Source organism: Squalius cephalus, assembly GCF_949319135.1.
Source record: "Squalius cephalus genome assembly, chromosome: 15".
Taxonomy (NCBI): Eukaryota; Metazoa; Chordata; class Actinopteri; order Cypriniformes; family Leuciscidae; genus Squalius; species Squalius cephalus.
The window spans coordinates 12,321,520-12,423,208 of NC_137136.1; the positions used below are offsets into that span (position 1 = coordinate 12,321,520).

At 38.8% G+C, this 101,689-nt stretch overlaps 8 protein-coding genes and 1 long non-coding RNA gene across 15 annotated transcripts; 4 read left to right on the forward strand and 5 right to left on the reverse strand.

Annotated features, from left to right (window-relative positions):
* Positions 1-4,383: 4,383 nt before the first annotated feature.
* rragca (Ras-related GTP binding Ca) lies at positions 4,384-13,235 on the reverse strand. Its single transcript, XM_079895200.1, has 7 exons — positions 12,873-13,235; positions 11,021-11,224; positions 9,168-9,367; positions 6,641-6,755; positions 6,254-6,396; positions 5,868-6,016; positions 4,384-5,780 (listed from the first exon to the last, which is right to left on the reverse strand). The coding sequence occupies exons 1-7, from the start codon at positions 13,050-13,052 to the stop codon at positions 5,629-5,631; spliced, it is 1,143 nt and encodes a 380-aa protein (XP_079751326.1). The 5' UTR covers positions 13,053-13,235; the 3' UTR covers positions 4,384-5,628.
* LOC307172664 lies at positions 12,206-12,993 on the forward strand. The gene is made up of 3 exons (XR_013823743.1): positions 12,206-12,275; positions 12,410-12,834; positions 12,915-12,993. It is a non-coding gene; the product is annotated as an uncharacterized lncRNA (long non-coding RNA).
* Positions 13,236-14,645: 1,410 nt separating the features above from the next.
* gja9a (gap junction protein alpha 9a) lies at positions 14,646-19,569 on the reverse strand. Of its 3 annotated transcripts, none has more exons than XM_079895671.1 (2): positions 18,985-19,569; positions 14,646-18,001 (listed from the first exon to the last, which is right to left on the reverse strand). In XM_079895671.1, the coding sequence occupies exon 2, from the start codon at positions 17,977-17,979 to the stop codon at positions 16,483-16,485; it is 1,497 nt and encodes a 498-aa protein (XP_079751797.1). In that variant the 5' UTR covers positions 17,980-18,001; positions 18,985-19,569; the 3' UTR covers positions 14,646-16,482. The 3 variants fall into 3 exon arrangements, with proteins under 3 accessions (XP_079751797.1, XP_079751796.1, XP_079751798.1); XM_079895670.1 differs by having other exon boundaries at positions 15,918-18,001; positions 19,198-19,569; XM_079895672.1 differs by having other exon boundaries at positions 15,918-18,001; positions 19,203-19,271.
* A 1,892-nt stretch (positions 19,570-21,461) lies between these two features.
* rhbdl2 (rhomboid, veinlet-like 2) lies at positions 21,462-27,363 on the reverse strand. Of its 3 annotated transcripts, XM_079895689.1 has the most exons (9): positions 27,332-27,353; positions 26,985-27,249; positions 26,329-26,551; positions 25,404-25,552; positions 24,334-24,446; positions 23,309-23,409; positions 23,143-23,203; positions 22,957-23,018; positions 21,899-22,759 (listed from the first exon to the last, which is right to left on the reverse strand). In XM_079895689.1, exons 3-9 carry the CDS (start codon positions 26,545-26,547, stop codon positions 22,577-22,579), a joined length of 888 nt encoding a protein of 295 aa, XP_079751815.1. In that variant the 5' UTR covers positions 26,548-26,551; positions 26,985-27,249; positions 27,332-27,353; the 3' UTR covers positions 21,899-22,576. The 3 variants fall into 3 exon arrangements, with proteins under 3 accessions (XP_079751814.1, XP_079751815.1, XP_079751816.1); XM_079895688.1 differs by having other exon boundaries at positions 21,462-22,759; positions 26,985-27,363; XM_079895690.1 differs by lacking the exon at positions 26,985-27,249 and having other exon boundaries at positions 27,332-27,360.
* A 1,152-nt stretch (positions 27,364-28,515) lies between these two features.
* akirin1 (akirin 1) lies at positions 28,516-43,058 on the reverse strand. Its single transcript, XM_079895207.1, has 5 exons — positions 42,687-43,058; positions 30,611-30,757; positions 29,230-29,364; positions 28,871-28,942; positions 28,516-28,741 (listed from the first exon to the last, which is right to left on the reverse strand). The coding sequence occupies exons 1-5, from the start codon at positions 42,889-42,891 to the stop codon at positions 28,731-28,733; spliced, it is 570 nt and encodes a 189-aa protein (XP_079751333.1). The 5' UTR covers positions 42,892-43,058; the 3' UTR covers positions 28,516-28,730.
* Positions 43,059-44,272: 1,214 nt separating this feature from the next.
* Positions 44,273-56,886, reverse strand: cnr2 (cannabinoid receptor 2). Its single transcript, XM_079895198.1, has 3 exons — positions 56,807-56,886; positions 46,603-46,695; positions 44,273-46,063 (listed from the first exon to the last, which is right to left on the reverse strand). Exons 2-3 carry the CDS (start codon positions 46,673-46,675, stop codon positions 44,985-44,987), a joined length of 1,152 nt encoding a protein of 383 aa, XP_079751324.1. The 5' UTR covers positions 46,676-46,695; positions 56,807-56,886; the 3' UTR covers positions 44,273-44,984.
* LOC307172672 (general transcription factor II-I repeat domain-containing protein 2A-like) lies at positions 50,948-52,189 on the forward strand (the record flags this gene model as incomplete). Its single annotated transcript, XM_079895223.1, has 1 exon — positions 50,948-52,189. The coding sequence occupies one exon, from the start codon at positions 50,948-50,950 to the stop codon at positions 52,187-52,189; it is 1,242 nt and encodes a 413-aa protein (XP_079751349.1).
* A 5,256-nt stretch (positions 56,887-62,142) lies between the features above and the next one.
* On the forward strand, positions 62,143-65,998 carry pnrc2 (proline-rich nuclear receptor coactivator 2). 2 transcript variants are annotated; one of them, XR_013823740.1, is made up of 3 exons: positions 62,143-62,453; positions 62,944-63,164; positions 63,374-65,998. XR_013823740.1 is itself a non-coding variant. In XM_079895183.1 (2 exons), the coding sequence occupies exon 2, from the start codon at positions 63,395-63,397 to the stop codon at positions 63,860-63,862; it is 468 nt and encodes a 155-aa protein (XP_079751309.1). In that variant the 5' UTR covers positions 63,025-63,164; positions 63,374-63,394; the 3' UTR covers positions 63,863-65,998. The 2 variants fall into 2 exon arrangements, 1 of the variants encoding a protein (XP_079751309.1); XM_079895183.1 differs by lacking the exon at positions 62,143-62,453 and having other exon boundaries at positions 63,025-63,164.
* Positions 65,999-67,605: 1,607 nt separating this feature from the next.
* On the forward strand, positions 67,606-95,152 carry dop1a (DOP1 leucine zipper like protein A). 2 transcript variants are annotated; one of them, XM_079895013.1, is made up of 38 exons: positions 67,606-67,964; positions 69,074-69,266; positions 69,359-69,540; positions 69,627-69,797; positions 70,479-70,668; positions 70,799-70,897; positions 71,148-71,247; positions 72,205-72,314; positions 74,802-74,916; positions 75,011-75,131; positions 75,245-75,364; positions 75,441-75,552; positions 75,911-75,940; positions 76,509-76,742; positions 83,138-83,684; positions 84,003-84,274; positions 84,357-84,509; positions 84,614-84,714; positions 84,835-85,100; positions 85,209-87,303; positions 87,657-87,768; positions 88,015-88,197; positions 88,306-88,431; positions 88,510-88,644; positions 88,762-88,817; positions 88,911-89,015; positions 89,945-90,011; positions 90,300-90,444; positions 90,571-90,650; positions 90,910-91,019; positions 91,176-91,325; positions 91,430-91,491; positions 91,600-91,752; positions 92,054-92,190; positions 92,401-92,456; positions 92,587-92,751; positions 93,554-93,683; positions 93,996-95,152. In XM_079895013.1, exons 2-38 carry the CDS (start codon positions 69,129-69,131, stop codon positions 94,296-94,298), a joined length of 7,431 nt encoding a protein of 2,476 aa, XP_079751139.1. In that variant the 5' UTR covers positions 67,606-67,964; positions 69,074-69,128; the 3' UTR covers positions 94,299-95,152. The 2 variants fall into 2 exon arrangements, with proteins under 2 accessions (XP_079751139.1, XP_079751140.1); XM_079895014.1 differs by lacking the exon at positions 75,911-75,940.
* The last annotated feature ends 6,537 nt before the right edge of the window (positions 95,153-101,689 follow it).

Genomic DNA, 101,689 nt, shown 5'->3' on the forward strand with positions numbered 1-101,689 from the left:
GACCACCTGTCATTGTAGCTGTATAAGATGTATAAGAATGTGAGATCTTAGCGATCATCTTGTCGGTTTGTATGTCCATGATCTGTCATCATCCTCAGTAGTGTGTCGGTGTGGAATGCCAACTTACTGGTGCAGAAGTACTGAGTCAGGGAGACACTGAACAGAGGACAGGAGAGAGGAATGGGACTCTTGGATGAGGGACTTGAGGACGAGACATTTCAGGAGTCTTTGATTAGTCCAGGATAAACCTACAAGACCCCAAAAGAGATGAGAGAAACCGCATTCAAATGCATGTGCCATTCTCCCCCTCTCTGGTTAGTCTCGGCAGCTTCACGTCTGACTGGAGACTCCAGCAAAGGGCTTGATGGGTGCCAATCCACTGTCAACAGCCATATAGCTGCCCCACATCACTGCACCAAAGCAAGCACGGATCACATTTGTTATACCCTCAAAAAATGTTGCCTAATGACCCTTTCTCACAGCCTGGGTCGCACCCTCTCTGCCCCACCACCAGAACATCCCTGGCGATGCGAGAAGAACATGTTTTAAACCCAAACCTGATGAGGGCGGAAGGCTGGCAACATGTTTTTCATGATGCCTGTGAATAGACAATGAGGAACGGGCAAGTTGAGCGACGTGTCTCGCGTGCGTCTACACAGCCTAGGACAGGCGAGAAGAACGGGCCATCCAGATCCGGCGATTACCCGATCCATCGTGTTCTATTAAGTTTAAACAAGCACGCACACACAACTTCGGCACTGGGCTGAGCTGTCCAGGACATTGTATCTGCACGAGGCTGAGATAATGGCATCTGTCGCTGTTCCTTTAGTCACAGTCGACCCAGCGCTGCCCATTAGCCGGCTGCTGGCTGACTGCCCCGGCTCGACACGCTCTGATGGCCCAACACAAAAAAAAAATACAGAATCCGACCGGCGCTCCTGTCTCGCTCCTTACTTCCCCTTTTTTCCCTCCCCCCGTTCCTACTGTCATGACTAGAGGCTGTCTGGTGTTGGATTTTGTTGGCAAAGCAGCGCTCTAATAAAAGAGGGCCCTGACAGTGCTGAGGTATGACTACTGCTTTTCTCTGATCCATACCAGAGTAGGACAGGCCAGCGGATCAGGTCCCTAATTCACAATCAGAGCGCTGCTCCTGTAAGACAGATCTCTCCTCACAGGACATCTCGCTCAGATCTCGGAGCTGCAAGACAGCGTTGTCTTGATGTAAAAAATAACCAGCACCTGGAGAAATGGCAACCGGCGCAGTTTCCTCAAGTCCTGTCGCTTTATTTAGAAAGAACCGAGCATTGTTTCATCTGCTTCACTCCTACGGTGACGCAAGATAAAAGTCAATGCGCAGCTGACAAATGTCTATCATTCTCCACTTCAGTGTGGCACTTTCTAAACTTAGCATAACTAGCCATAAGAAAAGTTTGAGATGCTTTGGTGTTCAGACTGTAACACAATCACATCAACATTGCGGTTGGGCTGAGGTGTAGAGCGGTAAGCGTTCCCAATTATTAGTCTGGTCATTAGCGTCTGAGAGCGGAGGGGTGTGTGCGGCCGCGTCAGTTTTGATAAAGCAAAGCAATTTCAGCCGCTGCTATTCAGCCAAATTACAGTTGTACATCATGCTGGTTTCTCCCTCATTGTACAAGTGCGTGATGTTAACATTTCATTAGCATGTTGGTCGCCACTGGAAGGGTGAGAGAGGGACAAGACAAACAATAACTAGCCGTAGAGAAAGAGAGAGAAAGACAGAGTTGTTCGGGTCTAATTCAAAAGCACTGGCGACATCTAGTGGATTCAAAACAGCATTCTCAAGAGATTCTCTTCAAACACTTGTTTCAGAAAATCACTTTGACTAAATAGCATAAATTTGAATCAAAACATTATTGTGCCATGTTAAAAGCTTAAAGATGACAGTAAATTTGAAAATAAATATTTATTACTTATTTTTAACTTTTTTTATCATTTTTGATGATTATTAGTGCATTCTTTATAAAGATATTTAGAAATCCATTCATTTGGCCTTCGTTGAATAAATGAGTATAAAAAAAAATTAGCCTACCATGGTAACTTTTCATCCTAGGCTACTGCAGTTGTTATGCAACAACTGTGATAACTTAGTACAATACAACTTAATTAGCCTAAAACAAACAAAAAGCACTACAAAAAAGTTTTACAGTAGCCTAATAATAATAATGGGATAATAAGTGGGAGAAGCAACATTGTCTGATACATGAACAAATTGTTCTTTTTAGTCAGATCTTTTCAGTGAATTTGATTGGTCCAGTTCACAAAATAGGTCTAAACGATTTATTCAAAAATCAGAATGATCTGATTCTTGAGTTTAACTCACTAGTTTATAGGCTAATCTTGATGTCTGGATTACCTAAGTAGATAGCCTAACACAACGTAGCCTAAACATAATTGCATTATACATAAGCCTATAATGTTTATATTCAGTACTTCAGAATAATTGCAAGTATGATACTGCTTTAATAAAACTGTAAACTGTGAAGTAATTAGGCCTTGTGGTTAACATTGCACATTCAAAATCGTGGTTAGCAAAAATGTATCAAGTCATGCCTAGCTCTAAATGCTTGTTTCTAGGGTAGCCTACGCCTACTTTGCTGTGGTCAATATAAGAATATGGTGGATACTAAAAAAAAAGAAAAAAAATCTAAGTCTGACCCTTAATCGACCAGAATTGTTTAATTATTTATTCACAAGTTGCATGAGAAGCTGCTTGTTTTGGCCAAAATGTCTACAGAAGCCTATGCAAAGCCATGCAAAAAAAAAAAAAAAAAAAAAGTACAAGAAATTAGAAGCTTAATGAAGTGGACAGAAATGCTGTCAGTGTTTTATTGGCAGTAAATTGCGTTGATGTGAGTTCTCATAATGAGTTGTGACAGACAGTAGTTGCAAGGCGTATGCCGATCTGCTTTTATTGGCTTGTGATATTACTGCGTTATTCAAGCTCGTATTTAACAACACTGCTCAAGTAATGGTGTTGCCAGTGTTAGGCTTCTCATAGAACTGAATTAGGTTTCAAAAGAGATATACAAATATCCCCTAAATTATTATTATACTTCTATTTACAGTGTTGGTCTACATTGTTTAATGATGCTTTTTATAAGGACCTAAAATGAAGGAAACAAAATATAAAGGATGTTTGAGGTAGGCTATCAAATGCCTGGGACATATCTCAGCACCGGAATAGCATACTAGTATACTATTACTATTTAATATTACAATATAAAGATATGGTTGAAGTAGTTGGAGTTGTAGCCTACTATGTATGACATTTCCTATCCAGCTCATGTGTTTTTGTTGGGACAGTTTAATACGTTTAATTACAGTGCTCTGGCGCCCCCAACTGTCAAAAAGTGAATGTTCAAAATACAATTATCCGTTTAGAATGAAAGGCAAACCTATTATAAATAATTCATTTAAAACTAAATGACATAACTCGTTAATCAGTCTCTATAACTAATCGAGTGTCTCAATCATGGACATTATTTTGGGTTAGTTTAAAACGAACATTACGTCAGCATTTAGCCTACTCGCCCTCATGTTGCTCCAGACCTGAAAAAAATATCATAAATATTAGAAAAAGTAGTACATTTCACTTGTGTACTATTCCCATTTTATATGGCAGCTTGTGTCAAAAACTTTTAACTGATTTTTACTGAATAATTCGGATTGTAATGGGATAAAGCTGTGTGAACTGGATCAACCGATTCGCTCAAAAGATTCGACTCAAAAGAATCTGTTCACTTCATGAACCCGTCAACGACTCGAGGGTTGGCGGGTGACAAGATTTTCTGTCTATTTTTAGGACACAAATTTCAGTCTGTTCGGCGCACAAAGATTTTATATTACTTTGAATATTTCACAAGTCATATATGGACTTTTATAGTGTTTTTCTTCAGTATGGAGCTCAATAATGTCAGGCTGTATTTGAAACACATTTCATTCAACTCAAGGCATACATTTGAACAGCTTGTGAATTTCCTAGGAGTCAAAACCATATCCTTGGCATTGCTTTGAGCAACATGAAAACTATTTTCATTTTTGGATGAACTGTTCCTTGAAAAATATTTGTGTATTTTTTCCCCCCTTGAGCAACTGTCCTAAGCTTCGTAAGTACAGGTCCAAATTAAGCATAAACAGTTAAAAACCTTTAATAATTACAATTATGTCCATCTTGAGTGTGTGGCCAAGTCAAAGACAAAACATGAATACTGATTCCGGTGTGTACATGTTTTATTTCGTGAATGATAACACCTTTGGCAAAACGCAAGACAGGCATAATTTGTGTCCTATATGTAGTCTTAGAAACAAGAATCACAAGACGGCTTAAAGATCAATTGGTTTGTGTTCTTCATATTTCATTTAGCTTCCATTAAATTATAAATGACAGAGCTGATTGCAAGATAATATGAAGCATCTCTACAGACATGCTTGGAATGGATTTAACTGATTCAAATGTCCTGCCACTTCAGCTTTCCTTAATATTTTAATTTTACAGCAGATTTTCTCCGAATCAAAAACATCATGGTGATTGGTGATCGGAAGAGTGAAAGCAAAGATTAGTGAGTTATAAATGTGAGCACAACTGCATTGGCACCTCAGAACCGGAATGTAAGGTATTAAGGTTCGTCCTACAATGTCCTCGGATTGCATGAGCGACATGCCAAGGATGCCATAACGTAACTGGAGGGCAACAGTACAGCATACCAGTTTTAATTTTGTTAGTTAGGATCCCTGACATCTTCTAACGTAAGTGCAATCACAGTGTCCTAGAGGTCAAATGGAACGATACAACTTTTTCCTCAGTCTTCGGAGTCTCAAACGCTCTCCCATGTGTGACTTTGTAATATCTCTGGGCCCTGAACCAGTGCATATGCAACACCCACCCACCCTCTCCACTAAATACATACATTTACATGTGCGCGCACACACACACACTCAAGACAAAATCCACATTGCAATCCCTTTAGTAACCTTTCATACACAATGCATGGGTTGTTTAGGTGACCGAGTGTGCATGTGTGCACTAGGGGCTTGCATCAGGCAGGCAAACTCTACATAAGGCTTCAGAAGTATACATTTTGTGCACCACAAATTTTCACAGAAGTCTGCAACATTCACGTGTTGAGGAGTAAACCAGGTATGTATTTAAACTTGGCTACTGTGTTAAGTGACCAGCAGCATATCATACAGCATTCATCCAAGTTGTCAGGCAGTTTGGCCTGACGGGGTGAGAGGTTTCTTGCTGTGCTTTTGTTTTTTCCTCAGTGACTTGCACTTTGTTACTTGTTCTCCTGAGGAACAGTTTGTTAATGCCTTTTAGTCACAAAAAAAGTGTTCCACCTTCTTTTGTGCCTCTTCCCTTCCATCCATCTGTAGCTTAGCTTTGCAAGCTTACCCATGTTACATTTCTGCCCCACCCACTGCAGCAAGTTTATTTTAATGACTTTCAAACTCTTTTGCTTCTGCTTATAAAGCTTTTGGGAGCAGTAATGGTCAGCATACTCAGAATGCAGCCCATCTTGTAGTCTCTCTCTTATTACCTTTTCCATCATCTCCACACTTTTTATCATTGTCTTTATTGCCATTTATCTACACAGTGCTCCTGGGGGTTCCGTTTAAGGCAACAGTCTTCATGAGAGGGGTGCCAGTGGGTTGGCTGCTTGTCCTTGAAGTGGAAACACCCACTTCGAACACTTCATGAATGGCTTTCCGGAAACAGTGGAAATTGTAGTCTATCAATCCTGTGGCACAAAAAGGAGAATTAAAAAGAACCCAAGACCTACCGCTAGAATAAAAGACACCAATATAACAGCATTGCTGTGGTGTACCTTTACGCTCAAAGCTCTCTTCTCTCAGGATGCAGACCAGAGCGAGGAACCTGGTGACCTCTTTCAGGTACAGCACTGTGGTGTTGTTGAGTTTGATGATGGCCATAGACTCCTTATCATATGCACTGCCACTGCCATCCTCCTTTAACCTACACAATTAAAACAGGCACTCACTATGCAGAACTGATAAAAAGCATGCTAAAAATAATGGTAAGAAAATGTGAGCTCCTCTTCTTCAGAGAAAAAGTACATAAATAATTTAATGAACTCTACAACCATGGCCATATTTTAACAGTATGTAGAAATGTATATGTTGAAATGTTATGTAAAATGATTTCTAGATAGATAGACCTATATGCAAATAGAAATCATATACAAAGTCTGACCCGTAAATACAGGAGACGTCGATGACCACATCAATCATGTCGCAGCAGAGCTCGTAGGACTGCATGTCCACCGGTGAACTGTCAGTGGCGATGTAAATCTTACTGACGACGTCAAACAGGAAGGCCTTCTCAATCCCTGAATTCTATTAGCAGAGAAACACACATACACACATTGCATAATGCCCTGCAGGGTTTGATATGGGATCTTACAGCATTGAGAGCATAATAAAACATGCATGAGCATGACTGCATTGGAGATGGAGAGCCATTTCCACTGCAACAACAACACTATATATTCTTCATAATGACAATAATGTAGTGACCAAAGAGGGAATGGAAATTCATTAAGGTGCAACCATCTAGAAACACTGAGGTAGAGACACATACAGATATAAAGATGTTGAGAAGGTTCTCCAGTGTGGGAAGCTGAGGGATGAGCTTCTGGACAACTTTACTGAAGGCCTCGAAGATGGAGTGATCATATATACTGGTCAAATAGAAACTGCAGAGGACAGAAAAAAAAATCCTTAGAATGAAATACAAAACATCCGACAGATTTAATACAGCTAATACACCTAGTTCTCATTTGACCAATTATTAACACAGTGATCCAAATGCAGTGTAATGCTTTTCTTAGGTTCGCATTAATGGTACCGCATTTACACAGTGAACCAATTAAGATTTTATTTGTATTCATTATGTGGCACAGATTAGATCTAGTTGCAAATGTTTAAACAGCACAACTATTCAAACTAATTGGAAGGGTAGTTAAAGAAACGTTTCTCATAACATTCACTCCTGACAACTGCAATCTCACATGCATATGTGCGCGCGGTGAACAGTTAAATCCACTACACGGTTAAAATGGCCGTCTTAGTGGGGTATTTATGTCAAAACAGTTACGTGACTATATATTGGGGAGACAAAAATTTGCTATGTTTTTGCAGACAGCATCTGTTGCCAAATGAACAGAAGTGTTACCGAGACAAAAGACAGCAGAATCTGCCAGAACAGAAGTAGCTTAAAGGCTCTGCCGTTTTGGACAGCAGCCTCAGACTTAGTAAAATATCCTCTCATATCAGACCGGTCTGATGTGCAAATTTCTCTTCTAAAAACAATGAGCAACACAATTAATAATAATTTATACATTATGATAGGTGACAAAACTGAGAAATAGTGTAAGTCTAAATAATAACCACATTCATTTGCAAAGTGAATGGTAAGTCTACAGTTTAAGGTGCTTGAGTGGTCAGTGCTTCGTAAACAACAAGGCAAGGGTGAATTGCAAGCATGCTTCTAGAGTGTTCTGCTAGAAGTATGCTTGCAATTCACCCTTGCCTTGTTGTTTACGAAGCACTGACCACTCAAGCCCCTTAAACTGTATGCTTGACTTGCTGTACCGAACCGAGCTGAAGGAAAACAAGCTTATTGCTTTTGCTTTCCTAGTATGGCTTTAGCATGTAAATGCATTTGTGTAGCCTAAGTGCTTAGTCCTTGTCAGATACTAAAATCCAGTAATCCACATGGCCTTATTGGTTCCCAAAACAATAGTACCCTAAACAGCAACCAAAAATTCCCAGAATTCTTTCTTTTTTTTTACTGAGGTGATCAGAGCATCTGAAGATGCGATTTTTAGATACAAACAAATTATACAAATGTGAATGCAAATATTTTCAGATAACACATCATTAAGCAGACACTCTTTATCTAGATCAGAGAGTTGAGAGCTGTGTATTCATCTTCACTTTCAGTAAAGAGTACCAGGAGATTCTATAGCATTAGTGAAGACATCAGAAAGAAAACATGTAATCGGATCCAGCCATTAGTGGCACTCTATTTAAATTTTGATAACAAAATTAATTTAGCAAATGCCTGTAATGACTGAGATTTAACACAGAGCTCATGAAACATCACCATTTCCTTGGAGAACCACTTTTCACCATCAATCCATTACATCCATTATTAAGTCAACACCAGAATGGCTCTGACTTAACAGTTTCTCTGATTTAGCAACGTAAAATAAACGAAACAAAAAAACTAAATCAAACAAACGTCCTTCCCACACATTTACACATTAATTAGGTGTTCTGCAAATGAAAACATTGAGAATATCACATTAAAAATAATAATAAAATCACAATGCATCTACATCAGTGCAGGATTTCGGTTCCATCTTCTCAGATCGCAGAAATAGTGGCATATATTGTGGGTCAAGAAGTATTTTAGGGTGTTCACACTTGTAATTTGGTTCGCTTGGTTCATTTGTCCAGACCCAAAAAACTAAAGAACCATTTAGTCCTGGTCACATTGGCATTTTAACACCAAACCTAAAGGCATACGGATATGTTCACATCCTGATTGGTTGGCTTTTCTTATGTATACTTAGGGACGGAGCTTACCGAACATCCAAAATAATGCTGTGTGTTGAGTTAAATGCACTCTTTGTATGCGTGTACTGTAGCATAGATATGGTGGTATTTTAACTAGCTGAGAACTTGTGATCGTGAAGAGCTTATAAAATGTGTAAAGGAGTCAAAACAGCGGCAGGAATCCCTCCGTCACACACGCAAACGAAGATTTGCTGCAAGGAGATGCAATTCTAATGCCTGTACCAAACCGTGATGGGCAATATCGAGATATGAAGAGAAAAAACAGGTATGCTTGAGCATTCTCTCCTTTTTAGGGTCGCATCTTGTGACATCATGGCCCGTTTTTAGTTAATTTACATGCCTTTGGTCTGTGTTTCGTTCATTTGGAAGCGTTCATCTGCTTGTTTGGTGTGCACCAGGGTTCGGAAATGAACCACACTAACGGAGAAATCGCACAGGGGTTAGTTTTAATCGATTCAAACATGCCAAATGTGAACACACCCTTAGTCAATAAACAGCACCAGAAATCAAATGCAAATGATTACCTGAGATGAAGTTTCTCTAAACTGGCATCTGCCAGGTCATCATTAGCCCTCTGGTGTATATCCCTCTGGGTCTCAATCTTATGGTCATCAGACAGGCCGTCTACTTTATGGATGAACACTTCAAAGTTGATCTCTGGGTTGACTCTGTAGGCCCGTGATACAGTTAGGTGGAGTCGACCAAGGGCCTCCATGTAGTCATCCTTTGAGAGGAAAAATGCTAAATAGTATGAGTTGGCAATGTACAATGTAGACGCTGACTAGGTTTAGAGAAAAAGTTATACTTGAGGCTACCAAACAAATTGAAAATTACATTTTACATATTTACAAAATAAAAGAATGAAGAATTACAAAAGAAATATGCAAAAAATATATCAGTCTCCTCTAAAAGGCAGATGACAAGAATGTTGATAGCTCTTCTTGACACAACAACACGTTATGGGGTTTGCTAATCTGCAATCTAATCAACCATATCCTTTAAAAACAACTTTCAGCTAGAAGAAACACTGAAGTGCTGAGATAACATACTGACTTCTCTGTACCAGCAGAAACACAAAGTCAATCTTGTGCCTTTTTTTTTTAACCTTGAGCCAATGCCATACAATGAACCAAGCCTAAATGACAAACAACATTCAATTAAATGAAACCAGAATGTCTGGACTCAAAGCCAAGATTTAAATGATCTAATCATTTACAACCATTAACCCATTTCAACTGCAGTTTAACACACTATTTACAATAGCTTCTCGATTGGTTACATGGGAAAGGATTCACCAGAAAAAAAATGTAAACTTCCTTTGGCAATGACAACTTTATTGATTAATTTGTATTAAAATTACTTTATTTTTGGATTGTAAACACACTTGGATATTGAGAAGATACATTTTATCAGGGTAGAAATAAAAGAATAAAATAAAAGAATAATATAATAAATAATGAATAATAAAAAATAAAAAAAACCTAGAGCTGCACGATTCTGGATAAATTGAGAATCATAATTTTTTTTTGTTTGTTTCAAAGAGAAATCACGATTCTCCCTCGATTCTGAACAAACAACTATAAAAAATAACTTTTTAAAGAAAAAGAATAAATACTAGAGGTTCTGACCAATGTTACAATAATTGCTGCAGTCTATTTAAAATGTTTAATTAATCAGATTTTTTTTTTTTTTTTAACTGTTTAAATGAATGATTTATGACTCACTCATAAATACTTCACTTGTTTCATTACTGGATGAGTGTTTTTTTTAACAAATCTCTTAAATGAATGATTCAATGACAAATACATTTTTTAACAGTCACTTGTCACAATGTAATCGATACAATCGTCATTTTAAGTGCCAAGTTACTATTAAAAGCTGATCACTCTACCGTAGACAGTGTTCAAATCCAAACTATAAACTTATCACAGTTCTTCAGAAATAATATGAATATCTGTAACACAGAAATAACCATACTGTGTGTTTGACTATTTTGAAAAGACTGTTTGTGAAGCTGTTTAATACCTATACATGACAACCGCTCTCTCTGGGTCAGCGGCAGCGCCGTCGCAGATTTAAATGTTCTGGTGTGATTTTGTCAAAGATTTAATATACACATAGGCAAATCGTTGTCATTTAGGAATGAGACCGTGTGAGTATTTGAATCGAGATTGTGTGATATTTTAACGATTAATAGTGCAACTCTACTAAAACCATAGATATTACACCAACGAAAATGATATAGCTGATCAGTATTTGTAATTACAATGTTTCACAAAAGAATCCAGCCAATCTCGAATTACTGACAGAAATGCATCACTATGTTGTTTGGGTGTGTTTAGTAATTAGAGTCAAGGCTTTGAATTTTCTGTTTCACCTGTGCATCGATGACAAATATCAAGGCCCCAGTTCCTCTGAAAATCATCTCGTAGTCAAAGGTAGGATCAAAAAAATCCACTTGTCCAGGGAAGTCCCAGATCTGGAAGTTGACAAAGGAACTGCTGGAGATGTCATCTTTATAAATCTTGTTGGTGCTCTCCAAAAAGAGGGTCTCGTTGGGGGACATCTTATGAAACACCACCTGATAAGTCAAAGACATTTAATACATTAAAAGCATTCTCAAAGTGCCCTGTCTCACCTCCAAGAGGTAATAAAGTCAACCAGTTGTGAAATCAAACTAAAAGCCTAGTCACATGCTTCATGGGAAGCTTACTGATGGCAAGGCTTATGTCTCAGAGGCCTCAGATTCAAATTCTTAAATCGTAAAGCCAAGGGAATCTTGGGCACTTAAAGGTTGCACTCTTTTAGCACAAAGTTTACACATTTTCTATTTATTTTGGTAGCCACTTTAGCATTAGTACAAATCGTTTTGGATGTTATACTGACACCAATTGTGTGAAATTTTGAGGAAAAGAAGTCGAAACAAAAGATATATTTCAACTACATACAATTTTTGAAAGGGTTATCTATTTTTTAGTAGTGATACAAATTTTAATTCTTATTTCATCTGTCGCTCGCAAAATACACTAAAAAACAAACAAAAGTCATGTTCGCCACAAAGCAAACATAACAATATGCTGCTCCATTTAGAATCAAGTGGTGCATAAATGAAGTTCTGCATTATGAATCATGTTACAGATTTCATATCAAATACCCTTTCATATACCCTGAAAGTCATTGTATATTTTGCTCACTGCTGACACCTACTGGCGTGGATGCATGATGCTGCGGCTTAACATCTTTTTGTTTTGTTTTCTCCATGAGTGCTTACAAGTTTAAGTTGCAACTGTCATGTGTTCACTTTCAGTGCTTGACGATGCAGCATTTATCCTGAATTGGTGGTGAGGAAGTTGTAGGTAGTCGTGACTTGTTTCAACAAGCCAAAAGGAACAGCTTGTTTATAAATAGTTTGTAGTTATTGTCATACTGTTTGGTACATTTAGAATTGTTCTTAAAGCGGAAATGCTATATAAGATGAACATAATTGTATTATTATCAGTAGTATTATCCCAATCAATTGCATGGAACAGCTGGTCATGTGACGTCACCATGGAAGCGCCCACACAAGGGTGCCCGCTCCATGTACAATAAAACAGCTTGTTCTAGTAGACTGTCTAACGTCTTCTTCCTAGGTAATTTGTAATCATTTTAATAGTATTTTTTTAAAAGCTCTGTTCATTACTTTGTGTAAAACGTTTTTAATTAGAAAAAAAAAAATCCTGAGTGAGCCTCACATGAGAATGTGTCTTTGTTACCCAAATAATAGCTTTAATCCGCAAAAATTGTAAAAGGAGGAAAAGAAAATTCATGGACAAGAATGAGCTAAACCATTTCTGTTCGTATGATCTACAATACATCATCGGTGTTGAGAGGTTGTGGGGGATGCTGAATGTATGAATAAGCATTTCAGGTTTTGATATGAAGAAATCACGTGCCACATCAATGCCGGGTGAGTTATCACAACATGAACATAGGACATCTATATGCTACATATTCTTAGCCAGATGTCTGAATGTGGTGTATTTAGGCCTGTGTGGCATCCAAGTCCGTAAATCCACCGCTGCTTAAGAAATAGGTTGGTAACGGCTCTGAGTGGTGATCTTGCCCGTGCCCAGTGACAGTTCGGCTGCCTGGGGCGGCTCTGACCCGGTTCTAACTCACTCGGCTAAGAAGTCAGCAGGGGAAAAGAACGTAAGTTACACTGTCTAAATAAAATCTCTTCCTCCTACCTTTTGGATAGATGACTTCCCGCTCCTCCTTAATCCCATCAGCAAGATTCTCGGTTTGCTATCGGAGGGACTTGGACTGTCCTCTATGTCTCCCTCCTCTTCTCCATATCCAAAATCTTTGGGAAACGAGTCCGCCACCCCGTAGCTGTCCGCCAGCGGTGCCTCGTACTGGATCGACATGTTGACCCCCCTCCCCAACCCCTTTAAAATATAACCTGGCTGATTATTAGTAATATAATCAGCACAAAATAAAGGCTGAGAGAACAAACATAAAACCTCGTTATACTAGAAATGGATGAGAGCAAACTTATTATGGATTCTCCTTTAAATCTTCAGTCTCTTGTGTTTCCCATCTCGATGAAACGCCCACTTAAGATCGACACTCGCTTGTAATTGGGCAACCACCCAGTAGCTCGTATGCTGATTGGACAAGTAAAGTGTCATTCAAGTAAGCTATTGAAATGCGGGCGGATCGTTCCAAGTCATGTGCCTGGTAGTCACCTGACAAACGGAATCGTGTGAATGGTTGTTTTTTTTCGACCTTTCACCTGAAATGGTGTTTCTTGTCTTCAAATGCTGATAAAGAATTGTTGGTAATTGTTAAATGTTGTTTATCCCTTTCAATTTTCCCTGTGGGAAAGAGGCTTCACATTACTCCCCGCCCCGGATATTAAACAAACTATGCCCTTTCTAAAACAAGTATGAATCAGCTTTGTTTTACGGCCTGTTGTTCATGATTATGATCGATGAGTGAGAGCAATTTTATAAATACCTTATAGGCTATAAGTTTATAAATACCGTAGGTTAGCCTAAGGTCTAAAAGTAAATGTCAGTTTTATTTTAATATTAAAAAATGTAAAACTACCATATTTTGCATGAATAATGTTGAAAGCTATAACTTATAGCTTTCAACATTATTCATGTCAAATATGGTAGATTTAAAAATGTTAATATTAAAATAAAACTGACATTTACTTTTAGACCTTCCAAAACTTTATTAAACAGTCTGTTGTTTATTATATAATGAAGCTATGCCACACATAAATCGTGTATCTCGGTTTTGTGTGAACCACAGGCTTTTACAACACTGGCTGACCAATGTGTCACATGGCTGCAAAGCCAATGTTGTTATTGTTCAGTTTTACTAATGTGTATATGCACAACCAGTGCCATTGCACAACTAGGCCTATACTGAGTTTTCCGTCAAGATTGCAAAACTGCTGCAGTTTAGTTTTCACAATTTTAGCAGCACAGATACATTGAATTCATAAAACATTCATTTAAAAGATCAATTTAATGATCCCTGGAATGTTGGGACAACAGATTTTTTGTGGTTAGGACACAACCAAATAAGAAGCATAACGCAAGGATGCGATCTTATCTTATTTAAGATTTTTTGAAATTGTGCTAGTAAAGGTTTGCCATTCAAGAGTTGAATAGGAATGTAGAATTGTCTTAATTTGAGCAACTGTTTTGTTGTTTGAATGACACATGGGTTGTGTTTTGTTATTCACTTATGCTTTCTTTTTCTAAAACAGCATAGAATCCAGATCCTAAAACTCAAATTAAGCAGCCTTTTAGCTGCTAATATCTAAAGTCAAAGTATAAATATTTTTGTGTGAGGACTCAAAATGTATGCATATATGCTTTAGTCCAGTAGATGGTGTTGTGAGCACGTATTAGCTGTATTATTTATATTATTATAATATTATTTATACACTGCAATGTGTTATTAAAATTCAGGGAGAACAAGGATTAATAAAAACAACTTTTAAATGGCTCTGTCCCCTTTTAATGGGAAGTAATATCAAATTTACGATTCTTCTCTTTAGTCAAGTTGTAAAACAAGAATAATTTCTTCAGAAGCAAAGCGTGTCATGAATAGATGACAATAACATTTCAAGCTGACAGTAATTGGCAACAGAAAACACAAAAAAAGTTAATATTTGGATTTGGTGGTTTTGTGGAAAGTTCATTAAAGCCTGTGGGGAAAAGCTGTTGGATATTTTGGTACTTACAACTTGTAGCTTTTACAACTACTAGCATTAGTATTGGTGAACGTTAAGGTTCTTAGCTTCATCCTGTTGATAAATTAAAGCAATTGTTCATGATTAAATAATGCAGTAGGCTATATGTACATTTATATGATTCAATTTAGATATAATCTAAAATCTAATCATAGTAGTAATGTTAATATAACACTTGCAATGAGTAACTTCTTTCTAGCAAAAATGTATTTGTTCACACCACGGGGCTGTTGAATGCTTGAATCTGATTGGTTTACAAACGGTCTAAAGCGTGCAATTACTTTCAGGGAAACGCGCAGCTAAAGTAGTTCCAGGCAGGTCTTGGCTGTATTACATGTCCATGTTGCAAAATGATTTCAGTTATTTCAAAGGTCCTTACAGTCTACAACAGAGAAATAACCAAAAACCACACTTACCAAGCAAATAAATATAGCAAACAATTAAATAAAAACGACAAAATATTTCCATGTTTTTGACACAAAATTGCGTTTTTCTATAGGCTACGGAAATCACATGCTCTCTTTCTCCCGCACTCTCTCCGTCCCTCAAACGCACACATACAATACGGACACATTCACACAGAAACATGTGGTTTGCGCTGCTTTGACGATTTTATCAGTAAAATAGTTTAGCAACTTAAAAGCTGCATGACATTTTTTCACTAGCGAGGTAAAACCGGCACTGTTCTTGAAGCATATCAACTTGCAGTTTTGCTATTAGACACTGCTGCCAAACAGTTGAGAGACACACACTCCACAGACTGAGGTATTTCACATACATTCTCTCTCTCATTAATAATTAATCTGCTATCAATGGCTCAAGCCTCCATTACTAACTCTAAAATTATGCTTTTGGCGTGGGGTGAGACGCATTAGAAATTAGTCCGAGCAATGTCTTGAGTGTGCATTATTTTTTAATAATTCAACGTTATGTCTTCAGTAATCCCTTACTTATTCTGCTTTTTTTAATCTTTTGAGATTTAGTTGAAATCTAATTTAGAAATGCTCTTTGTCCATATGCTTAGAAAAGACTGACTTTACAAATACATTTTCAATCTGGCTTGATTGCATTGTAAATCAGATCAGTTTATTTAGCTGTAATATGACATATGCAGATAGAACAGGTTTATTTTTACAGTATAATTTCTTGCAGATTTTTACAGCTGTTCTAATTCAGCACTATGTTTTAAAATTGGGATTTTCTTTTACCATTACACCATTTTGACTTCTGATGCACTTAAAAAGAGAAATGTCCAGATGAGAACAAGGCATATAATCAAACATACAATCCATATCCTGTATTGTAGTCATACTACTATTGTTAATTAAGTATACTGTCTGTGTGTACTGCTGAATTGATATGTATAAAAGGACATGTACATAATGTAGTACATAATATAATTATGTATAAAACAATCCATAATGAGTGCTACCACTTTATAAAGTTGAATATAAAACTTCAGTCTGAGATTGCTTCCGTGCTAACATCAAAGCTGTAGTCGATGTTAACTTTACAGTCACTCTGGTCAATTTCCATCAATTTATAACTACAAAAATTATATGGCTACCATCTATAAGTTTTTCTCATATCTTTAAGTCTGTGGGAGCAGCTCGCCTGCTACTGGAACTGCTGGCCAATGAGGCAGGATGGCTTGGTGACGCTCGTGGACTATGCCGTGACTCAGAGCTGGATTCTTCTATTGAATCAGGAGAGGTGGGCCTGCTCCGCTTGGAATCAGACCTGGACAAAGTACGTGCCCGCACAGTGGCGTAGGGATAGCGGGCTTTAGCGCCTTCCAGGGAATCCGAGTCTGAGCCGTTGCCTTCTACAACCGTTGAGCAGTTCGATGGTGCGCTGGCCTTCCATGGCTTCTTTCCAACGCCAGACGATGAGTGAGAAGATTCTCTGAGGTGGCTCGATGAGTCTGGAGTCTTGGAGTCCTGCCCTTTCCTGTGCGAAGGTGGAGGGTGGACAGAATCTTCTCCCTCCTCTTGCTTCGGCGGCGTGACGGAGTTGCAAGGTGGGAAGCGCGTGTCACTGCTGGTGTTGTTGGAATTGCTGTTGTGCTCTGTGGGACTGTGCTGCGAGTACTTTGGTGCATCAGAACCATTTTTAGCTGGCAAATCACCCTGAATGGGCAAGAAAGCAGAGGATGGGTTAATCAAAGGAGGGTAGCCGGTTCCATCAGGTGGTCTCTCGAGCAGAAGGTTGTATCCGCTGGGTGCAGATGCAATGGTGGCCTTGCGGCCAGTTGAGGTGCCGATGCACGTCTGATGGACCACAGAATCTTTCTTCAGCTTGTTGGGATAGTAGCTGTCATCAGGATCATCCCTCAGCTGTGGGTAGTAGTTCAAAATGACCTTTTTAAGCTTTTTGTAGCCCAGGTGCAGGATCTCCAGGATGTTGAGAAACAATGAGATGGCAGCTATGCATTGCATGAACACCATGAAGACGCTTTTCTCAGTGGGTCGAGATACAAAGCAATCCACCGAATTTGGGCAGGGCTCACGCTCACATTTGTACAGCGGATCTAGTTGAAACCCATACAGAACATATTGTCCGGTCATGAAGCCCACCTCCACGGCAGAGCGGGTGACTATGTGAGCCACGTAGGTGCGCAGAAGGGACCCCCTCAACGGAGCTTTGTTCAGCTTCCCTTGGTCGATCTGCCGAAGCTCACGTTCTATTTTGCGTCGAACTTCCGCCATCTCCACATCCACGGCCTCAAGTTCACGTCTCAGTGTCATCTTTTTGCGCTGCCGCTCTTTCTCAAGGGCACGGAGGCGGTAGAGGGCATGGCCCATGTACACCAGCGAGGGTGAAGAGACAAAAATGACCTGCAACACCCAATAGCGGATAAGGGAAATGGGGAATGCTTTGTCATAGCACACGTTGCGGCATCCAGGCTGCTCGGTGTTGCAGATAAAGTCAGCCTGTTCATCATTCCACACATCCTCGGCCGCCACCCCAAGCACCAGCATGCGGAATATGAAGAGGATGGTCAGCCAGATCTTTCCCACCATAGTGGAGTGGATATGCACCTCTTCCAAAATCCCACCAAGGAAGTTCCAGTCTCCCATTTTCACTCGGGCATTTTTGAGTCTGTTAGGAGAGGAAATAAGAAGCAAGAATCATGAAAATGGACCGTGAGTCGCATTTGAATAATGTAATACTTTGAATAAAAATGTTGTACCCAATTTTTATTTGATTATCGCGCATATCACTTTCATCCTTACTTTCAAACTTACTTTTATTTGAAATGAACAGAGCTAAGCTTTCCCAAACTAAGAACATCTCAGAGTTACCCTGTATATTAAATACATAAACCATAAATAGGTGGACTTCTTTTTCAAAACTAGGAAGGAATAACAAAAAAAAGACAAAAAATGAATTGCAAACTAAAAAAATTGATGCGTCTCCATTGCAAGCATCGAAGCATCTCAGGAATTAGGTATAATTCAGACATAAACATTGAATCCGCCCAACTAAAGTCAGATTAATGGCAGATCAGTATGGGGTTTTCAATTACAGATTCTTGTTTGGTTGCAAACAAAATATTATAATAATAATAATACATTTTTTTTTTACAATATTTATACCTGAATTTAATGCAAACAAATTAATTTGGTCCCAAACAACAAATAGGCAAATGCTAGACTAGAGCCAATGATTGGATCATTACTGCACTGATTATTATATTTCTAGCATGTTATATGTTTGGCAACAGTTTTTCTAACCCTAATTGGTGGAGTGTGTAAGAGAGGTGCATCAATTTTTGGTCAAGATTATCTTGATCTTTGGTCAATATGTTTAATAAATGAAAAGCTACACACTCCATCAATTAGGGTTAGAAGAACTGTCTCCAAACATGCCAATAACATGCACTGCAATAATGATCCAAACATTGCCTAACTTAGGCACCTATATTAGGTATAATTACAGCAAGCTTAACTAAACTCTCTAAATGACTTACTAAATAATCAACAAAACATGCAGTGCTACTAAATGCAGTCAATCGGTGCATTGCTCTAAGCATCTTTTTGTTGAAAGTAAACATAGATAAATAAACTGAAGCACCAACATACCTTAAACAAACTGGGAGAAAATGAAGTAAATCTTCATTGTAAAAGCGACTCAAATGCTACTCCAACGCCTACATCTTGTTAAGGACAAAAAGCTAGAGTTATGCCATCCTGTTTATCGTTAAAGCTCTCGACTAAACACAAAACAAGCAGGTCTTCTTGGTGCCAACTTATAGGCATGCAGGAGAAATCAATGCGTTAGCCCATGTAATGTACCTTACAGCAGTATGGACAGAATGCCGCTGCTTCAAATCCCCGCGGGTCATACAGGCGCGACGAGGCCACCAAAATATTAAAAAATCGTTGGTGCCCTGCACATCTGATGCAGCACATCACCTGAACTTTTGTGACCCCCTCTTTCCTCTCTGTTGGCACCGAAAGAAGGTTTCCAAATGTGCAGGGGTGTTGGCAAGCGCACTGGTTCTGTATGTCAGTGCTTCAATAACCAGTACTCCACTGTAAACATGAAGGGAGCACTGAATTGATTGTGGATGCCATGCATAAATAAAACATTGTCGAATGATAAAGCCCCCTCTTCTGTATGAATTTAAAGCTCTGTTACACCTGGTGCCCGCTTCATGCTCTTGTGCACCCGCTCTTAATCAGTTCACAGTCTTGCATGTTTGATTGCTAGTTAACACCCATTAGAGAACGATTTTTCAGCTGAATAGCAAAAATAGACCAATTCTGCACGCAAGCCTGAGCTAAAAGCACAAGCACAACACTACGAATTACCACATTTTGTAAAGAGAAATGAAGGCCTGTTCTTTTAATAACCTAAAACCAAAACCAATGATTGACATTATGAGTGTAATGTCGATTAAAACTGCATTGAGAGTTGTTTATTGTTATCCATGACAGGGATCACAGCTTAACACAATGCTTTTAATGGCATTTGGACACATGTTGGCACTACTTTTAGTCGTCAATACTTTGAGAAGCAATCAATCGGTCATGTCCGATTTCATACTCTGCTGGGTCCAGCCCAATGTAATTAAGTTGTCTCTGCTAGTTGTGGAGATATTTTATTCCATTTAAAAGAAATCAATGGTGCAACCCCATTACACTCACTAACTATGCCGTTGGTTGGTCTAACCCATACCCGGCCTGCTATTTAGGGGCAAGCCCTATTTAACATAGTGAGTGAGTCTCTTCATTACACAACTGAATTAAATTGTTTAATATAGCTTTGGTATTTCAAAAAGAGAAGCACATCAGGTTAGCTTGAATGCATTTCATGCTCCCTGATGAGTACAAAACATCTTTCCAATTGAAACATTTTATGACCTTCCCATATGATCATATTAATTAAAAAACATTTTATGCATTTAAACACCATCCTTGTTCAGGCCTAAATATAAATTGGCATCTGTTGTTTAGCCATAAAGGTACAAAATCAAACATTATTAGAATGTCACAATAATAAAATATATTACAAGCACTACTTGAGTAGTCAATTTAGTTTTAGACAGTTTTTCTAATGACTAACTTTTTGAGCTTAATTAAATATTTATATTCTCTACATATACCGTTATACAACAACTATTAATTCGTCATGATACGTCAGTACATCCGTCATAGATGTGGTCAAAATGACCATAATTCATCTATATATACAGTATATATGTAATCTTGTCATAAGATGTTTCTTATGTAAAATAAAGTATATATATTTCAGCATCATTACTTCAGTCTTCAGTGTCACATGATCCTTCAGAAATCATTCCAATATGCTGATTTGGTGCTCTGGAAACATTTATTATTTTCAAAATTGAAAACAATTGTGCTGCTTAATATTTTTGAGGAACCCTTGATACTTTTAAGTATCATTTGATGAATATAAAGAACACCATTTATTTGAAATAAAAAATCTGTAACTTTTGATTCATTTAAGGAGTCTACGTTGAATACAAGTATTCATTTCTTTCAAAGAAAAAATCTTAATGACGTAACAACGCAGATTATGTTCATACATGTATTTGTACTACTAAAAATAGATTAGAACAAACTGTTTGCGGAAGGCAGGGGAATATCCCTGGTGGTGCCCGATCGGCTTTTCTGTTAGTCAGGGTAAATAACTGAACTTCTGATGAACATTTAGTTGAAAACACAGCCCCAGACATAAGTCAATATTGTTCTAAAAATGGACCAGAATTAGATTAATACATATTCCAGGAATGGGTGCGTTGCACATTGATTTGATTCACAACCCAAATTCTGGTTTGTACTGGAAAGTAAATGTGCCTAATTGATGTAATTTGTCAACAGAGTGGAAAATCAGCCTCAAAGCAACCTCTTCACATCCTCAAATGCACTTTGAGGACTTACAGGTCACATCAGGAAAGATATTTTTAGAAACATGCATTGAAAATGGCAGATATTCAATTTATTATAGCACAGGTGTGAGGACTAGAATAAGTAGCCTATATATAATAGAATCACTTAGAGAAAGCATGCTTGAACGATCAGTGAACTATTTTGTGCCATGTGGCTGGAGTTTATTTGTTAAATTAAGAAGAACAAACTTAATAGGGGTCTGTATCAGTCCTTTTAACACGCCTTTTTTGCAGCAAACACGCTGTATGAAGGACTTCAGTGAACTCTGAAGTGCCATGAATATCATAGTAGCTCAGACAAATGAAAATTGATTTTTGTGAACTGAAAATACCTGGAATGATCTGTTTAGACTGGCAAGAACACGTATCCATATTGGCTGGCAATCAATGATCTGTTTTGGAGAACTACCATCAGCTCATTAGAACAGAGGGGACAGAGGGTCAGAGGACATTTGTTTTGGGATGCTTTCAGGTGTGAACTCACTTTACCTTAAGCTATTCGGCATGGTACAACATTTACTCCACACACAAACCCCAGAATTAACCAGTACATAAAACAATTAAATGTAAAGCAAGTGAATACAATCAATGAACATGTTTGTACATGTTATTTTATTTTAAAAACACATTTCCATGTCATTAGCAGTGAACTGACACAATTTCCTATTGATTATAGGTCAATAACTTACGTAATCCCACATTTAAACTACATTGTTGTGACCTCAGGTTGAGGTCTGTCCACATGCTGATCAGTGCTGCCCTCTGCAGTATTATAAGGACACTTCCAACATTCTGAGTCTTAAGAAATTAGAAATACATTTATAAAAAATAAAAATAAAATAAAAAAGTACATGGCAAGTTTATTCTTTTTGACCACAAAGCTCCTTTTTGGCTCCCTTCAAATCAATTAAATTGAACGGTTTGTTTAGTCATGACATCAGTTAGTAGGCCAGCATATAGAGGGCTCAATCATTTTGTGAAAACAAAATAATGGTTTCACAAAAAAATGGAAATTTTAAACGTTTTTGTTCCTGAGTCACTAAATAAATTGAGGAGGTGTGTTTAAGCAAAACCAAAAAAGGGAATATTTGGATGTAAAATCTTTCTTAAAAATGACATTTACTTACTTTAGATTGTATGTAGTGTATTAGCATACGACCTTAAGAGTCTTTCTGACAGTTATATTGACCTGAGACTTGCTTCCTTTAAAAAGCCATGATTGTCCATTGTGAACTGAAGCATGACTTCAACCATCATCCTCACGCGGGTGCTGGGGACAGGAATATGTTGAAAATGACAGCAAACAAGAAGAAGACGATGTATCCCACAATGCACATCCAGAAGCGTGGGTCCTTGAGGAGCGCTTTATCGTAGTTGGTGAAAAAAACATAACCAATGGTCATGCCTGCTACACCACCACCAATATGGGCCACAAAAGAGACCTAACCAAAAAAAAAAGGAAAGTATAAAGGACCTTTCTAGTATATCATATAATGAAGTGTGAAAACTACATTCAGAGTGAATTCTTGTGGTAAGTCCTATTTATTAAGCTTGTAGTCTAAATCATTCTAGTTGAGTATTAGGTATTCTGGTTTAATGTATGGTTTATGATTCTGCTATGGTCTTAAAAATGTCTCACCTTCATGGCAGTGTCATGGACAATGAACCTTCTGTAAATGGCAAATCCAACATCTGTTCCAACTGAAAAAAAATAAAAAAATAAAAGTCATGTCAATAGGTCCCAACAAAATGCTTAGTTTATCCAAACATTAATAGATGTCAAAAAAGATACCAATAGTAGAGTGGAAAGTGAAAATGGACGCACCAATCAGAACAATTACCAGAATGCGAAACACTCCCACAAGTGGAATCATCTCCCTGAAATTCTATAGGGGTAAAAAAACATTTTTGATTTGGGTACTTGAGTATAGTGTAGTATAGTAAATTTTATATATATATATCCCATCAAATATTACTGGAAAGTTACTCACCACCACAGCATTCATGAAGTAACCTCCCATGAGGGCATAAACACCACCTGAAGCACCCACAAGAGCACTGAGAGGGTCAAAGATGGAGCTGGCGAGAGAGCCTGAAAGAGGATTCATACACAGACACACATTCCATGAGAATATGAAGATTTGGATCAACAGCAAAATTATAAAACAGTCTAATCTTATTATTTTTCAACTAAAACCATATTATATCTAATCAGTATAGTGGAGGATCTTTCCGAATTTTAGATAAGAACCGCTCTCTCCACTTTTTGAAAAAATGCACATGCGCAACACTCTACCTGCTCCCGAGAGGGAGCGCCTATTAAACGTGTGGGAGGTTCTCCTCGTGCACGCTCTGTTTACAAGTAGCTGTCGGCATCGCTCATACAAGATTACTTTCCAAAAAGATTTGCACTTTTTCTCCAAATAGCATGCCAAACTTCACGACTGAGGCATCAGTGGGAAGCCCAACCTGTGTTTTCAGCGCACACCATCGTGTGAAACAATCTCCCAAAAACACTGGTCTTGTTTCTCTCTTCTGAGGCCTTTCTTCGTACAAACTTTTTCTCTTTTGCGACCCTCAGACATTTTCAAAGGACCCGGTGAAACGGCGAGATTCAATGAATGGCTTAAAGTTTAAACAGTAGCTCACCACACATATACACCTGAAAGTGCGCATGCGCAGAAAGCGAAAACTAAGGGACGAGCACGTACGACGGCCTTACGTAAACATATCACCAGAATGATTGACAATTAGGAGGACCAGTCTCTAGATGATCCACCCGGAAGAAAAAAATCCTCCACTATACCTTTAAAGTTTCATCTTCATAATAAAAACTCTCTTTTTTTTTTAAATGCAATATTATGTGAAACAATATGCATTTAAAGAATACACATTGTTACTTTGGAGTTGTCACATAACTTGCAGTAACTGCAATGCAATATTTGTTTGGATTACAAACAGTGAGAGATATTGTATACTGTATTCCAGTAAGAACTACTGAAATACACAAACCTACCTGCAAGGACTCCAGCCATATAGACCATGCCCACTTCAAAGCCCTTATGCACCAGCTCCAGGGGAATTCCAAGAAGAAGCTGCATTAACAGGTTTCCCAAGATATGCTCCACCCTAATTGAAGAAAAATTGTCATATATTAAAGGTAGGGTAGGCAATTTCGGAGAGGCTACCAATAGCAAGCTAGCTTTGAAAGCATAAGATCCCACCCTCCCTTTAGAGCGCTGTCCAAAGCCACGCCTCCACCAAAACACATGAGAGCTCAAAGCCAGAGCAGAGTCTGCAAACCGCCACGAGACGAGAGACGGCGTTAAATTACCTCATGTTTCAAAGCACACAACTTTACCATAATAATGAACATAAACAACTTAAAGAACCCTGACTTGTACCACCTGACTGCTGCAGATTCATTTCAACATTGGTAGTGTTGACATAGAAACGCAAAATTATGACGGACGGAAGTAGAACATCACAGGTTGCCATCTTTTAATTACAGTAATGACATGGCGTGAACACAGCATATGCTTGTTGTTTTTGTTCAGGAGGAACTGTAAAAGGTGGCTGCTGTTTGTTTGCAGCGCTCTGTGACTGTCTGTCTACAACTCTGCATAGCCTTACAGAAATTGCTGATGACGTGTGATGTCTGCGTGAGCAGAGTGTGCAGATGTATACACATGTTGATGAGCAGGTAGGACATCCTATATTGCATTCGGACCAAATGCAATGACAGGACAAACATTTTTTGGTTCTGAGACTTCCACAGAAGATAGGCCTATATGTAAATGATCTATTATTGATTGACATCAGTATGTGAAGAGAGTTTCAAGTCAACCAGTATAGCAAAAAGTGTTTATGAATAAGATTGCCTACCCTACCTTTAAATACCAATAATGTAATAACTAAGACGTCTGATCCAGAAATCAGCTTGATTTGTCATTCTACAGTAGAACAGGAGTTTAATAAACGTCACTAAAATTTACTTTTATTATTTCATTCATTCAGGATGACAAGGGTCTAAAAAAAGTTTTCATTGTAATTTTAAAATGAAGAAAAGAACCAAAATCACCTTACCCGGCATGTACAAACATGTAGGAGAGAAACCGCCATGCTTCCTCACGTTGTTCGGGTTTATAGGTAAGAGGACTCTCCCAGATCCCTGTACCCAGGGTTATCCACTGCTTCTGAGGCTTCCATACCGCATAGTAGATAAACACTCCTAACTAGATTGAAAAGAGTTTTGAGAGACAAGACCTGAAGTCTTCATTATGCAAGTTGCCAAAAAGCACTGTCAAAAACAAAGGCCTTCATTTCTAGGAAAGATGTTGGTTTAGCAGTATTTAACTCATATTTAGGGACATAATTTTAGTAAAAAAAAAGACAATTTTAGTCATGATTATTATATAAAAAAAATGACTCTTTCTAATGGAAGGTCTCAAAAGTTTTCTCATTTCCAAGACACTTATTTTCAGTGACTAGGTCTATTTTAAGGAATGTCCATGGAAACAAGGATGAATCTGGCTTTTCAAACACTTTGGCTAAGAAAAGTGGAAAGCGAAGCTCAAAAGAATCTCAGTTCTTTCATAGTGACACATCCCAACTAAAACATTCACAAATGAATGGAAATGTACTGGTTGCTGCAAGTTTTTATAAAGAATGAACATTTATACTAATATAGTATGAATGTTAATTCATTAATTAAACCAATCTAAACTGTTTTCTGGTCTTACAGTATTGCAGTATCTGGTCACAAAGCCTAGTCTGTTGGCTGGTTTTAAAGGAGTTTTATCTGATTGGCCAATAGATCAGATAAACCAGCTAAAGACCAGCTTGGCCAGGCTAGGAGACCATCTTAAACCAGCAAACTTTAACTGGTTCAAACTGTTGTGTGAGCAAGTAGAAACAATTCGATTTATCTGATAGCCAGAAAGATCAAATTCCAGTGGTGCAAAGGTTGATGTTTAAAAAAAAACACACACAAAAAAACATTTGATTGTACCTCCGCTAAACTGATGAGGATGATGAAGATTGGTGGCGGACAGCAGTTCGCTCGTTCCAAATACGTCTCCCGTAACTCCTCTGGAAGCATCCATTTAGAAACTTTCGAATGAATCTGTTCTACCCTGCGACGACTCCTCTTCGGGTTTGCTCGATTATCACCTTCTTCATCCCTCTGCACGGGAAAAGTGTCTTGCTCTTCGATGTCATTTTCGCCCATTTCTCTTAAAAATGCAAATCAGAAGGGTCGTTTTTTGGATTAGCCTAATTGACAATGAACCAATAAATTAAAGTTTTTAATTATTTCATGAGGCTATCAGAAAAGTTTTTAGTAGGCTAATCTTTGCAATTGCAGGAAAGCACATTTAAAAGAAATCTTAAATGTAGCCTATTTCAAAGCTATTTAGATTTCAGCTGCACATGCTTTTTCACAACTCTCTTCCGGAGTTATTGGCTCTTCCTGCATAAACAAACTCATCCTGTATGGAATTATTTGAGAGGTGGGCTATATATAGCCTACTTTTCATTTTAGAAACAACTTTATGAGAGAGAAAAAAATCTCTTGTGAGAGTGATTAATACTGAGTGCTTTTTATAAGTGCTGTTTATGCCCGAATCTCTTTTGAATAGATACTTTGCAAACATTAACTCAACTTACCCTTTCTTCTGATCCGCCACCACCTCTCACGCGTGTACAAGGGATTTATCTAAGAGCGCGCGCCGACCAGAGTTCATTAATGTTGTTGGTTATTTGAAATTATGATAATAAATTAATAAAGTCTATGTTTTAAAAATAGTAAGATAAACAAAAATAGTTGTGTGACCACCACGGACTAAAAGACGCTCTCCCTGGACGATAATTACAGGCTTCATCCAGCTTTTCCGGTTCCAGTCTTCCTTCCTCTTGTTCCTAAGTAAAGGGTCTGCAATGCAGGATCGTTTTGCTTACTTTTGTTGAGCAAAAAAAGCAACCTCTGACCCGTCAAAGTATAGTAGACTCTTTACCTGAGCTTCCGCAAACCGCCACACCTGAAGTCACGTGATGCAATTAATTGTTTTAAACGTTTCGTCCAAATAATACACGCAAAAAAAAAAAAAGAAACAACATTCTAAACACTGACAATTAACCAACCATAAACAGACAACATTTTTGAAAATACATAAAACTCATTCAAAGAGAATGGTAGCATGCTTTATGAGCACTAGATGTCGCCATTTCCAGTACAATCTACATTCAGGTTTCTTAGAGATAATTCAGACAAATGAAAATTCTGCTCATACTCGTTTTAAAACCTGTATCAGATCCCTTCTGCAGAAAACAAAAAAATAATGTTTTTTTTTATGGTTTTCCATTTAAATATATTTTAAAATGTAACATTCCTTTGATGGCAAAGCTGAATTGTCAGTATCATTACTCCAGTCTTCAGTGTCACATGACCATTCAGAAATCATTCTAATGTGCTGATTTGGAACACAAGAAACACTTATCAATATTAAACAGTTGTGCTGTGGAAATCATGTCACGTTTTTTCAAGAATCTTTCATGAATGGTTCAACTGAAAAGCATTCATTTGAAATAGTACATTTATGTTTAGAAAAAAAAAAGATTCTAAGTCAGTCATTTTTTCTATGTAATGACAATAAATGGTGGCCACATCTTGACAAGCCTTTAAAAATAAGTCGTTTACATGTCGCATACACTATATTCCAAGTCTTCTAGAGCAATTCAAAAGCTTTATACGATGAACAGAATTATAAATGTTATTCACTGATAATCTTTAGTCTAGGACTTTATTAAAATGTATTTATTTTGTTCCAAAGCAGAAAGCCATAAGTGGACATTCTGTCATTAGTTACTCACATTCATGTATTTCCAAACACTTGATATGCAACACAAACCTATGCAATTTCATTCCAAATTATTTGCAAGAAAAACCAGAATCAATTCAAATGATGACTTATCACAGATCTTTTATTTGTCAAAAAAGAAAAAAAGTTGGAGTTAAAAAACAGACTGAAGGATAGAGGGAGAGTCTGGTATATCTGCTGCAGGTCAGTCACATTACATTAAACAGAGAGAGAGAGAGAGAGAGAGAGAGAGAGAGAGAGAGAGAGATCGATCGCATCAGCCAAGCTTTTTTACAGCGGTAGTTTGACATTTCCCACAAATTCTTAGAGATTAAACTTCCTTAGAATGCATCTAGATATGCATGTTTGGAGTTGGGCCATCAGTAACAGTTCAGCAATAAAAATGAGTTAAATGTGGATAGACCATGGCACCCAAGCAGTTTAAAGGGGAAAAAAAGATTCAAAAGTGGAAGGAGGAAATTTCAAAGTAAACGAAGGTGGCTGGTTCTATAGTAACCAGCTGCTGAGGGGTGGCTAGAACCATCTATAATGTTCTTCAAGACACATCTGAAAATAAAGACACCATAATCAGCATTTGGACCAACTGAAATCAGCTATATTATTTTAACTGCAACACACAAATCATTTATGACAGAATGTTAATTGCTTGCTTATAGAGGAAGTTAATATACTTACAGCTTGCAGGCCTGGCGCCATATCTTCGCATAATCTGATCCTGTGTGAATTTCACGAAGGACTCATATTGTTCTTAAGGGGAAAAGGAAGAGAAACGGCATGTTAAAAAAACAATTCAGCCATAAACATAAGAGTGGTGAAACCAGAAAACATGACAATGTAGCAATTTTACAAATAAATGAATTAATCTTGATACTAATCAAAGAAATAGACCTTATATAGCCCCCCCACATGGCTGCATGCTTTTTTTCTCTGGCGCATATACACTTAAAGAACTGGTGTGTTTTTTATCCTAATGAGAAAGGCATGAACGCGATAAAGCTAACACCCCACTGTGTGGAATCTGCAATTTGTTGTACCTGCAAGCTTTGTGTTCAGTATCTGTTCGTACTCTTCACGCATCTTCTCCTCGTGATCTTTGATAAGGCGCTCGCACAAATAGCCAACCTGCCTCAGCGTGAACAGAGGCTGATCCTTCTTCAATGATGAGGCACCTAAAAACACACAACTCTGAATATCCATCCTTGATCATGTCACTTTACATTCAATTTGCAAAATATCTATAGGAATCGATAAGGAGGATCGGAATAGTTCAAATTCAAATGATACCCAATCCTACTCACTTAGGCTGCATTTATTTAATCAAAAGTATAGTAAAAACAGCATACTGTGTACAATTCAAAATACCTTCACCAGAATAAAATACATTTTTAAATATATTACAATAAAGATTCGGTCTTCAGTGTCACATGATCCTCTAGAAATGATTCTAATATGCTAATTTGGTTCTTAAACATTTATAATCATTATCAATGCTGAAAACAGTGCTGCTGAATATTTTTTGTGGAAACAATGATTTTTTGATTTTTTTTTTTTTTTAATATTCTTTTAAGAATATAAAGTCCAAAAGAAAAGCATTTATTTGGAAAAGAATCTTGTGTAACAAATGTCTTAGCTGCCACTCCAAGTAGCAGCCGCCAAGTCAAGCACTTTTTACAACTTACAATTTCCATTTGAATTTAGATAGTCTTTTTAGAATTTAGTGTTGATTTTAAAGTGCACACATGAACGTTTTCATTCAATCTGCTTATGCTCCAGTGACAGGTATGTTTAGAGGGTGAGGTTAGGGGTGGTCCTTCATACTTTTTTTTTAATAATCATACGAATTAATCTGAAATTGCCACCTCGTAACAGTTAAATTCTCCAGTGAGATCAAGTTGAAATTTCACCAAACAAATTCACTGTTTTGAGAGGTTTCCTCTCATTGCTTTATACCACACACTCTATGGTCACCGTCTCATGGGCTCTCATCTTCATGACAAATCACAACGTTTGCTTTTCAAGACTGTTTGCATATGGTCAAATTGTGCTTAAAATCTATAAACCAATTTTGCTCTGTCACTTTTGCATTTTCTGCTCATTCAAACTCGCCGGCATCAAGAATCAAAAAGTATTCAACATTACTGACGACAAACTCGACACACTGCATCTTCACAACGCACATTTGAAATTAAAGCCAGGAGCCCAATCCTGTTCCTGGAGAGATTCTGTCCAGCAAAAAGCAGCTCCAACCCTAATCAAATACACCTAAAGATATTCAAGAACACTTAATTACAGACAGGTGTGCTGGAACTCTGTGGGAAGGCAGACATCCAGGAACAGGATTAGACATCCCTGGTCTAAAAAAAGGTTGATAAATGGTTTAAGAATCTCAACGGACATGGTTTTCAGTGAACTAACCTGTGGGAGAGCTGGGGGAGGTAAGGGCGGGACTGGAGCTCTGGATATCAGTGGAGCTGCAGGGTTCAGTCTGGTTGAAGGCCCCTTCTAACTGCCGTCGCCTCTGATAGCGGCTGTACTCCTGACGAATGTTCTGGAAGATCTGTTCTGTTGGGGTCAAAGGAAGACAAATCGAGAGGAAGATGTTAATTCAGCTTACATAATTAAAAAAAAAAAAAGATTTCCCCTAGGGGTCAAATATTCAATCTAATTATTATTTGAAAAATAAAAATGCTATTCAAATTGCGTTACATGTTGCTTTGCTGGCCGTAAATGCAGTGAAATCCTAAGCACGCAAACTAAAACTCAGTTATAACTGAATGCACTAGGTGGAGCTTGTTAACAAGTTGATTGTATTTGATCACAGAGTACCGTCATCTGCCTCTAAGCACAGCGAAGTTTGGAATTACTTTGATCAAAACATTTTTACTAAATGACCTTACAAAACTTTTGGGTCAAATGGATCAACATGTGGAAACATTGTCAGGTGAAACAGTTATCATTAGGGCGGTCACATAAATTAAATTTGGCTGAAAATCAATAGCGATTATGCAGATTGATTGTCTGTTTTAGGGCTTTGTCATGCATTTGTGTGCTTCGTTCCTTAAAGGGCACCTATTATGACTCTTTTCACAAGATGTAAAATAAGTCTCTGATGTCCCCAGAGTATGTATGTGAAGTTTTAGCTCAAAATACCCAACAGATCATTTTTTACAGCATGTTTAAATTGTAATTTTTTGGGGCTCAGAAAAACGTGCTGTTTTAGTGTGTGCTCTTTAAATGCAAATTAACTGCTGCTGCACGGCACAGGGGGCGGAGCCTCAGGAGCTCGCGCTCAGAGTCAGGACAATCTCATCTGATAATATCAGAACAGAAACTCAGTTGCGGTGTTCATTTCGACTCGGAGTCGGACAATAATGCCCACAGAGCCAGAGAATATATGCTGTATGGACATAGAACAGGTATAGTTTAGTTTAATTATGGTTATAACTTATTTGTCATCTGCTTTTATCCACTAATACAAGCCTGCTGTAGCAAAACCCGTCCGAATGACCAAAATATACTGACGAGTTCAGTGAAGTTTATTGTACATCACACAAAAGATGAGCGTTAGTTTTACTCCAGAGAATCTCTGTAAGAGCTGAATAAACATAGTATAAGAAGTGCGCATTAAAGTCTTATCCATAAACTCTCTCTCTCTCTTTTTATTTTTTATTTATTTTATTTATACACAAACATATATTAGGGGGTGTAACGGTTCTCTGTAAAAAATAAATAAATAAATAAATAAATAAAAATTAATTCAAACATACCGTTCTCCACGCACTAGCACAGGGGTTCATCTTAATCTGACGACGTATCTATAATATGTTTTATTGAAAACGCGTAAAACAGTTTTATGCTAATGCATGTTTCTGTCGATGGATACACATTCTGGGTTCACAATACATTACAACAATGATAAAAAGAATTTTTTAAAAAGTGGACAAAACAGTTACTCTTTGTAAACGTTGTTCAATGCGAGTGCCGTATGCTCGAATATGCCCAGTCATTTACGCCCTCATCTCCAGGGTGTTGATAGCACGCAAGCACACCAAAGTTTTGCCAAAGCAAACTTTTCGGGGAAATTTATCTCCATGAACACCTTAAAACTACCAATTGGTCCGTGGCAATTATGTAATTGGTAAGTGTAGTCTGGGAAATCTTATTGGTGGAAGACTTATTCTGTTCAGCACATCAAGGTCAGAAATGAGTAAAAACCATGAACACTGGAGAGCTTAAATGGAGTAGAAATTAAATTGTAATTCTAATTGAAAGTGACCCTGACAATGTTTTTCTCTCTTTAACCCTTTAGAACCTGAAGCTAAAATACTTGTTTTGCACATATTTTGATTTTTTGACTGTTACATTCTAAAACAATATGCTATCTTCATGTGCAAGGTGTCATCATTTTCAGAAAAAAATAGCTTTTCAACAAATTACAGTTATTGACCATCAACAAATTACAGTTATTGATATACTTTGTGTGGTTTGTAAATATAATTTAAATAGACACACAAAAAAAATACATTTACAGATTTTTTTTATTTAGAAAAAAAGAGAACAATCACGAACGAAAGAAACAAATACTTTAAAGTTGAAAAATTAAGTATAATACATATATACACAAGTCTTTTTTGTGACATTGGGTTGCACAGTTTTCATTTAAGACATACACGCACACATAGGCATGCACATATACACATGCGCACACCACATGCTAAGATACGTGAGAGTAACGGCCATCCGCCTCCTAAGTTTCATTAAAAATCATCCCAATCCCCTCTTCTGCTGTCTACCACTTCTTTCGCCATGTATTTGTTTGTTTCTTTTATTATTTTATGCAATCCAAAACACTCTAACCTGCCACGCTTCGTATCTCTCTGTTCAAATCCCTCCTTCCCGCTCTGCCACAAAGCTGCTGTCATTTGCTAATGGAAAGCATGAACTTCCCGTAATAAACTGTATATTGCCGAAAAGCGCATGTTGTCTACTGTCAGGGGCAACTGAATTTGAATGGTTTTGATAGTGCAAACGGTTGAAGAGTTACGGTAAAATGAACACAGCTTGCTGGTATGTGTCGGCGACGACACAGCCGGTTTAAAAGGGTTAATACTGTAAAGGTGCTTGCATTAAAGAAATATATTATATGAAGTGCTATATAAATAAACGTGATTTGATTTAAGTGCAGAATTGCCGAGCTTGTGCAAACATGTCCACATTGCCATTATCAGATGCTTTCTTTACCCCGGTTTTCACACTGCTGTAATTTTTGTAGTGTTAATTTTGTTATTGAGAGGAAAGCATGCAGCACATTTACATATTCATCTAAAAGTCGCTCTCAGCAGCACGGGAGGTGTCGGGATGTTCCGTAATAGAGCACCTCTGCTCAAGTACTTGAACTTCTTTTTGCTCCCCAAGCAAAGGGCAAAAAAAAAATAACTTTGCCGCGAGAATATTGGGGCCTATTTTCAATCATCTTAAATGAGGAAGAAAAACAACAACAATCAACGTCTTAACTTCAGCAGGCGCACACAATACACAGAGGATATCCTGCTTCCAGTATGGGTCCCATGACGAATAGTGTGAAGAAATAAGTTTCACTTCAGTTTTACAATCAGCCACAATGGTACACTGACAACGTCACTAACACACGCTACATTAGGGGGGAAATGGGATGCAGGTTAGTTTCATTTGGCTTTGTGGAGGGTCAGGCTTATTTCTGGTAACCGAATCTGGGTGACGGGACTGCAATGCGGAGGGCAAAGCAAAGCAACCAGGAGCCTCCAGAGTCCCTTTATAGAAAAACTGGGTTGAGTTTAGTCCCCTGTCCAAATCTTTAACACCAGCAGATGACTCAAAACTGATTAGAAACCTGCATGACTTCCATGAGCCAAACTCTTTAAAATAATCTTCTATAATCATCTTAATTCATCACAAAAATTAGTATTTGGAGGTTGATCGTCTCAGCTTCCTGAATGTATGTCATTCAAAGCTTCAAGAGTGGACAAACACAAGGGCACATCTATCTGCTGCACCTGCATCACTTATCTTGGGTGTGGAGCTCAGTTTCCCTCTTCAACAAACTAAAGGACGAAAAAAAAGGGTCAAAACCACAGACTGTAAAAAATATGGACGTAGTGTTTATGACATCACCCGTAGGTTTCTGAAGAGCATTTTTAAGAAGTGGGCGGAGTCAGCCGTCGCCATCTTGGCAGTGCGATACCGCGTGTCACTCCTGGATAACCGAAAATGGCCAAAGAGGCGGGACGTGGGTGGAGCTGAGGTGCCTGGTTGCTGAAAACACGCCCGCCTAGCTCGGCGTGATCAAGTTAGCTCAGTACTGTCGCAAGGGCTGTGCCAAGTGTACAGGACCTCGCGCTAAAGTGACAGCTGACTTGATGTAAAGCCAATAGTTAAAGTTAATGTTTTTGCCCTTCGAAATATTATAATAGTTAAACGACATCGCTAAAAGTGAGACTGTATCGTGATGCTGTATTATTCTGCTAGTTAAAAATGTATTATGCAGTAACTTACAATATTGCTCTGAGCATGTGACAGTGATTCATGCGCATACATGTCAGGCAGCATCGCACGTCAGGTTCGTAGAGAGCTTTATTCAGTACATTTTAAATTCTGGTTTTGGCCGCCTCTCAAATGGGTCAAACCATAGATATTACCTAAGAAGTTCAAGTAAATGCGCTAGAAATCCATGCTCATTTAAGGATGCGCATTTATTGCATGGACTGAGAAATTTCATCTGATGGTACATAAGCATATATAAATCTATCTGTTCCGTAAGAGCAGTGGTACCGCAGAACGAGTGTAGTCTCTATATCTATAGACGTTTATAAATATAAAAACTCCAGAAAAAAATGAAATTGTCAGACATCCATGAGTGCATGTTCACATAGAAATCCAACTGAAATACAGCGCTGTTTTTCTCTCGATACTCGTTAAACGATGGAATCCAAAGGCGTGGGCGAAGAATGGGTGTATTAAATTGAATGAAATAATTCAGAAAAAAAAAAAGTACAAACACGATAGATGCCAAGTTCAGCTGTTGAAATAAGCTGAGGTGACATGACAGCTAACAGCAGACAAACTGCTAGCAGTGGCAGCAGCGGCAATCCACCCGTCACTCAAGTGGCCACGCCCTTAATTATACAGAACTTATACAGAAAAGGCTTAATATAATTTAAACAGATGAGTTATAAAACAAATTCACCCCCCTCACAGTTTTCAAGAAGGGCAAAATTAGCTATATAGACCAAAACCAATTTTTGTATCAGACGGTAAAAAAAAAATTATGAAATTTTGGAATTAAAAAAATTTAAAAATATGGAATTGACTCCCTTTTGGAGCCTGAGCGGCCAGTCGATGAATTGCAGTTTAAGTCACTTCCGTATTGGCTTCAAGAGAGAGACTGGAAGGTTGCTGAAGGGGTAGAAGTGTGAATCTTCACTTACCTCATGATTCAATTACGATTTAGAGGGTAACGATTCAATTTTAAAACAATTCTCGATGCATCTTCAATTCTTTTATTAACAATTAATCAATACAATACTGTTATTTTATCTTTTTTATTACAAATAAGAACAAATATGCAAATAACAAACAGTAGAACAAATACAATTTAGGGCTTTTCACACTGAGCTTAACCCCGGGTTATCGTTGTTCTAAACACTGCTCTTAACCCCAGGTAAAAGAACGTTTCACATGCCATTGTCAAACTTGAACAGTGTGAAACGATGCGGTGTTAGAATGTGATGACTATATGAGGCACGCTATTGGTTGTCATTGCTAAGCATATTTACGTGCTTTGGACAGTATGAATGTAACAATTTATCGTGTCAACATATCGCAATACAAAAATGCAACAATTTATATTGTGGATAGTTCACCCAAAATTGTGTGAGAAGTTTACAGCGTTGTTTCAGTCAGCACGAGTAACATTGAGATCTTTTTTGTTACTTATTACTCTTAAAGTGCGGGACATGCTTGATGTTAAAACGTTATTTTCTCATTCATGCATGTTCTTTTCATAGAAACCGCAAGTGCAAGTGCTTTCCTTTGCTTTGCTTATGAAGGAAATAAGCATCTTTATAAATATAGCTTATAATAAGAGTACATTATTTACAATAAACGGTATGATATGCATATTAAATTAGATTTTCTAAAAATCGATTCTTTTGTTTTTATGCATCAATGCGGAATCGTTCACATCAGCATTGTGATGCATCTTAGAAACAAATACATTTCACAGCTTTATCAAGGGGTGGCATCTATCTTGATGCTAATGCATTCCAGCGAAGCAGGCAGTGTGGCTACAACCTAACAGTGCCTAAGCTGCATTGTAAACACAGGAAGTCTCCTCTGCAGTCTCATCTGATTGGTTTTTATTTGTATAAACACACAGCTTTGCATGGCCAATAAAGAGGTGTTATTGGGAAGCACAACCAAACCCAGTGTTCACTCTAGAAATGAGTATACCGGAACCAAAGACTCACTATTGAGTTGTAAAAGTCCTGTAATAAAGTTTTGTAACAATAGAGCAGGAGTGTCCAATTCCTGATCCTGGAGGCCCACTGTCCTGTAGAATTTAGCTCCAACCCAAATTAAACACACCTGAAACAGTTAATCAAGGTATAACTAGGCATACAAGAAACTTCCAGGCAGGTTTGAGGCAAACTCTGCAGGACAGTGGCCCTCCAGGACAGATTTTGGAAACCCCTACAATAGAGGTACTAACATGTTGACAACAATGTTGCTAATCTAGATTAAAAGGTTTCAGTCCAAAACAGACTAAACAAAATTAGCCGGACTTAATGGGACAGTTTTCACAAAAATGAAAATGCTTTATTTACTCATCCTCATGTTGTTACAAACCTGTATGTATGATTTTCTTCAGTGAAACAAGACAATATTTTGAAAAATGTCTCCAATGGAGTCTAATGCTATTTTGTAGCCATTCATTGCATGAGCAAAAGCAGTTCTTTCCTTGTGTCCTACAGACTAGGGCTGTAACAACTAATCAAAATCGCTAATCGCAACTCCGCACTATGCACTGAAAAACATCTGCCAGTTTTTACAGCAGTGACAAAACATCTGGAAAATAGCGTAGGACTGCTGTGGGAAAAGTGCATGACCCAAGTTGATCTAAAAATGAGAATGTGTCAGATTACGCGCTTCAAACAAAAAGCATATTTTAACACGGCTTGCCCTGTCATGTGCTTTGATGGATGTGCGTGCTGTTTAATGTGTTTGAGATGCGTTTCCCTCAATGCATAACTTATTGTATCTGATATCTTAATGGGTTATTTCACACTTCCTAATGGTTTAGTTCACAATTATCCGTTAATGTTAGAAAATAAATGCTTGTCCTGACAGGACAGCAAGACTTCACAGCCTTTAGCGAACAAGGCAGGCAGAAGGAGTACAATAATTCTGACGTTAGATGTTAAAAGCAACATACAACAACAATTTCATAATTTCATAAAATATTTCATTAATCATGGATTCTTCCATTAAATTAACGAAGTAATGGTCTAATCTGTGATGTTATAACTAATAATTGTTAGCTGAAGCCCTACTGCAGAATAAAGTCAAAAAGGTTTTGAATAAAACAAGAGTGAGAAAAATAAGAAATTTAATTTGTGTGCACTAACTCATTAAGTTCAGATCACACAATAATCCGTTTTAGAAACAGATAGAGAAAGACACACAAACTTAGTCAATGGGCAACGCCAAACCCCTTGAATGACAGGTAAATCCCTCCGCCTGTATCAAATGCTGCCAAATGCTGAGACTAGGTCCAACAGGTTACTTAGCAACTGTAACCTTATATGGTCAAACCAAACAATCAATCACAGTGGCTTCCTGAGAGAGGATGGGGAGCGATTCAAGGCCCAAAAGCACAGACCCAGGATAAATCAAATACAATGGAGGTGTGGGATGAACTGGACTGGGGGAGGGGAGTGTAAGTGGGTGTAGAGTTGAGGCGTCTTATTCACTAGCCTACACTGTCGAGGCTTTGAGGAGGGAATTTAAAAAACCCAAACTGGCAGGAAGTGCCCTCAAGCTAGGAGCTCAAGCCCAGGGTGCGTTCCTGCAGGGAGCTTGATTCGCTTTGTTTAGGATTTGGTGCATTACAGACGTTAATTATTCTGAAGCAAAAAGCTTTTGTGTTTGAATGATAGATGAGTTATCACAGCACAAACAGGGTCAAGCAACTTCAGACATAGCTTGAAATATCAGACGCTGGCTCGTAATAAGAAACTATGAGCTGCTGATAGTGCTGACGGACTTATGAAGATTCTATTCAAAATCAAATGTGCCCATCTAGAGACAAAAACCTAAATCAGGATGATAAAGAGGGTTGTTCTATGAAAGCAAAAGGGGCATTTGGTTTTACAAAGGCAAGACTACTAAACACCAAATTGGACTTTAAGGCCAGTCACACTCCATCCTTGCCATTTTAACAAGGGAACTGATGGGCAGGCTTGGAAACAAAGAACAAGCCCCAAAAACAAAAAACAAAACCCAATGATTTTAGTGATGTTTGTCTAGCTAGTGTCATGCAAAATCCTAACCCTCCTAGGACACCGAAGCAATTCCATTGGCTGAAAGAACATAAAATGTCTACTCTATATGGTGCCTGATTAGAAATCCTACAAAATGTACTTTGTCATTTAACTCTAAAATTATGTCACAATTCACTTAATATAAACATAGTTAAAGACAATCATTTCTTGTTCTGTTTTTTTTTTTTTTCTTCAGTTAGCTCACGTTTGTTTAAACAAATGATTATTTTATTTTGTTTGTAAACCACTACTCGGTTATCAGCATATTTGCCAGCTAACTTGGCAAATGATACTACCCCATTAAACTGCTAGCTTAGCATAGTCACACACAGGTCACTATATTACCACCAGTTAATTGTACCATTTTGATTACCTAGAAAAAGATATGAGGCATTATAAATGGCGACCTCTTGGGGTCCGAGGGGGAACCAGCAAAAACACTTATGCATCATTCAGAGTGATAAGTGAATTAGTCACCATTATGGAATAGTGCAATTTATTATAAATGACTTATCTGTGCACTTTTTTTTTATTCATGTGCCCGCATAAGAGTTTGATTGCTGGAACAATCGGTTATCTGCAAAAATACTTACTGAATTTTCTCAGGTTGCATCCATTACTAGAGCAGTACGATAGCAGCCAAATGTTTAATGTCATGATCGTTACAATCTATTTGCATTAGTTTATATCCAGCTGGTCACTTTTATGCATTCGTTAGCCAGCAAAGTTGCACATTTAAAGCTAATGAAGTGAGAAAGCAAACTGTATGGCCATGCAGGTCATTTCAGTTCTTTATCAACAACACTAATACATATTTTGTTATTTTGATTAGATAATTAAAATAGAAGCATATAACATGTGAGAGGTCATATACATGCGTGTCTAATTTCAATGCAATGGCCTTTATATTTGGATATGGTGTCAATGCCTGACCATCTTTAAGCATGTCTTTTCAGATTTATATGAAATGGTAACACTTTACAATAAGATTCCATTTCTAACAGTAGTTAGAAGTATTGTTCCTTGTTAGACTTAATTTCAACAATCACTAATACATTTAAAAATTGTAAAGTTGTATCTGTTAACTTAAGATAATGTACTATAAACTAACATGAATAATCAAGGTATGATATTTAATATTTATACATTTCATTAAAAACGTAGTAAACTTTTAAAACTCGTTTGATTAATAAGTTATCAGCCAGGGGTGTGTTTCCCAAAGCCAACTATGGTCACAAGTTCCGTCGTTACCAATAGAGTTCAATGGAAATTGCAATCATAGTTGGCCAACAATGCTTTTGGGAAATGCACCCCAGTGCGGTCCAACCTAGTAATTATCGTTATCAGTTATCTGTAAAATTCAATATTGGTCGACCTCCACTCATAATCTTTAATCACAATAACTTCCCCTCCCACTTGCAATGACATCTTATCTCTGATAACGTGTTTACAATAGTAAAAAACAAACCTCTGATCCAATCAATTCCAGATGAACAAAAATCAAGTCCCACCCTACATTATTTTTCTTGTTCGAGAAGCAGTTTTACTTGAATATGTCACAATAGGGAATAACAGTAGGGCTGCACCCTAATAGTCGACTAGACGTTAGTCATCAAGAAGCTTAGTTGACCAAATTTTAATTAGTCGTTTAGTCGCAGAAAAATAAAAAAATAAAAATAAAAACCTCTACAGGAATTGGTAAATTCACGCAGTCCGATGGATAGATCGTAATTATGGTCCTGTCCCAAATGACACACTTCATGCACTTGGATGCCGCATACTTGTGTCCGATAAGTCTACAGGTCTGAAATTTCAGTCTGCGATTTCAGGTTTCAGAAGGGTGCTCACGAGCGCCCCCCTTTGCATTCGAAATGCGCCTTCGATGCACGCTTTTGCAGAGCCCGCACTGAAGCGAGCTCCGCAGTAGACTTCTTCCCGACAGTCAAAGCTGCGTTACGTCACGAAAGTGCGGACTCATAGGAAGACCATGAGTGTTTAGGGTGCCATTTGAGACAGGGCCTATGTCAGGCAGGAAATGTTCACCTTTCATTCATCGACATCAAACATGGCTTATCTGAAACATGCTAGTAGTAGCTTAACATTAGCTACTTTACATGGCCACTCTCTCATTAATTAGAACCTAAATAAATGTGGGCTTTTATGAGGCGCATATCCAAGTGATCGTGCGGAAGCTAAATAAGAACAGCACTTCCTGCATGACATGTTTACTTAACATGCATTTCTCTATATGAGAGTCTGCGTCATCAACTTCACAGTTGCTGCCCAAAGGGACTTAGTGTTTTAGTCTACCTCTAATGTAGAACAATGTAACATAGAATATCATCTCAACCCTGAAACTCAAATCATTATAAACGTGCAACTAGTCGACTAATGCCTTAAATGAACGACTAGGCTATTAGTTGACTAGAAAAATCTTTAATCAGTGGCAGAACTATATAAAGGACCACTGCAACTTCCATTTAATGCCACCTGTAATGCCTGTTCTGTTAATAATATGCTTTTCACTGGAAAAAGTCAAACAATATTTTCATGTTTTCTGCATTCACTATGCATTTCAAACAACACTACAAGAGTACAAGATGAGAACCAGTTCTGGATTCTTCCCCCTGCTATTCACTGTCGCTTGGTGAATTTGTGAGTGCTACCAAGTTGTAGTTCTATGTAAGAATAGTGCGAAGGAAAATAGATTAATAGAGATCTGTAAAAAAAAAAAAAATTTGCACTGACAGCATAAAACCGTTGGTCTGAACAGATATTAATAGCACTGAATTTTCATCTTGGTGTTACCAGGCCTTTAATCTGAATCACCAAATATATCATCCAAAGTACTACAACGATGGTTAATGGAATTGGAATCATTAAAAATCAGAAACTAAATCAGTGTTCTTATTATTATAAATCCTACTAATGAGGATGCAAACTCAGTGTCTATAATTAAGAAATAAACGATGATGGCAAAGTGATAGGTTGCTCTGAACTTTACTTTTGTAATTTGTCACTCCTAGTTTCCCCCTTTATTCAATGTGGCGTCTTTGATTTTTTTTTTTTTTTTTTTTTTTTTTTACACTTGTGATAAAAGCTGTAACGTTAGCCGTTTTACAAGCTCTAAACAGCAGGATTTGGGCTGGTTCGCCAAGGGGTCCACAAATTTCGGATAAAAGCAGTGCAAGTACACAGACAGACTAACGTTACATTAAATACGCACGCCTTTAACGAAATGATCAATGTTAAATATCAAATTACTGGAAGTTTGTTTGACGCGGAAACATTTAGCCTGGGTTATTTTATGTATATATGCACACATAATATGAACACTTGTGTTTTTAAATAATATTGTTAAATCAAAAAGTAATAACGCCAATCCACCCTTGCGCACATACCCACCTTTCCTCTTTGTTTGGACATACTGGTTCGATCCTGCTGGTAAACTATAACTGGCTGAACGCAGAGATAAATGTTCGCCGTCCAGACCAGAGCCAGGCGTTTGTAGAAAAACATTGTCATGTGTATTGTTTTCGGTTGTAATGGTCGATGGCTATGTGTGTGTTCACACTAAGCCATGGGAGTTAAATGAAGCTCTGTGTCAGCTAGTCTGTATTAGCGGCCGCTTTCAGCCTAGCTAGTCGAGCTCAAAACAGCTATTCATCCAAACTGCATAATTACCGGTAACTACAGCCCATACCAACTACCCACCACAACCATACCATCCATTAACAAACGGCATTACACATTCAAATCGTTACTCAAAGCAGACTGGTGGGGGGGATTAAATTAACGGACTGTCGAAATTCAAAAATCCACTAGCTGGTTAGCTGAGATTAAACAACCCCCATTCCCCTCCTCCATGTCAAACAAACCAACGTTAAATGGCGAGAAGCATGCATTTTTCTCACCTGGAGTTAGCCTGTGTTCTCCACCCATTGACTGGGGCGACATCGAGTGTGCCGGGCTCTCTGTTGACGGGCGAAGACCGCATCTCTGCGGGGAAGGAGTAGTCGGAGTCCCCGGTAGAGGATTGCACCTCCTTCGCTTGGGGGACTGCGGGCTGAGAAGGGCCTCAAACTCCATAGATCGCTTCAACGTCGCGCCACAAGCCATGATCGCTGATTTAATGCGACAATAAACAACAGCGGTAAAATAGCACTTTTTTTGATAATAAAATGCTCAGATTTCCTTTTCTAATTCGACTTTTTCAGGGGGTTTTATTGAGCTTCGCACGACATCGGCGGCCCCCCCTCTGTTCGCACACCGGTTTAAACACCAAGTGCCAGATTTGTAGCAAAAATGCTAAAACGACACAGCCAAGGACTGTACCATTCACGGAGAGGGGGGCGAATGTTATAAACAAGTTTATTTTTTCTCACATAAAGTTCTATCATAACTTATCTTGTTTACTAAGCAACAAAAACATTCACGTGGTTTAAAATGTATTGCACAAATATAAGATATATGTTAATTTCTTTTTTACTTTATAAGTAAATCTACTACAGTGGTAATCGTCCCAACCCGTGAGTTGTGGATTATGTTAATGCCCTCTTTCAACATAGTTTCCAGTGATGTGCTGCTCCAAATCAAAACGAATATTAATAATGAAAGTGATAGTTATACTTACTCGGGTTTATGCTTGCTATTGTTTAGCTTTTCCTGTATAAACAGGCCTCTTGCACCGACTTTTATGTGGATGCTGTTTGCATAGAAAAGAACAGCTTTTATGTACTTAATATTTTAATGTCATATTTAGTATTTTAAGAATTACGATTATTATCTATCTCCCTTATGAATATAATAAATAGGTAAATATATCAAATGAATACATTATGTACAATATTTGCATAATATTATTAATGTATAATATTTGCTCTTTTTTCGTCAATATTTGTTTTTCTAATTTAAACAGTGTCTTTATATGCTCACTGAACTCTTTCAGTTTATTTTGGGTTAGTTATTGGATTAGTATTTGGATTTCATTCTAAGAAAAAAAAACCTTTTCAACCTTTCCACTCCTCCAACAGCTTAATCCTTATTGGTGCCTTACAATCATATGACTCTGATCAATATTTATTGAGTTTATTTGGCCAAAGACCATATTTCTGGAGGATTTGCATGTTGGTGTTTGTTTGTGTTTGCCATCAAAGTAGTCTTTCAAATCATGAGGGAATAATTTCCTCACTGTCTCTCTGAACACAGTGTGAGGTATTTGAATATTACATACACCATATGAATATCACACACTTTTATATCCCAACATTTGTCAATTTTGACTTAATCCAATGGAAATACAGTTAAATGTAAAACATTTTGGAAGCTTATAATGTAGGCCTAATTGATTACATGTATACAATTATCTAAAGATCCTCAAACTGTGCTATTTCATCAAAAGGGTTAATAATATTCAGGAAAATGTGTTTTTAATGATGTATCGGTCAATGATTTGGTCAGATTGACGTGTATGGTTTCTTAAACAATGTAACAGTAATTTATAGTTATGCCATACAGTATTTTATTGAACATACAATTCTAATAGTGCAAAAGACCTTAAAAGTCAATAGAAGATTACACTAACATTGGATTTTGCATTATTAGCAGACTCTTTCTTACCAAAGCAACATAAAATAATGTACTTAGTGTATCATAACAATTATCGTTGTAATATAGTAAGACATACAGCCAAGAACTGTGATAAAGACAAAAAATGGGTATTACAGAATGTAGTGCTACAAAGCATGTACAATCGATCCAAAAGGGGAGGTGAAGTTTTTGCCTGTAGTCATCAATAATGCTGAAGGTATTTTGTTTCACAGTGTAATCTATATATATATTGGCATATTTTATGTTTGGGACAAAATGTAGCAAGTGATTCACCTGTTCTGAGTTCTTAAGTAGATAATTGCACTCCTGAAAGGAGAAACAGTATTATACATCAAAAACTGATCACAATAGCCACATTACTACGCACTAACCTTGTATGTTCCTTTAATTTATAAGCATGTTTTGCTCATGTTAAAGTTCTTATAAGTATGCCAACTTATGTTCCAAACTTTACATGATATCCTGCAAATTCTTATCACGAAACAATGTAACTGCAAGGCCTACTATGATGAAGAAGAACTACATTTTGTGGAATATTTCAGCTTCTGACCAGCAAAATGGATGAAAATAATGAACAAAATATTTTATAAATAAATAAAACTTTATGAAATGTGTATGCTGTTTTGCTGGTTGTCTACACTCTCGGAAATAGTATCTGGATTACTATCGCTGACTGCCTGATCCTTGCTCTTTTTGCCCAAACTATTTTCATTTCTTATGCTATATGTGTTTCCCAAAGTATGTTCCCTGCATGCCATGCAACTTTTGAACAGTGCCAACAGTTCTCCCCTTAGGTCTCGACAGCGTAGAGCGTATAGGAGCGGGTTTACACACGAGTTCACCAAGCAAAGCGTGCTACAGAAAGCAAACATTCGCTGTTGTTTATCTGTAAGGATCACCATGACATCCACCATCATAAAGGACAGGACAGGCAGCCAACAAACCGCGAGGATTAGGAGGATCAGACTGAAGGTACGTGCGAGCTGAATGTCCATTCGCATTCGAGCCTGTCCTTTTATGCTCGACCTTCCACACTTTGGTCCACTCATGGCTGCTTCATGCCGGTTTGCTTTCAACAGGATGAGGGCATAAGCCACTGTGATGAGGAAGAGCACCACCAGTTGCAGGCCCGTCCAGAAGGCCAGGTAGTGATGATCCACATAAGGGAAAAGACGGGAACACGGAGGATCCAACCAGGTTGTGCACCTCCAACCCATCAGAGGAAGGAATGAAATTATAATCGTTACACACCATAATAATACTATAGCGAGCTTGGCCCTTGTGCATGTCAATAGCACCTTGTAATTGGAAGCCTGGTAGATGCAGAGATAACGGTCCAGTGCTGTCAGCAATAGACTTCCCACAGAGCCTGTGAAGGCCATTGTGACGCCACCCAGCTTGAACAGATAGTTATTAGCGCCGTCGTCTTTACTGTAAAGATGGAAATTTAGAAAACTGATGGTGAAGAAACAGCTGGCAAAAGTGTCAGCCAGTGCCAAGCTGCTGATGAACAGGTATGATGGCCGTCCGCGCAGAGTGGCGGAGCTTGCAATGACCACCAGGACCAAAATGTTCTCCAGGAAAGTCACAGGACCAGCTAGAAAGCAAATCGAGCCAATTGCCGTCTTCTCTGGTGTGCTCAGGACCATGTAGCACTTCAGGCTGTTGCACAAGCTCGCATCTGCAACAATTCAGGAACAAAATGATTCAAAATAATCACTTTTTTAAGATAAACAATTAATATGATAAAAATGTTAATATTTTAACAAAAAGGATTATTCTAAATACATTCAAATATTTGGGGTCAGTAAGATTTTTTTAATGTTTGGTCTCTTATACTCACCAAGACTGTGTTTATTTGTAAATACAGTAATATTGTGAAATATTATTACAATTTAAAATAACTCATTTTTATTTTTTTTTATTTAAGATGTAATTTATTTCTATGATGATAAAGGCCATTACTCCAGTCTTCCGTGTCACATGATCCTTCAGCTGATTTGGTGCTCGAGAAACATAATCAACGCTGAAAAGAGTTGTGCTGCTTAATAATTTTGTGGAAGCCATGATGCGGTTGTTTATTTATTTATTTTCTGAAATTATTTGTCCTTTACTGACCTCAAATCCTTAAAAATGACTAGTAAAATGATCACAACACAACTTAGAAAGACATGTCATGATCACAGACAGACCATAGAAAATCTGAATGAGAAACTATACCTGTGGTTGAAATGTTTGTACTTTCATTTAAATAAAGCACAGTTGTAGCTTCTTGTTCCAATTCACTCTCCATTTCCCCAGGACAGAATTGATCTATTAAAAGTAAATGATGAATCATGAAACTTTGATTTTGGAGTTTGACATGATTAAGAGGGATAAAACACTCATTTAAAGTCAAACATGTCTCCAAGCAACATTTTTATTAGGCTAATGCATTCTATAAATAAAACGACATTATTCAGGCTGAATGGCTTAGATTTGGAAGAGAAGTGATGTTATATTTCATAATGTGAAATAATCCGCCTGTCCCACATGTCTATAAACCACTCACTGTGATCTAAAGCTGTTCAATAGATTAGAGTTACATATTGCCCTCTGCTGGCCAAAAGACCATGCAGATTTATTACAAGAGAAGGATGGACAAATGAAGCAAAACTATGAGTGTTATTGTTTGATTCCATGTTAATGAACCATAATAACCAACCATATTTTCACTAGTATCACTAGGAGATAGAGTATTTTCACAAGGAGATAGAGTATTTTTCTATGTGGCTCATGGAATAGCCTTACAAGCAAAGTCAAGAAAGCACACACATGCTCTTGGTTTAACTATACAATGAAGACTAATCTGTTTAGGTACATAGTAAATTAAATAGTCTGCTCTCATTTCATTGTTCCCTCCTTCCACGATTACCTTATCCATCCTTTCCTTACAAAAGGCACTAATATATTTTTCTTCTTTATCCTACTTTTTCATCCAAGGCGCATTAGCTCCATACCATCTAATTTTATCTTCTGTGTTCTTAAAATTTCTGGAAATGTCAGATAATGTGTCGGTTAAAGCCACTTCTCATGTTAGCTCTAATAGAAGGGCTTTCCCGCAGCGTCTTTGTTCCTCCCAAAATGTCTTCCTCATTTAGACTACTTAAATATTCTTGTAAGTTTTTTCTATAGCCACTTTCACCTTTGGTGGCTCACTGTGGATTAAAGGGGTCATATAATGGTACATGCACTTTTACAAGTTGATTGTACTGAAATGTGTGTTGGCAGTGCCTGTACACAACCATCATAAAATGATAAAAATCCATCCAGTGTTTTTTTTTTTAAACCTTCTTATATGTTTTACCCTCTCTGAAATCAAGCCGTTCGATTTTGTGACGTCACAAAATCGACGCCCCGCCCACGATTGGTGATTGACAGCAGCGTTTCAACACAGACCCGCCCTCGCTCGTGAGCGAGCTGTCTGTCATCATAGTCCGCACGTCATTGTTGATACCCTCACTGGAGCGCTGTCTATGAGCAGAATGGCGTCTGCGATTGTGGTGTTCTGTTCTTCGGTCTAATAAGGAACACAGCAGTCATTTTGATGTTCCTAAATCCGAACTGTTGAAGACGCAGTGGCTGAGTTTTGTTTTTGAAGGGATATGCCCAAGGGATTGACGCGGGGATTCCCTCACGGGGATTCCCCACGATCAACTGTGCTTTCATGTTTGGCAAATCATTTCACACCAGACAGCTTTACAAACGAGAAAAAACGGATCGGTACCAACGTGTTCCTGCTGAACCTCCACAAGAAGTGAGTGTAATGTTTTATTAACCTTTATATTAATATTTATATTAATCTTTACAAATTTGCAAACCTTGCTGCACGCAGATGAGTGCGTCTAAGGTTTACACTCAGGGTACATTACGGCATGTTTTCTATGTAGTCGACGTTCTCAATATAATTCATAATCCCACGTTTATAATGAACAACGCGTTATGGTTATTGTGTTATTATTACAAACGGTGTACGCACAGAACAGAGGGGCGGGGTGAGCAAAGCTCATTATCATTTAAAGCAAGGGTGCCCAACCAGTCGATCGCGGTCGACCTGTCGATCGCGGACTGCTTTCCAGTCGATCGCGAGAGTATATTGTACTCTGGTTTGCCCTTTCTCTCTCTTCACCGCTCCTGCGTCTCAGACCTCAAAAACATAAAATATTAACCTTTATAGACATAGTATTTCTTGAGTAAAGAAAACGCTGTACTTATATAAAAATATATATTTATTTAATCTTACAAGATCACTGATTACGTTCAGCTATGCGCTGGCCGAAGGAGGAGGGGCGGAGCTAAGAGGAGCTATGAGCTGTGAGGTTTTGCTTGACAGCCAGGCGGACGTACATGGTGCGATTTTTGCCGTTTTTACGAGCTCGCAGAGCATTTTTTTCACTAGGGAGAAATCGAGTGGAATCGGTGATGCTCGCAGCGTGTGAGAGGAATTACGAGCCGACGAGCCGAGCTGAGCATGTTATGAGCACCTCGACCTCCCGATAATTTTTAAACATGTTTTAAAAAAAATTTCGGGGAGTCGGCCCGATTTTCACCAGCTGTCCCCTATTGCCAAATCATACAACCACGTCGATGGGGCTATACCTCAGTGGCAGCAACCATACAGCGTGCGCATACACTGTCACACACACACACACACACACACACAGAGACACACCTATCTCTCTCTCTCTTTTAAGTTTTTATGTTGAAAAGAACGCTACTGTTCTCTGCTTTTCAGCAAATCATTTGCACACACATTTCTGTCATTTTTCTATCTGGAGCTTTGCCTGCATCATGCAACATTGACGGTCTCTGTGTTTAACGCGAAAGCTCACGTGATTGCTGCCGGCTCGGGATAAAATTCGTGCAGGACAGTCGTGCCGTGTACCAGCTGCTTTGACGCGATTATCAGTTAAACTGACTCGCAACGTGTGCAATATCTCACGACCTCCCGAGTGTCCGAACTCGCACCGTGTACGCCCGCCTTAATCACAGTTTAAGGCGGGCGTAACAAGATTTAATAAGTAACAAGTAACAAGATTTAACACAAGCTGTTTTAATGCTTTTCATTGGTTGTTAACTATTTGTAAAATTCACTGAAATTCACTGACAGACATAAAGTTTGACCAATAGCATTGATTTATGAAAAAAATAACAGCGAAGAAATTATGGGCTGAATTCGAAATCGCATACTAACATACTCATACTATTTCAAATACATGTCAGAAATAGCAAGAGTAGTAGGCTATGTTAGGAGCTAATCTGAATTCAGCCAGGATTTTAGCTAGGCACGTTACATTATTAGTAGGGACTCGCTGGCATTCCGACTCGTTGACTCAGCTCACTGAAAAGAACCGGCTCTTTTGGGTGACAAACGGCTCTTTAAAAAAATAAATGTTTTAACTATGACTTTGACTATGATAGGTGTGAAAACAATTCTAATTAAATTGTTAAACGAAATCATACTCACAATGTCTAACCATTTTTTTTAAATGCCTTGATTTGTTACAAAAAAATACTAAACCTTTCCATTTAAATGACGTCTTTTTAATGTATAGAAACAACATTCAAAACAATAATATAATAGAACCCATATTAAATAAAAAAATAATAAATATTCAGAAATATAAATAACTGAAAGGATTAAACTGGTCCCTCTTTTTCTCTCTTCTTTATTGTTATAACCAGCACTCTAGGATTATAACTAGCATGAACACACACTATTATTTTAAATAAGATTATTCAATATTTCATTATTACATAATTGTTTAATTTCTATAGGCTATATTTTTTTTAAAAAGAGTCGGCTCTTCAGATATGCGAGCTCCCGACGTTCACCTCATTCGCGCCACTACTCACTGTTACTATGGAGACGTTGAGAGTCGCGACGTCAGAAAAATAAAACACAACTATGGCAGAAGCCAAAAAACCGAAAACTTATCATTTTCATTCTGACTGGGAAGAGGATTACTTTTTTGTTTATTCAAATTCGAAGTCCATCTGTCTTATTTGTAATTCAAGTGTGGCCTTACCGAAGAAGGGCAATTTGGAGCGGCATTTCAAGACCGTGCACAAAAGCTATGATGCAGATTTCCCGGCTAAATCAGCTCTACGCACCCGAAAAGTCCGGGAATTGAAGGGGCAGTTAGCAGCACAGCAGTCAATTTTTACCAGGCCAAACACCAAGGGTAAGGCTGCAACTATAGCATCTTATCGTGTCAGTCATGTTCTTGCAAAACACAAGAAGTCTTTCAAGGACGGCGAAGTTGTGAAAGAAGCGTTTGTTGAGGCTGCAGACGCACTTTTTGGTGACTTTAAGAATAAAAGTGACATCATAGCTGCCATTAAGGATGTGCAATTATCCCGTGGCACTGTTACACGGCGATGTGAGGGAATGGCAGAGGATATCGAGGAGCAGTTAAGGAAGGATGTTGAACAGTGCAAATGTTTTTCTCTTCAATTCGACGAGTCAACTGATGTTGTTGATGTGGCACAACTATGTGTTTTCATTAGAATGGTTTTTGGAGACATGGGTGCAAAAGAAGAGCTGCTCACCATTTTACCATTGAAAGGACACACAAGAGGCGAAGATATTTTCCAAGCTTTCATGGAATTTGTCAACAAGACCCAATTGCCCCTCTTCAAACTCATCTCTATCACAACGGACGGTGCTCCAGCAATGGTGGGCCGTACCAGCGGATTCATTGCATTGTGCAAACAGAGTGAATATTTCCCGGACTTCCTTAATTACCACTGTATAATCCACCAGCAGGCATTATGTAGTAAGATTTTAAACATGAAAGAAGTGATGGATGTTGCAATGAAGATTGTGTGCTCCGTTCGGGCCAGGAGTCTACAGAGAAGGTTATTCCGTGCTCATTTGGAGGAGACCGGTGCAGAACACACAGACCTGTTGCTGCACACAGATGTTAGATGGCTGAGTAGAGGTAAATTTTTAGCGAGATTCTCAGAGTTGTTGCCTGAAATCAAAGATTTTCTGAAGCTTTCGAAACATGCAGAATATGCCCAGCTAGAGGACTACCAGTGGCTATTGGATTTAGCGTTCCTGACAGATCTCACTGACCTGCTGAATGGTTTTAATTTAGAGCTGCAGGGTAAAGACAAACATGTAATCAACATGATCAGTGCAGTAAACACATTTAAAAGCAAGCTACAACTGCTTTCAAATAGGCTGCAACGCTATGACCTACGGAACTTTCCTCACATGCAGGCAGAACTTCAGCGTCAGGGCAAAGACTTTGTGCAGCTTGACAGTGCACGTTTTGAGGAGCAAGTTCAGAGCATCTTGTTAGAATTTGAGAGGCGCTTTACAGATTTTGGATCCATCGAGCCTGTTGCCAGCTATCTGTGTTTTCCATTTGGTCCAAGTATTGATGTGGATTGTGTTGCCTCCAAAATTGTATCACTGTTCCACTTAGATAACACTGCTGTTGAGAATGAGATCCTCACACTGCAAAATGACATTGAGATCAAATCCAGGGCAACATCTGACATGAATGGAGAGTTCTGGTACTTACTGACTGAACAAAATTATCACAACCTCAGAAAATGTGCTTTCAACTTGACAGCACTTTTCGGGTCAACCTACTTGTGTGAGTGTGCTTTCTCTCACATGAAAATCATCAAGTCAAAGTACAGATCTACAATGACTGATGACCACCTTCTGGCCTGCTTAAGGCTTGCAACCAGCTCTTACTGCCCTGACTACGAGAAACTAGCTGCCTCCTCCCAGTGCCAGAGGTCCCACTAAGGACCTGCCTACTGACCCAAAGCCTGTTTCTGATTGTTCTGCTGCCTGCCTACTGACCCAAAGCCTGATTCTGATTGTTCTGCTGCCTGCCTACTGACCCAAAGCCTGTTTCTGATTGTTCTGCTGCCTGCCTACTGACCCAAAGCCTGCCTACTGACCCAAAGCCTGTTTCTGATTGTTCTGCTGCCTGCCTACTGACCCAAAGCCTGTTTCTGATTGTTCTGCTGCCTGCCTACTGACCCAAAGCCTGTTTCTGATTGTTCTGCTGCCTGCCTACTGACCCAAAGCCTGATTCTGATTGTTCTGCTGCCTGCCTACTGACCCAAAGCCTGTTTCTGATTGTTCTGCTGCCTGCCTACTGACCCAAAGCCTGTTTCTGATTGTTCTGCTGCCTGCCTACTGACCTCCAACCTGATTCTGATTGTTCTGCTGCCTGCCTACTGACCTCCAACCTGATTCTGATTGTTCTGCTGCCTGCCTACTGACCCAAAGCCTGTTTCTGATTGTTCTGCTGCCTGCCTACTGACCTCCAACCTGATTCTGATTGTTCTGCTGCCTGCCTACTGACCTCCAACCTGATTCTGATTGTTCTGCTGCCTGCCTACTGACCCAAAGCCTGTTTCTGATTGTTCTACTGCCTGCCTACTGACCCAAAGCCTGTTTCTGATTGTTCTGCTGCCTGCCTACTGACCCAAAGCCTGTTTCTGATTGTTCTGCTGCCTGCCTACTGACCCAAAGCCTGTTTCTGATTGTTCTGCTGCCTGCCTACTGACCCAAAGCCTGTTTCTGATTGTTCTGCTGCCTGCCTACTGACCCAAAGCCTGTTTCTGATTGTTCTGCTGCCTGCCTACTGACCCAAAGCCTGATTCTGATTGTTCTGCTGCCTGCCTACTGACCCAAAGCCTGTTTCTGATTGTTCTGCTGCCTGCCTACTGACCCAAAGCCTGTTTCTGATTGTTCTGCTGCCTGCCTACTGACCCAAAGCCTGTTTCTGATTGTTCTGCTGCCTGCCTACTGACCCAAAGCCTGATTCTGATTGTTCTGCTGCCTGCCTACTGACCTCCAACCTGATTCTGATTGTTCTGCTGCCTGCCTACTGACCCAAAGCCTGATTGTTCTGCTGCCTGCCTACTGACCCAAAGCCTGATTCTGATTGTTCTGCTGCCTGCCTACTGACCCAAAGCCTGTTTCTGATTGTTATGCTGCCTGCCTACTGACCCAAAGCCTGTTTCTGATTGTTCTGCTGCCTGCCTACTGACCCAAAGCCTGATTCTGATTGTTCTGCTGCCTGCCTACTGACCCAAAGCCTGTTTCTGATTGTTCTGCTGCCTGCCTACTGACCCAAAGCCTGTTTCTGATTGTTCTGCTGCCTGCCTACTGACCCAAAGCCTGATTCTGATTGTTCTGCTGCCTGCCTACTGACCCAAAGCCTGTTTCTGATTGTTCTGCTGCCTGCCTACTGACCCAAAGCCTGTTTCTGATTGTTCTGCTGCCTGCCTACTGACCCAAAGCCTGATTCTGATTGTTCTGCTGCCTGCCTACTGACCCAAAGCCTGATTCTGGATTCTGATTGTTCTGCTGCCTGCCTACTGACCCAAAGCCTGATTCTGATTGTTCTGCTGCCTGCCTCTGACCTCCAGCCTGATTCTGATTGTTCTGCTGCCTGCCTACTGACCCAAAGCCTGATTCTGGATTCTGATTGTTCTGCTGCCTGCCTACTGACCCAAAGCCTGATTCTGGATTCTGATTGTTCTGCTGCCTGCCTACTGACCCAAAGCCTGATTCTGATTGTTCTGCTGCCTGCCTACTGACCCAAAGCCTGATTCTGGATTCTGATTGTTCTGCTGCCTGCCTACTGACCCAAAGCCTGATTCTGATTGTTCTGCTGCCTGCCTCTGACCTCCAGCCTGATTCTGATTGTTCTGCTGCCTGCCTACTGACCCAAAGCCTGTTTCTGATTGTTCTGCTGCCAGCCTACTGACCCAAAGCCTGCCTACTGACCCAAAGCCTGTTTCTGATTGTTCTGCTGCCTGCCTACTGACCCAAAGCCTGTTTCTGATTGTTCTGCTGCCTGCCTACTGACCCAAAGCCTGTTTCTGATTGTTCTGCTGCCTGCCTACTGACCCAAAGCCTGATTCTGATTGTTCTGCTGCCTGCCTACTGACCCAAAGCCTGTTTCTGATTGTTCTGCTGCCTGCCTACTGACCCAAAGCCTGATTCTGATTGTTCTGCTGCCTGCCTACTGACCCAAAGCCTGTTTCTGATTGTTCTGCTGCCTGCCTACTGACCCAAAGCCTGTTTCTGGATTCTGATTGTTCTGCTGCCTGCCTACTGACCCAAAGCCTGATTCTGATTGTTCTGCTGCCTGCCTACTGACCCAAAGCCTGATTCTGATTGTTCTGCTGCCTGCCTACTGACCCAAAGCCTGTTTCTGATTGTTATGCTGCCTGCCTACTGACCCAAAGCCTGTTTCTGATTGTTCTGCTGCCTGCCTACTGACCCAAAGCCTGATTCTGATTGTTCTGCTGCCTGCCTACTGACCCAAAGCCTGTTTCTGATTGTTCTGCTGCCTGCCTACTGACCCAAAGCCTGTTTCTGATTGTTCTGCTGCCTGCCTACTGACCCAAAGCCTGATTCTGATTGTTCTGCTGCCTGCCTACTGACCCAAAGCCTGTTTCTGATTGTTCTGCTGCCTGCCTACTGACCCAAAGCCTGATTCTGGATTCTGATTGTTCTGCTGCCTGCCTACTGACCCAAAGCCTGATTCTGATTGTTCTGCTGCCTGCCTACTGACCCAAAGCCTGTTTCTGATTGTTCTGCTGCCTGCCTACTGACCCAAAGCCTGTTTCTGATTGTTCTGCTGCCTGCCTACTGACCCAAAGCCTGTTTCTGATTGTTCTGCTGCCTGCCTACTGACCCAAAGCCTGATTCTGATTGTTCTGCTGCCTGCCTACTGACCCAAAGCCTGATTCTGGATTCTGATTGTTCTGCTGCCTGCCTACTGACCCAAAGCCTGATTCTGATTGTTCTGCTGCCTGCCTCTGACCTCCAGCCTGATTCTGATTGTTCTGCTGCCTGCCTACTGACCCAAAGCCTGATTCTGGATTCTGATTGTTCTGCTGCCTGCCTACTGACCCAAAGCCTGATTCTGGATTCTGATTGTTCTGCTGCCTGCCTACTGACCCAAAGCCTGATTCTGATTGTTCTGCTGCCTGCCTACTGACCCAAAGCCTGATTCTGGATTCTGATTGTTCTGCTGCCTGCCTACTGACCCAAAGCCTGATTCTGATTGTTCTGCTGCCTGCCTACTGACCCAAAGCCTGATTCTGATTGTTCTGCTGCCTGCCTACTGACCCAAAGCCTGATTCTGATTGTTCTGCTGCCTGCCTACTGACCTCCAGCCTGATTCTGATTGTTCTGCTGCCTGCCTCTGACCTCCAGCCTGGTTCTCGACTCGCCTGTTTGATCCCTGAAACTGTCTATGCAGATATTGACCTTTGCCTGGAGTTTCTGTTTAATAAATTGTTGCAAATGGATCTGTCTCTGCCTTCTGATTCACAACAGATTTATTATATATGGATTAGAGCTACTTTTCTGTTTGTTTTGTGCATATTAAATTTGCAGATGCGCTGTGAGTAGCGACTGGCTTTCCGTTTGGACTGGTAGATCTCGGCACACTGATAAATCTAAAAGTAGATCTTTGTTCAAAAAAGGTTGGGCTCCCCTGATTTAAAGACACATGCACTTAAACGGCGTGCTGAAAACAGAGCTGTTTTGACCAGGTAAAATGAGTGTTTTCTTATATTATAAAAGTATATTACAAACTTTTAATTTAGACCCTAAAGAATCATATTAGCTTGTACAAAAATGGCATTTTATGACCCCTTTAAATGATTTTTCTTTTCCTTTATCTTCTTTTCTCATTTCTGTAAAGGTGCTTTAGAATAATGTGTATTGTAAAAAGCGCTATTGATTTGAACTGACCAAAATAAGACAAAGGACTGTACAAATCACCTTATGAAAGACATCTGAAAACTTAAACACTGAGTCAACATATACTGTTGGCAATAAAATGTAGGAGAAAACAAAAACCCACATCCTCAGGTTAAAGCTTTCACAATCTCACACAAGTGAAATGTAAGAAGATCTTAAAGGGATAGACCCTAAATGAAAAAATGTGCCATTACTTACTGACTGACCCTCAAGTTGTTACAAACCTGTATGAGTTTCTTTCTTCTGCTGAACACAAAATAAAATATTTTAAAGAATGTTGGTAACCAGACAGTTGATGGATCCCATTGACATCCAAAAGGAAAAAAACATACGATGGAAGTCAATGGGTGCCATCAACTGTCTGGTTACCAACATTCTTTAAAATATCTTCTTTTGTGTTCAACAGAAGAGAGGAACTCATACAGGTTTGGAACAACTTAAGGGTCAGTAAATAAATGATGACAAAATTTTCATTTTTGAGTGAATTAATAACAATTCTATTTACATACGTCTTACAAATAAGGGCAAGAAAAAAACTGCAGCTCCTTTTACCCATTAGAGTTGTTTCAGTTCACACAGGATTTTGGCATAGCCTACACATTAATCAAATGAACTGGTTCTTACCTTTGTGTTTTGCTGTTGGTAGGGTATTGAGTCCAGTTACTGTCTTTCTGTTCTTTCTGCAGTTTGCCTCTGATTACAACACGAAATCATATGCCACACCCCCAATGAGAGAAATAGAGAACCAAGATTTCAGTATCCTTCCAGACAGCTGTTATGAACTGTGGATGTAGCCTATTTATCATATATGACCAGAGATGCAGGTTTCAGAGACTAAAGTGACCATGACACCTTACTGAGCAAAGAAAAGCAACAGATGGAAAGTACCAAAGCCGTTACTCTCTAAGATACACAAAGTATCCAAAGAGGAAGCTTTTTGTGTCTCATCACCACAAGATGAAAATCGCGTAATAAAGGCAGAAACATTTCTCTTTTGCCACAGCTTCCTCATGTTGATGATGACCTATTTCACAATAATTAAAAATGTAATTTATCTTGCGAGCAGATGGTAGAGAAAAAATGTCGGTTACCTCTCACTGCAACTGTCCCAATTTGTATGCTTTCCATTTCTGTAAATGATTATTCTGGAAGGCTTTAGAGGCACATGTTGTGAGGGATAACAACGCAAAGTGTAATCGAATATAGATATACCCACGGAAAAATAAATATTTGTCTGTGATACCTTTAAGGCAAGACACCCCAGGTGAATAGGGTAAAAAAAAAATTGTATTACAAGTTTTCTGAAATGTTATGTTTAAATATGCAAATTAGGCTTTATCTAATTAAATATGCACTAATTTGCATACATTTCTAGGACAAAAATCTGAACATTGAATAAAGTCAGGTTAAAAATTCTTGTTTCATTTTGGATATCTCTATTTATCACTCCACAAATCAGAAAATACTGTCAACAGCCAAAAATAAATACATTTTCACAATTTTTTAAGGAATAAAATGTTGTATAAAATCAGGAAAATTATAAATAAACAAACCCCTCTTTAAAAACCTTCAAAATATAGACATTCTTCTTTCAGACGAATCAGAGTTATATTAAAAAATGTCATCATGGCTCTTCCAGCTTCCTCTTTGGATACTTTGTGTATCTTAGAAAGTTCTGTTTTGAAGTCCATAAAAGTGCATCTATCCATCATAAAAGTGCTCCACACGGCTCTGGGGGGTTAATAAAGGCCTTCTGAAGCGATGCGTTTGTGTAAGAAAAATATTAATTTTTAAAACTTTATAAAGTAAAATAACTAGCTTCCAGCCAAACGGACATACGGATTTCACTTAAGTCTAAGCGCAACTTATGCGAGTAATGCAACGTACTGCTGATATTTACACATCATTACGCACTACGCTACTTGCGACGTCACAAGTTGCGTAAGTTGCGTTTTGGGTCCAAGTAGACTGCGTATGTATGTTTGGCCGGAAGCTAGAATTTTACTTTGTAACGAGTTAAATATGAATATTTTTTTACACAAACTCATCGCTTCGCTTCAGAACGCCTTTATTAACCCCCCAGAGCCGTGTGGAGCACTTTTATGATGGATATAGATGCACTTTTATGGACACTAAACGGCCATTCACTCCCATTATAAAGCTTGGCCCATATAAAAAAAAAATGGATGGTTCATATACAGCAACCATATATCTTCCTTACTTAAATCGGCCAGAATTACCTTCTGTGTTTCATGTAAGCCATGTGCTATACAAAATCAGACCGATTATGGCCACTTTCATACTAAATAGCACACATACAACTTGTAGGAGATTTTTATGAATACTGTAAAAAGTCTTATATGAGTTTTACATGACAAAAGTATGCAATGGTGTATGGTATTAGTAGAAAATAACTTATATTCATATACAAATCATTTAAAGTTCTTATATTGAATTATATGCTAGTCAAATTAAAGTCATATAGGATTTATACACATTTTGTGTCATTTGTTTATATGTGTTTCATGCAGATTTCATGTTTTGATGACCAACATCACTTATATGCAGTTGGCAAATTTGGAAATTGTACTGTGCAGAAGCTGGTTCGAGGATGTATTGTCAAAATATCACTGACCTTTATGAGGACTGTTCATTTTCCTACAGGATTTGGAAGAGCAGTTGACAGCAATGACATTGTGAGACCGTGTATTTACATTATTGTGAACTGTCTGGGACTGTTGTTTATGAACAAATATTATTGCATATTATTGCAAATGAGCAAAGTTGAGTCAAATATGTTTCTAGAACAGTGATTAAAATGTTGAAAATTGGCTGGAATATATTTTTGTATATGTGACATGAACTCTGGTGGTGATATGCATAAGAATCACATCAACATTTAGGAAAGTTTTATGTTTGTAGGTTAAGAATAGAACTGTTGTATACTAAACTTAGTACTGTGATAAAGTTTAGAGAAATTGTCACAAATAAAAATGAAATCTGGTGATGCAGGATCTAAAATGAAATATGCAACTTTATCTTGTAGAATACACTCTAATAAATAATTTTGTAATTAAAATGTGTGCTTGTGTGTGTATAGTTTAAATGTTGCGTTTCATCTAAGGTTGATTTTACAGTATATAACCATGATTGACTATAGGCATAGGGCTCCACTTAGGACAAGATAAGAGCAAGAGAATGAGTGAAGTACAGCCTTATACTGATTGGTAAACTGCACTGTTTTATACATGTCTTAAGAGATATGCTGGACATTCATATTAAATTACCATTATTTTCCTATGTTTTTACATCATGAAAATCTATATGGCTTTAGTTGTATGTAGGACCTATATGATATATATGATTAAAAATACATTAATATTATGCAATTTATATATGTGGTTTTTGCAGCAAATATGTCCTTTACAATATTCTGTTGGAATAAGAATCACAGGTGTTTTTAGCAAACCTTTTCCATATGAACCAGGACATTTTACTCCGATTGTATTCGTCTGAAAGAAGAATGTCATATACACCTAGGATGACTTGAGGGTGAGTAAATCATGGACTAATTTTCATTTTGTGTGAACTATCCCTTTAACTATTAAATATTGAGTGTAGCGTTATTTTTAATCAACAGGTGGCGCTTGTGAATCTTTTTTGTACTTAAAGGGATAGTTCACCCAAAAATGAAAATTCTGTCATCATTTAGCTACTCACCCTCATGTTGTTCCAAATGTTGGTAAACAGACAGTTGACGATAGATCTATCTATCTATCTATCTATCTATCTATCTATCTATCTATCTATCTATCTATCTATCTATCTATCTTTACACAATTTATCTTTTTGTGTGTTTTGTTTCTTGTTGTGTACATCTGTTTCTCCCCACATTTTGGTCATTTGACCTCTTCTCAAATGGTGTGTGACCAATAAGAGCCTCCCAACCGATACTCTCCAAACATAGGATTCAAACTCAGGCCAAGCCCCCTGGAAAGCTGTAAACCAAGGTTGCATCCAGTGGGTGTGCACTTCCATCACCAAATATGGGTTTATGGCAAACAAGTGCTGTAACATGTTTGCTTAAGGGAAAAGCAGGAGTATTTAATCTACAGATGAGGGAATTTTAAATGAGAATTGAAAACTTTCACATGTTTAGAACCACCACCACTTCAGTAAAAGTTTTTACAAATTACAGTTTTTCTTAATCGATTTGGCTCATTTATTTAATAAGCCTTAGCATTCTCTAAACTATAAGTACAATTGTCACATCTGTTTTAAGGCATACAGTATCATCACAACTCTATGTCTGGAAAATGTAGTAACTCACCCAAAACATTTAATTCATGCTTCAAAACCTAGTTATTGTGTCAGTAAATTGGCCAATGCCACCAAAATGAAACATTTCTGTCATTATGAGCCATAGCTTATGGTCAAATTGTTTAGATGTTTTTTTACTCCATGGCAGTCAACCTTGTAAATGTTTGTTATACTTAGGCCTATACTTTTTGTTGACACTGACTGTCAGTTTTGTCCGAATACAAGCTTTTTAGATACACATTTCAACATTTGGTAAAAGTTTACATGGGAAAGTTAATATTGTAGCACACAGAAAAAGAATATGCACATCGTACCTACATTTATTTTGTAGCATTGTGTAACATGTGAACAGAAAACATGAGATGTCTGACAAATTTTGGCTCATGAAAGGATGTTTAGAAGTTGTGAAGAGTGACAAATTCACTGAGAATCATCAGTTTTGATCAGCAAGCCATGAGCATTTAGTTATTGTGCAATTAGACAATATTGAATAAGCCTATAGTTTAAATTCTGTTTGACTCCGATTAGCTTCATTTTTAGCTCTTCTGATGAAACATCAAGTCACTTCCTGAGAATAATGTTGGAAATATGACAACAGAGAAGGTCTAAATCTGGCCTAAATGAATATATAACTTCTAACAGCTGTTGAACATTCTCAGTTATAGCACCACTATGAACAATCTAAGTAGACATTTTGGTTCAAGAACACCAAATGGCCCATATGCCCCCTCTAATTCCATTCATTGATTTATGAAGATACTAGGCTACACCCCCAAAATAACACCTCTGTCTGTTGCTTTTCAAACACTCTCCCTCCTATTGTCATTGGCAGTAGACACCACTTCACAGGTTTTTATCTACATGTTGTCACATGCCAGCAAGTGGTGTGTGATACTTCTTAAAGCAGGGGTGGGGAACGTTGATCCTGGAGGGCCATTGTCCTGCAGAGTTTAGCTCCAACCCTAATCAAACACACCTGAAGCTAATCAATGTCTTCAGGATTACTGAAGTTGCAGGCAGCCAAATGTTTTTTTCAGGGTTGGAGCTAAACTCTGCAGGACAATGGCCCTCCAGGATCAACGTTCCCCACCCCTGTCTTAAAGGATGCCATGTTTCTACTTGGTTTTCAAGACAATTGGCCTATTTCCTGTATCCCACTCACACCTTTCCTGTGATCATGGTAATGCCTGCTATATAAGTGTCTACTATTTTATTAGGTTATTAATATAGTAGGCCTTATGCATTTTAACATCCTGAATTCAACTCAAAATTCTGTTCTCGTCTGATAATTTCCACAACATGAAGTGTCTGAAAGCAAAGTATTTTTGGCTTGTGTTAAAATTTATTTTCCTCAAAAAAGTTCTCTCTTGTATATAGGCTAAGAAAATTGGATATCTAAAGAATTAAAACACTGTTTCATTGTTCACGTAATTTTACATAAAGCATAGACACTTCTATGTGTTGTGAACTTGTGCCCATATGTGTTTTTCGAAGGTATGCCATGGACATACATTAGTAGGTTTAAGTGTTTGCATTTTGACATGAAACCATAGACTGTATGAAACTAACCGGAAGAAACCCATGTGACGTTTTATATGGCTTCGAGTTATTACAGTAACGCGGAAAAACCAAAATTCCCCAGTCCCCACAAACATGCAATGACGCAGGAAGGGTGGCAACAGGCGTGTACATCGCTCCTATTGGTCAAACGTCGACAGTGCTTCTCCCTGATTGGCCAGAAAAACACACGTCTGAAGTACTTATGCTTTGTTGAGGATCCATTTTGTTGTTAGACGGAGACAAACTGGAGGAGAATAATACCATTCCGTTGTTGCCTAGGATTGTTATGAAGATTCACATATCGGGAAATATTTTCTCCATTAACAGCTACAGCTAGCAGACTAGACCAAGGGAAGACGAAGGGCTTTTTCATCAAAGCCTGAAGAAGTCGGTAAGTTGTTTTTTACTGAGTTAAAGATAGGGAGTCGTCGACGGTATTGACGCCATGTTGCGTTCAAGAGTCTTTTGTTTTGGTACGGTGCCAGAAAACATGACCTAATACCTTTATTTTTTTTATCGTTTAAAACTCAAGTATTTGTTACAAAATTATAGTAGTTATTTGTGATTTCGAAATGTGTGGTTTTTCGTCGACAACGACTGTTTTTGAACACAATAGAGGCAGATTAGATGTTTATGTAACACCACATCTACAAAATATTCGAGATTTAGATTTTTAAACGATGAATTATATGAAAGATTGTCTTATGTTTGACCTTAACCTAATTATTTACACGTAAGTTATACAAAAACAAATGGTTTAGTGAGATCTCTTTTATATTAGTGAAAAAATGAATGTTGCTAACTTAGATGCTTTCTAAATTGAACATATTTTGGAAAGATTTTCGTATTTAGTATTAAACAAATCGTGTTTCTTTTGTTAGATTCACGGCTTCTAGAGCACCGTGCGCCGAGGTGAATTCATGTTCAACTCGGTTACACGACAAAACAACGCTCATCATTGGCACATGAAAACCTCAGATCTTGCTGGACCTAGACGTGCAGCGAGAAGTAGATCAACTACTTCGAGGACCTGGAGCCCGATCGGTGAAGAGAAATTAAAAAGTGAAGAGAACCAAGCACTCAACTTTTCTACAACAGTGAGGTAAGCAGAGGAAGCGAGTGGGGGATGGGCGGGGACGCGCTGGCTGTCTCGCGCTGCACGTAGCCCTTTGTTATTGCCAGCCAGCAACACGGGACATTTGGCAATTATTTGAAGCTTGTTTTAAAACCAGTTTGCACACTTTAACATTGTACTTAAAGGGCGCATTTATTTCCCTTTGTTTAACCAACGTTTTTTTTTTTAATCTTTAGGTGACATCCACTTAAAGCAGTATGGGAGGTGGTGAGAGATACAACATTCCAGATCGCCCAGCGCCCAAGAAGAGCCTCCAGATTGGCAGAGGCAAGCAGAGAAGTCGAGACCAGAATGGAGTGGTGCATTCCGCCTCCTCAGGAGCCTTAGGGGTGCCCCATCACCTCAGCCATCGCAGGGGTGAGAAGGGCACCAGCTATTCTTGGTCTCCTGAGGCGCGGCAGGCCGCGTCTGTAGACAAGAAGAATGCCGCTGTTCGTTTTGCCACACCATATGATCAGAATTGGGAGGGGACCATGTCCCACCTGAACAAACTTTTGTCAGCTCAGTGTGGTCAGAACTATGCTGGAGCCAAGTTCAGTGAGCCCCCATCCCCAAGTGTTCTACCTAAGCCCCCGAGCCACTGGGTGTCTCTTCCCATTGGCGCTTGCGATCATCGTGAGATGATGACCTTTCAGTTAAAGAGCCTTCTGAAGGTTCAGGCATAACAAGGTCTCACTGCTGCTCTCTTAAGCCAATCTATGAATGAAGGCTCCGCTTTGACCTTTGCCCTCCCCTTGAATGCTTCAGCTGCGTAATATATTTTACAGCTATTTTTAGATTTGCGTCTTAATAAGGTGATGAGCATTTGACGGGCAGATGTTTGTCCTAAATGTCCTTCACCTATTTTTTTTTTAAAGAAAACCGCTCCACTAGTTATTACGTCATTGAGGCCTTAAGGGGTGGTCGAGAACTCTTAGCGGAGCTGTACGCCATGACAAATGAACTGGATGTCCTCCTAATAACTCATTGCTCTGTTATGCTCCTGTTTTGTTTTGTTCTTTTTTTGATGGCTGTTTGTGACAGTGTTTTTTCTTCTCAACCTGGTCTAGGAGTAGATGTCAAGACAACTCGCACCATTTCCTTTCTAATATTTCGCAGTCTGTTTTTCGCTTGCTGAGGTTTGATGCGCACTCTCGGCTTGAGTTTTAATCATGCAGGGAGTGGCGGAAACCTCTTGGTGCTAAGCACAGCAGCATTTGTAGCATTATAGTGCGTACTGCATTTCCAGGTATCTCTTTTTATTATTATTTCGCTTTTTGGGAAGTAAAAGCCACTTGACGTCGTTCTGCAGGGAGAACTAAGCGAACAGAATACGAAGGGGGGGACAAGCTTAAGTGAAAAGGTCATTTAACTAACCTCAAGCTTAATGAGGTGGCACAATGGACCTTGTGCTTTCAACACCTGTACTTCTTTTTTTAATGGCGCTGTGCGCATTGCACTATAGGTGTTGAAATTCATTAAGGTTCACAAGCTCTATTGCAGCGTTAAGCTTGTACTTTTTGCATCCCTTATGTTATAGCTTATAAAACTAAGTGTTTTTTTTTTTTTTAAATGTCTACCAAAGCTACATAATCAGCAATTTTCTGTTGGAAAAATCCCCCTTAGCTTAACCAGATCTGGTTACAAGTGCCATAAATCATTGGGTAAGGCATTACCGTATATCAAGGTTTTGGTTGACAAATCATTTTTTGGAATTCATTTTTTAAACGTTGCTGTACTTTTAGAACGATCGCAGAGCAAATATGCGGAGGATGGTTATGATGCGAGACCATAGGACGGATGTTTTCTCTGGTCTTGTCTCAAAGCCTTGTTTGCTCTGTGATGTGTTTTGATATTATAAGCATTATGTTATGAAATGTGTGTATTATGGCACGGGGGAAGTGAGAAATAGGGCGCAAGTCCAGTGTGGACATGTTTACATTGTTTAAAAAAAAAAAAAGGCAGGCTGCCGGCATTTTACACACACTGCCCTTTCTCACTTGTTGTTATTCTTGCACTGCTGTTCATTTGTGTTCAAAAGTTTCAGACAATGTTGCTCTTTCAACTGTGGATATGTGAAGCACCCCTTCCCACTTAGTTATGCGTGTGGCGGAAAAAAACTACCTCTCTTGCAGAACGTGATATTAATAGCTATCTTAAAGATGACAAAACAAAGCTGATTAGTTTTGGATGTGTGTAATGGAGCCATGTAAATAATGAAATGTATAAAATGTTGTAGCATATTGTACATTTGTGCAGGAACGTTTGAAACCTGCAGATAAAGTATTTTTAGTAATAACACTGAATGTAAAAGTCACGCTAAGGACGTGGCTTGTTTTCAAATGCTGAAGAATATTTTGTTAAGAAAAAAAGAGAAAATTTTGCCTATAGTGCGTCAAAACCCCTGCACTGTGCAGTTTGTTGCCAGTGATCTTGCACATAATATTTTTATTTTGTATAATGCACCATGTAGGGGCAGAACGAGCTTTAAGTGCAAGTAAAAAAAAGATGGAATAAATTTTTTTGGAAATTGAAAGGGGCTTTTATACATTGTTATTGAGTTGCCTATGCAAATAGTAATTTTGTTTTATATGTTTTGCTTGGTTATAATAGTAAAACAGTAAATTTTGCCCTTTATCCAGAGTCCTTAAAAGTAGTGTTGCATTTGCATCAAGTCATTGGTCTTTCCTCCGCAGGCCCAATGTTTGATGCCAATGATGCTGCATTTACCTCCAGAAAAGCCAGATTTCATTTTAACCTTTTAAAGTAAAAAGTAAATTATTTTAATAGAATGTGTAAAAGTCCTTTTCCTAAATTTGGATGTCCCGAACAATTGGCTTTGAATTTATCCCAACCTTGTAAGTGTCACTTGAAATGCAAACTGAAAGCCCTTTTGGAAAGAATTGGTATACTAAAAGATTGTTCAATTTGGTTGTCTAAAAAAATAAAATCCCTTCCCTCCCCCCCAATATTGTCTTTGTGTGATGTTTAAAAAAAAAAAAAAAAAAAATCTGTTGTCTGAGAGTTAACATGTAAACAAAAACATAATGGATGTTAGTTTTTCATGTATTTTTTCTACATTTAGAGAAACTTTTCACCTAAACCATACAGTGAACAATATAATAAATTCCACTTAAAGGAATACCTATAGATACTATTTTACTTTTAGTGATGTACAAATATTTGTTTTGCGAAATGTCGATGGCTACTTTCAATTCAAGCAGGAGGGCACGTAGATCATCTGACAGCTCTGATGGACTTCGGACTAGAGTTTCTGAGCCAAGAACTCAGTCTGATCACGTAGACCGCATAACCCACTTGGGATGGTTTTATAACGGTGGTTTATGGCGTGTCATTAACCGAACGAACTGTTAATAATGTTCTTTCAGTCCGTTTGAATTCTTTGGAGTGATTTGACAATGCATAGGGATAACTTTTTTATTTTATTTATTTGTTTATTATTACACTATAACAAAAAAGGCAGACTAAATATTTGTCAATACAGATTGAAGTCATAAAAATTATAAAAAATGCGACGTTTGACTGTGTAATTTTAACAGCTAACGTTACAGAAAAACAGGAAATGGATGGCTGGTAGTTGGCAAACCGTTTAGTTTCAGAGCTCGTTTTAAAAAAAACTTAATTGTTTGAGACTAAGCTTATAACAAACAGAATTCAGGATACAGAGAAACTGGTTTGTACCATGAACATCTCACACTACTAGTTCTCAACGGCGGAGAATTTCACTATTGTTCAATTTATGCACTGCTTACGTTTTCTGTGGTTATAGCCTCTATCGTACTGTTCGAGTAACACCGATTGCAACACGGAATTAACACCAATTACACACAAAAATGATATGAGAAAAATGATAAATAATACAGTTATTATAATTACTTCAAATTATACATAGCCTAATTATGAATGATCTTGAAAGCTTATGGTGTATTTAACGTATTTTAATACAATTAATTTAACTGCCAAATGGAGAAAAAAAAGTGCGCAACGTTGGGTGCAGTGGTTTCTGTTTTGTTTTCCACAGCACCATCAGCTGGCAACGAGCTACAGTTACTGGTTTCGGTGATGCAGACGTCACTTATTGAAACAACAACCTTTCAATAATTTAATGGAATTCAAACCACCTAATACAGCTTGAAAAGTGAGAATTTTTTTAGCTAAAAGTAGTTGTACAAACTATTCCGTTTATAGTCCACAATATGGTTATTTAGTTCAGTTTTGTGTATTCGAAATTCACTTTTGCGGTATGAATGTGTATAATTTATACTGAATAACAAAACGTGAAACGCTGCTCCAGAAATGTTATTGTTAATGTTAAATGTTAATATTGTTTTACTTATTTTTTTAAATCGCCCGTGTGAAATTTATTTCCGGGACTTGACTACAAAGTGACGCCATCATGGGAACTTTTATTATGAAATGGTGACGTATGGCTCCCGCATGCGCAGAACAAATGATTTTTACCTGTCAACGTCTTTATCAAAAATGGTTTCATCCGCAGAGTGTCAACGCTATCTGCATTGATGTCAACATTAACGCAGCTGTATAACAGATGGCTTTACTGAGAGCAGATATGTGATCTCGCCAGCGGAGTCCGGGAAAGCGTTTATGCTGTCAGTACACCCACCGACGTCGCACCTGACCGCACATCGCTTACAACCTATTCATCCATCTATCCATTTATACATTCGCCTGTCTACAAGACTAACGAGCCCCCTCAGCCCCTCACAGTTCAGACCTTTTTTAAAAAATCGTCGTCGACTGACAACGGTAAGCAGCAGTTCAATGGAGAGAATCCTGTGCTCTATAGCGAGCGCACAGTAGCTTAGCAGTTAGCGTGTGTTCATGACATTTGATCGTGTTTGGGTGGCTGTTCTCAGTATGTGGAGGGAGGTAACTTATCGTACCAAGTGGAGAGATTTAGAGAGATGTTTACTATGAACCACAGATTCATCATTGTCACGCTGGCTAACCGCTTTTGAGGACCTCAGAGGGGCCTTCTCATCACATCAATGGTCCCTTGTTCCCCATCAGCACATTATGGGAAATCACAAGCCTGCCAAATGGAGTGATGCTATGTTTTTTCTAAATTTAATTCATTCCATTTGAAACCAGAGTCAGATTTAGAAGGGCTTAATATGCATACTTGTTTTGGTTGGTGTGATCTTGTTTTGGTTTCGATAAAAACTGGGCTGTTATGATGCATCTTAAAGGGACAGTTCCATCCAAAATGGAAATCATCATTTACACACCCTCATGTTTTCTGTATGGCTTTCTTTCCTCTGTGGAACACAAAATGAGAATTTAAGCAGAATGGCAGCCTCAGGCACCATTTATTTACATTGTGTAGAAAATGACTGAGGTTGCCATTCCTATTGGGACAAAATGAGGGTAAGTAAGTGTTGTTTTTTTGGGGTGAACTGTCACCCCAATGAAACGTTTTTATTTTTATTGCAGGTTGTTTGCAAGAATTTAATGCTTTCAGTAGCATAACTGCTGTTAACGGCAGATTAGAATGGAGTAAAATATAGATAGTATTTATTTTTCCCCAGTCAGTGCTTTTATTGTTGTTATTCTTTGCCCTTTATAGCTTAAAGTGTCTCACCTGCAACTGAGTCACATTGTTACTAATTCAACAGCCTCCCACAGCTTCTCCACCAGTGACAGTGAGCTCTTCTGACCACTAAAGTGCTGCTGTGTTTGGTTGAGTGTTAAATACCACTTGGTTAAGCTTAATGTTGAGTATACTGGAATCTGGGTGTGAGCTCTTTTTTTCCGTCATCAAGCATGTGATCTACACTAACATTACTCATTGAGTACACTCCTTATGATTGAGTTTAACCTTTGTGCATTTTCCCCTCTGTTCCTTTAAACTGAAGGTGTGATGTTTGTACGTGACCTCGGAATCGGCTTTTAGTCCCATCGCGTAGGACGATGAATGCAGAGGAGTTGGAACTCCTTGGTGACTCGAAGTACAGGAACTATGTGGCAGCGGTAGATAAGGCCCTAAAAAACTTTGAGTACTCCAGCGAATGGGCTGATCTGATCTCAGCACTCGGAAAGCTCAACAAGGTCCTTTTCTACGTCATCTTGATCACATTTAGTAGCTGTTCCAAACCTGACAGTTGCTTTACTGATCTCATTTTTCTGTATTTGTTGGACAGGTTTTGCAAAATAATGGCAAGTATCAGGTTGTACCCAAGAAATTGACCATTGGGAAGCGCCTGGCCCAATGCCTCCACCCGGCGCTGCCCAGCGGGGTACACCGCAAGGCCCTGGAGACCTACGAAATCATCTTCAAGATCATTGGACCAAAGCGCCTGGCGAAGGATCTTTTCCTCTATAGGTAGAGATATTGCAAGATTGATTTTTCTGCTACAGTGACTTTTAGTGCCTAATATGTGCTTTTATTACCCTTTCCCTCCTCCTCAGTTCTGGACTCTTCCCTTTACTATCCAATGCTGCTATGTCTGTGAAGCCAGTATTACTTGGGTTATATGAGACCTACTACCTGCCCTTGGGGAAGACTCTTAAACCAGGCCTGCAGGGACTCCTGACCGGTGTAATGCCTGGTCTGGAGGAGGGATCAGAGTATTATGACAGGTAAAATAAAAGTTTTTAAATCTAGAATGTACTTGTTTCATGTTTATTAAATATGTGTACTACTGTTTATATTACTACTACTATTATATTAGTACAGTAACAGTAATATTGTGAAATATTATCGCAATTTATAATTAAAATGTAATTTATTCCTGGGAATTTCTTATTATTTTCTCATATTAAATGTTGAAAACATTTGTGTTGCTTAATTTATTTATAAATATATTTTTTAAAGGATTCTGTTCATTTAAAAATTGCCTTTATTTTAAATGTTTTTTTACAATTTAAATGTCTTTACTGTCACTTTTGATCAATTTAATGCATCCTTGCGAAAAAAAAAAAAAAGATTGTTTCTTTAAAAAAATCTTACTGACAAACTTTTGAACAGCAGAGAATTATATGTTCTTAAAAAAAGAATAAATAAATAAATTAACACTAAAAACTAAAATCAGTTATTTCAAATGCATATGCATGGACATTCATGTAGAAATTTACAGTGTTATTAAATTATTAACGTTTTAAAAAGATTAAGCATCAGATGAAGGTGATCTTAATGTATAAATAGAGCTAATGAGCATGCACAATTAAATATCCAATATCAGCTGAGATATTTATATGTATGTGTGTGTGTGTGTACATGTATCTACAATATTGACTAATACCAATAAATAAAAACAATAGGAGCAATACCCTGCTAGAAAAGGTGGCAGCAGCTGTGGAGCAGCCGGCCTTCTACAGTGCCCTGTGGGGCAGCATCCTAACCAGCCCTTCTGTGCGTTTGCCTGGAGTGTCCTTCGTCCTACTGCACCTTAACCGAAAACTATCAATGGAGGACCAGCTGTACATCATTGGCAGTGACATCGAACTGATGGTACACTGATCAATAGTGGCAAAATGCAAGCAAAACAGCCTTTAAAAATGAACGAATCACAATATAGAAATTGTTTTATTGGATACCACAGGGAACATTTATTTATATCATGATTTCATGTTTTCTTTAGGTGGAAGCAGTCAGCACATCTGTGCAGGATTCCAGTGTGTTAGTGCAGAGGAGCACCCTAGATCTTATCCTGTTCTGCTTTCCCTTCCACATGAGTCAGGTAACAAAACTGACAAAAAATGTTTTTATTTCACCCCAATGATAGTAATATTTCATATATTTCTCTCCGAAATTCAGCTGTGAAAGACCTTACTGTGTTGCGTCTCAGGTGGCTGAATCACCTGTCCACCTTTAACACATATATGTGTAGATTTGATTATTCTCTAGTCACAAAAATAGAAAAGTTAGTGTAAAGTCTTTGACAGAAATTAAGCACTAAGACGAAATACACTCTATACTGTTCATTTCAGGCTACACGTCCAGACATGATCAGGATTCTGTCTGCAGCACTTCATGTTGTTCTACGAAGAGACATGTCCCTGAACCGTAGACTTTATGCTTGGCTGCTGGGTGAGATATCCACACCTCACACACAAACTGTATGCTGTCCAGTTTCCACCCTTTTTAGTTTTGTTCCCATTTTCAAAGATATGGCATTTCTTAGAAATCTTTTGTTACATTGGAAATGTCTTTAATGTCATGTTTCATCTATTTAATGCATCCTTGCTGAATAAAAGTATTAATTTCAGTAACACCTTATTTTACAGTGTCATTGTTACATATGTTACACGTAGTTATTTTAACTATTAATTATGCATAATTACATGCAACTAACCCTATAGTAAGTACATGTACTTACTGAATATTACTCAGTACTTAAATGTATAAATACAGTGTAACAAAGACACCTTAAAATAAAGTGTAACCTTAATTTCTTTAATAAAATATTGCTGACCCCAAACTTTTGAAAGGTAGTGTACATTAGCACTAAAAGCAAATTAGCTGATTTGCTTACTAAAGACAAAATTAAAAAAAACGATCATAACTAACTAGTTGCTGTGAATGCTGTACTTAATTTTGCAACTTCATAAAAACAGAATAAATTTGCTTAAGTTTTGTAGTGGTAAAGCATTTTATATTTAAGCTATATGAAATGGACCAAAGGTTAGAAACAATTGTTTTAATGTTCCCGATTCCCCTCTGATTTCTCATGTTTTCATAAGAACCATATCACACATTATCAGTTCAGACAGATTGGTAATATGATTCTTAAATGGCCTGCGTGTTTGTTAAGTGTTTTGGTTGACCTGATTTTGTCTCTTACTTGCTGTCCATATGCTGTGGATGAACATTGCGGTAAGTTTGTATGTCATTAACACAGTGACAACTATAAGTAGCCTCTTATCATATTTTCATGAACACTTCCTCATTTATTTCCTTGGATCTCTGCAAGTCATTAAAATTGTTTTGGAAAACTTAATATCTATGAACTCAATGTTCTAATTGTGTGCTTGATGGTGTTTTCAGGCTTTGATAACAATGGCGTGCAAGCAGGCCCTCGTAGCACCCGACTCAGTAATCCAGAAGAACACGTCACACACTACTTCAACACTTATTCCAAGGAGATGCTCATTCAGGTAAGGTCAAACGTTCAAAGCAGAAAATGAAGTCCAAACAGTGAGAACTTCACATATGTTTTTGAATGCAGCATCCAAATTTTGTTTTATGTCAAAAAGATGGATTGATGCAAGTCATTATGTTGTTTTGGGCTTTGAGCATCAATGGGACATCAGAAATCTCTGCTGTTCACAGTATTCTAAACAAACATTTCCAGACAGAGAAATCAAAAGCAACATAGAAACTTCAAAAGATCTTTTTATTTTTTTGAGTTTGAGTTTGCTTTTGTTGTAGGATAAAACCGTTTTTGTTATGTCTGCAGTGGCGCACAGGTGCATGCACACATTTTGTCAATAAGCCACTCTGTCTTCACTTTTCTCCATGTGGTCTGTATGCATGGTTTAGCTTGCAGTGAGACACTGGTCCCAATGCATGCACAGACAGAGCCTTTCAGGGCCATGCTTTTAAAATGTCCTGGTACCCCTGGGAGTTGAGTTTGGGACTGCAGCAGGGGGAGTTTTGTTTTTGGCATTTTCCTCTGTTTTATTGGAAGGGGAATTGTTTGATTGCGTGCCATCTGGTTTGGGCCACTTGTTGGATCTCGCTTGTTTGGGAAGTAGGTTATTGCAGGGACCGTCTGTTCCTCTGTCTGTGCAGCCATGCGTTAGACCAAGTGTGAAATCCCTAAAGAGCGGAAATACACACTTGCAAAGGCCTGCCCTACACAGTATAATGGAGAGAATTTTCCTTCTCAAGGGTAATGCTGAGGAAAGATCCATCTTAAGTACTTTAGTTACATTTAGAAGACCTTTTCCATCATCTAACGCTCACTTAAAGTTAATCTTTAAAGTCAGCATGAAATGAAAATTCACCCTATTTCTTCTATTATGTAAATGCATGTTATAGATCTCATTGTGAATTTTGTTATCATTATCTTACCGATGTTTTTTTATATTTTATTTTTATAGCTCTTTCCCCTGGTTTCACAGACAGGGCTTAAGACTAGTCCTAGACTAAAATGTAAGTCTGAGCTGTTTCCACTGAAATAAACTTGCACTGACTGATCTTAAAAATATATCAGTGCCTTTTTAGTTTTAAGATGCACATCGGTAATGTTTTTTTCTAAGCATGTTTATAAAAATTACTTAAATGTCCTAATTGATCTATGGTCTAATCCTGGCTTAGTCTAAGCCCTGTCTGTGAAACCGGGCCATAATGTTATTCAGAATGTCTTAACTTGATCTTCCGGGTAAAAACTTCTCTTTGGTGATTGTATGCCGGACTTCTCCAATCATTTAGATGTTTAAAGGGATAATTCACACAAATATTTAAATTAGCCCATGATTTACTCACCCTCAAGTCATCCTAGGTATATATGACATTCTTCTTTCAGACGAATACAATCAGAGTTAAATAAAAAAATGTCCTGGCTCTTCCATGCTTTATAATGGCAGTGAATTGCTGTTTCTGTTTTGAAGTCCATAAAAGTGCATCTATCCATCATAAAAGTGCTCCATACGGCTCCGGGGGGTTAATAAAGACCTTCTGAAGCAATGCGATGCGTTTGTGTAAGAAAAATATTAATATTTAACACATTACAAAGTAAAATCTAGCTTCCGGCCATACGCAGTCTACTTGTGCCCAAAGCACAACATGTGACGTCAGAAGTAGCGTAGTGCGTCATGGTGTTAGCGTAAATATCAGCAGTATGTTGCATTACTTGCATAAGTTGCGCTTAGACTTAAATGGAATCCGTATGTTTGTTTGGCCGGAAGCTAGTTATTTTACTGTATAAAGTTTTAAACATGGATATTTTTCTTACACAAACGCATCACTTCGCTTCTGAAGGCCTTTATTAACCCCCCGGAGCCGTATGGAGCACTTTTATAATGGATAGATGCACTTTTATGGACTTCAAAACAGAAACAGCAATTTAATTCAATTTATAAAGCTTGGAAGAGCCTGGATATTTTTTTAATATAACTCCGATTGTATGTATAAAGAAGAATGTCACACCTAGGATAGCTTGAGGGTGAGTAAATCATGGGCTAATTTTCATTTTTGGGTGAACTATCCCTTTAACCCCATCCCCCTTCCGCCGCCCCTACAAGCTCACATTCATGGCTACGTCTCAAAATCCAATCTACAAAGAGAATGAACCCCACATTGCATTTTTTTTTTTCTTTTTCAATAATCTTTTATACTCTGATGTATGTCCATTATATGGAAAAAAGGATCTGTCGCTACTTTCGAACTCTAATAATTTAATCAATAACACTGTTAAATGTAATCTTTAGCAAAGCTCAAAACGAATATACTGTATGTTTTCCATATTGAACATTATATACATTTATAATGTTACGATACATTTACTTGTAATTTGTAAAACAGTTGGTTTAAGTATTTTATTTTTAATTTATACAAAATAGTATGTTTAATGTCAGCCATTTAACTTCAGCCATTTATCGTTACTGGTCAGAATTGCATTTGTCTGTGTGTGTTTGTAGGCCATGGTGGGGATCTTGCAGGGGAAGGCTAGAGGAGGGGAGGAGGAGAGCGTCCTGATGCACGACTTAAAGCCGTTTCGCATTCTCATCAGCCTTCTCGACAAGCCTGAGCTGGGTACAGCCATTACAACATGATGTCTGTGGTATGCTTAGACTCACACAAAGAGAGTTTGGAATTGCCTTGATACTTTTCTATCCACTTTATTTAGGCCCAGCAATCTTAGAGGATGTTCTGATTGAAGTGTTTCGCACCCTGCACACCCAGTGCCGTGCTGAGTTGGACCTTCAGAACCAAAACCCCTTCAGCAAAGACCAAACTCAACTTAGCAGGTCCGCACTTCTTTTCTCTCACTAATGGTTTTTACAATTATGCAGTTCTTATAAATATTTCAATATTTTCAATGACAATATTTTCATCTTGTTCTTTTGTGTTGCTTTTTCAGCAAACTCAGAGAAAACAAGAAAACAGCAGAGCTCATTAAAACCGCCAACCTCTTGTTTAACTCATTTGAGCCCTACTACATGTGGGACTATATTGCACTTTGGTTTGAGGAGTGTTGCAGGTGTGTGTAGGGTAATGGGTGAAAAATATAATGCATTTTTTGTCCATTCTTGCTTGACCTCATTCTCTTTTTATAGGTGGACTCAGAGCAGTCATACCACTGGACAGACTGTGAGCTCTGTGACATCAACACGCTCATTGGTTGAGTTCTGTGAGCTGGTGGACTTCTTGTTGGACATTGTATCTTTGGTTGGTAAACTTTACACTTGGATATGATAATTTAGCTATTGAAATGTTCAGATCCCTGGTGAATTTTTGCCAGCTAGAAATTAAAATTGTAGTTTGTCTATTCTCCATTGATGTTTCTACCTCTTTAGTTATACGCAACTAAACTACTTCAACATTTTATTGACACTTGGTTTGTCTTAGCCTCATAGTTTAGACATTTTCTACATGTGTCCAAATTTTTATGTGTATGTTGATGTCCATGTGAAAGATTCAGAGATCATCTTGGCCTTCCAATCAGGGTTTCTGAAGTGTTTTCTGGCCTCTGCACTACTCGCTTCTGTCTGTCTGAAAATCTCTGCTCTCTTTTTTTTCCTCGAAGCCTACTAGAAGCATGAGGGTTATCTGCCAGGTACAGTACTGCTCTTACTTGCCTCTTCACCTTACCTTCACTTCACTCAAATTTTTGGCTACCTTTCCAGAAACATCCATTAACGGTCTGTAATCTCCAGGTTTTCCATTTCCTGCTCCTTGCTCGCTTTGAAAAAATAAATGCCACTTAAGCTTCACACCACTCACACCCTCTGATCTTGAATGCCGTGAAACAGACAAGCGGAGTAATAAAAAAAAAAAAAAAGCCTATTTGCTGTATTAAATTATATTTATTGTTATATTATAGCTAACATTTTACATTATATAATTATTTAAAAGAAGCACTCATCATGTTTATCTATGGATGTTGCGGAAGGTAGAACCATAAACTTGCATGAGCTCACCAATTAAAATTCTTAAGCTTGTTACTCACTTTTACACCATACATAAAGCCTAAATTGTTCTTATATGTGTTTCAGTTTTGTTAACCATCACTCTTAATGTATATTACTGACTGTGATGCAGGAATGGACCTCCAGCTATCTTAATATTGTCAAGTAATATTGTCATATAATATTAATATTGTCTCTGTCTCTTTTTCTCTCTAGGAGACATACATTGAGATCCAGACAGAGCATCTACCTCAGTTGCTGCTGCGGATGGTTTCTGCTCTTACCACACACCTGCAGGCTCTGGGCCTCAGAGAGCTCACCCACTGTCTGCGCCTCTGCTCGAAGATCCTCAGCAAAGTCCAGCCCCCTCTGGTGTCGCCCCTTGCACTGCCCTCTGGTCCGTCCTCTGCCACAACTACCCCTTCCTCTAGAGACAAAGATGAGAAAATGGTGAGAGCAGATAATCAAATGATTCAAACATGTTCTGTGAATAAATACTCAAAACCAGATAAATGACTGACTTTATATGTAGGTCACATTTTTAACAGAACATTATAAGCTTAAGGTAAAGCATAAGATATGCAGGGTCTACACAGCCATGGAAAAACTGGGAACAAACAAGCTTAGGAAAGACATTGAATAGAATGTTTTTCTTTTTCTATATTTTATCAGTTTTTTCAGGGTTCCTATGATAGAAAACCTAGAAATATATATAAGAATTAAAATATTTCCAGGTCTGGAAAATTCAGGAAAACACCATCTTAAAATGTCATGAAAAACAAGTAGAGAACAAATTTCCATTACAATCAAACGACTGGAAATTCAAAGATGTATGTTGCCTCCAGGTAACAGGTAGACCTCCTTTATTAGGGGCCAAGCACCGAAAGTACCTATTGTAATCGTTGGCCGCCTTCTTATTATTATTCTTCCGTTTCCGCTCAGGAAGTCTATGGCAGCCCAGTCTTGTTAGATTTGTTGCATTATGCTGAGTAGGGCTGCACGATTAATCGAAAAAAAAATCACGATCTCGATTCAAACATAAATGCGATCTCATTTCTTAATGATGGCGATTCACTTCCGTGTATTTCCCTGCATTCAGCTCTCTGCAGAAAAAGCAGCCAATTACAATTCCCTTGTTGTACAGCCTACCGAAGTTAATGAAAAGTGTATGATAATAATAATATTCAAGTTGTACCGGCAAAAGTGCGTGTTCAGTGCTGTTTGCGACTCGCGAGTGTCATGAGTCACCACAGCAATCAACTAACCGCTTACGTTTCTGTGGTAATCAGCTCCTGCACTGGATTCAAGCAGCTGCAGCTTGTTTAAGGTAATGGCGAAAACCATTTTAGAACAGCAGCGAAAATGTAAAAGTAGGCTATATAAACTTTAATATATCCTTTTATTGAAACTTTATGCTTTGCTGGCCTTTAACTTATACTTTTGTCCTATAAATGTGTCGTATTTTTGATAATCCGCGCAGATTTCAGTTGATGATTCTGTTTAAAGTTATTAATAACAAATCATGGATGAAAGAGAAAGAAAAGAGCAGAATGTGCTTTATATCGAAAATAAATATTAAAAGCGCGATAAGTCGCGAAAGAGAACTGAATTATACTGACAGGATGCAGTGCGCGCGCTCCGAGCGCAACACGGACAAGCATAGTAGTCTTTGTCTCCGGTTGCGCGTGTAAACGGCCAAATAAACACAGAAATATTTAAAAACGCCAAGACGAGTATTCCCGTAAACACAGTATATGTAAGTACTATGTACATTCTGTGCCAATTGGAGCAAAAAGCACAGGTTCTATTTAGTTATTTTTATTTAGGCTATTATTGTAGGCCTAGGCAGGGCCGCTTCCAGCCTTTTTGGCACCCTAGGCAAGATTCCTATTGAACCCCCCCCCCCCCCCCCCACTGTCCCTCTAGGGGGGTTCGGGGGCATGCTCCCCCGCAAGAAAATTTTGTACATTTTAAGGTTAAATTAATGCATCAATCTGGTACTTTGAGAGCTAAAAATTAAGAGCTTCAACCCATGAACTGTGCACATTGAACAAAGAAAAACCATTGACTTGTACCTGGACACTAAAGAGGGCTCAAACATCTTATTAGTTATCATGATATAGAGTCTCAGTCTACATTAGGATACATTATCACCGGTGTTTATGATTTATATAAGTATTCCTATGATGTAAAATCCATATAGCCAATAATAAGTAGGCTACTTTATAAATTAAAATGAATATTTCAAAAGTATATTTTACATTACACTATAGTATCGGAAAATTACAATACTTTTGTCCTCCTAATTTCTTCACTTGCAAGAAATAAACCCTTGAGCTTTTATTTTGGAGAAAACACCAGATCACCATGCTGATCGCATGAGCAAAGTGCGCACTTTTCTTTAAATCACGCAGCACAAACAAAATGTCTAGGCTACTTAATTAAAGTCTTGTGCTGTTTTATAAAGGCACAAAGCCATATCACAATTTCGATTTTAATTCGTTGACAAAATATAACGCTAGAGACCTTTATGTTAGGCTATAAATTTTATATCTCAAGTGTTGGGAAAAGGGAGAAGAGCGATTTCGGCAAAAGGCGGATTCGAACTCGGGTCGAACGCATCCAAAGCTACTTTCAAGCACCTCACGCCTTACGACCTATGCCACTGTAGATATTTAGTGATAGGCGTATTTTTGCTAAAAAAGACAGGGACTTAGTGCAAATATACGCTCCATTATCGGAAATGTAAAAAAATAAGGATTTTTCTTCCACTCGCTTGGGCAAAAATCTCTTGGTGTGGTGGGGGCTCTCAATGGCGCCCCCCAGCTGTTTGCGCCCTAGGCGACCGCCTAGTTTGCCTATGCCTAGAAACGGCCCTGGGCCTAGGCAACATAAAGCTTTAAAATTATTCACTTTAAGGGGGCTAAAATAAAGAAAAGAGACAATTTTTGTTACTCCTGCACTTTATTATACTGAATGTCCTTTGTTTTGTTTGTTTTTTTGTTTTTTTGTACTTGAGTGCAATAAATTTTGGTTGAAAAAAAATGAGAATCGTGTAAGAGAATCGTGATCTCAATTCCCATGGAGAAAAATCGTGATTCACATTTTAGCAAGAATCGTGCAGCCCTAATGCTGAGTCAAACGATACCAAACTTTCCTATATCGACCATTTTGGGTGTCGGCCATTTTGAATTTTGTCATAAAATGCTATATTTTAAAGGTATTGCGGAGGATTTTCCCGAATTTTAGAAAAGAACCGCCCTCTCCACTTTTTGAAAAAATGCACATGCGCAACACTCTACCTGCTCCCGAGAGGGAACGCCTATTAAACGTGTGCACGAGAGAGCATGCACGAGCTAATCATATCTTACATTAACTTTTACTAGCAGTGATTTTAAATGGATTTCTCCAAATAGCATGTCAAACTTTACCTGTCAAGAAACTTCGCGACTAAGGCATCAGTGGGAAGCCCAACCTGTGTTTTGAGCGCACGCTATCGTGTGAATCGTGTGCACGAGCACGTACGACGGCCTTACGTAAACATATCACCAGAATGATTGACACTTAGGAGGTCCAATAGTCTTGATGATCCACCCGGAAAAAGAAAATCCTCCGTATTGTTACAAATCTAGGTATGTGTCTTCGGCACCATGCCCTGACAGTACTCAAAAAGTTTTGTGGCCGTGCCAGCTTGTGGTCAAAAGTTATAATGAAATTTCCAAAAATGCTAATAACTTTTGATCAAATTATCCTATTATAATGATCTTGATAGATTCCTTGGGTCATGCCGACAACATAGATACCAATTTTCCTTTCCGCCATTTAGATTTTCTTTAAAAACCTATTTTTTCAAACTCATAGACCGTTTGCCTGATTTTCACCAAATTCAAGTCAGATCATCTTCAGACTGTGACGAAAAAAAGTAATGGATTTTGTGTCGATAGACGAAACCGTTTTCGTATACTGCAGCAATAAAGCTGAGGCATGATGACAAAACGACTCTTGAGGCTGTATCTCTGCAATGCTTTGGCATATTGACACCAAACGTTGCATGTGTCATTGTCACCTCACTCTGAACACACCATTTTGGTCACAGCACCACCTATTGGTCGAAAGTGATAAACCATTAAATCAAATTACTAGTGGCTGTATTTATAATTTTTCAGCCATTGTGCCTAAAATAATCTTAAAATGTCTTTAATTACTCTTTGTTGCAGTTGGTCTGATGCTCCCAGCCATGTTGGCATGATGTATTGAGTTCTTTGTGTTTGGCCCTGATAATTGCTACCTTCAGCTATATTTTAAGTAATTTCTGTAAGCTTCTAGTAAACATTTGATTAGTAATGAATATTCAAAAAAAAAAAATTCTTTATATGTAAATGTCAATTATATAGGCTGCCCTTGGTAACCGATGAAATAAATCAGGTGAAAGTAATATAATCTAATTTGAATTTTAGTGGCTTTTAGAAGCTTTGATTCAAGCCCAACTAAGAAAACACATTGGCATCAGTGCACAGAGACCGACCTCCAGTCTGAAACACAAAATCTGTTACTCTTATCTCTGCCCTGTGCTTCATGTACAATTTTTTTTAGGCATTCAACATAGGGAATATGTAGTGTAGATTCAAAAGTATCTTAACTGTTCACAGTTCAGCTGTGAAATGTACTCTCTTTCTTCTCTGACTTTGTACATCACTCAGCACTTTATTTAACTGCCAATATCAACAGTACTCTTTCAACTTAGAATGTCTTTTAATTGTTTTGAAGTCTTTGGAAGCAGTCCCTACAGCATTAGTCAGTTAAAGTCAAGCCAACATGGCCTGATTGCCATACAAGCACTGGCCTGGAAACAACCATTCTTCTGCCTGATGGTGTTTGTCTCCCACTGTACATGCCTTCACTGACTCCCTGCTCTGGGTCCAGTAGACAGGATGATCCTCCGTCATTGGCCCCTGACATAAGTTTGTTAGGGTGTGTGTGTGTGTGTGTGCGCACCCCCATGACCTGTTTGCTACCTTACTGGGACTATGTGTCTCTACCGTAAGTGAAGCTTCATCGAAATTGTGCCAGACTCCCTGGATGGTGCCATCATGCAGGGAGGGTAAGCAAGGGAATAGGGATGAGACGTTCATGCACAGCTGAGTTCCTCTCTCTAGTGGGAGCCAAGTCTAGCCTCTGAGGCCCAAGAGTCTGTCATTTTCACTCAGGTGAAAATGGACTTCAACCTCTCAAGCTCTCGCCTTTCCCTCCTTCGGGGCTCATGCAGCGCACTGCTTGCCACCTGAGTCTGGCTCTGCGCTACTACACGATTCTATGATAGAAGCCACTGAGTTGTGGATGTCTGAATGTGTTATAGCCAACCCACAGCATGATGGGAAGGGCTTCATGTTAAAGTGTAGGACTCAGAGAGCTATGTTTTGCGCAAGAAATGGCCTCAAATTTGACAAGCATGGAATTCCTTGCAGCCTTACAGTCACTATGATAATATAACAATATAATATTATCAACATTTATGCAAATAGGGATTCGAAAAACTAAATATTTGTAAAATCGACTTGGTAGAATGCTTGAACAGTCATCCTGAAGGAAGCTCTATATGATTAGACTGGTTTAGGTCTCACTTGACCCGTATCAGATGTGGCTACATAAGATGAATTGTTGTATTCAAAAACAGCTAGATAGAGCTCACCATAATGGAACAGAATTCACTGGTTTCGAGTTGAAGTCTTAATGTAAGACTTGTGATGGGATTTTCATAAAAACTGCACCAGATGTAACACAACAGGGCTCGACAATAAACCTTGTTATGTACTTGCCCTTCGAACAAGTAAATTGGTCATTCACTCATTCACACAGACTGGCACGACCTTGTTACTATCCATAAATTATCTATTATCAGTCGCCGTTTACACCGAATAAAATAAAATCAGAATAATTCTCGAATTTCTGTGCTTCCCTAGATGTTTTTATTAATGTTTTAATTAGACTACTTGTCGATTCGGTCAAGTAAAATTCTCTTTCACTTGCCCCTTAAAAAAATCCCATTTGTCCGGGAGAAGCGGACAAGCATTCATGTCAAGGCCTGCACAATGGTCAAAGTTGTATGTCTGAATGTGTTTGGCAACAGTTCCAGTGCTTTAAAGGGGTTAAATTTAAAATTGTTACTTTTTGAATGGTAATTGTTTTACCATTTAAACAGTGAAGGACAACACATTGTCAGCATGCTAACTATAAGCACCACCTCTAAAAATACATTTACATTTATTTATTTATTTATTTATTTATTTATTTATTTATATATAGCGCTTTTTACAATACAGATTGTTTCAAAGCAGCTTTACAGAGATAACAGGAAAATAATGCTACAAAGTTTGTTTCCAGAAGAAAATAACGTCACAGTCCAGCTTAAGTAAGTTCAGTGATGTTTCATTTTGTTGTAAAAAAGTTATTAATTTAGTTAATTTATACATAGCTGCTCTGGAGAAAACCGTAATGTCGTCGTCCAGCTCAGTTAGGGTTAGGTTCTCTAGGTTCAGTTCTCATATAATAGTGTCAATGCAGGCTGATCAATATTATTGTTGAATATTAAATTAAATGTTAAATTTAATGTCCCCAACTAAGCAAGCCAAAAGCCAATGGCAACAAAGGTGAAAAATGCGACAGTGGCAAGGAACCAAAACAGTAAAAAACTAAAAAACAAAACTAAACCAGTATATTTCATTGATTTAATGAAACTGCCTTGACTTTGAAACTGATTAGGGTTTTGCACAGTAGTGTCAGGAGACACTGTGTTTTATATGCCATCCTGGAGAGAAATAATCTTTTTCATTCCCAATCTTGCTCAGACCCTACCAGTCACCCTTGAAGCCCCTGGCAGCACTGATGTATTTGAGGATGGCGAGAATGCTTCCAGCAGCCGATTGTCAGAGAGTGGATTTACTGACTTCATCCAGTACCAGGCTGAACGTGGGGAGCAACCTAATAAGATGCAACAGTCCGAGGATGATGCCTCCATCCCTGAAGATGTACCTGTCCAACCCAAAACTAAACCCAAATCTGGACTTAATAGTTCATCCCACAGCAAGCCCCAGGACAAGCCAGTGATGCAGTGCTGCCTTGAACATTTCCAGCAGTTCCTTTCTTGCCTAGTGAGGCTTTACATCACCCCAGGTGGTCAGGCAGAAGCAGGAAAAATCTGCAATGCAGAGATGGACACTCTAACAGTGGTGGCTGATAAAAGATTGACATGTGGTTTTGAGGAGTCTTCTGTGCATATGGAGTGTCTGGCTGCATTCACTGCTGCCTGCCAGCTCTTCTTGGAGTGCTCCAGTTTTCCAGTCTACATTGCTGAGGGCAACCTGAAGTCCTCACCCACTAGAGAGGAGCAGGCAGGTAAAAATGACCTTCTACTGCCATTTCTTAACTTAATGTACCAAAGGTCAGAGGTCAGCCTGTTGGTCATCTTCCTCTAAGTTGTGACCTTGTTATAACAAATCCGGCTGGACATTGTTATCCATGTTATCCATAATATACAACCCTTACATACCTGATAGCACAATCTTTTTTTTTTCTTTTCACATGCAGTATGAATTAATTTAATACAAAGGGATTTGGGGCCAGTTAATGAGGGTAATTTATATAAATACATAGTTTGATTCACACTTGAAATCCTTCTATGTCACATATTTGTGTTGTGCCAATTCTTGACAGGTGAGAGTGTTCAGCCAGCGGTGTGGCTGCAGACCCTGATGGATGCATGCTGTACAGCTGCTGATTTCAGTATTCAAGCAGTAGCTATCTCACTTGTCATGGACCTTGTCGGACTCACACAGTCTGTAGCTATGGTGACAGCTGAGCGTGTGGCAAGTCCAGACTCGGGCCAGCCAATGAGTCCGAGCCAGGGGCGTGTTGCAGTGGTGATACGACCACCACTCACACCGGGTATCTTGAAGTACATTGCAGAGAAAACCGGTTTCTTCAAGGTTTGCATTATTTCTTCACTTGTTTTAATTCTCTTGAAGTCTCTTCTTCTATCTTTATCACCTTCTCATTTCTCTTCTGTAGAGTGTAGCCCTTATCTTATGGGATCAGTTGGGAGAGGAGACCCCCCAGCACCACAAGCGCAGTGTGGAACTCTTTTACCAGCTTCATAATTTGGCTCCCTCCCCCAGCATTTGTGAAGATGTCATTAGCCAGCAGCTCATGCATCGAGACAGGGTCAGTCATACATGCATGCACAGACACCCCACAAACAAGTGGCATTGAATTGCACAATTATACATGCACAGACATTTTTTCACATATTACCAATTTTATTTTAGAGAATACGCCTGGAGGCTCATGTAAAATTTTCAGTTCTTTGGCACCTAACCAGAGATTTGAATATCAACAAGTCCTCCCCTTTCAATCGGACCTTTGACAGGTAACAGCACTTCTATGGGAGATGAAGTCTAATTATGCAAAAACAAATATGACTTGGAGAATCATCTCAAGACACTGTCATTAATTGTTAAATCGCCTCACCATTCTCTTCCTCTTGTAGGTCTCTGTTTATCATGTTAGACAGCCTCAGTTATTGGGACGGCTCTGCAAGTGCTGTTGGCAGGGCCTGGTTGAACCAGGTTTTGCAGAGACATGACATAGCTCGTGTTCTTGAACCTCTACTGCTTTTGCTGCTGCACCCTAAAACTCACCGTGTATCCATACAGCGGGTTCAAGCACAGCGTCACTGGACCCCTGTCTTTCCTAACCCAACAGAACAAGAGTCCTCTGAGCCAATTTACATGAGGGATATGGGCTATACTGAAAGTAAGAGGGTTCATCTAGTAATCTAAATAGATTTATATCATCTGCTTTTTTTCTTTTTTAACCAAAATAAATATTTGCTTTCTAATGCGATTTTTGTCTCCTCTGCAGGTTATAGCCAGATATCAGGGAATGGCCAAGCGTGTGGCAGATGCCTCCCATTGGATGATATGGAACCTTTTAGCCTGACAGTCAACCCTTTGAGTGACAGTCTTTCTCTCTTGAGCCTTAGTAGCGAGAACCTGCAGCTGTGTGGCGAATATCAACCTCCTGATCAGCAGGGGGAGCACCAGAGCTCAGATTCAAGTGGCTCTCAGTCCTCCACTATAGACAATGGCAGCTTTGATGAACTGGAGGGAGGTGGTAGCACTGTTAATATATCTGATCCTGTGCTTTGTCAATCTGTTTCGTCAGAGGAGGAGTCCTTGCACAAGGCAGTTTCTGCTGTGCTTTTTGAGCTAGTAGACAGAGTGGTGCAAATGGTGGAGAAAGAGTCCTCTGAGACACCATCATCTCCTGATGCCTGGATTCAGACAGACTCTGACTCTAACTCATCCACCGATACCTCTAATGGGCCATGCATCACCCTTGCTCCGTTTTCCAACACCCAACCCAGAACGCTCCCAGAATTTGTTGCAGGGGGAACCTTGGAGTTCCTGGCTGTGGCCTCAATTGATGCTTTAGGGGAAGAGGAGCATCGGGAAGGCATTGCTCGGCATAGCTCCTCCCCTTCCATCATTACACTGCCAGACAGCGGTGGCAGTGCTGCCCCAGAGCAGAGTCTCCAGGTAGATGACCAGCACCGCAAGCGCAGCCACAGCAGCACACAACTCAGCCTGAAGGGCAAGATTATGGAGCGTCTGGTGGACAAATCCCCAGGGGCCAAGCCTAAAATCAAGAAGGTCAAGAGGAAAGATGATGATAGACGTAAAACCAACCAGGCTGAGAAGAGCCGCCCACCCAGCATCTTCTTTGGTGACAGTCTTGACTTGGAGAACTGGTACAGCTGTGGGGAAGGGGAAGTGTCTGAGATTGAAAGTGACACAGGTTCACCCAGTGGTGGGGCTGCTAGTGGGGTGGGAGGATCTCGCACTTCTGGGTCACCTCGTTTTAACATCCATCCCCTATACCAGCATGTGCTGCTCTATCTTCAGCTCTATGACTCCTCTCGGACTCTGCATGCGCTCTCTGCCGTTGCAGCCATGCTACGTGCTTCACCAGCAGGATTTGTGAGCGCTATCTCCACCACCAGCATAAACAACACATACACCCCACAGCTCTCTCTTCTGCAGAACTTGCTAGCACGTCATCGTGTCTCTGTCATGGGCAAGGATTTCTACTGCCCCATCCCGCAGGACTCGCACTCTCACTCATTCCGAAGTGCCATGTTCCTGGAGATCATAATCTCCCTTTGCCTCTATTTTCTGCGCAGCTATTACTCAGCCCATGTGGCTGCCACCTCACAGGACCTGGCAGGCAACCATGCCATGCAGCTGACAAGCGTGGAGGTGTTGACGTTGCTCTTCAGCGAGCTTTCTAAGGTCACTGGGGGCTCAGCCAAGGGCTTTGCAAGCTTTATCTGTGACGTTTTGTCCAAATGCAAGGTGCAGAAAGTAGTGCTACACTGTTTGCTTTCCACCATATTTAGTGTACAGAAGTGGCATGAACACCGTGCCCGTGGCACCAATGTGGCTGCAGTTGAGGAGGGGCTTTCAGAGGACAGCGTCATCAATCTGTCAGAGGACCAGTTGGACAACTGCAGCGCAATACAGTCACAACTTTTGCGTCTGCTTCAGAGCCTGGTGGTGTTGGAGCACCGTGTGATGATCCCAGTGGACGAGGGTGGAGAGGGAGGTCCGGGGTCAACTGGGTCTAGTGGCATACCTAATGGTCCCGGGGCTGGTTTTGAGCTGATTGGGGGCGAGGTAGAACATGTCAACCCACAACAACCTATGACTTCCTTGCAATATCTGCATGGGCAACCCATTACAGCTCAGGGCATGTTTCTTTGTGCTGTGATCCGAGCCCTGCATCAGCATCATGCATGCAAGATGCACCCACAGTGGATTGGCCTTATCACAGCCACTTTGCCATACATGAGAAAAGTGCTTCGGCGAGTAGTTGCATCTGTTACTCTTCAGCTGTGCAAAAACCTTGACAACCTTATCCAGCAATACCGCTATGAGACGGGCCTCACGGACACAAGGTACTGGACCAATTCAGTTATGTAGCAGAGAAACAGTGCCATACAGCAAAGCACAGTAGTTCACGGAGCTGTTTGTATTGAAATTTTAAAATTTTTGAAATAGAGTATAATCACAAACAGATCACACACTGCAACCACAAAGTGATTATTTGACTATAGGTCATGTGATAGTATATTATTTATATCCACGAGAGGGCACTGTTCACCATCAATTCTTCAGTTATTGCCCTAAAAATATCATGTTCTTTTAAAAAGCACTTTAGGGAATATAAATTAAAATAAATACCATAAACATTTGAAGCAGTGCTTTGTTTATGAGGGGAAAGCCAATGTTTCTGTGTGTATATTTCTAGGCCCCAGTGGATGGCATTGTGTATCCCTCCTGACCTGATTCTAACTGTACTAGAAGGAATGACAGCCATAATCCATTATTGTCTGCTAGACCCAACATCACAATATCACCAGGTGAGGGAGCTATTGTTTCATGCTTGTTATCTTTCAAATGCTTAAGATAATGGATACATTAAAAAAGTGAATAAATGGTGAGAACAATTTAATAATAATTACTATTATTATTATTAATCTATAATCTATGTATATATAATATTAATTTAATAGGTGTTAGTTTTTTCCAATTTTAATCAATGCTTAGGTGTGAGCTTTGAATCTGTATAATTTTTTTTTTAATGCTTATGTGCATGTAATCCTCAGCTTCAGGTGAATGTAGATCAGAAGCACCTTGCAGAGGCACGTGCAGGCATTCTCTCCATCTTGCACACCATCATGTCCTCCGTAACCCTGCTGTGGGGTGTCCTTTATCTGGCTGATAGTTCTGACAAGCCAGCTGCAGCCTCTGCCTGCTCCACCTCCAACATCAACCTAGGATCCACAAAGGTACCGTGAGGAGAGTGGACTTGTGTCTTAAGACATGTAGTGACTGTGCTTTGGTCCTGAGAGTAGTCCAGGCGCTAGGTTAACAAACTTTTTACTGCTTGTTCACAGAATCTCAGGCAGCAAATTCTAGAGCTGCTGGGCCCAATCTCAATGAATCATGGAGCTCACTTCATGGCTGCTATTGCTTATGTGTGGAATGAAAGGAAGCAAGTTAAAACTCCATCCAGGAACAAGGTATGAACAACACCAGAAGTAACCTATTAGGTTTGAACCCAGGGACTACAAAAACAAATGCATTGGTCTGTACTTTAGGTAATTCCCACAGCTAGTGAGGAACAACTTCTCCTTGTGGAACTTGTTCGTTCAGTAAGTGCCATGCGAACTGAGACTGTGATACAGACAGTGAAGGAAGTCCTCAAGCAGCCCCCAGCCATCGCCAAAGAGAAGGTATAGTTACGAATATACCCTGACAACTCCCATAATTCTTCTCCAGTCACTGTCAATTACTTCTGTTGGTTTTGCAAGCAGATTTAAGACTCCCCTTTGCCTTTCTTAATTTTACAGAAGAATCTTTCCCTGGAGGTCTGCATGCTTCAGTTTTTCTATGCCTATGTGCAGAGGTAAGTGAACTGAGCAACTATAGTAATATCAGCATATGCCAAAGGTATTCTTTAAAGTACTCTGTCTCACTGCCCTTGTCCCGTCTCTATTAGTATTCCAGTGTCTAGTCTGGTTGATAGCTGGCCATCACTCTTGGCATTGCTGAAGGACTCTGTGCAGCTCAGTCTGCCTGCTCCAGGACAGTTCCTCATACTAGGGTAATCTTTTTTTTTTTTCTTCTCAGGAAAGGACAGCCACACTTTCATTTCAAAAAAGTACATTCATTTAGAGGTTTCACTTATAAGATAAATGGTGTCAAATATAATGGAATGAATGTGTCCAATAACAAAGTGAACCTTGTCATAATTGAAAAGTTTGTTTTTGTTTAAAAAATAGGCAATACTTTTGAAAGACTTCATTAGCTATCAAGCATATTTCATTGGAATGTCCTGGATTAAATTATATTAGGCAATGTTTTACTGAGAAAGTTTATTAATAGACTTTTAAAAAAAAGATTTCTCCTGGGATAAAGAGCTTATATAATTGCTGTATTTTTCTATATTGTTTTGAGAAAGTATTGTTTTGATTATTTACGTTTCTACATGAAATTAGTGTTTGCTGTTGATTTGATCAATAATAAATAAGTAAATTGACTTATAAGAATACATTGGAGTTACCAAGTCGGTTCTGAAAATTTAAAATCGTGACGCTTTGAGCGATGTTGAGCGGAATCGTAAACGCCTCTGATTGACCATTGTGTTCACGTGCTCATCGTATATGTCTGTGATTGGCTACAATGAGCAATGCACGGGAGCGTTTGAGAGCACATGGTAGTGTTTGAAAGTGTTTTAAAAAACGGGAGTGGGAGAGCGTTTGAAAGCACAAGTAGCCGTTTACCAGAGGACCGGTCAGCCGATAGACGCCTGCTTTCAAACACTCCCGTGTGTATCTGTGTAAGCGCTCAGTGAAGAGCGTCATTGATGTATATTTACAACATGTTTTTGAAGCGCTGATCATTGTAGCCAATCACAGACATATTTGATGAGCACGTGAGCACAATGGGCAATCAGAGGTGTTTATGGTTCTGACTTTTTGACAGCTCTAGATTACATTAAGAATGAGGAATTTGTTTTTATGTTTTCTTTAGAGTATTGAATGAGTTTATCCTAAAGAATCCCACCCTGGAAAGCAAGAAGGACCAGCGAGAGCTACAGGTGACCTTTCCCTCATTTCAACACTCTCCACCGTTACATCCAAGTATCATATTTTTTTTGACATGGTTACTTTGTGTTACTGTTTTTTGGACATTGTACCATGGTAATACCATATATTTCACTACCACTTGCTAATACCACAGTATATAAATAAGGCAATTCTATAATACTATGGTAAACATTGAAAAAGATGGTAATGCCATGGTACTTTAGTGTCAATGTCAACTGTTTCTCTTGCATGTCTCATTTTAAATATTCACATTAAATCATAAAACCATGATTTTCCAGGATGTGACCCATAAGATCGTAGAGGCTATTGGAACGATTGCAGGCTCATCCTTAGAACAGACCACATGGTTGAGGAGAAACCTGGAGGTCAAACCTTCTCCTCAAATCATGGTGGAGGGGGCCAGTCTGGAGGCTGATGTAGAAGGTCAGAGACTATGTGTGTCTGTGTTTATGTAAGGTATAGCTCATGTACATCGACCCCTGTTTACATGCACAGCTCCATGACCATGAGGGTATGGCGAGTCTTTCACTAACAGTATGTATGTTTCAGATCTAATGCTCACAGTGATGGAGGCCTCCAGCTTCACTCCATCTGTGTACAGTGTTCACGCCCTCACTTTGCTGGCTGAGGTAAACGCAGAATGTCACATGCACACTCTTTTCCTTCTTTAAATATACAACGAGCACAAATCTACCACAACCGGTGCAGCGGATATCATTTGTAAATTAGAATTTTGCATTGGTATCAAGCACACCAAGAACATTCACAGGTCACCAGAGGTTGTGCTCTGCCCTGCCCTACTTGTCTCTATGTTTGCTTTTTTTTTGCATTGTTGTGTTGATTGGCTTTCTGTGAATTGAATTATTGTGCTCATGGGTGTCTTTGCAGGTACTGGCTCATCTATTAGATATGGTCTTCTACAGTGATGAGAAGGAGAGAGTGATTCCTCTGTTGGTCAACCTCATGCATTATGTTGTGCCCTACCTGCGCAACCATAGGTATTTAGTCTTCAAAATCCAACACTGTTGACACAAGATGAGGAATTGACAAAATTATCGGACACAAAGTTGTTGAAGCTGCTTCAGTCTCTTGGATTGTGTAATGAAAGTTATTATAGGGATCAAGATCTTGTTGCTCTGTCTTCTTTTTGCCAGTGCTCACAATGCCCCCAGTTATCGTGCATGTATCCAGCTGTTGAGCAGCCTCAGTGGATATCAGTACACCCGGAGAGCCTGGAAGAAAGAAGCTTTCGACCTGTTTATGGACCATACGTTTTTCCAGATGGACTCCTCTTGCGTCAGCCAGTGAGTCCTGTACAGCACAACATGTCCTTTCTCCTGGTCACAGTGGTTTTACTGCCACTCACAGGGCAATGTGACCTCTAGTTGACCACATCTCTCCCTTTCAGCTGGAGAGCAATCATAGACCACCTGATGACTCATGACAAAACCACATTCAGAGACCTGATGAGTGAGTCTTCCAGCTGCGCCAATCTTATTGCTCTATCATTATCATCGAGTTGTTTTTTGTTTGTGAGTGTTGTAGAGAGGAACTTGCTAACATTTTGTATATGTGCAGCCCGAGTTGCCGTGGCTCAGAGCAGCTCTTTGAGTCTTTTCACCAATCGAGATGCAGAGCTTGAGCAGAGAGCCATGCTTCTCAAACGACTGGCCTTCACCATCTACAGCAGTGAGGTGGACCAATACCAGAAGTACTTGCCAGACATTCAAGGTACACGCAGACACTAACAGACATGCTACATAAGAGCACCTAAACAAAAATCAGGGGTGTACAATCCTAGAGGGCCAATGTCCTGAGTTTAGTTCTGAATTTAGTCACACAACTTATTTAACGTTAGAAGCTATAAATACTATTAAAGGGTGAGTCACGCTGCTCAATTGAGTAGATGACAGCTCACAGTTTGTTCTGCTGTATTTGTTGCTCTTATATTTCAGAGAAAAAGCTACTGCTGTCAATGATATTTTCAACTCTGTATACACAGTCCTTAACATTTTACACAATGTCGTTTCAGAGCGTCTTGTGGAGAGCCTACGACTCCCTCAAGTGCCCATCCTCCATGCTCAGGTCTTCCTCTTCTTCAGAGTGCTGCTACTGCGCATGTCCCCCCAGCACCTGACCTCACTCTGGCCCACTATGATCACTGAGTTGGTGAGGATATGACACACCTCACACATTTACATACTACAAATAATCACAAGCAACATCTCGCATATCAGTCTGTAAGCTCTTGGCTTTGATGGTGAAATAACAGAAGTTCCCAGGGAGAATCTGGACGGGACTAGTTATTTGGTAGAGCTTTTTTGTCTCATTCTATTAGAATCCGCCATGTTCATTAGGCTTGTTTGTTTCTTCCCACAGGTTCAGGTGTTCTTACTCATGGAACAAGAACTCACTGCAGATGAGGACATCACCAGGTATCGATTTATCTAATCTGTTTTATCTTTTAGCTTTTGTTCAAGGAATAAAATCAGGCTCCATTTAAGACCTTATAGGTCATTTGTACATGTTGGATACTGATGAATGTGGTCTTTGGGCTCTCTCAAGGACCTCAGGCCCCTCGGTTGCAGGGCTCGAGACAACATACTCAGGGGGCAATGGCTTCTCTACCTCCTACAACAGCCAGCGCTGGCTCAACCTCTACCTGTCTGCCTGCAAGCTGCTGGACCTGGCCCTCGCTCTGCCCTCTGAGAGTCTGCCTCAGTTCCAGATGTGGGTGTTTGGGTGTTCCAAATGTTTGAAATGTATTTTAGTACAAGGAAGGAACTCATTTGAATAAGCTAGTAATATTTCTTGGGCTTTTCACAATGCACTTATCCCCAGGTTATCGTTGTTCTAAATACTGCTTTTAACCCTGGGTAGAGGAACATTTCATACTTGTAATTTAAAAGTGAGGTTAGCACTGCTTCTTACCCAAAGTTATGAAACCTCACAAACCGCTCTTGCAATAACACTGCATTGCAGTGCCAAACTTGTAGTGTGAAAATATGTGGTGTTAGAATGTTATGGCTAGATGCTTAGCAACATAGACCCAATTGCTTGCCTCATATTCACAGGGTTTGGACAGTCACAGAAACACTGTGTTTGAGAAATGGTGATGGAAAATACATTAATGGGAGTGAAGAAAAGGCTGTTTCATTTAATTCTCACCGTTATAGTTCAAAAAGTCTAAAACAGGTCGCATGCTGCTTTTGTCGATTCAATGACACTGACACGGCAAATATGCAAATAAGGACATTAACACAGGGTTTAGGAATGTACAGTGCAGTTTATGATTACCCAGGATTAACTGTTAACTCTAAAGCATGAGCAGTGTGAAACGTGATAACCCAGGATTCTGTTTACCCGGGGTTTTAGAATGACCCATGGTTAACTATTTGTGCAAAGCCCTTCTGTTCCGAGTTGTGAAAACTATTCATCCTTTTACATTATATCAGTCTTCTTCATTGATAAAATTCATTACAAATATTGAGCATATTTAATTTGAAGGAAATAATAATACACTGTGCCACAGGTATCGCTGGGCATTTGTCCCTGAAGCCTCGGATGACTCTGGTCTGGAGGTCCGCAGACAGGGGACCCATCAGAGAGAGTTCAAGCCCTATGTTGTCAGACTGGCCAAGCTGCTGAGAAAAAGGGCCAAGGTAATACGACCACAAAACAGTCGCCACAATATGCAATTAACCCTTAATAAGTTTAAAATTTGGGTTTTATTCTTAAAAAAAGGAGACCTACACTTTCCCTGCCTCTCCACACAGCCTCTTAAATGTCACCCCTTTTAGAATTAATCAATGGAAATCTGTTCTTTTCAATTGTTGCCTTGTTATTTTAATAGAGGTTCATTCCACGTGATTAGCATAGGACCTATAACATTTATAGACTATTCAGTAGATTTGCTAATGCTCCTAAGCCATGGATGTTCATTACCCTCATGGGAATGTCTCCATTAACTCTAGAAAAATCCAGAGGAAGACTGCTCCACACGCACTCTGTCCTGGGAGCCCGGACAGCTCCTGCTCACCCTTTATGTGATCCGCAGCATGGAGCAGCTCCTCCCTTTCTTCAACCTTCTCAGCCAGGTGTTCAGCAGTAAAGGCAACAGCCGCTCAGGACCATATCACAGCCCTACTCCCAGAGACGGCCCATTCCCTAGCAAGGATGGGAAGTTGGAGAGCCAGAAAGTCTTCTGGAGCCGGGCCAGACAGAACATTGAGGAAATGGTTGAGAAGGACTTCCTTGAGGGACTCATCAAAACGTGACCTGACATGGACAAAAAGTGAAGCTATTGAGCAAAAACACTAACACCTCACCTTTTAAAAAAAAATGGAAGAGAACAAAAAAAAAGAAGTTTGTACATTTTTTTGCTTTTCTAATTAATGTATTTTTCCCCAAAAGCTATACTATTTAATTTAAATTCTTTTAATGTAAATATAGCCAGCTGTGATGATTTCTTTAATTTTTTTGAGCCCATAGGATAGTATGATGATACTGTGCCATTCCATATTGTGGTGACTTGCCTAATAAAAGAGACATATCATGTGAATTTAAAACATTTTTGAATTTCCTTATCCACAGAAAGGCTTGTAACAGACCTCATGTCCATAACTAACTAATCAAACTTGCACTAATATTTATTTCCTTTTGGATTAGATTTCAATTGTCAACAAAAACCTTTCGTGTAAAAATGCATATATGCGGATAGTTAAAAGTAATGTTGCTTTAAAAATGATAAAAGCCATAATGGAAATACATTAAAGTAAGAGAGATAGGAAATAAAACAGACATGTTCCAATCCACATACTTCACTACAGCTGTTTTTCTTCAAAGGGTGATCTAATTTAACTAAAGTACAGCCATAATTGAATGGGGGGATTATGAATTTATAAAATGAATGAAGACCACCATTAAAATGACGTAAGTATATTATTCATATTATTTTTTATTTAACCCTCTGGTGCTGTTCTGACTTTTTTTTTTATTTTTTATAGAGATAAAAAAAATATATATTAAATGGTACGAAACTTGGAAAAGGTTTTGGCACTTACTGTGTGAACAAAAAACATCATGGACATGATTTGAAAAGGTTAAATGGTCCTGAATTACCACCCACCCCCCCCCCAAAAAAAAAAAAAAACTACTGCTTTGGAAATGAATGGGAGATGAATTTTATCTACTGGAAACATTTGGTACTGCGCCCAAACTAATTCTTACTGAAAGCACATATTTTGATATATCAACCTCAAATATAGAACACAGTTTGTTTAGATTTATGGCTTTGATTTTCTCACAGTTTTAGGGTAAGACGTGTTTTGGAAAATATATATTTCATACAAAAACTGAAAATTGTATTTTAGTGTATATTTTATAACAATCCCAGCGGGCAATTGATGTCAAATAGACATCAAATTGACGTCAAACATAGTCATCAAAGAATTGGTCAAAAATGCAAATCAAATCGATGTCAAAACTTGACATTAAATTGACGTCAAGTTTTGACATTCATTTGATTTGCATTTTTTTTAAACATTTTTTAACACATTGATGTCCTATTCTAGACCACAAGAATAATGACAAAACAGTATTAAATGCAAGACGTGTTTTATTAAATCCACTGGTTTATATATATATATATATATATATATATATATATATATATATATATATATATATATATATATATTGATAACTGCATTACATTTTGTGTCATCACAACAACATTTTACATATTACAGGTTTTTACATCAAAGCTCTCAAGACATTTAAAAACAAAGAGCAAGTTAAATTAAAATAAAACCAGTTTTGTAATTTGTTTCATAGATAAACAAATTAATGAACAGAAACATTGTAGATAAACAATAGGTGCATTCTACTTATTCAGAGTCTGAACAGACCTCAACGGCTGATTTCCCCTTTAGCTGTCCCATACCCCCATATCTATCAGGAGCAGACCGGAGATAGCTGCCCATGTATTTCTTTATTTCGGCCTCTGACGCAGAAGGTTTCGACTGCTGTACAGCACCTTAATGAATATAAAGCCACAATTAGCACTCATTTTAAGACATTAAAATACAGCATACATTTTTCAGCAAGCATCACTTGTACATGTACTATAAATCCACAAAGTAATTAACTTTTTAAATAAGCATGGATAACCATCGAGTGGCTCAGTGATCCTCCTCACCATTCTTTTCAAGTGAGCTGCAACAGCAGGAAAACAGAAAAACTGAATCCAATTTTTCAATGTCTAACTTTTCGTTTTTCAGATGAAAAATTAAACTGATAATAAGGGCTACCCATCAAAGGTGGCATAGGTATAACATAATTCACACATTTAAAACCTGTGCTTTTAATATTGTCTGAAAATTTGTAGATAAACAACTGCATATTTTGAGTTTATGCATGAGAGCATCCTCTGGCTCTTGGATGTGGCAGCATTTGACCGTAATTTATTGAGAAACTGAGCATAATAATTGCACAATTAATTGTTACTAGAGCCCGACCGATAAAGGATTTTTAAGGCCGATACCGATACAAATATTTGGTGATTTAAAAATCCGATATTCCGAGTTGATTTTTTTTTTGTTTGTTTGTTCAAAGGTTGTTTTCATATCTTAAGTTTGTATTTTTATATATTATATTTATCAGAACTGTTCATGTTTTGTTACACGTTTCTGGATTTTTTAAAAATATATATATATCGGCCGATATATATATATTTTTAAAAAATCCAGAAACGTGTAACAAAACATGAACAGTTCTGATAAATATAATATATAAAAATACAAACTTAAGATATGAAAACAACCTTTGAACAAACAAACAAAAAAAAATCAACTATTATTATTAATATTGACAGTAGGCTAATAATAAAAAAAATCAATGATGATGATTATTATCATCAACATTTGTATTATTATTAAACAAGACAAAGGTCATTCCGTGTGTGTGTGGTCATGGGTTCAAAGCAAGAACTGATAAGATTGTAAATGTGTACCTTGAAATGCAATGTGACGCCGGTTTCACACCGCAAGCGTCAGCGGCGCGTGAGCAGCGCGTATTTTTTTCGGCGTCCATGTTATTCAATGAGTGCATTCACACCACACGCAGAGGCGGCACGGCAGCGCGTAGCAGGAGCAGAGCAGGAGCAGCAGTGCAGCGATCGTTTCGGCGCCAAGTCTATTTTTGCTGCGCTGCTTACGCTGAATTAAAGTGACAATGCATTGATCATGGCCAAAATACACCGCAGTTTCATCCAAAAAGCGCATTGATGATATCTATTGTGTTTTAAACAGTCAATCAAATGACCAAAAACAATTTAAAAAGAAAACAAATGTCCGTTGCCCGAACAATAAAAACAAAGATGAACCAAAAGTTATATAAATTAAATTATTAATAAAATAAGCTTCTTGACAAGTATTTTCTCTTAAATGTATTTGAAAACGAAATAAAGCAATGCCAACTTATCCATTATAGAGTAGCCTACTCTGTCTGTACAAAACCCGCAGTTCAGGCGCGCGTGACAAACGCTGCCAGTGTGAAAGCAAAACGCGCGTGTCCTGCTCCTGCTCACCATATGCACTGCTCCTGCGCTGCTTAAGCTCTGCTAATGCGTGCAGTGTGAAACCGGCGTAAGTCGCTTTTGATAAAAGCGTCTGTCAAATGTCCGTTTGCATTTTGATTATTTCGAGAACCGTTCATCCAATCGACTTCACAAGGGAGTGTAGTGTCGCATTTGGTGCAATATAGATGGACACGCGAGACGCAACACATTCAGAATTAATAAACTTTTAGTAAACTACAGAACAGCGCGAGCGGGAAGCGGTGCAACTCACGCGGGCAGGGCTGGCGCGTGAGCAGCGCGTATTTTTTTCGGCGTCCATGTTAATCAATGAGTGCATTCACACCGGGAGCAGGAGCAGCGCGTGAGCGTCCAGCAGGAGCGTCGCGTGAACAGCAGTGCAGCGGGGGTTTCGGCGCCGAGTCTATTTTTGCTGCGCCGCTTACACTGAATTAAAGTGACAATGCATTGATCGTGGCCAAAATACACCGCAGTTTTATCCAAAAAGTGCATTGATGATATCTATTGTGTTTTAAACAGTCAATCAAATGACCAACAGCAATTTAAAAAGAAAACAAATGTCCAAAAACAAACTTGTTGCCCGAATAATAAAAACAAAGATGAACCAAAAGTTATATAAATGAAATTATTAACCTGTTAAGCTGCAACCCCACTTTTCAAAAATCCCCAGAAATGACATACCCAAACTTAAACAGATACAGTTCATGAACCCTTTGCACTGCTGACACCTGGCAGTTTATTGTAAATGTAGAATTAATTATTGTCATAATGACAAAAATTGTTATAAATAGCTTCAAAGTTTTGTAAAGTTATTAGAAATTAATTTTAATGAAACATCCTCATGAAAATAAAATTGAAGTTGGCACTGTAGCAATCTAGAAATGCACTACAGCTAAAGCCACATGTCTAAACATTTTATGTTTAAAATCTGAAGATAATAAGTCCAAAACTCTGTATTTAGTTAAATGTTTTTCAAGACCATGTCAGTTGACTTTATTTTGATTTGACGCTAAGATGCTGCTGATGTTTAGTCATCTTCTAAGTCATCCATTCAGTCTTATTGTCTCTATTGTTTTGTGGTGCAAACGATCCCCATTCAGTCTCAATCTCCCCCTGCACACATTCACACCTCTCCAGCCTGGTTATGGCTCTAAATATGCATTTCTTTTGTCTGCATTATAGTTACTAACGACTGGCTATTCACATGCTATTCATAGGGTTTCAGTCCCTAATTTCTTTTCTCAAAGTTCACCTCACATTTTAAATAAAGAATAAAGAACATCCTTGAATAAAGAAACTTTCAGTAAGCATTCAAAAAAACATAAAAATATAACTTCTAGGTTGCAGGTGCACCTAGGGCTAGCTAGCATGTTAGCTTAGCACACCATCAATACACGACAATTTATGAGATTAAAACCATGTTTGTGCTCCAAACTTACTTTAAAACGCAAGTGGAGTATTTTAAATAATCTTCTGTGATCTAATTTGGCGTCAGATAAAAAAATCAGACAGAAAACATATTATTGTATACTGTTCTGCACAATGATAGTCTATATAGATTAGCATTACATTATAAATATAATCTATTATTATGAAAATACCTGGCATGGCTTGAAGAACACAGGTAACTCAAATATCATTGCAATCATGTTTATTATCTTCAAAACATCTGTATCTGCATTTTACAGCACGAACTCTGTAGCCGACGCACTGGTGAGGCTTAACAGGTTAATAAAATAAGCTTCTTGACAAGTCTTTTCTCTTAAATGTATTTGAAAACGAAATAAAGCAATGCCAACTTATCCATTATGCTCCGAGAACGGACACTGCAGTGATATAAACCGCACACGTCTGTTAAATTAAGCAACACTTTTAAGGTAGTCTAATATTGTTCTGACTAACAAATTACTGACACAGTTAAAGGGTAGATTTAAATAAAGAGGAACAAAATTTAAATAAAGAAAAACGAAATTTAAATAAAGGAAAACGAAATTTAAATAAAGAAAAAACTAAATTTAAATAAAGAAAAATGAAATGTAAATAAAGAAAAAATAAATTTAAATAAAGAAAAAAATAAATTTAAATAAAGAAAAACTAAATTTAAATACAGAAAAACAATAATTAAGTTAAATTAAAAACGAGATTAATTTAGATTGATAATAAGGGGTAAAAAGGCTAATACATTTTGTTTCTAATATTATTTTATTTTCTACAATGTCAAAGCAACGCAGCTTAACCCAAAACACAAGCTCAGGCATGCACTTCAGTCCATACAAACTGTTCTGCGCTCTAGCCTTTCCGCGTGGCTTGAGCCGCATTTTAGACACGTGTCTCACGCAGGCAGTGTGCAAACTCCAACCTGTTAACATGGGAGCTGAAATAAAAACGGACATGCCACGCAGCTGAGACGCTCACGCCACACTGACTGTGTGTCGCCGCCAGCCTTATTCAAGCGCGAATGAGAACAGTTTCGCGGGGGATCCCAGGTGTGCAAAAAAAAAGAAAAAGAAAACGAATATTCAAATGTCAAATCGAATACCAACCCACCGAACGAATATTTGGGTCCAGCCCTAGCTGCTTTTATTTTATTTTTTAAATATTAATTTATCGGACATTATAAATGCCGATACCGGTAGTTTGGAAAATGCCTAATATCGGCCCGCCGATATATCGGTCGGGCTCTAATTGTTACACCCCTACAGTATTTCCACTGTGCATCTGTGATGGCTAAAAAGTTTGCCGCACAATGGGTAACACTGGATAGATACAACAGTACATCATCTAATCATAAAAAAAGTAATGTAGTACCTATTATAACATGGCATAGCCATGTTTTTCCAAACGCCTTCTTCACCCCTGAGCCGTCCATGTTCATTGTTGCCATTACTCTGTTGGTAAGAACTCTGACAAAAGAAAAAAGACAACCAAGTAATATCAGTAATCATTAATTGTTAAGATTATTGAACAATACAACTAAGTGACCAGAACAGCTGAGCCTTCAAGCAGAAAAGAAATGTCTTACAGTTTTTCACCATCACTTGGTGCATTTCCTGAATCATCATCAACATTTCTACAACAATAGTGCACTGCTCAGATTAGTATTATCTACGGACTTCGTCTGAATGAATGACTTCCGGTAACTTTGGAAGCTCAAGTCGGCGGCGGTGTGAACGTACAGTTAGGCTGCAGGATCCAGCAGGAACGTAGGCTGCTACGAGGAGCTGCAGCTGTGGTAACTAGAGCAGAGCTGGCAACCCGGATGCCGAAACACTACTGACTTCGTGATTGGTAGATAGGTGTAGGGTGGCGCTTCAGGCCAAAACACAAGATGACAACATCAACATCAGTTCTGCCCTACAAAGGCAAAAGACCTTAAGTCGCTAGAGTGTGGAACTGAGAAAAATGACTTTAAAGATTTTTAGTTGTCCCGCCAAATTAATTATAGGTAGGACACTGGAAATCTGGCAAATAGATGTTTTAGTAATGGAAATTATATACATAAAAAAATCTTGAGCTCAAACTTGACTTTTGACCACTATTTTAAAGTTACTTTACTCTGCCTTTGTATTGTCAGCAAAAAGTGAGAAGTCATGCCAAGGCAAAAGGCAGTAACTTCCACATTATCAATATTTAGTTGCTGATCACCATTAACAAAATCATTATAGTAACACCTGTATAAAATCTAGTGATCATGGCATTTATTTTGTATGATTTACAATTATTTATAGCCATCTACTTATGTGCTTTGGTTGCATTCTGATGGCATTATTAATACATTTGACATGACAAAATATCTCCATAGACATATTAGTCCAGCGTTGACTCGACCGCGTATGTGTTGCTTAGGGCGGGGCTGAAGGCGAAGTTTTGGCACTCTGCCAGCTAGTTTGCCAAACTTTAATTCTTGGTTGTATTCATCTGATACGGCAATGTGTAACGTTTTTCTGTCAACTCTGCATAATCCTTCGATATCGCACGTTTGTCGATGGAGCGGGTTCAGACCATAGCCTACTAAATGTTCTGACCGCTCTGAGGACATCAGAAGTTAGAGCGACTGATGGCAGCTGTACA

Excerpts from the sequence above, each read along its gene's own strand:
- rragca (XM_079895200.1), bottom strand. The coding sequence starts at position 13,052 with ATGTCGATCCAGTACGAGGCACCGCTGGCGGACAGCTACGGGGTGGCG. Across the intron at positions 11,225-12,872 it reads GGAAGTCATCTATCCAAAAG|GTGGTGTTTCATAAGATGTC; the intron begins GTAGGAGGAAGA and ends TTGACTTATCAG. Across the intron at positions 5,781-5,867 it reads AGAGAGCTTTGAGCGTAAAG|GATTGATAGACTACAATTTC; the intron begins GTACACCACAGC and ends TTTGTGCCACAG.
- gja9a (XM_079895670.1), bottom strand. The coding sequence starts at position 19,247 with ATGACCCGCGGGGATTTGAAGCAGCGGCATTCTGTCCATACTGCTGTA. Across the intron at positions 18,002-19,197 it reads TCTGTCCATACTGCTGTAAG|ACTCAAAAATGCCCGAGTGA; the intron begins GTACATTACATG and ends CTCTCCTAACAG.
- rhbdl2 (XM_079895688.1), bottom strand. The coding sequence starts at position 26,547 with ATGGGCGAAAATGACATCGAAGAGCAAGACACTTTTCCCGTGCAGAGG. Across the intron at positions 25,553-26,328 it reads TCCTCATCAGTTTAGCGGAG|TTAGGAGTGTTTATCTACTA; the intron begins GTACAATCAAAT and ends TTTTCAATCTAG. Across the intron at positions 22,760-22,956 it reads TCCATGACACTGCCATGAAG|GTCTCTTTTGTGGCCCATAT; the intron begins GTGAGACATTTT and ends TTTTTTGGTTAG.
- akirin1 (XM_079895207.1), bottom strand. The coding sequence starts at position 42,891 with ATGGCTTGTGGCGCGACGTTGAAGCGATCTATGGAGTTTGAGGCCCTT. Across the intron at positions 30,758-42,686 it reads AGAACACAGGCTAACTCCAG|AACAGATCTTCCAGAACATT; the intron begins GTGAGAAAAATG and ends TGACCCCAACAG. Across the intron at positions 29,365-30,610 it reads CTCCCCCAGCTCTCCCACAG|GTGCCTCATCATTGAAGAAG; the intron begins GTTAGTTCACTG and ends GTGTGTTTTTAG.
- cnr2 (XM_079895198.1), bottom strand. The coding sequence starts at position 46,675 with ATGGAGAGTGAATTGGAACAAGAAGCTACAACTGTGCTTTATTTAAAT. Across the intron at positions 46,064-46,602 it reads TACAAACATTTCAACCACAG|ATGCGAGCTTGTGCAACAGC; the intron begins GTATAGTTTCTC and ends GAATTGTTGCAG.
- pnrc2 (XM_079895183.1), top strand. The coding sequence starts at position 63,395 with ATGGGAGGTGGTGAGAGATACAACATTCCAGATCGCCCAGCGCCCAAG.
- dop1a (XM_079895013.1), top strand. The coding sequence starts at position 69,129 with ATGAATGCAGAGGAGTTGGAACTCCTTGGTGACTCGAAGTACAGGAAC. Across the intron at positions 91,492-91,599 it reads CACATTCAGAGACCTGATGA|CCCGAGTTGCCGTGGCTCAG; the intron begins GTGAGTCTTCCA and ends GTATATGTGCAG. Across the intron at positions 92,191-92,400 it reads CCACTATGATCACTGAGTTG|GTTCAGGTGTTCTTACTCAT; the intron begins GTGAGGATATGA and ends TTCTTCCCACAG.